Source organism: Ranitomeya variabilis, chromosome 1 (assembly GCF_051348905.1).
Source record: "Ranitomeya variabilis isolate aRanVar5 chromosome 1, aRanVar5.hap1, whole genome shotgun sequence".
Lineage (NCBI taxonomy): Eukaryota > Metazoa > Chordata > Amphibia > Anura > Dendrobatidae > Ranitomeya > Ranitomeya variabilis.
Genome location: NC_135232.1, coordinates 518,345,816 through 518,485,821, shown reverse-complemented (window position 1 = coordinate 518,485,821; position 140,006 = coordinate 518,345,816). Strand labels below are relative to the sequence as shown.

The window sequence follows — 140,006 nt, the reverse complement described above, 5'->3', positions numbered from 1 at the left end:
ACACTTCAGCCTCGTCCTGCCCCTGAGACATAGCCAGCAAGGCCTTTTCTGCCTGAATCTCAAGATTGGGTTCCTCATAAAGTAAACCGAGCGCCAGAAAAAACGCATCAAGATCAGCCAATGCCGGATCTCCTGGCGCCAGTGAAAAAGCCCAATCCTGAGGGTCGCCCCGTAAGAACGAAATAACAATTTTTACTTGCTGAGCAGAGTCTCCAGATGAACAGGGTCTCAGGGACAAAAACAATTTACAATTATTCACGAAATTCCTAAACTTAAACCTGTCTCCGGAAAACAGTTCAGGAATCGGTATTTTAGGTTCTGACCTAGGATTTCTGATAACATAGTCTTGTATGCCCTGCACACGAGTAGCCAGCTGGTCCACACTTGTAATCAAGGTCTGGACATTCATGTCTGCAGCAAGCATAGCCACTCTGAGGTAAAGGGGAAGAAGAAAAAAAAAAACTCAGAATCTTCTTTCTTATAATCCCTCTTCTGCAATGCATTAAACATTTAATATTGGCCTGGCAAACTGTTATGACCCCAATGGCGAGGGTCTCAGAGGAACGTGGAAGTCTGCAGAATACAAAAATCCAGCTCATAGGGTAGTGGTAACTGGGTTGACCATATATCTACTCCTAACGCCAACACTAGAAGTAGCCGGGGATCATTCCTACGTTGATTCTAGATGACACGCGCCAGCCGGAGAATCTAGCTACCCCTAGTAGAGGAAAACAAAGACCTTTCTTGCCTCCAGAGAAGGGGACCCCAAAGCTGGATAGAAGCCCCCCACAAATAATGACGGTGAGGTAAGAGGAAATGACAAACATAGAAATGAACCAGGTTTAGCACAGAGAGGCCCGCTTACTGATAGCAGAATAAAGAAAGGTAACTTATATGGTCAACAAAAACCCTATCAAAATCCACACTGGAAATTCAAGAACCCCCGAACCGTCTAACGGTCCGGGGGGAGAACACCAGCCCCCTAGAGCTTCCAGCAAAGGTCAGGATATAGATTTGGAACAAGCTGGACAAAAATACAAAACCACAACAAATAGCAAAAAGCAAAAGGCAGACTTAGCTGATATAACTGGAACCAGGATCAGTAGACAAGAGCACAGCAGACTAGCTCTGATAACTACGTTGCCAGGCATAGAACTGAAGGTCCAGGGAGCTTATATAGCAACACCCCTAACTAACGACCCAGGTGCGGATAAAAGGAATGACAGAAAAACCAGAGTCAAAAAACTAGTAACCACTAGAGGGAGCAAAAAGCAAATTCACAACAGGAGACATAATCAAGTGCTGCTGTATTGAAAGTAAAAGTACAACCACAGCAGCCTCCTCCCTCCCAAGTCCCGACCGACCGCAGCTTGCTCTTCTCTTCTGACTCACTGACAACACACAGGATTACAGAAGCAAGCCACCCAGTTATCTGACTGCAGGAGTGCGCTGCCACCCCCTGTGTTCAATGACTCACCGCCGCCTGAGGCAAAGTGCTCAACTAGCCTCATTATAGGTGCACCCCTGGCGACCGCCATCAGTTTCGGAAACCGTCGGTATCCACCAGGCAGAAAGGCAGCATTTCCGTGGCCAACAATTTGGAGATGGTGGAGTTCAACCTCTTAGCTTTGTCATGCGTAGGGGGAAACAAGCTTTTACGTGACTACAACTGCAGAACCGTATTCTGGCTACAGTGCTGTGAGAGGGCTGAGTACGGTGAACCAAACAAACCCGAGGTTCTACGGTCAAAGACCTGCGTCTCAATAGTTGGCACGGTAACAGAGGAGGAGGAAGAAGCAGATGCAATTGATGGGGCGGCTAATGGTGGTTGATGTCCGCTGGTCCGCATTTTTGTGCAGTGGGATTCCCACACTAAAGCATGTTGATTGCGCATGTGAAGGTTCATTCATGTAGTCAAACAATTGCACTTTTTACCTAGACTCAGGTTTTTTTGCAAAGTTGGCAGATTATCTGAGTTGGCTCATCCTTTGCAGTGTCAAACAAAGCCCAGTCTAGGCAACCCTTGCCATCCCTGCGAGCTGCAGACCTGCGGATGCTGCTGGTCAGAGGTACAGTTGTGGGTGAGGATGCATCGCTCATCGTGGCTGCATCACTACATGTCTACGATGGACAGCGCAACGTAATCTCCTTGTCTTCCTCCTAAGATGACCTACTCAGCTGTGTGCCTCTATGTTCACACCAACTGGGATCTAAGACCTCATCATCATCCTCTGTATTATCACATTCCAGGCCATTGGAGTCACTGTCCTCCTCTTCTTGCCCTGACAGCACAGTACAGTCCGCATGAGCATCAGACATCTGAGTCTCATCAGGATCACCTCCCCCCAGAGGTTAACATCTGATGACGAGGGTCAGGATGCTGTTGGGACCATACTTCTTCGTGCCCCGGATCCAAGTTAAAAAAAAAAATTGGGCATCGGTGAAGATTTCCTCATCTTGACTCTGCAAAGCTTTTGAGTATACATCTGATGAACATGGCATAGAATGTGTGAACAGCTCTTCAGAATCACCCATCTGTGTTTCCATAGTCAGTTCAACGTTTGGATAGTTGGGATGTGGGGAGAAGCAAGTGGAATTTGGGTTCCACATCTGTGGACTGTACTGGGTGTGAGGTGGAGGAGGAGAGGCCACTTGATGCTGCACTTGCCATCCACTCGAGTACATGCTCTTTCTGGGCATCATCGAAAAGGCGTACCGCTGTGCATCTGCCAAAGAAACTGTCACGCTCGCAACCTGACTGGGTGGCGCAAGTGTGGGATTGTGGCCCCACTGTGCCACAAACCAGACTACCATGGAGGGGCGTGACTAAGCAGCTACCTTGGTGTTCACTGGAGCCTCTAGTAGTGAGTAGGGTTGAGCGAAACGGATCGGACAAATTCAAAAATCGCCGACTTTCGATCTTCGCGCCAAAGTCGCATTTCGTATGACGCGTTCAGCTCCATTTCTCAGCCAATGAAGGAGGACGCAGAGTGTGGGCAGCGTGATGACATAGGTCTCGGTCCCCACCATCTTAGAGAAGGGCATGACAGTGATTGGCTTGCTTTCTGCGGCGTCACGGGGGGTATAAAGGGGCGTGCACGCCGACCGCGATCTTACTTCTGCCGATCTTAGCATAGGGAGAGATTGCTGCAGCTTCGTCAGAAGAAGGGATATAGTTAGGAAGGGAAGATTAACCCCCAAACCGCTTGTGCTGTAGCGATTTCCACTGTCCAACACCACCTTTTTTTTGCAGGGACAGTAGAGGCTATTTTTTTGTGCATCAGCTCTGTAGCTTATTAGGCTGCCTTATAAGGCTCCCTGATAGCTGCATTGCTGTTTGCACGCTGCTGTGCAAACCAACTGCTTTTTTAAAAGCAAAAATCCTGTTGCTCCTTTCTGCAGTTATCTTGTTTATTTGTCCACACTTTTGTGTGCAGCAGTCCTTTTTGTTGCTGCCATACTTGTCCCGAGATCATTGTAGGGAGATTAAAATTGTACTACAGTCCTTGGATTTTTTCAGATATCTTCCAGCCACTTTCTGCCACTTACATTGTGTTGTGTTACACACTGTGCCTGAGTTGTGGTGCTGTCTCCCCCCCCCCCCCCCCAAAAAAAAGGGAGATTCAAAGTGTCACAAAGTGGATATACGTCAGTTCTGTTAGTTTGTCGTATATCAGCCAGCCACGTTCTGCCACTTACATTGTGTTGTGTTATACACTGGGCCTGAGTTGCGGTGCAGTCTCCCCCCAAAAAAAGGGAGATTCAAATTGTCACAAAGTGTATATTCGTCAGTTCTGTTGGTTTGTCGTATATCAGCCAGCCACTTACATTGTGTTGTTTTATGCACAGGGCCTGAGTTTTTGTTCAGTCTAGCAAAAAAAGAGGAGATTTAAATTTTTATATACACCTTCTACCTTGTTTACTGACTTCTCCAATTCCTCCATTTGCAGCTGCTGAATGTCCACCATAGGCCAATTTTATACCTCCCTAAATGGGCTGACTCCCCCCACAGGGCCGTGGTCACCACCTGGCATAAGCACCCGTGCGAGTGCCGTTTGCCTGGACAGGTGGGTGGACCCACTCTTGGGCGACGGCACTGGCACAGGGTCCCTCATAGTACAATGAAATGTCTCTGATGGTGGTGGTGCACAACCAACGTCAGACACACCGTCGTAATATGAGGGGCCCTGTGCCAGTACCGCCGCCCACGAGAGAGTGTTCCCCCCCCCCAGCTCGAACAGTGCTCTACCACTTGCAATACTTACGTCTCCCTGCTCCACCACTGTGTAGTCTGTGCTGTTAAATCCTTCAATGGCACTGCCAATACAAATTTGTTGAAATGATAATGATAGTTAAAATATACAGGGGCCCTGGCCTCCATTTAGACCAGTTAATACTTTGCGCCTACTACCTCTGTCTGCTACTCAGCAGAGGAGCCCACCCAGGGCCGGACTGGGACTAAAATTCAGCCCTGGCATTTGAAGTCACACAGGCCCACTTGTCACATGGTGACTGTATAATATCTTTGTACACTTGTAGGTTACAAGAAGTGAGGGGAGTGTAACACAACTATATAACATATAATTACAGCTGTATCCAGCATTACAGCTCCGTCCCCATAGAATGTAATATGGCACAGCCCCCATAGAATGTAATACAGCCAGCCCCCATAGAATATAATGCAGCACAGCCCCCATAGAATATAATACAGCACAGTCCCCATAGAATGTAATGCAGAACAGTCCCCATAGAATCTAAGACAGCACAGCCCCCATAGAATGTAATACAGCCAGCCCCCATAGAATGCAATACAGCACAGCCCCCATAGAATGTAATGCACCATAGCCCCCATAGAATGTAATACAGCCAGCCCCCATAGAATGTAATACAGCCCAGTCCCCATAGACTGTAATACAGCACAGCCACCATAGAATGTAATACAGCCAGCCCCCATAGAATGTAATACAGCCAGCCCCCATAGAATATAATGCAGCACAGCCCCCCATAGAATATAATACAGCCAGCCCCCATAGAGTGTAATACAGTACAGCCCCCATAGAATGTAATGCAGCACAGCCCCCATAGAGTGTAATGCAGCACAGCCCCCATAGAATTTAATGCAGCACAGCCACCATACAATATAATGCAGCACAGCCCCATAGAATGTAATGCAACACAGCCCCATAGAATGTAATGCAGCCCAGCCCCATAGAATGTAATGCAGCACAGCCCCCATAGACTGTAATACAGCCAGCCCCCATAGAATGTAATGCAGCACAGCCCCCATAGAATGTAATGCAGCACAGCCCCCCATAGAATGTAACGCAGCACAGCCCCATAGAATGTAATGCAGCACAGCCCCCATAGAATGTAATGCAGCACAGCCCCCCATAGAATGTAACGCAGCACAGCCCCATAGAATGTAATGCAGCACAGCCCCCATAGAATGTAATGCAGCACAGCTCCCATAGAATGTAATGCAGCACAGCCCCCATAGAATGTAATGCAGCACAGCCCCCATAGAATGTAATGCAGCACAGCCCCCATAGAATGTAATGCAGCACAGCCCCCATAGAATGTAATGCAGCCCCCACCCCCAATAGCCCCACAATCCAGTTATTACTCATTGATTTAAAAAAAAAAAACACTCTACTCACCTTTTCTCTTGCCCCATCTTGCTCCCGGCTCCGGTCTCAGCAGCTGCAGTCTGCCCGCCCGGTCACACAGCAGGTGCGCGATGATATGACGTCATCGTGCACCCGCAGTGTCAGCGGCAGGCAGAGCAGGGAATGATGGGAGAGGGAGCGTCAGCAGACGCTCTCTCCTCCATCATTGCATTCAACTGTACCGGCGTCTATGACGCCGGTATAGTTGAATGCAGGGCGGGGAGTGTGCCGACAGCGGCTGGGGGAGTGTGCCGACAGCAGCACACTCGAGCGGCCCACTACTGCCACCGGCCCTTCAGGCATTTGCCAGAACTGCCCGTTGGTCAATCCAGCCCTGAGCCCACCCCTGTACCTAGCTATGCCACCTGTTTATTTGTGAAAAACTTTTTGGCAGACATTTAGCCTACTTACTTATTTGGGCCTACTCACTGTGTCAGCCTCTCCTTACAGTTGTCCTCCGCTGAACAAAGCAATGCCGCCTGCTTAGTCCTGTTACCAATTTTGAACTGCATTTAGCCTACTTACTTATTTGGGCCTACTCACTGTGTCAGCCTCTCCTTACAGTTGTCCTCCGCTGAACAAAGCAATGCCGCCTGCTTAGTCCTGTTACCAATTTTGAACTGCATTTAGCCTACTTACTTATTTGGGCCTACTCACTGTGTCAGCCTCTCCTTACAGTTGTCCTCCGCTGAACAAAGCAATGTCGCCTGGTTAGTCCTGTTACCAATTTTGAACTGCATTTAGCCTACTTACTTATTTGGGCCTACTCACTGTGTCAGCCTCTCATTACAGCTGTCCTTGTTGTGAATTTGGTTTTTGGGCTCCCCCGGTGGTCACTGGTGGTACTGGACTTGTGTGCTTCACTTTCTCTGTTCACCTGTTTCCATCAGGATATGGGAGTATCCTATTTAGCCTTGCTGCTCAGTTATTCTAGTGCCGGCCATCAATGTAACCAGAGCCTTTCTGTTGCATGTTCCTGCTTCTAGACTACTATCAGCTAAGTTGGACTCTTAGTCCTAAGTTTGTTTTGCATTTTTGTTCCAGTTCACAGTTATGTTATTTTTCTGTAGCTGGAAGCTCTTGTGGGCCGAAATTGCCACTCCGGTGTCATGAGTTGACACATGAGTCTTAAAGTAATTTCGGGATGGTATTTTAATAGGGTTTTCAGCTGACCGTGAAGTTCCCTATTGTATCTTCTTGCTATCTAGTAAGCGGACCTCGCTTTGCTGAACCTACCTTCATACTGCGTATGTCTTTTCCTCTGAACTCACCGTCAATATATGTGGGGGGCTTCTGTCTCCTTTTTGGGGGAATTTCCCTAGAGGTAAGCCAGGTCTGTCTTTTCCTCTATTAGGGTTAGTTAGTCCTCCGGCTGGCGCTAGGCGTCTAGGGATAAAACGTAGGTACGCCACCCGGCCACTGTTAGTTGTGTGGTAGGTTTAGCTCACGGTCAGCTCGAGATTCCATCACCCAAGAGCTGTTCTGTTATTTATGTTCTCTGACGTTCCCTTGCCATTGGGAACCATGACAGTATGGCCGGCCCAGTGTTAAAACCGTTGGCAGAAGAAAGGAGAGAAAAAGAAGTCTGCAGATTTTTTTTTTATTTTTTTTTTCCCTCTGAGCTTGCTCTATAGTTGACTTAGTTGCATTTCTGCTCTAATTGCAGCCTTTGTCTCTCTCTCTCCTTCTAATCCTTGAATGGCTCTGATCTCACCTGATTAAAATGGATCCTCAGAGTTTGGCTACAGGTTTGAATGATCTTGCTACGAAGGTTCAAAATTTACAGGATTTTGTTATTCATGCTCCTATATCTGAACCTAGAATTCCTATACCAGAATTTTTCTCCGGGGATAGATCTCGTTTCCTGAATTTCAAAAATAATTGTAAATTATTTCTTTCCCTGAGATCTCGCTCCGCTGGAGATCCCGCACAGCAGGTTAGGATAGTAATTTCCTTGCTGCGGGGTGACCCTCAAGACTGGGCATTTGCATTGGCACCCGGGGATCCTGCGTTGCTCAATGTGGATGCGTTTTTTCTGGCTTTGGGGTTGCTTTATGAGGAACCTAACTTAGAGATTCAGGCTGAAAAAGCCTTGATGGCCCTATCTCAAGGGCAAGATGAAGCTGAAATATACTGCCAAAAATTTCGTAAATGGTCTGTGCTTACTCAGTGGAATGAGTGCGCCCTGGCGGCGAATTTCAGAGAGGGTCTCTCTGATGCCATTAAAGATGTTATGGTGGGGTTCCCTGCACCTACAGGTCTGAATGAGTCCATGACAATGGCTATTCAGATTGATCGGCGTTTGCGGGAGCGCAAACCTGTGCACCATTTGGCGGTGTCTTCTGAGAAGGCTCCAGAAAATATGCAATGTGATAGAATTCTGTCCAGAAGCGAACGGCAGAATTTTAGGCGAAAAAATGGGTTGTGCTTCTATTGTGGTGATTCAACTCATGTTATATCAGCATGCTCTAAACGTACAAAAAAGGTTGATAAGTCTATTTCAATTGGCACTTTACAGTCTAAGTTTATTCTGTCTGTGACCTTGATTTGTTCATTATCGTCAATTACCGCGGATGCCTATGTCGACTCTGGCGCCGCTTTGAGTCTAATGGACTGGTCCTTTGCCAGGCGCTGTGGGTTTGATCTAGAGCCTCTGGAAGTTCCTATACCTCTGAAGGGTATTGACTCTACACCATTGGCTAGTAATAAACCACAATACTGGACACAAGTGACTATGCGTATGAATCCAGACCATCAGGAGACGATTCGCTTCCTTGTGTTGTACAATCTACATGATGTTTTGGTGCTCGGATTGCCATGGTTACAATCTCATAACCCAGTTCTTGACTGGAAAGCAATGTCTGTGTTAAGCTGGGGATGTCAGGGGGCTCATGGGGACGTACCTTTGGTTTCCATTTCGTCATCTATTCCCTCTGAGATTCTGGAATTTTTATCTGATTATCGTGATGTTTTTGAGGAGCCTAAGCTTGGTTCACTACCTCCTCACAGAGATTGCGATTGTGCCATAGATCTGATTCCGGGCAGTAAATTTCCAAAGGGTCGTTTATTTAATCTATCTGTACCTGAACATGCTGCTATGCGAGAATATATTAAGGAGTCCCTGGAAAAGGGACATATTCGTCCTCCTTCATCTCCCTTAGGAGCCGGTTTTTTCTTTGTATCTAAAAAAGATGGCTCTTTGAGGCCGTGTATTGATTATCGACTCTTGAATAAAATTACAGTCAAATATCAGTATCCTCTGCCACTGCTTACTGATTTGTTTGCTCGAATAAAAGGGGCTAAGTGGTTCTCTAAGATTGATCTCCGTGGGGCGTATAATTTGGTGCGAATTAAGCAGGGGGATGAGTGGAAAACCGCATTTAATACGCCCGAGGGCCATTTTGAGTATTTAGTAATGCCTTTTGGTCTTTCAAATGCCCCTTCAGTCTTTCAGTCCTTTATGCATGACATTTTCCGTGAATATTTGGATAAATTTATGATCGTGTATCTGGATGATATTTTGATTTTTTCGGATGACTGGGATTCTCATGTCCAACAGGTCAGGAGGGTTTTTCAGGTTTTGCGGGCTAATTCCTTGTGTGTGAAGGGTTCTAAGTGTATTTTGGGGGTTCAAAAGATTTCTTTTTTGGGGTACATTTTTTCCCCCTCTTCCATTGAGATGGATCCTGTCAAGGTTCGGGCTATTTGTGATTGGACGCAACCTTCTTCTCTTAAGAGCCTTCAGAAATTTTTGGGCTTTGCTAATTTTTATCGTCGATTTATAACTGGTTTTTCTGATGTTGCTAATAAACCTTTGACTGATTTGACCAAAAAGGGTGCTGATGTTGCTGATTGGTCCCCTGCTGCTGTGGAGGCCTTTCGGGAGCTTAAGCGCCGCTTTTCTTCCGCCCCTGTGTTGCGTCAGCCTGATGTTACTCTTCCTTTTCAGGTTGAGGTCGATGCTTCCGAGATCGGAGCTGGGGCGGTCTTGTCGCAGAAAAGTTCCGACTGCTCCGTGATGAGACCTTGTGCGTTCTTTTCTCGAAAATTTTCGCCCGCCGAGCGAAATTATGATATTGGTAATCGGGAGCTTTTGGCTATGAAGTGGGCTTTTGAGGAGTGGCGTCATTGGCTTGAGGGGGCTAGACATCAGGTGGTTGGTATTGACCGATCACAAGAATTTGATTTATCTTGAGTCTGCCAGGCGCCTGAATCCTAGACAGGCGCGCTGGTCGTTGTTTTTCTCTCGGTTTAATTTTGTGGTCTCATACTTACCAGGTTCTAAAAATGTGAAGGCGGATGCCCTTTCTAGGAGTTTTGAGCCTTATTCGACGGGCTTTGCAGGAGTTTCAGGCGGATAGACCTGATCGTTGCCCGCCTGGTAGACTGTTTGTTCCTGATGAATGGACCAGTAGAGTCATCTCGGAGGTTCATTCTTCTGTGTTGGCAGGTCATCCCGGGATCTTTGGTACCAGGGATTTGGTGGCTAGGTCCTTCTGGTGGCCTTCCCTGTCTCGAGATGTACGAGTTTTTGTGCAGTCTTGTGATGTTTGTGCTCGGGCCAAACCTTGTTGTTCTCGGGCTAGCGGATTGTTGTTATCTTTGCCTATTCCGAAGAGGCCTTGGACTCACATCTCTATGGATTTTATTTCTGATCTCCCTGTTTCTCAGAAAATGTCTGTCATCTGGGTGGTGTGTGACCGTTTTTCAAAGATGGTTCATTTGGTGCCCTTGCCTAAGTTGCCTTCCTCATCCGAGTTGGTTCCTCTGTTTTTTCAAAATGTGGTTCGCTTGCATGGTATTCCGGAGAATATCGTTTCTGACAGGGGGACCCAGTTCGTGTCTAGATTTTGGCGGGCGTTCTGTGCTAGGATGGGCATTGATTTGTCTTTTTCGTCTGCGTTCCATCCTCAGACTAATGGCCAGACTGAGCAAACTAATCAGACCTTGGAGACTTATTTGAGGTGTTTTGTGTCTGCGGATCAGGATGACTGGGTTGCCTTTTTGCCGTTGGCGGAGTTTGCCCTCAATAATCGGGCTAGTTCTGCCACTTTGGTTTCTCCTTTCTTTTGCAATTCGGGGTTTCATCCTCGTTTTACTTCCGGTCAGGTGGAGTCTTCGGATTGTCCTGGAGTGGATACTGTGGTGGATAGGTTGCATCGGATTTGGGGACAGGTGGTGGACAATTTGGAGTTGTCCCAGGAAAAGACTCGGCATTTTGCTAACCGCCGTCGTCGTGTTGGTCCTCGTCTTCGTGTTGGGGACTTGGTGTGGTTGTCTTCTCGTTTTGTCCCTATGAGGGTTTCTTCTCCTAAGTTTAAGCCTCGGTTCATCGGCCCGTATAAGATTTTGGAGATTCTTAACCCCGTGTCCTTTCGATTGGACCTCCCAGCATCTTTTTCTATCCATAATGTCTTCCATCGGTCATTATTGCGCAGGTATGAGGTACCGGTTGTGCCTTCCGTTGAGCCTCCCGCTCCGGTGTTGGTTGAGGGTGAATTGGAGTACGTTGTGGAGAAGATCTTGGACTCCCGTGTTTCCAGACGGAAACTTCAGTATCTGGTCAAGTGGAAGGGCTACGGTCAGGAGGATAATTCTTGGGTGACAGCCTCTGATGTTCATGCCTCTGATTTGGTCCGTGCCTTTCATAGGGCTCATCCTGATCGCCCTGGTGGTTCTTGTGAGGGTTCGGTGCCCCCTCCTTGAGGGGGGGGTACTGTTGTGAATTTGGTTTTTGGGCTCCCCCGGTGGTCACTGGTGGTACTGGACTTGTGTGCTTCACTTTCTCTGTTCACCTGTTTCCATCAGGATATGGGAGTATCCTATTTAGCCTTGCTGCTCAGTTATTCTAGTGCCGGCCATCAATGTAACCAGAGCCTTTCTGTTGCATGTTCCTGCTTCTAGACTACTATCAGCTAAGTTGGACTCTTAGTCCTAAGTTTGTTTTGCATTTTTGTTCCAGTTCACAGTTATGTTATTTTTCTGTAGCTGGAAGCTCTTGTGGGCCGAAATTGCCACTCCGGTGTCATGAGTTGACACATGAGTCTTAAAGTAATTTCGGGATGGTATTTTAATAGGGTTTTCAGCTGACCGTGAAGTTCCCTATTGTATCTTCTTGATATCTAGTAAGCGGACCTCGCTCTGCTGAACCTACCTTCATACTGCGTATGTCTTTTCCTCTGAACTCACCGTCAATATATGTGGGGGGCTTCTGTCTCCTTTTTGGGGGAATTTCCCTAGAGGTAAGCCAGGTCTGTCTTTTCCTCTATTAGGGTTAGTTAGTCCTCCGGCTGGCGCTAGGCGTCTAGGGATAAAACGTAGGTACGCCACCCGGCCACTGTTAGTTGTGTGGTAGGTTTAGCTCACGGTCAGCTCGAGATTCCATCACCCAAGAGCTGTTCTGTTATTTATGTTCTCTGACGTTCCCTTGCCATTGGGAACCATGACATGTCCCCACTGAACAAAGCAATGCCGCCTGGTTAGTCCTGTTACCAATTTTGAACTGCATTTAGCCCACTCTATTATTTGGGCCTATATCTGTGTTTCCTCCTCATCCTGCCCATTGCCCAGCCACTGCTAGATGAGTCTGCTGGTACATTGACCCAGACCACTACATTCCCCTTGCACTCTACACAGCCAGAATCTGACCCTGCTGAAAGTCAGGTTCCCCTTCCCGCATACTATACCACCTTACACTGGGACAAAGAGGAAGGTGCAGATCAAAGTGCAGGTTCCTTCATCAGGTGGGGGGGGCATACTCGTTGGCGACATCACTGGCACAGGGCCCCTCATAGTACGCAAAAGTGCCTCTGCCAGTGGGAGGCGCCACCCGCCGTCAAACACACCGCCATACTATGAGGGGCCCTGTGCCAATGCCAACGAGTGGGCCCCCACTGCTTGCTCAGGATCACAGCACTTGCAAAGTTGAAATACTAAGGCTAGGTTCACATTGCGTTAATGTGTGCACGCTAACGGACAGCGTTGCACGGCGAAAATGTCGCAATTAATGCCGTGCAACGGGTCCGTTAGCACACCCATTGACAGCAATGTGAAGTTTCCCTGTAGCGCATTGCTAGCGCGTGCCTTTTTCGGCTCGCGCTAGCGATGTGCCGTTCTTCTGTGGCGCGCCTTGGACGCTGCTTGCAGCGTCCGCGGCGCGCCCGAGGTCCGTTCCCTGCTCTCGCAGATCGGGGATCTGCGAGAGCGGGGACGTTAACGCGACCCCTAATGCGGCCCCTAAAAAAACATTGCGTTAGCGCAATCCGCTAGCGCTAAACGGATTGCCCTAACGCAATGTGAACCTAGCCTTACCTCTCCCTGCTCCACCGCCATGACGTATTCCGCGTTTCCCGGGCCCACGAAAAACTTGAGCCAGCCCCACTCCCCCACAACTTTAGCCAAATGACCCCCAGTTTTCAATGCCTAACTATTATTATAAAGTAAATTAAGATTGACAAGCTTCAGAAATAAGAATTGATGTTTTTGGTATTAAAATGGGCACTGTAGGTGTTTTCCTGTCCTCCATTCACTGCCGACTTTGATTCCCCATTGACTTGCAGTGGGTTTCGTGTTTCAGTCGGCCCCCGACTTTTTGCAATAATCTGCCGATTTCACCCGACCCGACTTTTGACAAAGTCGGGTTTCGCGAAACCCGACTCTATCCGAAAAAAGTAAAAGTCGCTCAACTCTAGTAGTGAGGTCAGGCTTGTGCGGCAGATAGCTGCCAGGTACCACTCCAGGGTGGTGTCTGGCCGTAGCACTGTAAGGTACTAGCAGGAAAGAGGGATGCAGTGACAGGCAGGAGACAGAGCAAGAGTTTAACGGGTTCTCTATGATTAACCAATTCAGCAGTTACTCTCCACACAGGGAGAATGGGGGGAACAATATGTAAACAACATAAAAAAGGATAACGGCAACAGGGTAATAGCAGAGGGTCATGTGACAAGTTAACTTATCAGTCTCTTGTCCAGTCCTGGAGATAAGTGAAGCACTGTCTCTGCACGGCGGTGAAGTATCCAGTTCTTCTTGCACGTGGTCTCCTGATCTTGGAACTTGGAGCTGTCCACGAGCAAGTTTGTAGCACTGCTGGTGAAGTGCACAGTCCAGGAGAGTAGGCCGCAATCTCACTTCTGTACTCAGTGTGCACCACGGGATCGGTACTATGCGGTACGTCTACGGTTGTCAGAGGCACAGTCGGGTAAGCACTCTCGGGGTCAGAGGGCGGCGTGTAAGTGTCCCTTTTGGAAACAAGGTCTGTCTGAGCAGGGACCGTAGTCGGATCACGCGGCCCTGTCAATTGGCGTCTGTCAGCGGAGGGGGAGTCAATCTTCTCTTGTTGCACACGCTGTTACCCGCCAAAAGCCCCGTTGTCCCACGCTCAGTCCCTTTTATACCTGATCCGCCCCATCAGTCAGGAAGTCTTTCCCCCGGCAACAATGGTGACAGCCCCAACAGTTCCGGCCCGAACACACAAGAGGGACCACTAGCCCGGTCCATCTTCCTAAAGCACCTGATCCCACTGGGGAACGAATGTCTATTGACAGGTGCGGGCAAGTACGGACGAGCATGACTGGTACTCAGGCAGACATGGTTGGCACTCTGGCAGGCAGGCTTGGCTGGCACTCTGGCAGGCAGGTGGGCATGGCTGGAACTCCAGCAGGCAGGCATGGCTGGCAGGCGGGCACAGCTGACACTCCGGCAGCCAAGCGGGTACAGCTGGCTCTCCGGCAGCCAGGTGGGCACGGCTGGCACTCCGGCAGGCAGGCGGGCATGTATGTCACTCTGGCAGGCAGGTGGGCATGGCTGCCGAAACTGGAACTGGTTCAGATAGGACAGGAACATAGGCAAGTACAAGCAGGAAAAGGGAACAGGTAGGAACCAGTTCAGACTGGAGGGGCAGGAACCGGTAGGAGCCAGTACAGACTAAAGGAGCAGAACCGTGGGATGTGGAACAGAGCAGAATCGCAGGATGCAGAGCAGAGCAGAACCGCAAGGTAGGTGCGCAGCAGAGCAGAGCCAGAGGTTGTGAAGCAACGAGTAGCACCACTGGTTGCGGAGCAAAGAGCAGAGCCGTAGGATGCAGAGCAAAAAGCAGAGCCACAGAATGCGAAGCAAAGAACAGCACCGCTGGTTGCGGAGCACAGAGCAGAGCCTCAGAATGTGCAGCAAAGAGCAGAAGGAGTGAATACAAGGAAACACACAGCGGGATAGGAAAGGCTACAGAAAGGGATACAAATGGACACAGGTATAGGACTCAGTTCAGACAGGGTCAGGTACAGGATAAGGTACAGGAACAAGGATTCAGACCAGGGTATGCAGTCCCCTGGGAGGTAGAAATGAGAGACACAGGATACAGGTACGGACCAGGGTATGCAGCTCCCTGGGAGGCGAAAACAAGAGATACAGCAAGACAGGACCTGGCAACTCAGCAGCAAGGCACTGACTGAGGGAGATTGCTCAGGCATCCCCCTAGGGGTGGAGATGCCTTAAGTACCTGATGCCTCTTGACAATTGGCTGGGGGCACCTTAGGAAGGTGCACACAGTCTCTATAAGATTCAGGAAGTGTAGGGGCCGCCACCCTAAGCATACCAGGAAGTATGCAGCAAGCAAGAACATGAGGCCCAGAGCAAGGAGCCGGCAGAAGACAGAACTCACAACATGGCCCAGAGTGGTGAGTAAGATGAGAGACGGTAAGCCATGCAGTAATGCTGGCAGGGAAGTTACAGATAGGTAGTGGTGTAGCCCGTCCAGTAACATAAGATGTCAGTTGTCTTTGCATAAGATGTGACGTTGCTTCACTAGTGCTTTCACCAACATTACCACCTACCCCACGTACACCTTGAACAACAAGCCTAATTCCCCTTCCACCATGGCCTCGCTTTTTCCCAGTTATGCTGCTCAGATATTGTGGTAGGAGCACAGTATTAACAACCAATAATTAGATTTTAAACTCTGCACCTCCTCTGCAAACAGCTGAATTTCAGCGACAGTAAATTCAAAGTTGAAATATGGCGTGCTGTATCGTGTTAGTCACATAAAAAAGATTTTTTCTTTGGACCAAGGATCAGGCCTCTATAACACACTAAATGCTGAAAACTATTTTTTAAGTCAGGTCCCTTACTGTATGACATTAATAACAGAAGAATTTGTTTGTGGCCTACGTATCAGGCCTCTATAACACACTAGATGCTACAAACTATTTTTAAAGGTAGGTCCCTTACTGTATGACGTTAATAACAGAAGAATTTTTTTTTTGTGGCGTATGGACAGGGATGGTTTTAGGCAAAGTGGGGCCCTAGGCAAAAGTTTAAAATGGGGCCCCAAATTCTAACATATTGCACATCACACAGAAGCATTTCTGTTGTATTTACATGCGCTGGGTTCAGACCCCTAAACGAGCATGATCGACAATATTGAAGTCGTTCACTTGTTTCCCGGCCTCTTTACATCAACTGAGAAAGAATGATGGTAACAGAACACTCACTATTAGATCAATCTGTCCCCATACAGTATCATGTTATCAGCAGCATATCTGCAGTTTATGTGCTGCTGAGAACAATGACTTTTCTTCCCACATAAACAATCCAATCACTCGATGAATATGCAGCATTGTGCTTGTTTAGTATAATACACCCCATAGTCCTCCACATAGTATAATGTGCCCCATAGTCCTCCATATAGTATAATACACTTCTCATAGTCCTCCATATATTAAAATACACTCCTCATAGTGCTCCATATAGTATAATATACTCCCCAGTCCTCCATATAGTATAATATACTCCTCAGTCCTCCATATAGTATAATACACTCCTCCATATAGTATAATATACTCCTCAGTCCTCCATATAGTTTAATACACTCCTCAGTCGTCCATATAGTATAATACACTCCTCATAGTCCTCCGTATATTAAAATACACTCCTCAGTCCTCCATATAGTATAATACACTCCTCAGTCCTCCATATAGTATAATACACTCCTCAGTCCTCCATATAGTATAATACACTCCTCAGTCCTCCATATAGTATAATACACTCCTCATAGTCCTCCGTATATTAAAATACACTCCTCAGTCCTCCATATAGTATAATACACTCCTCAGTCCTCCATATAGTATAATACACTCCTCAGTCCTCCATATAGTATAATACACTCCTCAGTCCTCCATATAGTATAATACACTCCTCATAGTCCTCCATATATTAAAATACACTCCTCATAGTGCTCCATATAGTATAATACACTCCTCATAGTACTCCATATATTAAAATACACTCCCCAGTCCTCCATATAATAGAATACTCTCCTCAGTCCTCCATATAGTATAATACACCCCATAGTCTTCCACATAGTATAATGTGCACCGCAGTCCTTCATATATTAAAATACACTCCTCAGTCCTCCATATAGTAGTCCTCCATATAGTATAATACACTCCTCAGTCCTCCATATAGTTTAATACACTCCTCATAGTACTCCATATATTAAAATACACTCCTCAATCCTCCATATAGTATAATACACTCCTCATAGTCCTCCATATATTAAAATACACTCCTCATAGTGCTCCATATAGTATAATACACTTCCCAGTCCTCCATATACTATAATACACTCCTCAGTCCTCCATATAGTATAATACACTCCTCCGTCCTCCATATAGTATAATATACTCCTCAGTCCTCCATATAGTATAATACACTCCTCATAGTCTTCCATATATTAAAATACACTGCTCAGTTCTCCATATAGTATAATACACTCCTCATAGTGCTCCATATAGTATAATGCACCACCATAGTCATCCATGTAGTACAATTCAGTTCCCATAGTATAATGCACCCCATAGTTCTTCATATAGTATAATGTATTCCCCGTTGTCCTCAATACATTATAATGCAGCCCACATATAGTATAATGCTGCCACCCGAGAGTGTATAATGCAGCCACCCCACAGAATATAATGTAGACCCCTGAGTATAATACAGCCCCCATAGAATATAATGTAGCCCCTCCATAGAATGCAATGTAGCCCTCCTCATATAGTATAATGCAGCCCCCCATAGAATATAATGTAGCCCCTCACAGAGTATGATGCAATCACCCCTCATAGAATATAATAAATTTAATACATAGAATGCATTTAATACATAGAATATAATGTAGCCCCCCCATAGAATGTAATATAGCCCCATAAAAGAGTATGATGCAATCCTCCCTCATAGAATATAATACAGCCCCCCATAGAATATAATGTAGCCCCCCAGAGAATATAATGTAGCCCCAGAGAATGCAATACAGCTCCGCCATACAACATAATACAGCACCCCATAGAATGTAATAATATATGACATTAATAACAGAAGATTATTTTTGTGGCCTATGGGTCTCAATAACAAACTAGATGCTACAAACTCTTTTTAAACTCCGGTCTCTTACTGTATGACATTAATAACAGAATAATTTGTTGTGGCCTATGTATCAGGCCTCTATAACACACTAAATGCTACAAACTCTTTTTAAACAGGTCTCTTACTGTATGACATTAATAACAGAAGAATTTGTAGCACTAGATTCTACAAACTATTTTTCAAGTCTGGTCCCTTACTGTATGACACTAATAACAGAAGAATTTGTTTGTGGCCTCTGGATCAGGCCTCTACAGCGTAATTTCAACCCAAGCAAATGACAAAGTGTGAAATGGTGGGTTGTCTAACTTTTTGCAACTGAAAAATTATAATTTTGTTTTAATGTGCCTTAGGTCTGCAGACAGGTTGCTATCACTGCCACAAAATGACTACATGGGATACAGCAGGCTGTTTCGCATTTAGCAACAGAAAAAAATATTTTTTTTATGTGCCTTCGGTCTGCGGACAGTTTTATTTCACCACAGCACTAAATTCCAAGGTGGAATACAGCAGGCTGTTTAACATTTTTTACATTTTTTACTGTGAATTAGAATGCTATACTCGTGCATGGCTCACAATAGAAGCATTGCACAACATGTGCCCTGCTGGATTTGCTTGTGCACCTCAGTATGGCCAAAAAAGAAAAAAAAAAAGAGCTGGAAGGTAAATTTAATAGCTACACTGGACACTAGCTACGTACAGTGTCTGACTGATATACAGGTCCTTCTCAAAAAATTAGCATATAGTGTTAAATTTCATTATTTACCATAATATAATGATTACAATTAAACTTTCATATATTATAGATTCATTATCCACCAACTGAAATTTGTCAGGTCTTTTATTGTTTTAATACTGATGATTTTGGCATACAACTCCTGATAACCCAAAAAACCTGTCTCAATAAATTAGCATATCAAGAAAAGGTTCTCTAAATGACCTATTACCCTAATCTTCTGAATCAACTAATTAACTCTAAACACATGCAAAAGATACCTGAGGCTTTTAAAAACTCCCTGCCTGGTTCATTACTCAAAACCCCCATCATGGGTAAGACTAGCGACCTGACAGATGTCAAGAAGGCCATCATTGACACCCTCAAGCAAGAGGGTAAGACCCAGAAAGAAATTTCTCAACAAATAGGCTGTTCCCAGAGTGCTGTATCAAGGCACCTCAATGGTAAGTCTGTTGGAAGGAAACAATGTGGCAGAAAACGCTGTACAACGAGAAGAGGTGACCGGACCCTGAGGAAGATTGTGGAGAAGGACCGATTCCAGACCTTGGGGAACCTGAGGAAGCAGTGGACTGAGTCTGGTGTGGAAACATCCAGAGCCACCGTGCACAGGCGTGTGCAGGAAATGGGCTACAGGTGCCGCATTCCCCAGGTAAAGCCACTTTTGAACCATAAACAGCGGCAGAAGCGCCTGACCTGGGCTACAGAGAAGCAGCACTGGACTGTTGCTAAGTGGTCCCAAGTACTTTTTTCTGATGAAAGCAAATTTTGCATGTCAGTCGGAAATCAAGGTGCCAGAGTCTGGAGGAAGACTGGGGAGAAGGAAATGCCAAAATGCCTGAAGTCCAGTGTCAAGTACCCACAGTCAGTGATGGTGTGGGGTGCCATGTCAGCTGCTGGTGTTGGTCCACTGTGTTTCATCAAGGGCAGGGTCAATGCAGCTAGCTATCAGGAGATTTTGGAGCACTTCATGCTTCCATCGGCTGAAATGCTTTATGGAGATGAAGATTTCATTTTTCAGCACGACCTGGCACCTGCTCACAGTGCCAAAACCACTGGTAAATGGTTTACTGACCATGGTATTACTGTGCTCAATTGGCCTGCCAACTCTCCTGACCTGAACCCCATAGAGAATCTGTGGGATATTGTGAAGAGAAAGTTGAGAGACGCAAGACCCAACACTCTGGATGAGCTTAAGGCCGCTATTGAAGCATCCTGGGCCTCCATAACATCTCAGCAGTGTCACAGGCTGATTGCCTCCATGCCACGCCGCATTGAAGCAGTCATTTCTGCCAAAGGATTCCCGACCAAGTATTGAGTGCATAACTGAACATTATTATTTGATGGTTTTTTTGTTTGTTATTAAAAAAACACTTTTATTTGATTGGACGGGTGAAATATGCTAATTTATTGAGACAGGTTTTTTGGGTTATCAGGAGTTGTATGCCAAAATCATCAGTATTAAAACAATAAAAGACCTGACAAATTTCAGTTGGTGGATAATGAATCTATAATATATGAAAGTTTAATTGTAATCATTACATTATGGTAAATAATGAAATTTAACACTATATGCTAATTTTTTGAGAAGGACCTGTACAACCACCTATCCAACTAGCTAAAATATGAGATATAGCAGGCTTTCACATTTACCTACTGAAATATTCTATAGAATGCTATACTCGTGCATGGAGCACTATAGAAGCAGTGCACACTAGTAGGACATGTGCCCTAGTGGCTTTGTCTGAGAACCTCAGTTATGCCCCTCCCCCCAAAAAATTCTGGAAGGTAAATTTTAAAGCCACATTGGACACTAGCTAGCTAGACCACACCTCCCAACCATCCCGAATCCAGCGGGACTGTCCCAATTTTGACAGTCAGCCTCGCGATCACGGGCGGGACATTAGTTTTCCCGCACTGGTTGGGAGGTGTGCTGCAATGTCAGCCGGTCAGCCTCATCCCTGCACCCGCAGAGCAGCACACCACATATATCGCTGCTCTGTGCGCACAGGACCTGTGATCAGGTCACAGGAGGGGAGTAGTCAGGGGGTCACATGAGCGGGACCTCCGTGTATGCAGGACTCTGGTGCTGGACGAGGGTAAGCTTATGTGTGGAGTCAGGAGGTGTTTACAGTGTGGATGTAGCAGAATGTGTGTGTATGAGGTGTATGGAGCGGAGCCGTGTGTATGAGGTGTATGGAGCGGAGCCGTGTGTGTACGAGGTGTACGGAGCGGAGCCTTGTGTGTACGAGGTGTTCGGAGTGGAGCTGTGTGTGTACGAGGTGTACGAAGCGCAGCCGTGTGTACGAGGTGTACAGAACGGAGATGCGTGTGTATGAGGTGTACGGAGCTGCGCCGCGTGTGTGCGAGGTTTACGGAGTGGAGCCACATGTGTACGAGGTGTACAGAATGGAGACGCGTGTGTACGAGGTGTAGGGAGCGGAGACGCGTGTGTACAAGGTGTACGGATAAGTGCCACGTGTGTATGAGGTGTACGGAGCAGATATTGCTCCTCGCTCTGACACTGACTGGCACCAAAAAACCATAACCAAAAAAAAATTCAGAAGGTAAATTTTACAGCCACACTGGACACTAGCTAGCTACACTATCTGACTGATATACAACCACCTAACTAAATAGCTGAAATCTTGATGCAAACAGTGGCAGTGTCAGGAGCAGCCTCTATGCGCTGTATCAGTGTCAAAATGGCGCTAAAAAAACATGCCTGCTATTGATGTGCAGAGAGACATATGATTTCAAGCTGTGGTGTCAGGAGATTGTGGGTGTTTCCTGCGCCCTGATTGGCTTGCTGCAATGTGTACACATAAAGTTAGGAAAAAGAAAATGACTGCTGTGCTGTGCTTCCAAGAACGCTGCACCACTGAGCTCTGCGAACCCCTTCCCCTCATCAAACATGTGCCAAACACTCATGATACACCACCATTATCGTTGCTAAAGTGTGGAAAATATTTTGGTAGCAACGCAAATATTTTCCCGCACTTTTACCGAATATTACCAATTTTTTACTGATTTTATGAAATTTTGCTCGGATTTGCGATCACGAATCCGAATGTGCTGAATTTGTTTGGCGATCATTTTCTGAGCAAATTCGCTCATCTTTACTTGGTGTCCCCAGAAAGTGTAGATCGTCTAACTTTCATCAAGATGTACAAATCATGGATCTCCAGGGACTCTTTCACCCCAATCACAGACTGCAGAAACAAGGCGATGTTGTAGTTTTTAGTGTGCTGCATTGATCTGGTATATTTTCAGTCTGTGATATCTTTAGTGTGGCTACTGTATCTGCTGTCGCTGCTGCTGCAGGTGTTAACACAAATTTGTGGAGATATTTCTACTGTGGTGAAATTGATGCCACTTTGATGCTGTCTCCAACTAATTTTTGTTAATGTGTACACTCCTGGTTGGGTGTACATCTGTTGGGTTGGCTGTATTGGAAGAGATGTCCCTATTATACAGTACTATTTCTACTATTTCTATTGCGCTGAAATTGGTGGCACTTTGTTGGTGTGAGCCACTAATTTTTGGAAAAGTGAAAACTCCTGGTTGGGTGTCCATCTGCTGGGTTGGCTGAAGTGGAAGATGTCGATCCATATTATACTATTTCTACTGTGGTGAAATTGATGCCACTTTGGTGGTGTCTGCCAATAATGTTTGGAATGTGAATACTCCTGGTTGGGTGTATATCTGCTGGGTTGACTGTAGTGGAAGAGATGTCGTTCCCCATTATACTATTTCTACTCTCGTGAAATTGATGCCACATCAGTGGTGTCAGGTCCTCAGTTTTTGAAATTTGAAGACTATTTCTATTGTGGTGAAATTGACCTAGTTATACCCCTCCAGGCTTTCTGAGGGCTACGACATTGTGGTTCCACAACCGTGCCTGTTACAGTCTACATCTGCTGGGTTGGCTGTAGTAGAAGTAGTGCCGGTCCCTATTTTTTTTTTTTTTAGTTCTACTGTACTGAAATTAGTGCCACTTTGGAGGTGTCTGTCTCTAATTTGTGGAAATTGGGTCTCCTTCATGTGTGTTGCCTGTAGCAGTAGGCCTCCGAGACCGGCAGGCTTCCACTTACTGTCTTTGAGTGAACTACCTCCTCCCGCAGACTATTCAAAGTGTGCTCCAGCATGTAGATGACAATAATAGTGATGCTGATGATGGCATCGTCAGCGCTAACCATCTTAGTAGCCATTTTGAAAACGTGCAGAAGGGTGCAGAGGTCCTTTATGTACGTCCACTCCGCAAGTGTGAATTGCACCATGTCCATACTGTATTGTTGCAGGCTATGCAATATGTCATACTGCACCAGGTTTCGGCACTGCTGCCACAGTCGCTGCAACTTGCAGAGTTGAATTCCACGGTGTAGTCACATCGCTTATCAATCGGTTAACCAGTAGCCCGAAAGATCTCTATACCATCTGAAGTGGAATGGTGGAAGTGAGCACACGACAGTGGTTTCTGCACAGGACATCCAGGCTGGGACAGTGGGGGAGGAATTGCTGTACCATCAGATGCGAGCCATGCACAGCAAATGTGTAAGGCTGCCCCAGCATGGGGCCGCCACCAGGTTTGCACCGTTATTGCACAAGGCCTTCACTGGCTCTAGGTTGAGTGAAGACAGCCATTGTTCAAACTTGGCAGCTATAGCTCTTGATCTGTATGACTGCGATCTCCAAGGCATATTAATTTAAACACTGCCTGAATGCAGTGACCCCTGGCTGTGCAGTACTGAGGTGGAGGGGGGATTATCTCTGCAGTGTTGGAACGTGCGTCTCATTAAGGCAGAGGTTGAGGGCATAGGTGTAGACCCTAAAGGAGGTGGAGGAGGCAAAACTCTAGAGGAAGTGTTAGATGCAGAGTTTTGTCCCTCAAGCCCTGGGGATTCCAAGAGTTGGTGTCTAGTGATACCTTGGTGTCTAGTGCTTTAGTTCTCCATCCCCTGGCGTGTACTAGTTTAGTTCTCCAACCCCTGTTGTCTATTAGTTTAGTTCTCCATGATCTGCTGTGTATTTGTTTCGTTCTCCAACCCTAGCTGCTTAGTATAGTTCTCCAAACCCAGTTGTCTTGTAGTTTAGCTCTCCATCTTATGCTGTGTAGTGGTTCTGTTAGCCAAATTTAGGTATTTAGTAGGTTATTTCACCAAGCCATTTTGTCTAGTAGTTTAGTTCTTTTTATGTTGTGTAGTGGTTTAGCTCTCCATCCCCAAGCGCCCTACAAGCCTTGGGAACTCAAAGACTTGTGGAGCAGCCCCTTCCCTGCCTGCCCCCACAGTGTCCAGTCAGCAAGTTGTAATGCCCCTGTCCATTCTTGCTTGTTAAGGTGTCAGTGATGAAATGCACCTTGGCAGGCAAAGAATTTTTCAGGGAATGGGTGATGTTTAGTGTTGAGCGATACCGTCCGATACTTGAAAGTATCGGTATCGGAAAGTATCGGCCGATACCGGCAAAGTATCGGATCTGATCCGATACCGATACCCGATACCAATACAAGGGAATGGGACTCAAGTATTGGAAGGTATCCCTGATGGTTCCCAGGGTCTGAAGGAGAGGAAACTCTCCTTCAGGCCCTGGGATCCATATTAATGTGTAAAATAAAGAATTAAAATAAAAAATATTGATATACTCACCTCTCCGACGCAGCCTGGACCTTACCGCTGTGAACCGGCAGCCTTCTTTGCTTAAAATGAGCGCGTTTATGGCCTTCCATGATGTCACGGCTTCTGATTGGTCGCGTGCCGCTCATGTGACTGCCACGCGACCAATCACAAGCCGTGACGTAATTCTCAGGTCCTAAATTCCTAGAATTAGGAATTTAGGACCTGAGAATTATGTCACGGCTTGTGATTGGTCGCGTGGCGGTCACATGAGCGGCACGCGACCAATCAGAAACCGTGATGTCATGGAAGGCCATAAACGCGCTCATTTTAAGCAAAGAAGGCTGCCGGTTACCAGCGGTGATGTCCAGGGGCCTCCGGAGAGGTGAGTATATCAATATTTTTTATTTTAATTCTTTATTTTGCACATTAATGTTGTTTCGATACCGATTCCCGATACCACAAAAGTATCGGATCTCGGTATCGGAATTCCGATACCGCTAGTATCGGCCGATAACCGATACTTGTGGTATCGGAATGTTCAACACTAGTGATGTTTTCTGTGACATGCTGGTGTAGTGCAGGCACATTTTTCTTATAGAAGTAATCATGACTGGGCAACTGGTACTGGGGAACTGCGATCGCATCAGCTTTTGGAAACTGTATCCATAAGGCGGAAAGACTGCATTTCCGTGGCCAACAGATTGGATTGGTCATCCAATAAGCACAGAGATCACAGTCCGTGAGTCATCAAGAACCACTCGCTGTGAACTTTGTAGGAAGAGCTCTCTGCTAGCCCCTATCATCCAGACAATTACACGTTTAGCCGATGATCAACTGAGGAAGCTGCAGGCTGTTAAGAATAATTACTTCTCAGAAAACTAATAGTGAGCGTATGGCATATCCGCCTCCGGATTATAACGAATGGAATATGTGTTTTTTAACGCTGTACGATCATTGCTAACTCCACGGTAACCCACACTCCTCACTGCCACCAACACTCCTGTGTCTGTACTGTTACATACTTAGGCTGATAATCGAGTCATGCAACATTACACGAACACCCGATTTCTTACATTATGGCTGGTCCGAACAATGAAAGCAATTGTTACCATCCACCATTTGTGTCTTCCCTATTTCCTCATAGATTGTAAGCTTGCAAGCAGGGCCCTCATTCCTCTTGGTATCTGTTGATCTATGTGTCTACTGTTATGCTGTAATGTCTATTGTCTGTACAAGTCCCCTCTAAAATGTAATGTTGGCACTATAGAAATACAATTATTATTATTTCTGGCTCTCATCTACAAAGAGTACCTCTGTGCGGCTGCCAAAGAAAGGTAGTGGAGTAGCCCGTTCAGTCACAGAAGTTGTAAAAATGCTGCATAATTGCTCACTGCAGCAAAACAAACCTACTTCTCATCTCTCATATCATACCTGTTTCACAGCCCTAAACAGCTATTCACCAGCTCCCCCTCCATCTCCTCTCATCTCAGCTGAAGACTTTGCCTACCCATCTGTCAACTTGACCCAATAACATCCCACCTCATTCCAAACCTTACCACAGTCTTCATCCCAAGCCTAACCTCTTCAACATGTTACAAAAAAAGGTGTCTTCCCCTCCTGATTCAATCCTCGATCACACCCATCCTCAAAAAGCCCACCCTTGACCCATCCTCTCTGTCTAGCGATCGCCCCATCTCACTTCTCCCCTACACCACCAAAGTATTGGAACTGTCCATTTTGAACTGTCCTCCCTCTTCTCTTCTTGCTCCCTCTTTGACTGCTTAGAATATGGCTTCCGACCACACTATTCCACTGAAACTGCCCTGGCTAAAGTCACCAATGACCTACGATAAATCCAAGCGACGCTAGTTTGTCCTCCTCCTTCTCCTGGACCTGGCATTTGCCTTTGACACAGTGGACAATTCCCTCTTACTACAGACTTTCTGATCTCTTGGCATTACAGATTTTGCTTTTTGTTGGATCTCCTCGTATCTAAAAGACAGGACACTCACACACCACCTCCTCATCTCGCTCCCTATGTGTCGGTGTCCCCCAAGGTTCAGTTGTAGGTTCGGACACTGTGCTTAGGGTGTGCATGCTCCCTCCCACTTAAAGGGACTGCACCTGCCATTGGCCATCTGTCTGACACCCGGTCCAGCCCGCACCTGCCAGTGCTCATCTGTCTAACAGCCGTTCCAGTCCACACCTGCCAGTGATTTTTTGTTCCTTAGCTGGTCCCATCTGCACCTGTAGTTTGTGTCCCTACAGTGCCTGCCTGTATTCTTCATCTATCCTTTAGGCCATACCAGCCTACCCGCTGTAGGGGGTCAGCTGCCACCCTCTGTAGGTCAGCCCTGGAGTAGCACCTGGTGCCACCTCCTTGGGTCGCGGTTTTCACCTGCTGCCACTTATTTAAGGTCGGATTTTGTAGGCCACCTAGGTACACCCCTCCAGGCTTTCCGAGGGCTGGTGCACAGTGGTTCCACAACCTTGCCTGTTACAGTCTCCATCTGTTGGGTTGGCTGTAGTGGAAGAGGTCTCGGTCCCCATTATACTACACTCCCTGACAGAAGTTATGTTGCTTATCCATGTTATGTACATAAAAGCTTATAACCTGAAGTTAAATTCATCCATTGCTCGTATTAATTATTATTTTGAAAGCTGAAACCCTCCGAAATGTGGTTTAGGTTAAGAAAATAAATTGGCATCAATGCAGAAATATTGATCAGTTAATGGACACAGAATGGTCAGATTTTGGCAAGACAAAAGTTTTGTCGCCTGGTCATATAATGCACCCAATCCTAGTTTACATCCTCGCCTGTGCTCAGTAAATAATCGGTTAATTAGTGTGTGTGTATAAAAAGAAACCCAGCACCCCAGATCTTCACTTGAACTGCAACTTTAGCTCTGACAACATGCCAAAAATCCACCCTGCGACCAAAGCCTGGATTATCAAGAGGCTGAAGACTAGATCCACTGCAGAGGTGGCTGGCACCTTTAATGTGTCTCAGCGTCAAGTACAAAGAATTAAAAAAAGATTTGAAGAGACTGGAGATGTGTTTGACAAGCCTAGGTCTGGCAGACCCCGCAAGACAACTGCTCAGGAAGAACATTTGTTGGTTAGAAAATCCAAAGCAAGCCCCTCTTCCACTGCAGCAGAGCTCCAACAGGCCTAGTCACCTCAAGTTCCTGTGTCAACTAGAACAGTTTGTAGGATTCTGTCTCGAAGTGGCCTCCATGGTCAAATCAGTGCCCAGAAGCCAGCACTAAACAAAAGGCAAATAAAAAACCATGCGGCATTTGCAAAGTCCCATAGCCTGCTAAACAGATGGACTCTGGATAAGTGGCAGAAGGTGGATTTCTCTGATGAATCTTCAGTAGAATTACACCACAGCCACCGCAAATACTGCAGGAGACCTACTGGAGCCCGTATGGATCCAAAATACACCCAGAAAACAGTTACATTTGGAGGTGGAAAGATCATGGTCTGGGGTTACATTCAGTATGGGGGTGTGCAAAGCATTTGCAAGGTGGAAGACAATATTAATACCTTATTGAGTTCCCAATAGTCAACAAAGGGTCTCAGGGTCCCATCCTTCTTCTTTACAAAAAAGATAGGTGCCCCTGCTGGTGAGGAAGAAGGACGTATGAAGCCTTTGGCCAGATTTTCATCAATATACTCCTTTAAGGCTTGAAGCTCAGGTGCCGCCAAAGGGTATACGTTACCAAAAGGAATAGCTGCCCCAGGAAGCAACTCAATGGGACAGTCATAATGCCTGTGTGGAGAAAGCTGATCTGCATTCTTCTTGTCACAGATGTCAGAGAACTCTTTATATGCTGGAAGTAAAGAAAATACCTGTACATGTGGTTCCGTAGCCGTGGACTCAGGGACAGCTTCTGTTAATGCTGAGTTGCTCCTTGTTGGGTAGATAATCTCCTTGGTCTCCCAGTTGATAATTGGGTTCTGAGAACGCAACCAAGGAATGCCTAAAATCACAGGAAAATGAGGAGAAGAAATTAGCAAGAAAGAAAGTCGCTCCTGATGATTAGGCTCCAACAAAATTTCAAGGGGTATGGTCTCCTGATCCACAGGCCCAGAGATTAAAGGTGACCCATCCACTGTTTCCATGGTAATTGGAGAGGCTCTTTGCTGAATTTCAATACCATGTTCCTCGGCAAATGCGATATCCATGAAATTGCCACCTGCACCAGAGTCAATCATAGCTGCACTGGAAATACACTGTCCTGAACACAGGATCTTAATAGGGAGAGAACAGTGAGAGTTCTTTTCCTTAAGCTCCTTGGGGGGTGAAGTCATAGAAAGTGAATGGAATACAGCATTTAAAGGCAGGCTACATTCAGAGATATCAGATTCATCATCACAGTTGTCATACTCCCCTACTGCTGCTAGCACCTTGTTAGGCGGTCTAGGACACTTAGGACAATTGATCAAGAAGTGGTCAGATTTGCCGCAGTAGAAACATAGACTTTCACGAAGGCGATGCTCCCGGCGCTCATTGATCTCGCGCCTCTGAACGGATTCAATTTGCATGGGCACCTCCTCCACCTCCCAAGATGTTTTACCTGCAGGCTCTTTGGAAGGAAGGGAAAAGTTAGAAATACGGTTATATGCAGCAAACTTCTGCCTACGCTCAGTAAGGCGAATGTCAATGCGCACACAATGCTGTATAAATGTCTCTAGCTCTTGTGGTGACTCATCGAGCTAGTTCATCTTTTACAATACTAGACAGACCCCTTTTAAAAATAGGCAATTGTGCATAACTGTCCCAATTGGTATCTACCGCTAATCTCCTGAATTCAGTAGCATACTCAATAACAGAATGTTTTGCATGGCGTAAAGACAATAAAGCAGATTCAGCGGTTGCACGGCGATTAGGATCATCAAACATTAATGCCATAGCGGCCAAGAAATCATCCAAGTTATTTAACCGTGGGTCACGAGACTCAATCATCGGATTCGCCCAGGCAAGCGCTCGTGCGGTCAGCATTATTACACACAATACTTTGGATCTATCATTAGGAAAACGGTCAGCATGCACATCAAAATATAGCATACATTGATTCACAAAGCCACGAAATTTGTCGCTATCATGATTAAATCTGAATGGGGGCAACTTAGGTGGGCTAGCTGGTGGCGGTTGCCCAGAGGGAAAAGTCGCTTGTGCAGCTATTTGCGTGCTTATGTCCTGAAAAGCCCGTCCATACTAGGACTCTATGCCAGCAAGTTTGTTTTCCTGGCTGCCATGAGGGTGCTTAAGTCCTGCAAAGTCTGTCCAAACACTTGTTGATTGTGTTCAAAGCTTCCAAACTTATTTTGCAGACCTTCCACATCTTTCTGCAGCGATCTAATTATGGAAAACACCTGCTCTAGTCTGCTTTCTGCAGTCATTGTTCCAGCAGTCTCCTATTTTTTTTAGGCTAGAGTATCTTGTAATAATTATAGGGGATAACTCAGGAGACTCTTTGCGTGGAACAAGACAACTACTGGATACAGTTTTATAAGTGGTAAAGTCTATATTATCACACGGTGATTCAAACAGGTGCAGAGAGAAACTCAAGTCCACAACACTTGGTGCAAATATCAAATGCAGTTCAGCAGTCTATAGGAAACTTCAGAGTAAAATGGAATCATGCAGAATGTCTATGAAGCACAATTATTCTTGAGGATACTTGACACGAATAAGTCCTTGCTTAGTCCAAAACACAGATAGATATGCTTATAAGGCAGTTCAAATAATATCTTGGCTCAACCAGGGAAGTCTGGGTAATAGTCTCAGGTTCTTGCAAAGCAGAAACGGCTTACATGTCCAGCAAATGCAGATGGAAGTAAACACGAGCAGCAGATTAAGGAGGATTACTGGAACTGGTGTATGCAGCAGGAACTCAAAGCAGAGTAGCAGGATCACCACACAGGTTCACAGAAGCAGGTATATAGCCAGGGAGTCACCAGAGGTCAGGAGCTGGATGCAAGGCAGAATACTCTAGCACAAACTGAAGGCTGGGGTGGCGTTTTATAGCAGGAAGACACAGTGCACATGAGACCAAAGACGCCATCTTGGAAAAGGGCAGTAATGCACAAAAAGGTAATAAAAAAATGTTCAGAGTCCTGACACTGGCCAGCCCAGTCACTAGACATGAACATCATTGAGCATGTTTGGGGTAGGATGAAAGAGGCATGTAAGACTGCATTCTTTGCTATTCCTGATGACTTCATTAATAAATTGTGTGAATCATTGTTGAACCGCATGGATGCAGTCTTTCAAGCTCATGGAAGTCACACAAAATATTAAATATGACTCTAATAGCACCACAACTTCATTTACCAATGTTATGCAACATATATTTGTATTTTAAAGTTAATTATTTGTTTGAATATCACATTACTTTCTGTGGGCAAGAAAACTTTTGTCTGTCCAAAATCTGACCCTTCTGTGTCCATTAACTGACCAATATTTCTGCATTGATGCCAATTTATTTTCTTAACCTAAACCACATTTCGGAGGGTTTCAGCTTTCAAAAGAATAATTTATACAACCAATGGATGAATCTAACGTCAAGGTTATAAGCTTTTATTTACATAACATGGATAAGCGACATAACTTCTGTCATGGAGTGTATTTCTACTCTGGTGAAATTAATGCCACTTTGGTGGTGTATGCCATGAATTTTTGGAAAGGTGTAGACTCCTGGTTGCATCTCCTTCATGTGTGCTGCCTGTACCAGTAGACTTCCGAGACCGGCTGGCCCCCACCTCCTTTGAGTCAACTACCTGAGTAGTAGAGCATAGGGTGGTTTCGTCAAACTCAATTTGACAGGTGGACCCACCCCTATCAGAGTGTATCAAAGTGTGTAAGCCCTCCCCTCCCTGGCTGTCAGCTGTCCCTCCTTGTCTGGCTCCCCCCTTTTGCTATAATTTGATATTGTTATCACAGTGTTTAATATTGTTAATACAGGGTTTATTATCCCAGTAATTGTTTTATATTAGATGTTTATATGTAGCTGATATGACTTTGAATGAGTCTGTGTTTCTGCCGGCAGTTCTGCATCCTGTAATGTGTAAGTCTCACTGCCTATTACTTAACTACATGCAGATGTGTTGCTGCTTGACATACACTCACAAACATCATTTGTATTGTTTATATTAGATTTCCGTATTATATGTAAGTGTTGTGATATTACTCTGTAATCAGGGCATTGTGTTTTATTTTATACTAGTTTTTCGTTTATATGTAGTGGGTTTTTTGGGATTATTCTGTAAGATGTATTTCATTATCAATGAACACATTCTATAGTGAATATTGCAGAATGTTATGTGAACGACAGGCAAGAGTTGATTCCTACATAAACACAAACAGATGTGGTTGTGATGCTGGGATATGTCTGCAAATCCTGTTCACATACAATAAGCAGTTGTGTGCCTGCATGACATGCATTCACAAACATCATCTTACACAAGTTTCACACGCCATGGCAATTCCCAACAGTGACCGGCTTACATATAACTCGCTGGCTCATCAATCAACGCAGCAAAAACTGTCTGCATCTCCGCTTCACATACACCTTGTTATATGTGAACCGGGGAAATGATGCGTCCCACGGATGTTTGGGGGCCCCCCGCAGATGTTTCTCCCCTTCAGGGCCCCACAGATAGATGCGCAAACACAGAACAGTTTAAAATCTTTATTGTGAGAAGTAAACCACAACAGAGCTAATTGCTAGCAGATGTCTCCCTGAATATCTTTTAACTAGATAGCTGCCCTGTTCAGACATTTAGATCAGCGAAAGCAAGCACATTTTTGATTAAATTGATAACTACGATTAGAACGAGTTAAATTTGAAAATGTTGATGACACAAAATCTGTTACGATTCTATCATTTCTTTGCACGTCAGAAGTGAAACGCTGTAAAAGCGTCTTGAATGGTATTCCGTGCGCTAAATGATGCAATACATATACGCAGTAATGTCCGCATGCATGACTATACAGATCTTGGATTTGGGCGTCTTGATAACAATACGCAGTACAATTCTTGTTCAGGAATGTCACAAAATCGCGTGGGAAGATTATATTTTCAGGACTAAAGCCATAACTATCAAAAAATATGCCCGTCTTATCATCGCAGAGTACGATTAATACCCAATGGCATCCAGCTTGATTCGCCGGGTCTGTATTCACGATATATGCCGCTGGTCTCTGAGGCACCCTTTCTTCCGGAAGCAAATCACACGGAAACACACCGGCGAATATGCGGTCTGTATAATTATCGGCCTTCAGTATCGTTGTAAGCTGCAGACTGTCCATCGTTACTTAATTAAAATCGTACAAGATCTCTCTCCTATTATTAATTTCCAGAATGGTGTGATTGACTGAAAAAACAATCATATTTATTGTGTGGGGTGTCGCTAGCCCAAAGCGGACTTCAGCACCTAGGTTACCTGTTTTAATGAGCGAGAAATGTCCTCCAGGCTCTTGATCAGGCGATAAATCAAAAGCAAATAGAGTGAATCCAGCCATAAATTCTTCACGATCTATCGCCATGGCACAATCTGCCTTTTGCTTGCCAGATATATGGGCAAGCGCCATATACTCTCTGATGGCTAAATCATCATTAAAATTAGGATTATAAGGCCTCGCGGGTATCTGCTGGCCGTCCAGATATAAAGCGGCGTGGTTGATGTGGTAGTGGTGGAATTGAAGGGGATTTTTCGCGTAAGCCCCGCTGAAGGCCTCATTATCTACAAATCCCAATATAACAGTCTTTGGTATCTGGCCTAGGAAGAGGTTCTCGTGGTTCATTATCCGTGTACCTGTGGCAATGCTGTACACTTTCAGGCATGTTCGGTCAATAGCGTACTTAGCGGTTGCGGATAGGAGGGCCTGGCTGTGGCCGATTCGGACAGCCGGAGACACCTGCACTCTTTTCACATAGAGAGCCGCTTGCGAGATTTGCACCTTCAGCGGCTCGGCTTCTGCGGACATGAGGCAGAAAGCATCCTTATTTCTTGTTAACTTAACCTTAAGGTCAAGACCATTCAATATTAACTTTGGTTGATTAAATATATCCCCAAAAACGGGTCCCAAGAGGTCCATGGACTTTGAGCGAGAAGCTGCATTGGCTCTTTTGATAAACCCCGCATTTGCGCCATCCAAGCTCCGGTCATTATTATGGCCCGCAGTGTCTTTATAGGACAAACCGGCTGTAAATTGTGATGACATTGTCTGCGAGCTGTAATTTAAAAGGGTCTCTATGTACGCTCTATAGCTGTAGAGATTGTCCGATTGTGAGATAAGTCGATCTCCCAGAGTAATATCGACCTGGTTAAAAAGGGTGGCTAGAGGATAATTTATGAGAGCCACCTGGGAGTCGTCGGCAATAGCCGTATTATCTTGCTTCACGATGCGACAGCTTATGTACAACAGCGTATTGTTTAGATCATAATAATAATCGCCGCTCCCAGATATGAAAAATTCCAACGGGCCATTGTCTGACAGAGCCGCAACCGGTTGTACTTCTACAAATAGAGATTTCTCTATACTTGTTTGTGTCGGGGGTACGTCAAAAATATCCAGTTAAGATTTTGCGCACTCTACAGAAGCGTCATGCAGGAAAGCCATGATAACTGATTAGAAGATGTCGTCCGCAGAGCGTCTTACTCGTTTCTGGCGGTGGCGTCTCTTGGTGGTAGTTTTATTCATGAGCATCGGCGGGGAAGGGGGGCAAGCGCGCCTCTTTCTTTTTTGTGCTTTTTTAGCGACATAAATTATCCCAGAACCGTCTTGCTGCGGTTGTGTATTTATCCGTTTCATAAGGGCCGTTGAGGCGGTCGTGACGGCGTCCGTCGCGATGTTCCGGACCGCCGTCTTTGTGTGCGGTTTTACTAATTCTAACCCTTTTCTGAAAAGCGGCACGGCGCGGCAAAATAATCCTTTAAATATCCCAGCCAGGCCGGAGCCATACATGTACTCGCTCCCGCGGAACCCCTCTAGCCCGTGCCCCGACTGGGCAGTGTAGTAGCTGGCATAAACAGCGGGGTCACCATACACCCTTTGAGACACCATTTTATCGTGTCAAAACTGTCGCGGTCTGAAATGTAATCGCACTATACACTTTCCGTATCTGAATTTAACTGGCGTAGCCTGGTCCGACATGACTGTAATGTTTATGGAGTCAAAGTGTTGTTTGCACAGCGGTATGTAATCGGGACGCGTGTAGCGCACCGTGACAATATCATTATCATCGCCGCTAACTTCTACGGTTCGTAACAGTTGAACGTAACTGTCGCCTACAAGCTGGTGCTGAATTATCAGTGTATACAAAAAGCGAATAAAAACTAGCCTTTGAATCGGGGTAAAAGCGTCGATTCCACGGCATTAAAGCAACGGGGGAGTCATCGACGGTCTGTAGGCCGAAAATAAATTTTAGCTTAGTACCCAGAGCAAACTGTATAGGGGCCGGGTCGGGCAGGATCACCTCTCAGCGTAGTTCATCATACCGTATTCTGTAGGCAGGCGCGGATAAATTCAGCGCCTCTATTCGGGCATTGACCGCGCCAACCAACTTATGAATGTTCGAGTAAAATCCTGATTTTATGTGATAATGTTCTAACGGTTCGCCGTGTTTGGCAGCGTAGAAGTTCCCTTCAAAAGCCTCAAACGTGTTCCACATATGGGGGTACTGTATTTCCGTTAACGCCAATTCATAAGCGTCTGAAAGATGAACGGCCCTCACTAACTTGGTGTTGTAATTCGAAATGGTGTTATCGGGGTAGATTTTAATTGAGGAATTACTGGGCAGTGTCACGAAAAACGACCCCGCTTCCATGGCTATATATCTGTCAACTCCGAGGCCGGAATCCAACTATTGAATTTTTCGGGGTACCCCAGCCATTTGGCGAAGCAGTGACTCACACCCCCGACACGTTTTTTTTCTCAAAATCTTTTCTTCTCTGTAGACACGATTCTCATCCATAGGTATTTTTTGCAGCTCTTCCTTATAAAATGACCCCTCTACAGGGTCGCCGGCTAAATCACTAATTTTATAAAGAGGTTTATGAAATTTACTGGAGACCCTGGTAATTAAAAAAATCTCTTCGCTGTACGTTTTCAAATACCCCTTACAGAATGTCCCTTTATAGCGGGAAATTCTCACATGATCTCCGACCTTTAAAGTTGGTTTAATCGGTTTAGTAGTAGTAGTAGAACTGTAAATATTGCACCAGATTTGCAGCACGTTTTGCGAACTCACTTCAGCGGGACTACAGCGTATTGTAGAATAAGTATGATTGTAGCTATGCACCAAATCCGGTAAAATATCAATATACCTAAAGGTATTATGCTTCGTAAGATAGCGCCACATACGGGTTTTTAATGTGCGATTAAAGCGCTCTACCATAGCTGCTTTCACATCATTGTTGGTAAAAAAGTGGTGAATATTATGTAAATTACATAGTTGCTTGAGTGACGAATTTATAAATTCTTTGCTGCGATCCGTCTGCAATTTCTTCGGTATGCGCTTATCATTTTGAAATATTAATTCAAACGACCTGGCCACACTAGCTCCGGTCTTGTTTGACAAGGCCACGCACCACACGTATCGCAATAGAGTATCAATCACCGTCAGGATGTATTTGACATTATCATTTTCCCTTGAATAGTCAATTAAACTTACGAGATCCGCCTGCCACTGTGCATCAATGTTCGAGACGTAAATTTTATTTGTCAAAAAACGTTTTCTAACAGGCCGGTGTAGCGTGTAGGCATCTTGGCTATTCAGCCACCCAGCCACGTCAGATTTCTTTATTCCGCGGTCTCTTGTTGCTCTAAATTTGTCGATTCCGCCGAATGATCCGGGCTTCCTAGCTGTAAAATATTGTTTTTCTAATATGTGATCCCAGGTATTAGAAACCATGATTGAATAAAATGATTGTGTCTCGATGAACAGCAGACTGCTTCTTTCAGAAATTCAACTGTATAAAATTCCCTGTTTTAATCCGACTATATCATGCATGAGTTAATACATGCAATAATTGCTTGCATGTGTGTGCTCTGGGTGTTAACAGAAGGCGTGTGATGGGGCGTAACTGGGTGTGTTTCTGGGTGTTAACACTTGGCTTGCTTTCTGACACTCGGAATAAATACAGCTGTCTGTAGCCTGTAGTGCAGCACACAGCCACCAGAAGTCAGACGCAGTCTAATCTTTGAGCTATTCGGAAATGTAAGTATATAAGACAGTTGACTTATTATTCGCAAATGCTTAATTATATTTAACTATGCATCTCTAAAACCATATTTGTGTTGTAAAATTAATATAGATAGCACAAAAATTCACACAGATAATTTATTTTAGATGGAATTTTAATAATTTAACTGTATATTTATTATGGCATGATTTGTGTAACACAGTAGTTAATAGCTGTTAATACATCCTAACTAGCGTACTTACTTATTACCTATGTTTTGCATGCCAGACATATTTATTATTTAAGCATATATTTATTATGACATGATTTGTGTAATACAGTAGTTAATAGCTGTTAATACATCATAACTAACGTATTCAGCGCGTACTTATTACCTATGTTTGCTTAGTATAAACATATTTATGCCGCACTCGCAAATTTAGTTGCGCTGTATAATATAGCTTAACTGTATAAACAATATTTGTGGTGTGAAATTAATATAGATAGCACAAAAATTTACACAGATAATTTATTTTAGATGGAATCCCAAAATTTTTTGGCTTTTTCCGACCTACTTGAGGATACGATATTAGGTATGTTTCAAGCTTTATATAAATGCATCTGTTAGTGTACCATTCTAAGTAAGTGCTGTTATGTATATTATATTTATATTGTTTTTTATTCTTTCTTGTTTAAGATGAACTTGTCAGGAACCTCCCGGATGATATTTTAAACAGCTGCAGCGTGCCTGCTCTGGAGTGTGATACAACCGGGGCTGAGTATAGTATCACTGATGAGGCTGATGCATGGGCTTTTGCCCAGGACATCATAGGTGCGTTGTGTGTCTGTGCGTGTGTGTGTGTGTGTGTGTGTGTGTGTGTGTGTGTGTGTGTATATCTTTTAAGTATTTAGACGTGTAATCATATATTAATTCATTACAGATGGCGACATGAATCTCTTTTAAGTATTTAGACGTGTAAATATATATTCATTCTTTACAGATGGCGACATGAATCTCTTTTAAGTATTAAGACGTGTAAATATATATTCATTCTTTACAGATGTCGATCTGATTCCAGAACCAGCTACCTCGGAACACAATCAGATGATCGTTGAAGACCTGTTGTACCAGACCCCCACACCGAGAAACAGCCCTGTTTCTAGAGCCCCTAAAAAACCGCGAGGACCTGCGAGCAAGAAAGGAAAAGGTAGCAGTCGTATGAAAACGTGTTTTTGCACAACCGCTCAGAGAAAATCCTCCTCGCCACTACTTAGTCCTATATCTTTATTTATAGCTTGTAAACTGAAGCCTAGAAGGATTTTCACAAAAGAGAATATACACCTGCTAATGGAGAACCCCACAGAAGCTCCAGAAGCCGCCACGGCAGTCATCCGCCCCATATCGCTAGCCCGTAAGTGTATATTTTGATATACGTGCACACTCTCTGTACAGTCAATGATACACGTGCTTCTCCAATGAGATCCTGATCCCACACATATCTGGCACATATCTGACACATATCTGGTACATATCTGACTAGTGTTGAGCATTCCGATACCGCAAGTATCGGGTATCGGAATTCCGATACCGCAAGTATCGGCCGATACCCGATTCCTAATTCTAGGAATTTAGGACCTGAGAATGACGTCGCGGCTTGTGATTGGTCGCGTGGCGGTCACATGAGCGGCACGCGACCAATCAGAAGCCGTGACGTCATGGAAGGCCCTAAACGCGCTCATTTTAAGCAAAGAAGGCTGCCGGTTAACAGCGGTAAGGTGTAGGGGCCTCCGGAGAGGTGAGTATATCAATATTTTTTATTTTAATTCTTTATTTTACACATTAATATGGATCCCAGGGCCTGAAGGAGAGTTTCCTCTCCTTCAGACCCTGGGAACCATCAGGATACCTTCCGATACTTGGTGTCCCATTGACTTGTATTGGTATCGGGATCGGCGATATCCGATACTTTTCGGGTATCGGCCGATACTATCCGATACCGATACTTTCAAGTATCGGACGGTATCGCTCAACACTATATCTGACACATATCTGACACATATCTGACACATGTATAATCTTTCCCGCAGCTATTCGCAGCGACACGCGGCGGTCACGCACATATCTGACAAGTGTATAATCTTTCCTGCAGCTAAAAGCAAAGTCATGAGAAAAACACCTTCAGCACCTCTACATCCGCTACAGCTCTCCGAGAATGGTGCAGTACCAGTGTGGATGGCAATACAGTCGTCTAATGGACCTGTTAGAACAGCCCCGGTATCGTCGACCTGTGTGGTGCACGGCCTGGGAAACCCTGTGTCTGCGGTCCAGCGTGAAATACCCCATTCAAGTGCTGGACAGTCATCGATCAGCCGTGTGAATGACCCCTCGCTACTATATCCAGAAGTGGTAGAGGCACCCCGAAAACATAAGCGAAAAACAAAGCATATTACAGAGCCAGCAAACACATCCTGCGCCGTGGGTACCACAGCAACGATGACTCGTGAAGAGCTTGATCGCGAGATTGATCAGCTCGCTGATGGTAAGCAAGCAGCCGTAGAACCGCTCATTATACGTATGTCACACACTATGCAGCCGCCAGCGGCATATCTAACTGTACCTGCTAACTCCTCTGGTGCTGCCCCCACAGGCGCCTCTAATTTGGGTGGCACATCTTATGCTTGTGTATCTAACTCTGTTAATGTTAAGAAACGGTTAAAGAGGGCTTTACCAGCGAGTGTTAAGTTGTGTAAAAAGCCGAGGATTCAAGAGCCATCTACAAATCTGACGCATGAATCCATCGGTTGGGGGGTTGCTGAAATGTATGTGTTTCAGGAGCTGTTCACGCGCTACTTACGCTACAAACTCTGGGGCCCCAACAATGTTTTACCCTTCGCCATGACAGCACCCACTGGAGAGATAGGGATCCGCCCCAAGGAACAGGAAACCTACAGAGACATAAAAGGGGGCGGTCCCCCTCTCCTCCTCAGTTTAGGTTTCCTGTTCCCAGGGGACAGGATCTCTGGATTCTTCGAACTACAGGCATACCTGGGCTACACGCATCCGCCTGTGCGGTGTCCACGAGAACGGCAGGGGATGCAGTCCAGAAGCAGCGTCGGGGGAGATTCCGCTAGACGGCTCCCCCCTCGTCTGGCCGGCATATGGAACGCATGGTCCGGGAGGCTGCTCGATTCCACAGGCATTGCGGCAGATGTGCGGCCCTAAAAGGAGCTCCAAACGCGGACCGCCAGGTATGAGGTCCGAGTTCTGAGGCACAGCTGCAGCGGCAGCCGGCACACCGCTCCATAGCGCAGGCCGGACAAAGATGGCGGCGGCGCGTGCGTGGTGGTGGGGAAAACATCCCCATACTGCCCCGGGGCCGGTGAGCACTTCCGGGTCACCCACACAGCGGTGAGGGAAAGCGCGGTTTCGCGCATGCGCAGTACACCGCTGTGGGGAAGAAGAAAAAAAAAAATTTGATTGAGACCGGATCTTGGCCTATAAAAAGGGGGAAGTTGCAAACGCACAGGCGATGCAACATGTCGTCCCCAGGCAAGACTGTGGACCCAGCAGGTGAGCCAGCCAGCAGAAGGTCCTCAGATGCCAGCCACAGGAGTGAGACCAAGGATTCAAGATCCAGAAAGTCGCAGCCTCCTATTTCGGTACCGTACAGCTTCACTGGGTGAGTGTGATTTCCCCTCTGCCTATAAAGCTGACACCCTTTTCCACAAATGTCTTCTTCTCCCAGGCCAAAAAGAGACAGAAATCTAAGCACAAGCAATGTGCGTTATGTGACGAGCCTCTCCCAGATTCCCACCCCAAAAAACTCTGCAATCAGTGTATGGCGGAAACAATGCAGAGTCCATCTATGTCGGTCACAGATATACGGGCCATAATTAGAGAGGAGTTACAGGCCATCTCACAAGCCAGTACCCCCCCTAAAAAATCCGGGAAAGAAAAGGCTATATCCAGCTCTGAGTCCGAGGAGGAAGGCGTTATCCACTCAGACTCCTCGCAGGCGTCATCCTCTTCCTCAACACATTCCGACCTTGAGGGTCGAGCTTGTTTTCCTCTTGATGGGGTGGACAACCTAGTAAAGTCCATCAGGAATACTATAGGTTGTGAGGATACAAAAGACGACCAAACTGCACAAGACATCATGTTTGCAGGGTTGGCGGAGAGGAAGAGAAGAGCATTCCCAGTAATTCCGGCGGTTAAGGCTCTGATAAAGAGGGAGTGGGAGAAACAGGACCAGAGAGGTTTTCTCCCGTCAGCCTCCAAAAGGAAGTACCCCTTTAATGATGAGGAGTTAATTTCATGGACTAAAATCCCTAAGGTGGACGCTGCAGTCGCCTCCACCTCAAAACAGTCAGCCCTACCAGTCGAGGATGCGGGCCTACTTTCTGATCCTCTAGATCGGAAGGCAGAATCGTCACTGAAACGATCATGGGAGGCTTCCACGGGCATATTTAAGCCATCAATTGCCAGCACGTGCACAGCTAGATCCATGCTTGTGTGGATTGATCAGCTGGATCAACAAATCGAACAGGGGGTCTCCAGACAAAAATTGCGGGATGCGATACCACTAATTAGAGGTGCAGCAGCATTCATGGCCGATGCTTCAGCTGACTCTCTTCGCCTTGCAGCAAGGTCAGCCGGTCTAATTAATAATGCCAGACGTGCGTTATGGATGAAGAGCTGGAAGGGGGATACGCAGTCAAAGGCTAAGATCTGCGCTATTCCGTGTGAGGGTGAGTTTTTGTTTGGGAAAGCATTAGACGAGATCCTCAAAAAAGCAAAAGAGAGGAAAAAAGCCTTCCCTGACCCCTCAATTCCTTTCTATAGGAAGACCTTTAGGAAGAGGCCGTTCGGGAAAAGAACACAAAATGAAAGATCGTCACGATGGGCCACAAGAGAGGGAAAACAGGGTGGCACTATGTTCAAAGGCCCCCCCTTCCGTAGAGACAACAAATTCTGAAACACCAGACACCCCAGTAGGGGGCAGGTTAAAATTTTTCTTTCCCCAATGGCGAAAAATCACGTCAAGTTCCTGGGTGCTAAATATTATTAAGGAAGGAATGAAAATAGAATTCCTCCAAATTCCCCATGATTCCTTTATTTTAACAGCCCTTTCCTCACCAGTGCAACAGAAGGCCCTTGAGCTGGAAATTAGAAGTCTTATAGTTAAAAATGTTTTAGTTAGGGTGCCAAAGGGACAAGAGGGTAAAGGGTTCTACTCTCCGTTATTTTTAATCCCTAAACCCGATGGTTCATTTCGAACAATTATAAATCTTAAAAAACTCAATACGTTTATTAAAAATTATACGTTTAAAATGGAGTCTATTAGATCGGCCATTAAGCTCCTTTTTCCAAATTGTAGAATGGGCGGCATTGATTTAAAAGATGCCTACTACCATCTCCCTATCCATAGTAGGTATCAAAAATACTTAAGAGTGGCAGTAACTCTTGAGGGGGAGATTCATCATTTCCAGTATACAGCCATGCCCTTCGGTCTCTCCACGGCACCCAGGATCTTCACGAAGGTAATGTTAGAAGTAATGGCCTACCTTCGCCAGAGAGACACATTAATCATTCCCTACTTAGATGATTTTTTAGTTGTAGGAAATTCATCCCTTCAGTGTGCGGAACGATTAGCTGACACTGTCTCGTCCTTAGAAAGCCTGGGCTGGATCGTCAACTATAAAAAATCCAGACTCACCCCACTTTCCCTTCAGACATTTTTGGGATTTAGTCTAGATTCCATAAAGCAAAAATGTCTACTTCCCCAAGAAAAAATATCTCTTATACAGGGTAAAGTTGTGGCGGCCATTCACAAACCTCAAATGTCCCTGAGAGCAGGAATGTCCTTGCTAGGATCCCTCTCCTCCTGTACTCCAGCCGTTCAGTGGGCACAACTTCATACCCGAACATTACAACATCAGATACTTCGGGAACAGAGAAAATTTCTGGGGCACCTTGAATCGAAAATAACTTTATCCGAGAAAGTCTTATCCTCCTTAGAATGGTGGCTAAATAAAGACAACCTAGCGGGGGGTGTCCCTTGGGTAATATCACCATCCCACACGATAACTACGGACGCTAGTCCCCACGGGTGGGGCGCACACATGGGAGATAGATTCTGCCAGGGAACCTGGGATAAGAATGAAGATTTATATTCATCAAACCTAAAAGAATTAAATGCGGTAAACTATGCACTGCGTCAATTTCTCCCACAGCTACGAGGAAGCCACGTCCGAATCTGTTCAGACAACACTACGACAGTGGCGTATTTAAACAAACAAGGCGGCACAAGATCAGACGCTCTAATGTCTTCCGCAAACAGTACCTTAATCCTGGCCGAAAAGCATCTGTTGTCCCTCTCGGCAGTCCACATCAAAGGAGAGGACAATCAACAAGCGGACTTCCTAAGTCGACACACTCTTCATCAAGGAGAATGGTGTCTCAATCCTTACATTTTCCACAAGATAACATTGTTATGGGGCAAACCCCAAATAGACCTGTTTGCTACAAAACAAAACAAACAAGTCCACAAATTCGCATCTCGGTCCCGTGCAGATCACCCGGACATTCTAGATGCTCTTCAAACACCATGGCAATTCAAGCTGGCGTATGCTTTCCCTCCGATAATTCTGCTTCCACAAGTAATACGGAAAATCAGGGAAGAGCAGGCCAGGATAATACTAATAGCGCCATTCTGGCCCAAGAGACCATGGTTCTCGTGCCTGCGGTCGATGTCGGTGACGGATCCTTGGGTCCTTCCCTCAATCCCAAACCTTCTCTCCCAGGGACCTTTCTTCCACCCTCAGGTGGACAGCCTCCACCTGACGGCCTGGAATTTGAAAGGCAGATATTAAATTCCAGGGGGTTTTCAAAGGGCCTAATTGATACACTCCTGCTTAGCAGGAAACCATCTACAACAAAAATTTACACCAAAGTATGGAAGAAGTTTCTTCAGTTCCATACTAGTTCAAACCCCTCTGAAGTCCCAATAAAATCTGTACTAGAATTTCTGCAGAAAGGGAAAGAGTTAGGTCTCTCAGTTAATACACTAAAGGTCCAGGTGTCCGCTCTGGGTGCCCTCTATGGCCATAATATTGCTGGTAATAAATGGGTATCCCGCTTCATCACGGCCTGTGAACGAGTTACTCCTATCCACATACCTAGAGTAGCTCCGTGGGATCTAAACCTAGTCTTAGACTCTCTAACAGAATCTCCGTTTGAGCCTATAGACACAGCATCTTTAAAACACTTGTCGTTAAAAACAGCCTTCTTAGTAGCCTTAACATCGGCTAGAAGAGTCAGCGACATTCAGGCCTTGTCGATAGATCAACCTTACCTTCTCACATTTCATGACAGACTAATCTTAAAACCGGACCCCCTATACCTTCCTAAGGTAGCAGGGAAGTTCCACAGGTCACAGGAGATACATCTTCCTACTTTCTTTAAAGACCCCTCTACTCCTGAAGAACAAAAATTCCATACTCTAGACGTCAGGAGAGTAGTTTTGCAATATATTGAGAAAACTAGTAGTTGGAGGCAGAGTAGGGCTCTGTTCATATCCTTCCAGGGCAAAAAGAAAGGATATGGAGTCACAAGAGCAACATTATCCAGGTGGATAAGAGACGCTATCCGGTTGGCCTATTCCATGAAAAATGAAGAACCTCCGGAGGGCATCAAAGCACACTCCACCAGAGCCATGGCTTCTTCCTGGGCCGAAAAAGGGAACGTGCCAATCGAAGATATATGTAAGGCTGCAACTTGGTTGGCTCCTTCCACTTTCTATAATCACTACAGGCTCGACCTGTCTTCCGACTCTGACCTACACTTTGGCAGGACTATCCTCAGCACGGTGGTCCCCCCCTAGGTGTTGGTCTCTGGAAATCTCTCCAGTGGGTGCTGTCATGGCGAAGGGTAAATAGCCGGATTACTTACGGTAATGCTCTTTTAATGAGTCCATGACAGCACCCAGTCACATCCCTCCCTAATAAAAGCCAATGTAATTACTTCTATGAAGTTTATATTCTGATGATACATTGTGATGATTGACTAACACTGGCGGTCCTCCGGGTACTCTGAAATTAAACTGAGGAGGAGAGGGGGACCGCCCCCTTTTATGTCTCTGTAGGTTTCCTGTTCCTTGGGGCGGATCCCTATCTCTCCAGTGGGTGCTGTCATGGACTCATTAAAAGAGCATTACCGTAAGTAATCCGGCTATTTTTTGTGATACTTTTGAAAAATTATTATCAACACAAACCCCAACACACGCTAATAAGGCCGAACTATATGCACTCCGGAATCTGCAGCTGGATGGCGAGACAACAGCTGCCACTAGCCCATTATGACTGAATATGGTCGGCCACGGTATGCATAAACCACCTAAATCAACACCACCCAGCTATAATAGGGCTAGAGTTATCAAGAGGGCTCTAAAATTGTTGGTCAGCGCCAGGCGCGCGCTATGCTCTAGGAGGTGTCGTGGTGGCTTGTGTCCTGCAACACTGCTACAGACCCCACAGTTGCAGCCACATGCGTCAGACCCGCATTCACATAGCCGAGACAACTCTGCAGATGCCCTGCATACACCTACACAAAATTCACAAGCCTCAGACGTTGACACAGCCGCTGATGATGTGTTGTACCCCGATCATACAGTATTTTTACAACGCATCTATCACCATCAAAGGGCTCTCCGCAATTTCAATGGTCATATACATACAAATCATTTTAGATTTGTAAATTTGGAGCGTGTACAGTCATTTGTAGAGGGCGTGAATATTGTTCATGACGGCATTCAGTCATTACTGGATAGAATCATCAGGGGCATTGAACCTGGTGACTTTGTACAGTTAAGACTTGAAGGTGGCGATACTCTAGACCCTATTTTCACTACAAAACAGACCAGGGAAGATTTTAATTCCGAATCTTTTTTAAATGCCGTTGCCCGTACACTTCAAAGTAACGCTGAATGCATAGCAACCGATTCGCTAAAGCTAGTCGTCACCATCATTAAAAACTGCCGTGGTGGTGTAAAACAAAAAAGGCGCTTGAAATCTATAGCGAGCAGTCAGATCATTAAACAAAAGAGACAATGGCTGTATGATTTTAACAATTACATGACAAATCTGTGTTTGGCTGCTAGTGTGTGCGCCCTGATGGACGACACGGGTCTCGCTGATGGCGATTTACTGAGCCGCTCTAAAAACATACACACAGCACTGGGCATCCCTGATGGTCAGTTAGTGAGCTTTAGAGACATTCCTGCATTTGAAAAATATTTGGGGGTCACCATTAAAGTACTGTACTATAGTCAGGGTGACTGGTGCTACTTTCAGAGCAGCAATACAGCTAATGGTAAAACCGTATTCATATTGTTCCATGATCACCACTACTACGGTATCAAAAATATGAAGGGCTTTATCGGTGCTGATTACTTTTGCGAACGCTGCAATTCTGTGTTTCATCACAAGAGCAATCATTCCTGTCAGGATTTTTGTAAGTCCTGTCAGAGAGATGATTGTGTAGAAATCACTGGCGAGCAACAGCCCAGGTGCCCTATTTGCAGGACTTATTGCCGATCAAGCGAGTGCTTAGATTATCACACACAATTGGGTGTAGCCGACTTAACATTCTGCAGGCTTAAAACATTTTGTGATAAATGCAACGTTTTGTTTTCAGAAATAGCGAGACTGAGCATAAATGTAATGGTTTGCGCTGTCCTATATGTCGCGGCCGTATAAATAAATTCGATGCTCATCTTTGTTACATGCGGCGGTATGTAGCACAGGATGAGACTGATTGTTATATCTTTTATGATTTTGAATGTATGCAGGAGACAGGCATACACATTCCGAATTACATTTATGCTACTACGCTGTATGGTCACCCCTCCTGGGAGTTTGAGGGTGATACCTGTACACATGACTTTGTACAGTTCTTTACAAGCGGTAAATTTTCAGATCACACATTTATTGCCCACAATGGTGGTAGATACGACTCATACTTTATTGTTAAGGAACTGATTTCTGAAAAACTACAGGTAAAGTTGATAACCCGAGGTGGCCGCCTCTTGTGTGTGACGCTACCCGATCTGTCTATAAGGTTCATAGACTCTCCAAATTTTATCTCCATGAAACTCAGTAAATTACCACAGGCCATGGGTTTTTCAGGAGGCAAAGGACATTTTCCACACTTTTTTAATACCAGAGAAAACCAAAACTATGTAGGCCCCATACCTGATGTAAAATATTATGGGGTGGAGTACATGTCACCTGGTGAGAAGTCAGAGTTCCTGGAGTGGTATGCGACACAGGTAAATACAACTTTTGACTTCAAGGCTGAGCTAAAATCTTATTGCAAACAAGATGTTGAAATTCTGAGACACGCCTGCGAGATCTATAGAGAGCGTATTATGCAGATGACACAGAAAAATGTCAAAAAATACTGTAAGCGTCAAAGGCAAACGATTGTAGTGAGCAGATGTGTTGATCCTTTTCAGCTCATCACTCTGGCCTCAGTGTGTATGGCAATGTACAGGTTTAAATTTCTTCCAAAAAAGACCATCGGCATTTTGCCTGGTGATAATTATCACAAGGCAAAAAAGCGCTACTCTTCACCGGCTATACAATGGCTCATGTATGTAGCACAATCCGAGAACATCGACATCCGCCACGCATTGAGAGGCGGTGAAAAACGAGTCGGGAAATATTTTCTAGATGGTTATGCCTATGTTAGCAGCCAACACATAGCATTTGAATTTCAAGGGTGTTTTTACCACGGGTGTCCCGTGTGCTATAATGAAAATGATACGAATAAGGTCACAAACACGTCCTACGAACAATTATATTACACCTTGTTAGCTAAAAAGCGCTACTTACAGGCCTGCGGCTACACAATAAGAGTGATGTGGGAGCATGAGTGGAATGAAATGGTTGAAAATGATTCTAACCTTCAATAATTTCTCCACCAGATGGAATTCCCCGTTCCTTTAGACCCCCGTGATGCGCTTTATGGCGGGCGAACTAACGCCATTAAGCTCCATCACCAGCTGGCAGAAGGGGAGACTTTACATTACTACGATTTCACCAGTCTGTACCCCTTTGTAAACAAAACTAAAACATACCCTTTAGGTCATCCAGACATCATCTATGACAATTTTGGATTCATTAAAAAATACTTTGGCATTGCTAAAGTCAGGGTCTACCCACCGAAAGATTTAATTTTTCCAGTTCTACCGGTAAAACTCAACAAAAAATTAATGTTTCCCCTATGCTACACATGCGCTGTAAATTCCCAGGCAGGTATTTGTGCGCATAGTGATGAAGAGCGTGCATTGTCAGGCACCTGGTGCACTATAGAGCTCGAGATGGCGATAGAAAAAGGGTATCGGATCGCGCACATCTATGAAATATGGCATTTTCCTAAAACCACTGATGATCTGTTTGCACCCTACATTAAATTACATCTGAGGGAGAAGCAGGAAGCCTCTGGTTACCCTAGCTGGTGCACTGATGAGGTCAAGAAAAGTAGTACATTGACTCCTTTCTTGAAAAAGAAGGTGTGCAATTACGACCTGAAAATATAGCTGTCAACTCTGCTAAGAGACAGATCTCCAAGCTTTTCTTAAATTCTTTATGGGGGAAGTTTGCTCAGAGATCTAATCTATCATGTACCAGCATTGTTAAGGATCCAGATGAGCTTTTTAAGTATTTGTTCCTGCCTTACTATGACATCTCGATGTTACATTTCCTTGATGATGACACCGCAACCATTAACTGGAAATACGCAAAAGGTCACCACACCGTCAACAAAAACAGAAACATTTTTATAGCGTGTTTTACAACAGCGTATGCGCGGCTAGAGCTCTATTCGCTGCTGGACCGACTGTGGGAGAGGTGCCTTTATCACGACACAGATTCTGTTATTTTTGTACAGAGAGATGGTGAGTGGCAGCCGCCTTTAGGCGATTACCTGGGGGAGCTGACCAGTGAAATACCCAATGGTACACACATCACAGAATTTGTATCCGCGGGCCCCAAAACTTACGGATACAAACTCAACACCGGTAAAACTGTCTTAAAAGTTAAGGGGATAACACTAAATGTTGGTAACTCTCAATCTATTAATTTCAACAGTCTAAAAGATCTAGTTCTGGACTACCCGAGCAATTCTGACACAGATACACAGAAGCGTATTGTCGTACAACAGCCGTCCATTGTAAGAAATAAAAAGTACTGGGAGATTGAAACGAGGCCGTTACGCAAAACACAAAAGTGCGTTTATACAAAGCGGCGACTAATTGACGGTTTCACAACCCTGCCTTTTGGCTATTAGCAGAGTATTGTGGTGATGGATACACGCTTGCAACACCCATTCTCATGCATTCTAGCAGGGCCGTCTAATTCTGGAAAGAGCTATTTTGTAAAACAACTGCTGTATAATATTGAAACTAATTTTTCTCAGAAACCTGATAATATTGTTTGGTTTTATTCGTGTTCGCAGAAACTATATGATGAAATCTCTCTCTCTTTTCCCCACGCCAGATTTGTGTAGGGTCTGCCGAATACATTCATAGATGACGAATTATTCCCGCCGGAGAAGGTGAATTTGGCTATTGTTGATGATCTCATGGAGAGTGCTAGTGAAAATTGTGAGATAGAAAAAGCCTTTACCAAGTATGTGCACCACAGAAATCTCAGCATTTTCTACCTGGTACAAAACATATTTTGTCAGGGTAAGAAAAGCCGTACGATAAATTTAAACACAAAATACATGGTGCTTTTTAATAACCCCCGAGATAAATTACAAATTATAACTCTAGCTCGCCAGATGTATCCCGGAAAAACACGTTTTTTCCTAGAAGCTTTTGAGGATGCCACGCGGGAGCCTTATGGGTATTTGCTTGTAGATTTGAGAGCCAATACCCCTGAGGAACTTCGCTTAAGGACCGGATTGTTTCCACCAGCGCTGCCTGCTGTTTATGTTCAAAAGAAAAACTTCTAAAAAGTGAATTTTACCCAGGTATCAGACATTCTACGCTGTGTGCGTTGTGCTGTAAAGATGTCTGAGAGACTCCGGCATAACTGGGCTCTCTTAAAAACTCTGGTGAAGGCAACCCCTGCTGTCCGAAAGTCTATTTTGCGCAATGCAAGCAATGATCTAATTACAGCCATAGGCGAGATTGCTTTAAACATCTTAAAAGGCAGGATTCCGCTGAAAGAGCGCCAAAAAGGCATATTAAAGAAGTGGCGTAAAGCTATAAGAACCCTGAGCGACAGATCTCAGCCCATAAAGAAAAAGAAGCGGCTACTAAAGCAGGCCGGAGGGTTTATCGGCCCTCTTTTAGCTTTTGCAATCCCTATAATAACAAGTCTGCTCGCAGGAAGATAATGGAGCATACAGAGAAAATGTATCTAGTACCCAAACAGGAGCTAGACAAACTGAGAACCGGTGCTACAGATAACATACGCGACAACGTTATTCGTCGCCTGGATGGTGAAATTAGCGACATTTTACAACGTCGCGACATTCCCGATGATGTGAAAATTTAAATGTATAGCTCTGTGCTACAGCGCTACTTGGTACATACACGGCACAGCTCAAAAGAAGTAACGGCTTTAAATCTCGTTAGCACTCCTGGTCCTGGTCAGCAACAATTGGCAAATACCGACTCTGATAAAAATCAAGAGGTCGCTGAAATTGTCAGCCATATAAACCAAAAATATAAAAAGAATGCTGAATTTTTACTAAACAGGTTACTACAGAATAAAAATGTTACAGCCTGGAATAATAAAGCTGAATTTATTTTCAAAGGATCCGTAATACCGGGGTCTAACTTACTGGATTTGGTACGTAGTACTACGCAGAGTCTGCAGAAATTTACCGCCGGGTTGGGATTCATTTATGCAGGCTATGGCCGAGCTAAATATACCGTCTACAGTTGTTGGTAACACCACTACTAGGAAGCTTTTAGATGAATTAAAAATTTCCAGCAGTGAGACACGCTGTATCTACGCAGCAGAAGCTAGCTCCGACGCCACGTACAATTCAATCTTTACATTCCCCGTCATTAGGTACCACACGTGGAACTCTGCTACCTAAAAAAAGGTCTCTACCGATGCTACAAACCATGTGGCTCACGATGTAAAGAATGTAGTGGATAAATGACGTACATGACTTGCAACAATATATTATTTATTTTGTAAGAAGTGTAATGTTGTATATTCATTGTACTTGTGATACTATTTATTTTGTATGATCCCTGTACTATTTAATGTGTTTGCTTTTAAACTCTGCAAGAATTTTACAGTATTGAAATGTCTTTGAGATGTGTTTATTTTACAATAAAATCTTTTAAATTTTTACAATATCGTGTCTTTGCTTTTTTTATAAACGTATAAAACACTGCGCTTCATACTTGCGGGTGTTGTAATATGGCCACATACATAATGTGCCCATTATAAAACACATATAAATGAGATATATCAAAAGGGGAGAGCACAGGTCTGTATTAACAATATTAAACTATATCAAAAGGGGAGAGCCAGACAAGGAGGGACAGCAGGCAGCAAGGGAGGGGAGGGCTTACACACTTTGATACACTCTGATAGGGGCGGGTCCACCTGTCAAATTGAGTTTGATGAAACCACCCTATGCTCTACTAATTGCCTGTGCTACTATCCTTAGATTTTTATGACAATAGTAGTCTACAAAACTGATATTTGTGCCACTTGAGTGTGGCTGAGCATCAAAGCAGGTGGAGCTGTTGCATGTGGTATCAGGGCTCCCAGCAACGCAAACCTACACCGATCCCTCACCCACCTTGTCTTAATTTGAAGTGCAATTCAAAGCTGTAAATGCTGGCCCAGACCCTGATACCTCATGCATGGCTGATTGCTGCCGTGCCATTCTAAAATTTGTACTGTGGGTGAACTGAGGATACTTTTCTGATGTCTACCCTTAATTTAATGTTTTGACAGCTTTCAGGCACATTTTAAAGTGTTGTGTATGCGTTTGTTTTTGCCTCCCATTGACTCCAATGGCGTTCAGCTATGCTCGGTGAATATTAGAAGAATGATTCGTCGAATATTGCAAAATCGGCGATCGTAATCCGAACCAAACATTTGAAATATTCACTCATCTCTACTAGAGATTGCACTAAAAAGTGGACCCCAAATTTGTTAGCCACTTTCTTACGAACGCGGCGATAACTCGTATGTAGTCAAAAAGTTCTGTTTGGACAAACAGCAGGAGCAATATTTGAATTTTGGAAAACAAATTTGTTTGAAAGATGGCAGGCACCATGTCCCATTTGCAGGGCCCCTAAGGTGCCTAAACAGCAGTAACCCCCCACAACTGACCCCAATTTGGAAACAACACTCCTCAAGGATTTTATCCAAGGGTACAGTTGTGCTCAAAAGTTTATATACCTTGGCAGAATTTTTGCTTTCTTGGCCTTTTTTCAGAGAATGTGAATGATAACACCAAAACTTTTTCTCCACTCATGGTTAGTGGTTGGGTGAAGCCATTTATTGTCAAACTAATGTGTTTTCTCTTTTTAAATCATAATGACAACCCAAAGCATCCAAATGACTCTGATTAAAAGTGCACATACCCCATTTCTTAATACCGTGTATTGCCCCTTCCCTAACATCAATGATAGCTTGAAGTCTTTTGTGGTAGTTGTGGATAAGGGTCTTTATTTTCTCAGATGGTAAAGCTGCCCACTCTTCTTACGAAAAGCCTGCAGGTTCCTGTAAATTCCTGGGCTGTTTAGCATGAAGTGTGTGCTTGAGATCTCCCCAGAGTGGCTCAATGATATTGAGGTCAGGAGACTGAGATGGCCACTCCAGAACCTTCACTTTGTTTCGCAGTAGCCACTGACAGGTCGACTTGGCCTTGTGTTTTGGATTTTTATCATGTTGGAACGTCCAAGTACGTCCCATGCGCAGCTTCTGGACTGATGAATGCAAATTTGACTCCAGTATTTGCTGATAACGTGATGAATTAATCTTTCCTTCAACTTTGACAAAGCTTCCTGTGACTTTGTAGCTCACACATCCCCAAAACATCAGCGATCCACCTCCGTGCTTTACAGTACAAATGGTGTTCCTTTCATCTTAGGCCTTGTTGACCTCTCTCCAAATGTAATGTTTATGGTTGTGGCCAAAAAATTACATTTTGGGCTCATCACTCCAAATTACCTTGTTACAGAAGTTTTGTGGGCTTGTCTCTGTGCTGTTTTGGGTATTGTAGGTGAGATACTTTGTGGCATTTGCACAGTAATGGCTTTCTCCTGACAACTTGACCATGCAGCCCATTTTTCTTCAAGTGCCTCCTTATTGTGCATCTTGAAACAGCCACACCACTAGTTTTCAGAGAGTCTTGTATTTCAGCTGATGTTATTTGTAGGTTTTTCTTTGCATCCCGAACAATTTTCCTGGCAGTTGTGGATGACATTTTTGCTGGTCTACCTGACCGTGGTTTTGTTTTTGCAGAGTCCCTGATTTTCCATTTGTTAATCACAGTTTGAACACTGCTGACTGGCATTATCAATTCCTTGGATATCTTTTTGTGTCCCTTTCCTGTTTTATACAGTTCAACTACCTTTTCCCTTAGATCCATTGACAATTCTTTTGCTTTCCCCATGAGTCACAATCCAGAAACGTCAGTGGCTGGATGAAAGATGCAAGAGTCTGTCTGGATTCCAGAAACTCACTCATCTTTTATGTACACATACTGATTACAAGCAAACAGATCACAGGTGAGGATGTTACCTTTAGTAACCATTCAAACTCATTTGTGTCAACTTCTGTGCATGTCATCAGGCCAAAATCACCATGGTATGTGAACTTTTGATCAGGGTCATTTGGATGTTTTGGGTTGTTATTATGAATTAAAAAGAGAAAACACAGTAGTTTGACAATAAATGGCTTCACCCAACCACTAACCATGAGTGGAGAAAAAGTTTTGGTGTTATCATTCATATTCTCTGAAAAAAAGATAAGAAAGCAAAAATTCTGCTGAGGTATCTAAACTTTTGAGCACAATTGTATATTAAACAGTTCGAACCCACAAGTGCAACACAGAATGTGATAACATTAGGTCTAACTAATACGAAGAAAAAGCTACAGACCATGACAGGGATCACCTCAAAATACAAAATGATTTTATTGGATACAAACAAATACCAATTAAAAACCATTAAAAACATATACAAAACCCTGTTGGCTCATAATAAAGCCATAAACTACCCCACAACAAGCCAAATTATACAGTTCAAGTGGCTATAGATTAAATACAAATATATTAAAGAGTATATGCATATGCAAGTGGTCCTGGTTGTCACAGTGGCATTGCTTTCCTCACGGGGAGAGTGATGTCACGCTTGGAAATGATGGAGGATTCCTTTTAACAGGTAATTAGCACATACACCATTCTGACTACACCCAAAATCAGGGGAGCTGCTTTCTCTTTGTTCGGGAGGAGTTAGTTGCTGGGCAGTTGCTAGGCAGTTGGGAAGATTTAGTCAGTTGGTGCCAGACAGCAGACTGGAGCAGGTGGAGGCAGAAAGACGGGTGAGGGGCCATGTAGCCTGAAATGCTGCAGCTCCTAGATAGCGAGAGACAGAAGGAAGAACAGCTTGTAGTGAATATGCCGGAGAGCGAAGCACAGGAGTGTGACAACAGGGGAGAATAGCTGGGACTGGGCTACATCCCTGATTGAGCGCAGACACCGCTAGCCGGAAGACCGAGGCTTTTGTGGGACTCTAAGGCACATAGCAGAAACCGGCAGGACAGCTGGATTATACATCACCTGTTCACCCTAGCACCCAGGAGACACAGTGACACATAGAGCCCGGGTCATGATAGAGACCCTGTAAAAAGGCTCGAGTCACCTATCATATGGGTTTGTGTCCTAACGTACATGGAGGACAGACAGAACTGTGAGGACCTTGGACAGCTATAGGCAGCAAGGAACCACACCACAGCGCTAGTAGGAAGGCTTCTAATCCCACCTAGTAAGGGGAACTCCCAACTTGCTTCCAAGCCGGCCGGACCACCACCAGCACCTGTGATCTGGTACCCTGGACTGCCTGAATTGCTTCAGTAAAGATGTAGAGACTGCAACCCTGTGTCCTCATTCTTTCCGCACCTCTCACCATTACCTACAACATCGGGAACCCAGCTTCACCTGTGGGAAGCCATACCATCCCTACTGCCATAACATCACCCCAGTGGACCTCTTTAAGCAGCGTCGGTCCCTACTGACCGAATACCACAGGTGGCGTCACAAACTTACTTTATTTCAACAACCCCTTTAAAGACTGTCCCTTTAACATGTGCACCCAGGGCCACGGACCGGGTCGCCGCCACTGTGACACATCCCTTTAAGTAACGGACCAGGTACCGAGTACCCCATGGCCCTGGCAGGCGACTCATTTTTGCATCACAAACAGGATGGACTGACCCTTTGAAGTGGGTCTTGTGCGCCTAAGTGACTGTACTTATAAGAGACTTTAATAAGTTGTATGCCAGAGACTTTATTGGGTTTCTAAAACATCGCCATCAAAATATTGCCATAACTGCGTCACACCATAACTGCCGACATCACTGCGTCACACAGTGAGCGCACTTTGTTTTAAAAATAACCGCCAACTGCTACCAGAAGGAGCGCCGTGAGAAGTGCAGGAAAAGAGGGGTGTGCCATTGTGTGCGGACCCGGAAGTGAAGACGCCGTACAGCGAAGCCAGAAGTGAGGGCACCGCAAAGTGCTGGACTGAACACCGGAGGAACCGCTGCAGACTCTGGAGAGGAGACCCCGGCTTCGTCAGGGGCTGAAGGTTAAGTCTGAAAAGTATTCTTTAACCCCTTAAGCCCCGAGGGTGGTTTGCACGTTAATGACCGGGCCAATTTTTACAATTCTGACCACTGTCCCTTTATGAGGCTATAACTCTGGAACGCTTTGACGGATCTTGGCGATTCTGACACTGTTTTCTCATGACATATTGTACTTCATGTTAGTGGTAAAATTTATTCGATATAGCTTGCATTTATTTGTGAAAAAAATGGAAATTTAGCGAAAATTTTGAAAATTTCGCAATTTTCCAACTTTGAATTTTTATGCCCTTAAATCACAGACATATGTCACGCAAAATACTTAATAAGTAACATTTACCACATGTCTACTTTACATCAGTACAATTTTGGAACCAAAATTTTTTTTTGTGACGGAGTTATAAGGGTTAAAATTTGACCAGCAATTTCTCATTTTTACAACACCATTTTTTTTTAGTGACCACATCTCATTTGAAGTCATTTTGAGGGGTCTATATGATAGAAAATACCCAAGTGTGACACCATTCTAAAAACTGCACCCCTCAAGGTGCTCAAAACCACATTCAAGAAGTTTATTAACCCTTCAGGTGTTTCACAGGAGTTTTTGGAATGTTTAAATAAAAATTAACATTTAACTTTTTTTCACACAAAATTTATTTCAGCTCCAATTTGTTTTATTTTACCAAGGGTAACAAGAGAACTTGGACCCCAGAAGTTGTTGTTCAATTTGTCCCGAGTATGCTGATAACACATATGTTGGGGTAAACCCCTTTTTGGGCGCACGGGAGAGCTCGGAAGGGAAGGAGCACTGTTTTACTTTTTCAACGCAGAATTGGCTGGAATTGAGATTGGACGCCATGTCGCGCTTGGAGAGCCCCTGATGTGCCTGGACAGTGGAAACTCCCCAATTCTACCTGAAACCCTAACCCAAACACACCCCTAACCCTAATCCCAACGGTATCCCTAACCACACCCCTAGCCCTGACACACCCATAATTCTAATCCCAACCCTAATCCAAACCGTAAATGTAATCCAAACCGTAACCCTAACTTTAGCCCCAACCCTAACTTTAGCCCCAACCCTAACCCTAACTTTACCTCCAACCCTAGCCCTAACCCTAACCCTACCCCTAACCCTAACCCTAAACGTGACTGAAATACGTGGCACTGAAATACGTGGCACTGAAATACGTGGCACTGAAATACGTGGCACTGAAATACGTGATACGTGGCACTTAAATACGTGGCACTGAAATACGTGATACGTGGCACTGAAATACGTGGCACTGAAATACGTGGCACTGAAACACGTGGCACTGAAACACGTGGCACTGAAACATGTGGCACTGAAATACGTGATACGTGGCACTGAAATACGTGGCACTGAAATACGTGGCACTGAAATACGTGGCACTTAAATACGTGGCACTTAAATACGTGGCACTATGACTGTCAGAAAATGTTCATTAAACGGTTAGGGGTGAGGTTAGGGGTAGAGTTAGGGTTAGGGTTTGGATCCCTTTATCACCTTGATGGTGGTGGGTGGCTTTTCAGTGTGTTTTCTGTTTTTTTTCGATAAAAACGCATGCGTTTTTAACGCAAACAAACGCATGTGCTTAAAAACGCAAGAAAATACTGCAGGTTGTATTTCTGAAAATGAACGCATGCAGAAAAAAAATGCATGCGTTTGAAAATGCGACCAAACGCGTACAAAAAACGCATGCGTTTTCAATGTTAAATATAGGGAAAAAACGCATGCGTTTTTTTGTGCAAAAAACGCTGCAGACAAAAACGCAAGTATGAAACCAGCGACGCTTTTTTTTTAGCAAAAAAGTTTTTGCGTCTCCACATTTTGAGACCTATAATTTTTCCACATTTTGCTCCACAGAGTCATGTGAGGTCTTGTTTTTTGCGGGACAAGTTGATGTTTTTATTGGTAACATTTTCGGACACGTGACCATTTTTGATCACTTTTTATTCCGATTTTTGTGAGGCAGAATGACCAAAAACCTACTGTTCATGAATTTCTTTTGGGAGAGGCGTTTATACCGTTCCGCGTTTGGTAAAATTGATAAAGGAGTTTTATTCGACGGGTCAGTACGATTACAGCGATATCTCATTTATATCATTTTTTTATGTTTTGGCGCTTTTATACGATAAAAACTATTTTATAGAAAAAATAATTATTTTGGTATCGCTTTATTCTCAGGACTATAACTTTTTTATTTTTTTGCTGATGATGCTGTATGGCAGCTTGTTTTTTTTGCGGGACAAGATGACGTTTTCAGTGGTACCATGGATATTTATATCAGTCTTTTTGATCGCGTGTTATTCCACTTTTTGTTCGGCGGTATGGTAATAAAGCGTTGTTTTTTGCCTCGTTTTTTTTTTTTTTTTCTTACGGTGTTTACTGAAGGGGTTAAGTAGTAGGGCAGTTTTATAGGTTGGGTCGTTACGGACGTGGCGATGGACGTGGCGATACTAAATATGTGTACTTTTATTGTTTTGTTTTTTTTATTTAGATAAAGAAATGTATTTATGGGAATAATATATATATATTTTTTATTATTTATTTAGGAATTTTTTTTTTTTTTTTTTTATTTACACATATGGAAAATTTTTTTTTTTACTTTTTTTACTTTGTCCCAGGGGGGGGACATCACAGATCGATGATCTGATAGTGTGCACAGCACTCTGTCAGATCACCGATCTCACTGGCAGGGCTGCAGGCTTACCAGCGTCTGCTCTGAGCAGGCACTCGGTAAGCCACCTCCTTCCCTGCAGGACCCGGATGCCGCGGCCATCTTGGATCCGGGACCTGCAGCCAGGAAGGAGGTAGGAGACCCTCGCAGCAACGCGATCACATCGCGTTGCTCCGGGGGTCTCAGGGAAGCCTGCAGGGAGCCCCCTCCCTGCGCGATGCTTCCCTATACCGCCGGTACACTGCGATCATGTTTGATCGCGGTGTGCCGGGGGCGGTCCGTGACCGCTCCTGGCACATAGTGCCAGATGTCAGCTGCGACAGGTAGCTGACACCCGGCCGCGCTCCCCCCGTGAGCGCGGCCGATCGCGTATGACGTACTATCCCATCACCCGGAATTAAGTCCCAGGTCACCTTTGACGGGATAGTACGTCATACGGGATTAAGGGGTTAAATATACATTGCAATTCAATCAATACAGAGCAGCTGCGGCGATGACCTGTTACGCCGCATGTGCTGGGAGGCAGAAACATAGGCTTCAGGAACGCTATGGGATGACGTGTATAGTTCAAACATGGTTTCGACTACAACACTTCCGGGGTGATCAGAGATAAGGAAACTGATATTTACTCAATTATTGACTGCGCATGATCCCAGCAACCATGCGAGGTACACTTGCGCAGTAGGGAAGAAAATCTCTATGGTAACATCTGATGGTAAGCACATATCGGTTGTAGGACGTTTCGCCCTCAGCAGTTCGCCCCCAGGTACATTTCGTCCCCGCACATTTCGTCCCCAGCATTTGGCCCCCAGGATGATACTTACCTGTCGCAGCTGCAGCTCGTTGGGTCACAGAGTGCAGTCTAGCGGTTCCCCATGACGTCAGATGGAAACAGTTGATTTAACATGTCACAAAAGTGCAGCACTCTGTACAGTACTTTTGTGACATGTGGATTGATGAAGGACGGGAATTCATGAACCACAAGGACAAACGGGGGTGAACTGCTGGTGGTGAAATTTACCCAGGGGTGAACTGCTGGGGACGAACTGCTGGGGGCAAAACATCCAAATCCCATATATCATATGGCTTTAGATTTACAGTCCCTAAACAGGCCAGACTTCCCTTGTCCAGTTTCCCTGGGTGACCGCATGCCATATTGCAGTCTCCATTCACACAGCCTCATATGTTGCAGACACTACACACGCCAGCCCCCTCCGACTAGTTCCCGTGGGTATCCTGCATCACTGTCTCTTGCATTCTCTTTACTCACACAGCCGGACACAGTCCAGGATATCCTCCAGAGAGCAGCCAGGCACCATATCCACCTGTTTGTAATCGTTACACATGCTAGTCCTCTTTCGGGCACAAGACATCCACCTCCAGGCACAGGACTGTCCACATCCATCTCTTTCGGGCACAGGACATCCACCTCCCGGCACAGGACTGTCCACATCTGACTCCGTCGGGCACAGGACATCCACCTCTGGGCACAGGACTGTCCCCATCCGACTCCTTCGGGCACAGGACATCCACCTCAGGACACAGTACTGTCCACATCCGACTCCTTCAGGCACAGGACTGTCCACATCTGAGACCAGTAGCATGGATGACTTGCATCGCTGTGTATGCTGCGGGTGCCAGGCTATTCAGCTGCCCTGGGTGCTGGCTCTGCTGGCCTGTGCCTCCATGCAGCCAGCGCTCTGCAGGCCTCTGCTCCACACAACAGCACACACCAGACTGACACGGATGTGCACCTCACACACCAGACCCACCCATACCTCTTACTTCAGGGCTTTTAACACACACAAACCTGTGGCCTTCAGCCACATGGAAAACTCGGATCAAAAATCTTTGACTCCCATGCACACCTATGGACTTCATCCGTCTGCATGCGCAACCTGGGGAGCACAAACAGCACCCCCTAGCTGTAACAGGGGTTACTGCCTCACATATCCTCTCCCCATTCATACCTGTGGGGTTGAACACTTGGTACCCCATATGGGCGTGAGATAGGGCATCCTTCTGACCTTTTACATCCACGCCCATAACACCATTTTCAGTTTCTTTTGCCAATACCTCTAGGGGGAGCCTATCAGGATTACACTCTGACCCTAATCTGGCGACCCCTATGGCAGGTACCTCAACATTTTCGGGTTCTACGCCCAACACAGTACATAAACACATTCTCTGCTGCAACTGCAGCACCTCTTGCTGCTGCTGCCAGAGCTGCAGCTCCTACTGTGCAGACTTAATGGACCCGCCGATCCACAGCAAATCTTTGTAACCCCACCGAGTTACTGCCAGAAGCCTTCAATCTTCGTGGCCCCACCGAGCCACAGTAAGCCGTCTTGAAAAAAAATTTCCAGCAGATTTTACACAACGCTATGCAGCATGCTTTGGGGTATGCCTCAGTTCACACTGCCCGCATTCTTTCCACCATATGTAAGATTGTAGTAGCATCGTACGTAGTGAAGAGGCAGTGACCCACAAAGTTCCAACGCAAAAGTTTCTTTAATGTAATTCCTCACAGCATTAAAGTTCAATTCACACAAATGCATATAACTTCAATGTATATTATCAGTGTTCAGTTCATACCAGTTCATAGCAAAACATATCATATGGCTTTAGATTTACAGTCCCTAAACAGGCCAGACTTCCCTTGTCCTGTTTCCCTGGGCAACCGCACGTCATATTACAGTCTCCATACACACAGCCTCATATGTTGCAGACACTACACACGCCAGCCCCCTCCGATTAATTCCCGTGGGTATCCTGCATCACTGTATCAGTCTCTTACAGTCTCTTTACTCACACCGCTGTACACAATCCAAGATATCCTCTGGATAGCAGCCGTGCACCATATCCACCTGTTTGCAATTGTTACACATGCTAGTCCTCTTTCGGGCACAGGACACCCACCTCCGGGCACAGGACTGTCCACACCCAACTCCTTCGGGCACAGGACATCCACCTCCGGGCACAGGACTGTCCACCTCCGAGACCAGTACCATGGATGACTTGCATCGCTGTGTACGCTGTGGGTGCCAGGCTATTCAGCTGCCCTGGGTGCTGGCTTTGCTGGCCTGTGCCTCCATGCACTCAGCCAGCGCTCTGCAGGCCTCTGCTCAGCACACACCAGACTGACACTGACGTGCACCTCACACACCTGACACACCCATACCTCTTATTGCAGGGCTTTTAATACACACAAACCTGTGGCCTTCAGCCACATGGAAAACCCGGATCGGAAATCCGTGACTCCCATTCACACCTATGGACTTCATCCATCTGCATACACAACTTGGGGAGCACAAACAGCGCCCTCTAGCTGTAACAGGGGTCACTGCCTCACAACATGAATATGCCATCATTAGTAAATAAATAGATCACCAGAATCACCATCAGTACATTAATGTCACTATAACCACCATCAGTACATGAATACATCACCAGAACCATCATTAGTACATCAATGCATCACTAGATCCACCATCAGTTTATGAATACATCCACAAACCCACCATCAGTACTTCACTACGTCACCAGAACCACCATCAGTAAATTAACACATTACCAGAACCTCCATCAGTACATGACTATGTCACCAGAACCACCATAAGTACATGAATACATGACCAAAACCAAGAGTACATGAATATAAGTACCAAGCTTAGTACAACAATCTATTGTAATATCAAGTCAGCCCCATAAACAATTGTATCGCATGAACCTACAACTCCCAGTATGTCCTTAACAATGGTAAGGAGATACTGGGAATTCTTATTAACAGCTTTCATTAGACTGGGGATCATATAGGAACAACACTATACTGATGAGAATTAGTATCACAAATAAACTTTTACACCCAGGTGTCTCTTTTAATTTCCAACTTGTCTAGATGCCACAAGGACTTTTCACATGCACAGCCCTTCTCCTCAGACCTCCCTCTTCTAAGGTCTTTTACAGCACATCCCGACCCAGTGCCCTTAAAAATGAGTGTTATTAAAATGCCCTCTGCATAAAAATATCTGTCCATATTATGACCCTAAATAAGCCTCCTATGGTAGATGACCCCCACACTTTATAACATTATCAGCTATAACCGCCTCACCATCCGCCCTTATGAATCATGGCCTATAATCATGGCTTTTCCATGTCTAATTTTCCATTACACTTTCTATATCTCCATACTGTCCCCCCATCATGTTAACTTCTGTTGATATTGTGCCTCCATTTCACACTGTTCCCTCTCCATATTCATTCTGTGCTCCTTTTCATACCATGCCCTCATACTGCCCACTTACGCTGCCCTCTTCAAACTGTAACCATTCCTCACACTGTTTCCCTACACATTATGATGGTCACTAGAGATGAGAAAAGCTTTCAAGGTTTGGTTCGCCGAACACTTAAACGTTCGCGAACATCGCTGTAAGCCACTCTCACTTGGCACCCGCCTGGGCGACGACCGTCCGGAAATATGAGATATTTCTATGCCGCATCCTACTCTGCTTCCACCTCATCCTCTGGGATCACCACCGCCTCACTCAGGCTATTCAAAGTGTGCTACAGCATGTAAATAACTGAATGGTGATGCTGATAACAGCATTGTCAGTGCTAACCATCTTAGTAGCCATTTTGAAACTGTGCAGAAGGGTGCAGAGGTCCTTCATCTGTGCCTACTCCACATGAGTGATTTGCACCATGTCCGTACTGTGTTGGCCAAGGCTATGCAAAAGGAAAAACTGCACCAGGGCTCATCACTGCTGCCACAGTCACTGCAACATGTGCAAAGTGGAATTCCAGTGTCGGAACATCGCAAATCAAACAGTTAACCAGTAGTCCGAAAGACCTCTGTAGCGATGCAAGTTGGTGACCTGCGGGGTGCAATCGGCAGAAGCGAGCACACAGCGACCATGCTTTGTGAAGAAGAGCATCCATGCCATGATAGTGGCGGAGAAATTGCTGTACCATCAGGTTGAGGATGTGAGCCATGCAATGCACGTTTGTGAGGTTGCCCCACCGTAGGGACGCCACTAATTATTATTATTATTATTATTATTGCTTATCGCCTTCCCTGGATTTTGAGGAAAATGATTGGGAATCTGAACACGGATCCCAATGTGCAACGTTCATGCTAAATTTGAGATTGGCAAACGTTTTCCAAACAAGTTCTCTCATCTCTATTCACTGTGGCTAAGGACAGCTACACGCCAGAATGTTTTCAATGAAATATCCGCAATAATAAGACATGCTGTTTTTTTTAGTCAAGATGAAATAACATTTGGATGTTTTCATACAAGGAATTAGGATGATTTCTCTACTTTTTCCACTAAATTTTTATTCCTTTTTATTTCTTTTTAAAACAGCCTTAATTCCAGGATGTTGTGCATGTGAAACACGGATATTACTTACCGGTAATGTGTTTTTTTTGTAACCCATGACGGCACCATGAGAGAGGGGATTCGCCCTTCAAGGACATCAAACCTTCAAGATAAAAAGGGCGGCTCTTCTCTCTGCATCAGTTGGTTTACAGAGCACGAGAGGAAACACCCAGATTAGTGTGCATACATAAATCACCTATCTATACTCCTATTCATCGTTAACATTCACCAACACCAAAAAAGGGTGTATGAACAAACTCAAAGATCCACCGATCAAAAGAGTGATTACACAGGGATGGAATATAAGGATGCCGTCATGGGTTACAAAAAAAAATTATGGGTAAGTAATATCCGGGGTTTTCAGTCACCCATGACAGCAACACGAAAGAATTTTATATATCTTAGGTAGGGACCATAATTTGTAGAACCCTTCTCCCAAATGTGAGGTCTGAGAAAGCAGACAGATCCAGCCTATAGTGTCTATAGAAGGTGGATGGAGTGCACCATGTGGCCGCCTTACAAATCTGGTCGATTGGGACATCTGCCTTCTCCACCCAGGATGTTGCCACGGCTCTTGTAGAATGGGCCTTCAGACCTTCAGGAATGCCACCTGTACTGACATAACATGACAGCTTGATAGCCTCCCTGACCCATCTCACTAAGGTCCTTAAGACCTTTCCTAGATGCCTGGAAGGATACAAACAGGGCCCTCTGTTTCCTCCATGGTTCTGTCACCTCTAAATAGCACAACAAGTATCTCCTAACATCTAGGGTGTGTAATTTTTCCTCCTTAGGATTGCTAGGGTTGGAACAAAAAGGTAATACATTATCTCCTGTAACTTTTGAAATTTTGTAACCACCATAGGGAGATATGCAGCATCTAATCTCAAAACTACTCTATAATCCAGAACCTGAGTGTAAGGGGGGGGGGGGTCTACTGATAAAGCCTGGATGTCACTCATCCTGCGAGCTGATGTAGGGGCTAATAGCAGAGATGTTTTTAGTGAAACTATCCTTTCCGAGGCAGAATGTAAAGGCTCAAAGCGGCTTTCTGACAACGCAGTCAAAACTGAATTGAGATCCCATGGAGGGGCTCTACAGGCAGGGACTGATCGGGTTCTACCACAGGCTTTGATGAACCTGGCGATCCACTTATTACCTGTCAGGTCACAACTGTTTAGTGCCCCTAGGGCTGAGACCTGCACCTTAAGGGTGCTAACGGAAAGACCAAGCTCTAGCCTTCTCTGGAGGAACTCTAGGATAGATGTTAAAGGGAGCTCTCCCCACAGCTATGCCCCCGAAAAGGATAAGAACTTTCTCCAGGTCCTCCCATAGATCTTAGTGGTTACCGGTTTCATACTACTAAGAAGGATAGAAAGTAATTTAGCCAAAAAACCCTTTCTCTCTAAGATCAACCTGTCAAATTCCAGGTTGTTAAATGCAGCTCAGACATCTGAGGATGGAAAAAAGGCCCTTGGGACAGAAGATCCCGGCCCTCCGAGAGACCCCACGGATCCGAGATTGACATTGCTCTCAGCCAGAAGAACCAAGGCCTCTTCCACCAAAAGGAGGCTATTAGGATAACTGTTGCCTTGTCGTCTCTGATCTTTCTCAAGACTGACGGGATGAGGCACATCGGGGGAAAGGCATAGAGTAGTCCGAGGGTCCATTTCATCCTGAAGGAGTCCACCATGTTAGGGTTCTCTCCCGGGTTTAGAGAGCAGAATCTTTGGACTTTCCTGTTCTCCCTGGAGGCAAACAGAGCTACTCGAGGAAGGCCCCACATGTCCACAATCTGATTTTATACTGTCGTCTTTAGAGGCCATTCTGCCTGACTTAGTTGTTTGCGGCTTAGGAAGTCTGTCTTGATATTTTCTGTTCCTTTGATATGCAGGGTTCAGAATGTGAGGAAATGCCGTTCCGCTGGTATAAATACAAATTTTGCAACTGACATTAGTGGACGAGAACGAGTACCTCCTTGGTAGTTTATATAGGCTACTGTAGTCAGGTTGTTGGAGAGCACCTTCACATGGTGGTCCAGCAGAAAAGGCATCAGCTTGTTTAATGCCCTTTCTTCTGCGAAGATCTCCCAGTTGTTTGAGGAGGCTAACTTTTCCTCCTGCGACCAGGTCCCCTGTACCCAATGGTCATCTAAGTGAGCTCCCCACCCCCTGGGACTGGCATCTGTCATAATCACTCTTGATATTTTGTTTACCCAGGGAACTCCCCTGGGTGCTGAATCTATCTCTAGCCACCAATAGGGAATGGATCACTGCCCTAGGATCAACCTGCTTTCCAACCATCCCTGCAAGATCGCTTCATTATCTAGGATACACCACTGTAGGTCTCGTGTAAGAACTTGTGGCCACTTGACTGCTGGAATACAGGCGGTCAGAGAATTCAGCATGGACATCGCTTTCCTGTGGGACATCTTCGGACTCGCTTTTGTCAATGAGTTGAGGCTTCTGCTATTCCTTTCTTTCTCCTCCGGGAGGCTGCATTCTTGCCTCTGAATTTATTATTAGACCTAGGAAGACCTGTGATATTAATGGTTGTAGTCTGGACTTTTTTAGATTTAGACGCCACCCCAGCCTCTCTAAGGTGTCGCTGACCACCCTGACGTATTCCTCACACTGAAGAAAAGAGTCCAGATAAGGTATATCCAGTATATCCTTTTCCCAGAAATGAGCAGTTACTTCTCAAATTATCTTCGTTATCTTCGTAAATATCCGGGGAGCTATCGCTAGCCAAAAGGGGAGAGCCCTGTATTGGAATTGTCTTATTTAAGATTGCATCTATTCTGCACCGTTACTCTGAGGAACTTCCGATATTGCATGTGAATTGATACATGATAATAAGCATTCTTGAGGTCCAGCGCCGCCATATAACAGCCCGGGAAGCGAACCTTCATTGCTGTCCTCACTGACTTCATCTTGAATGAAGGGATGACCAGGAATTTGTCTAAGGCTTTCAGATTTATTATGGTTCTCAAGGATGCGACTGTTTTTTTAATCAGAAATAAGGGGGAATAGAAACTTTTTTTTTTCCCCTAGGGGAACTTCTTTCAATACATGATTTTCTCTTGAGTGCTAGGACCTCATTTTCCAGCACTAGTTGTTTGTGTGGGGATGGTTGCACAGTGGTTTCTATGTATCTTGTAGACCTTTTGGATTTCTGGTCTACCAGACCCATTGTGGACCTTATGGACTTCACCAACTTATCAGTTCCTTCTAAGGGAAAACACTGACGATCCTCAGTGACGCTATCTGACGAGGTGGAAGACTGGTCAGATTCCCACAGGCCCTCTTCCTTTGACCCTGCAGAATCCTCGGGTGTCTAAGGGGACAGTGAAGATTTCTTCCTTCCCTTAATGCTCTTATCCTCCGAATAGGCCAGTGAACTAATGGATCTATGTACCTTCATTTTAATTAAGCATCTCAGGCTGGCAAAATTAGTGGATTCCTCTGAAATAGTCAGCTCTATGCAAGCCTGACAAAGCTTTTTTGCCCATGTTCTTGACAATTGCTGTCCACAGAGGAGGCCCTCCCTATGGTTTGACTTCCTTTTACTCTTCCTAGGGACCTCCTATCTCCTGCCTCAGACACAATATAAAGGCAGAGAGAGATATAGAGGAGAGACCGAATGAGAGAAAAAGAAAAAGGGCCATTAGCTTGCTGAACTTTCTCGTGGATCACTCACCACTCGAAAGCTTTATATGGATACCAGATCAGGAGGCTGGATGATGTCCAAAAGATCTCCCCTGGAGCCTGCAGGCTCCTCAATCTTAGCACTGTGATGGCTGTTGGATCCTGCTGTATCTCGCACACTGCCTGAGTGGCCCCCACTGCTACTACCTCGGCGTGGCTGCTTGCTTCCTACCCTATGGGGACAAGATGGGCATCTCTTTTCCATTTTTTTCAGCGACTCCTGCTGCTGAAGTGGTGGCTGCAATGGCTGCTCAAGTGGTTGCTCAGTTTCAATTTTTTCCACAACCCTGCTTGCCAGCAGTCCCCTTACATACTCAAATGGGAATCGCCGGCTGGCACACACCGCCACTTCTGGTACAGACCTCTCCCCAGAAGCTGTCAGCAAGTGCGTCATCTGGATGTGACATCTGGTCCACGCCTCTACATGCAATAGCCTGCCTTACCCGCTGTCGTGCTGCCGTGGTGCCTCTGAGAAGCTCGCCACCAGGTGAGTTCACTGCACGCTCTTCAGCAGCTGCGGTCTGGCTCCCTTCTTCTCCCTGACATGCCGAGGCGCTCCGGGTAAGCGTGGCTGCAGGTACCGACAATCAGCTACTGGTGCCTCGCTCATGCCCGCTCAGGGAGGACACCCCACTGGGGCCTCCGTGGCGCTACTGGTGACTCTGGCAACAGCTGAAGCAGAATCCCTGCCTGCAAACACCGGCAACCCCAGGCCCAGGCATCCTCTTCTTCAAGCTTAGCTTCACCGCCGATTTACTGAGGGTTTCCCATCAAGGACAGGAAACCAACTGATGCGGAGAGAGGAGCCGACCTTTTTATGTTGAAGGTTTCTTGTCTTTGAAGGGTGGATCTTCTTTCTCATGGTGCCGTCAGGGGTGACTGAATAAAAGTGGTTACATACAGGACATGTATAAACATCTTGAAGCTGATGAGTTCAGCATGATTCTCCAGATCAGTGTGATTACAGCGATACCAAACTTACAGATTTTTTTTTTTAATAAATTTGGTTTGTGATGCCATATTTTGAGACCCACAACATTTTTACTTTTCCACCTGTAATGGCAGCTCTTTCCAAGGAGAGCTCATTTCAGCTGAGCTATAAACTATCTCCACTCTGCCATTATTGATTGAAAACTAAATAAAATAAATACGATGCAAGAAAATACACACAGCCAGTTTCTATCCCTGTACAATTCTTGTCTGGTCCTCAGATGCCCAGTCACAAGTTTTTATCACAACCACAGAGATAAGAAAGTGGGAATGGCTTCTTACATCACATTTCCTAAGAGAGAAGATACTTAAGTTGTGAAAAACAAAATCGTAAATTATGGATTGTGTCAAATTCTTTTCAAACTAGTTCTACCCAGATTACTATACTTTCAGAAACAAAGAGGAAACACACAGACACCTCTATATCAGAGACAACACCCTGTGTTATTACTTTTATGAATAACACTTATAAGGCTAATACTAAAATACAAAATTAGCAGAGATATATACAGTGGGGCAAAAAAGTATTTAGTCAGTCAGCAATAGTGCAAGTTCCACCACTTAAAAAGATTAGAGGCGTCTGTAATTTACATCATAGGTAGACCTCAACTATGGGAGACAAACTGAGAAAAAAAATACAGAAAATCACATTGTCTGTTTTTTTATCATTTTATTTGCATATTCTGGTGGAAAATAAGTATTTGGTCAGAAACAAACAATCAAGATTTCTGGCTCTCACAGACCTGTAACTTCTTCTTTAAGAGTCTCCTCTTTCCTCCACTCATTACCTGTAGTAATGGCACCTGTTTAAACTTGTTATCAGTATAAAAAGACACCTGTGCACACCCTCAAACAGTCTGACTCCAAACTCCACTATGGTGAAGACCAAAGAGCTGTCAAAGGACACCAGAAACAAAATTGTAGCCCTGCACCAGGCTGGGAAGACTGAATCTGCAATAGCCAACCAGCTTGGAGTGAAGAAATCAACAGTGGGAGCAATAATTAGAAAATGGAAGACATTCAAGACCACTGATAATCTCCCTCGATCTGGGGCTCCACGCAAAATCCCACCCCGTAGGGTCAGAATCATCACAAGAACGGTGAGCAAAAATCCCAGAACCACGCGGGGGGACCTAGTGAATGAACTGCAGAGAGCTGGGACCAATGTAACAAGGCCTACCATAAGTAACACACTACGCCACCATGGACTCAGATCCTGCAGTGCCAGATGTGTCCCATTGCTTAAGCCAGTACATGTCCGGGCCCATCTGAAGTTTGCTAGAGAGCATTTGGATGATCCAGAGGAGTTTTGGGAGAATGTCCTATGGTCTGATGAAACCAAACTGGAACTGTTTGGTAGAAACACAACTTGTCGTGTTTGGAGGAAAAAGAATACTGAGTTGCATCCATCAAACACCATACCTACTGTAAAGCATGGTGGTGGAAACATCATGCTTTGGGGCTGTTTCTCTGCAAAGGGGCCAGGACGACTGATCCGGGTATATGAAATAATGAATGGGGCCATGTATCGTGAGATTTTGAGTGCAAACCTCCTTCCATCAGCAAGGGCATTGAAGATGAAACGTGGCTGGGTCTTTCAACATGACAATGATCCAAAGCACACCGCCAGGGCAACGAAGGAGTGGCTTCGTAAGAAGCATTTCAAGGTCCTGGAGTGGCCTAGCCAGTCTCCAGATCTCAACCCTATAGAAAACCTTTGGAGGGAGTTGAAAGTCCGTGTTGCCAAGCGAAAAGCCAAAAACATCACTGCTCTAGAGGAGATCTGCATGGAGGAATGGGCCAACATACCAACAACAGTGTGTGGCAACCTTGTGAAGACTTACAGAAAACGTTTGACCTCTGTTATTGCCAACAAAGGATGTATTACAAAGTATTGAGATGAAATTTTGTTTCTGACCAAATACTTATTTTCCACCAGAATATGCAAATAAAATGATAAAAAAACAGACAATGTGATTTTCTGTATTTTTTTTTCTCAGTTTGTCTCCCATAGTTGAGGTCTACCTATGATGTAAATTACAGACGCCTCTCATCTTTTTAAGTGGTGGAACTTGCACTATTGCTGACTGACTAAATACTTTTTTGCCCCACTGTAGGTAGATTTAATTGTCCAAATCATAATCAAAGCAAAGTGTAAATATTTGCCATAGCACATCCATGGAGCTGTGTGAGGGCTTGTTTTGTGCATGGTGAGGTGACTTTTTTATGGACACTAATTTCAGGAGTCTTTGACACGTTTAGGGTATGTTTCCACGGTCAGGAAACGCTGCTTTTTTGACGCTGCGCAGAGCTGCAGCGTCAAAAAAGCAGCGTCCAGATGTTCCAGCATAGTGGAGGGGATTTTATGAAATCCCGTCTCCACTATGCGTGGAAACCCGCATGCGGCGGCCCTGCGACTCCGGACATGCTGCGCGTCTTTTCAGATCGCAGCATGCCCGTACACCTTGCGGGGACGCAGCGTCCCCGCAAGGCATATCACAGGGCCCTATGGGACAGAGCGATCATCCCGGATGTGAAGAGTTAACACATCCGGCATGATCGCGTCCCAGAAAGGGGGCGGGGCTTAGCGCCGAGCGGCCTCGCCGCTGCGGCGATCCCGCCGGCAAACCGTACCGTGGAGACATAGCCTAAGGGTATGTGTCCACGTTCAGCATTGCATCAGGATTTGGTCAGGATTTTTCATCAGTATTTGTAAGCCAAAACCAGGAGTGGGTGATAAATGCAGAAGTGGTGCATATGTTTCTGTTATACTTTTCCTCTAATTGTTCCACTCCTGGTTTTGGCTTACAAAAACTGATAAAATCCTGACCAAATCCTGATGCAATCCTGAACGTGGACACATACCCTTATAGCTTTTTATTGCATTTTTAGGCAGGTGAAGTAGCAAAAAAAATCTGCAATTCTGGCATTTCACATTTTTGTCTTTACCACACAGGTTAATTAACTTTATTTTGATACTTCTGATAGTTTCACCTTTACGGCTGATACCATGTTTATTTTTTTAAGTTATTTTTAATGAGGGAAAATGAACAAATGATTTTGTAACACTTTTATTCTTGCCTATATTATTTTGTCCCCTTGAACCTGCTATCATCTAATTGCTTTTACTATATACTGCGATACTAAAGTATTACAGTGTAAACCGTGGATAAAGCCTACACACCCCTGCTAAAATGTCTTATAAAAAATCCTACCAAAAATAATTATTTCAGTACTTTTCCCACCTTCTGGCCATATTGTCTATTGGCAGCAAGAAACTTACTACAAAACAGCAGGTTTTGCTTTGGTTTTTGGTGTTTTTTGCTTTGTTTTTCTCATACTACACTATCGTTCCAAAGTTTAGGGTCACTTAGAAATGCCCTTATTTTTGAAAGAAAAGCACAGTTTTTTCCAATGAAGCTAACATTAAGTGATTCAGAAATACACTCTATACATTGTTAATGTGGTAAATGACTATTCTAGCTGCAAATATCTGGTTTGTAATGCAATATCTTCATAGGTGTATAGAGACCGATTTCCAAGAACCATCACTCCAGTGTTCTTATGGTAGTTTGTGTTTGCTAACTGTGTAAGAAGGCTAATGGATGGTTAGAATACCCTTGAAAACCCTTGTGCAAGTATGTTAGCACAGCTGAAAACAGCTTGGCTAATTAGAGAACCTTTAAACCTGACCTTCCTTTGAGCTAGTTGAGAATCTGAAGCATTACATTTGTTGGTTCCATTAAACTCTCAAAATGGCCAGAAAAAAAGAACTTTCAGGTGAAACTCAACAGTTTATTCTTGTTCTTAGAAATAAAGGCTATTCCATGCGAAAAATTGCCAAGAAACTGAAGATTTTCTACAACGGTGTGTACTACTCCCTTCAGAAGAGAGCACAAACAGGCTCTAACCAGAGTAGAAAGAGAAGTGGGAGGCCCCGCTGCACAACTGAGCAAGAAGACAAGTACATTAGAGTCTGTAGTTTGAGAAATCGACACCTCACAGGTCCTCAACTGGCAGCTTCATTAAATAGTATATGCAAAACGCCAGTGTCAACGTCTACAGCGAAGAGGCGACTCCGGGATGCTGGCCTTCAGTGCAGAGTGGCAAAGAAAAATCCGTATCTGAGACTGGCTAATAAAAGGAAAACATTAATAAGGGCAAAAGAACACAGACATTGGACAGAGGAAGATTGGAAAAAAGTGTTATGGACAGACGAATCCAAGTTTGAGGTGTTTGGATCACACAGAAGAACCTTTGTGAGATGCAGAACAACTGAAAAGATGCTGGAAGAGTGCCTGACGCCATCTGTCAAGCATGGTGGAAGTAATGTGATGGTCTGGAGTTGCTTTGGTGCTGGTAAAGTGGGGGATTTGTACAAGGTAAAAGGGATATTGAATAAGGAAGGCTATCACTCCATTTTGCAATGCCATGCGCTGTCGACAGGACTTGATTGGATCCAATTTCATCCTACAACAGGACAATGACCCAAAACACACCTCAAAATTATTCAATAACTGTTTAGGGAAGAAGCAGGCAGCTGGTATTCTCTCTGTAATGGAGTGGCCAGCGCAGTCACCAGATCTCAACCCCCACTGAACTGTTGTGGGAGCAGCTTGACCGTATAGTATGCAAAAAGTGCCCATCAATCCAAACCAACTTGTAGGAGGGGCTTCTGGAAGCAAGGGGTGAAATTTCTCCAGAATACCTCAGCAAATTAACTGCTAGGAATGCCAAAGGTCTGCAATGCTGTAATTCCTGCAAAGGGAGCATTCTTTGACGAAAGCAAAGTTTGAAGGAGAAAATGATTATTTCAAATAAAAACCTTTTTTTCAAACCTTGTCAATGTCTGGACTAGATTTTCAATTCATTTGATTAATAAAAGTATGAGTTTTCATGGAAAACACAAAATTGGGTGACCCTAAACTTTGGAACCGTAGTGTACATATCTCTTGTGCATGCTGATAAAGTTTAGTGCCCAAAAATAAAATCTGATTCTACGTCCTCAGGTTTTAGCACAAAAAAATGGAGCAAAACCTGATACCTGTTTTTTTTCACCATCCATTCATTTAAATGTGTAAAAAATGCTGAAAGTGACATGCTCTATTGTGCAAAAAACACAAAATACTGATGACAAAGAAAACATTAGGTGTGTATGAGATTTCTGAAATCTCATACACAAAGCTGGTAGTGCAAAACTGAGCATAAAACCGCACCAAAAATGCTTTTGTGTGAACATACCCCTAATGTCTATCTTTCAATTGAATGGCCCAGATTATGGGTGACATTAAGGCTATGTGCACACGTTCAGGATTTTTAGCGTTTTTTTTAGCTTTTTTCGGCTGTTTTCCGATGAAAAAACGCTAATAAAACGCTCACATTAAGCATCCCATCATTTTTAATGCATTCCACATTTTTTGTGCACATGCTGCATTTTTTCCCGCAGCAGAATCGCATTCCGGAAAGAAACGCAGCATTTTCATTCTTTGTGTGGAATCGCGGTGATTCCGCACACATAGGAATGCACTGATCCGCTTACTTCCCGCATGGGGCTATGTCCACCATGTGGGAAGTAATTGGATCATGTGCGGTTGGTACCCTCCTCTTGGAGACTCTCCTCCAGGCCCTGGGAACCATATAATTGTTAAAAAAAAAAGAATTAAAATAAAAAATCGTGATAGTCTCACCTTCCGGCGGCTCCCGCAGCCTTCCTGCTCCTTGCGATGCCTTGCGGCAACAACCTGTGATGACGTACGGTCACGCGTGATGCTACGTCATCTGGGGTCATTGCTGCAAAGCATTATTGGGAATGGAAGCATCGCGAGGAGCGGGAAGCCTGCCGGGGGACGATGGAAGGTGAGAATATCACAATTTTTTTTTTTAATTATTTTTAACATTAGATCTTTTACTATTGATTCTGCATAGGCAGCATCAATAGTAAAAAGTTGGTCACACTTGTCAAAACACTGTTTTATAGGTGTGACCAACCTGTCAATCAGTTTTCCAACCGATGATACAGATCGTTCGGAAAACGCTAGTGTTTAGTGGGAATACGCATGCCAATTCCACATGCGTTATACCCGCGGCAGGAGTTACGGAATTGCCACAGAAATTTCCGCAGCAATTCTGCAAGGTGTGCACTTAGCCTAAGGCCATGTTCACATTTTGCGGTTTTTACCATGGATCCGCGGCGACTTTGATGCTGCGGGTCCGCAGCAGTTTCCATTGCGTTTACATTAACATGTAAACCCTATGGAAACCGCAAACCGCTGTGCACATGCTGCGGGAAAAACCGCGCAGAAACACAGCGGTTTAAAACCCGCAACATGTCACTTCTTTGTGCAGAATCGCTGCGATTCTGCACCCATAGGAATGCATTGAACCGCTTACTTCCCGCATGGGGCTGTGCCCACGTTGCGGGAAGTAAGCGGATAATGTGCAAATGGTACCCGGGGTGGAGGAGAGGAGACTCTCCTCAAGGCCCTGGGAACCATATTTGGGGTAAAAAAAAGAATAAAAAATCATATTATACTCACCTCTCAGCGCTGCACGCGGCCGGCTGGTCAGAGTTGCTGTGCGAACAGGACCTGCGGTGACGTCGCGGTCACATGACCGTGACGTCATGAAGGGTCCTTCTCGCACAGCATCTTTGGAACCGGACCGCCGCGTGCAGCGCCGAGGACATCGGGACGTCAGAGGGTGAGTATATAAACTTTTTTTTATTTTAACATTACTATTGATGCTGCATATTGCTGCATATGCAGCATCAATAGTATAGGCGGAAACCTGCAGCGGAAACCGCGGAACAAACCGCGATAAATCTGAAGGGATAACCGCAGCGGTTTTGCCCTGCAGATTTATCAAATCCGCTGCGGGAGAACCCGCAGAGGACCCGACCTATGTGTGCACATAGCCTTAAGGTGGAAAAAGTAACATTAGTCGTTTACATGACAAAGACATGTTTACATGACACTTCAGTGTGCAGAGTACTGGTATCCATTGTGCACAGTCCCTCTGGTGACATGATACCTTCCTGTCACTGCCAGGCTTGCCACTTACTGGCCATGGCGGCCTCAGTGTGCAGCTGACTGACCGCGGTATAGCAGCCATCGTACGCTCTGAATGACGTCATCCGTCGCACTGGAACAGAAGAGAACGCTTCCTGATTGGCTGAGCGGCACATTCTCCGACCAGCACTCACTTGGTGAACGACTCGCTAGCTCACCAATCACTTGAGCCCAAACGTCGGAGGGGGCGTGTCCTGTGCTGACGTCATCCCCCAAGCATCCAGAGCATTACGAGTCCGGAAACTCTGGTTAGGAGCGCCGGCCTCTCGGGGTCAGAACCGAGCGCAGCACCCGAGCCGAGCACCATGAGCGGCTTCCGGCAGCAAAATGTGGAGGAATTCTATGAGATGGGAGAAGAGCTGGGAAGGTGAGACCCTGCGCCCTGTTTACATTACACACACGGCCTCCCGGCGGTTAACCCTTGTGCTGCCAGCCTTCCTGGGCAGTGACACAGGCCCTTAGATGGCAGGTCTCTTTGATGAGATCGCCCTGACCGTCTCCAGCTGTAATGCCACCATCTGACCATGACTGCTAGTGTGTAGAGCAGGTCACCCATGTAGTATGACATGATCAGATCTGGTGTTCAGCTTTAATGTGTCCACTCAGTCAAACTCTCGTGTCTCCCCTTTTCCTCATAGTTTGTAAGCTTGCGAGCAGGGCCCTCATTCCTCCTGGTATCTATTCTGATCTGTGATTTCTGTTATGCTGTAAGGTCTATTGTCTGTACAAGTCCCCTCTATAAGTTGTAAAGCGCTGCGGAATATGTTGGCGCTATATAAATAAAAATTATTATTATTATTATTATAAACTCTGGCCCTTTAAGAACAGTTAAAGGGAACCTGTCGAGAAAAAAGCACTATTATCCTGCACATATGGGGTTAATGACAGGTCAGCGCCTGCACATAGAGCCCGGCTCGGCTAATGGAAGGTGTTCGGGTGACTGTCGTGTGGTCGGAGGCGGTCCGAGCTGTCGCCGCTCTTCGCACTGACTGTAAGCTGGATAGTAGACTGGCTGTCAGTCAGGGTTACAGGGCAGCTGCAGGTTAACCACATGTATGCAGGGTAATTGTGCTCCCTTTGTTTGACTCGCCATACCTCCCTTCTGATCACTTATATGCAAATAGCTTATGGACCATAAACACTTGACATAAAGCTAAAAATCCAAAGGAGGAGCCGCCAGAGTTCTCTTGTTACACCACAGAATCTGCTCTTAAAGGCAACCTGTCAGCAGGATTGGGCACACTAAGGCTAGGTCCACGTTGCGTTAGGGCAAACTGTTTATCGGATCCGTTAAATGGACGCACTAAAAATGAGCCCAAAATTGTCTTTTTGTGGTGTACTTTGCCATCGCGTTAATGCATGTGGCTGCGTTAGGTCATTTGCGTTTATGGCAGAACGAACGCTTCCGTTCACCGTACCGGACCCGAAAACGTGGTAGTCTGCGTTAGAAGGTCGTCACGAACTAACGGACCATTGCAAACGCATGTCGACACAGAGCACCACATGAAGTCCCGCCCCGGGGCATGAGCATATTATTAACACAAAACTGAAAATAAAGGTTACATAACAACCACAAGATGGATTTCATCAACCAAGGTATCATTGTAATAAGTATAACGGCACCGACCTGGCACTGTCTGTAGGTTACTGTGCACAATCCTGCTGACAGGTTCCCTTTAATGTTAAATAAACTGTGAAGGTGACCCCTCTATTCTTGATAAGCAGCCTTGCTGAAGTAGGGTTGCAGCCCGCAGCTGTCAGTTTTGCCCATCTGGTTATCAAAACTACAGGGGAACCCACGCAGTTTTTGTTTTAAAATTATTTATAGCGCATGGGGCAGGTGACGGATACTCCCATCAGCCGCCATCTGCTCTCACTGTTATTAGCGGCAGCAGGCGTGGGCTGATGGGAGTAGTAGTCCCATCAGCAGACACCAGTGACTGCAGGTGAACTTTTTACCTCTGTTCACAGCTGCGGGCTCACGTTGTCATCTGACAGCGTGAGAACCGCAGCTCTCTGACTGGTAGTATTAATCTTGCTGTCGATCAGAGCCGCTTGCGTTTCTCGCGCTGTCATGCAGATGATAGTGCAAGAAATATCCAGTGTTTGTGGGTGCCGAACCCAAACAGTAACATGGAATTCTTGAACAGTAGGCGTTTGGTACGGACTCCGAACTTCACTGTTTGAGTTCGTCCATCTCTTTTCCTATAAAAAAAAAATGTTTCTAAAATTGTGCTGATGTAAAGTAGACATGTGGGAAATGTTATTTATTAATTATCTTGTGTGACTTGAGTCTGGTTTAAGGGCATGAAAATTAAAAGTTTGAAAATTACCAAATTTAAATTTTTGTTCACAAATAAACGCAAGTCATGTCAAATAAATGTTACCACTATCATGAATGAAGTACAATATACCATGAAAAACAATCTCAGAATCACCAGCATCCGTTGAAGCGTTCCAGAGTTATTAATAAAGTGACAGTGGTCAGAATTGTAAAAATTGGCCTTGTCATGAAGGTGAAAACAAGCTTGGGGGTTGAAGGGGTTAACGTACTTATTTTTTATTGTTTATTTTCTTAACATAATGCCATCATATACTGCAGCTCTTTACAGACATTATCAGAGTGTCAGGTAGTCTTGTGTTCTCCTCTCATGTGACTGTGGAGACCCAGTATAGCGTTTCTCCTTACATATTTGTATGAATTAATTGTTCGTTTTCTTTTTAGTGGTCAGTTTGCAATTGTGAGGAAGTGCCGGGAACGTAGAACAGGATTGGAGTACGCCGCCAAGTTCATTAAGAAGCGCCGCTTGTCATCCAGTCGCCGAGGTGTGAGCAGGGAGGAGATTGAGAGAGAAGTTGACATCTTACGAGAGATTCAGCATCCAAACATAATCACCCTTCATGATGTGTTTGAGAATCGCACAGATGTGGTGCTTATATTGGAGTTGGTGTCCGGAGGAGAATTATTTGACTTCTTGGCTCAAAAGGAAAGCTTGAGTGAGGAAGAGGCCACCATGTTCCTAAAACAGATTCTAGATGGGGTCCACTATCTGCACCATAGAAGCATTGCACATTTTGATCTCAAGGTATACTATTTTATGAAATATTTGGGTCTTGTTAGTTATTGTTACAAAGGCTTTGTTCACAGTAACATCGGAACCACAGTGGAACTGTAAAGATCTCCATTAAAGTTGTCCAGGGCCACGATATTGGCAGTGTTAGGCAAATTTCTAATGTGTATGGGGCCTACCCACTCTCCTCCAATATAGCAGGCAGGGGTTTGCATTCAAATGCCAAACCCTTTGATTCTGAAGAGATAAGCTGCTGTCTGACCTGTCTGCCAATGGGTCTCCTCTCTTCCCAATAAAAGCACATAAAGGCTCAGTCGAATAGGAAGAGATGGCTTTAACACAAATCTATAGTTTGGATTTGTGCACACAACATCTTCAGAAAGCGACCCATAAAATTAAAATATTGCACTGCAATGTCAGAACAATATTGCTGTGCACAGGTTATGTCTTATGTCGCTTCCTTTACCCACGTGAGGGTTCAGAAATCTAGAAACAAAAGAATTAACTTGTTTGTTCTTCTGGCATCTACTGCTTGTAAGCATCCTGTACTCTACTGAGAGTATAGAATGAAAGCGGCTGGCGTAGCCGAAGGAAGATCGTAGGAGGGGCTGCCTCAGGAAAATGTCCACCAGCGTTTTCTTGAGGCAGCTTAGTCTGGGAAAGCTCGGTCACTGTACCAATATCTAAACGACACTGTTTGAGTACCCTCAAATTGATGCAGCAAATCCTGGCAGACCCTGGTGATCTTTATAATTGAGTAATTGAGTCCTTCAGGGTTTTAGTTCTTCTGACAGGAAGAATAACAAAGTATGCTATTCTTGCCATTAAAAATATCTTCAAACTACTATAAACCTGGCTACAGGTTTGCTGTCCTGAATTTAGCTGCTTCATCTACAGGTGCTTCTCACAAAATTAGAATATAATCAAAAAGTTAATTTATTTCAGTTCTTCAATACAAAAAGTGAAACCCATATATTATATAGTCATTACAAACAGAGTGATCTATTTCAAGTGTTTGTCTGTTAATGTTGATGATTATGGCTTACAGCCAATGAAATTATTCTAATTTTGTGAGAAACACCTGTATATAAAATATGGTATCGCTGTAATTATACTGACCCGAAGAATAAAGCTGCTCTATGAATTTTACCACACGTGGAATGGTATAGAAAAAAATAAATCCCAAATTGCTGTTTGTTTGTTCATTCTGCCTTTCAAAAATCTTAATGGATCAAATTGTCACTTGCTCGAAAATGGTACCAATTAAAATGTCTGATTGCCGTATGTGGAGTCGGGAAGGAATTTTTTTCCCCAGTGTGGAGCTTACTCTTTGCCACATGGTTTTTTTTTGCCTTCCTCTGGATCAACATGTTAGGGCATGTTAGGTTAGGCTATGGGTTGAACTAGATGGACTTAAAGTCTTCCTTCAACCTTAATAACTATGTAACTATGTAACTCGTCCCACAAAAAACAAGTCTTCACATGACTGTTGGCAGAAATATGGAAAAATGATAGCTCTCAAAATATGGCCATGCAAAAATTCGCCACCTGCTGTTGATATTTTTTATTTTTTCATTCTGCCTCTCAAAGATTGCAGTGAGGCTCGGCTCACATTTATCCTGCGCTCTTCGCTGAGCGCTTACACCAGTATTTCTGTGTAAATCTCTGAAATACGAGATTCATACGGAACCCCAGGTGGAAGATCCCCTATAATGAGGCACTGTGGATGCCATCTGGCCACCTATGATCCAGAGGTGTCCCTCATTTTAGGCATGTATAAAAGCATGGTCTGCCATAGTTTTGTGCACTTCTGAATAGGACATTGCTGAACAGAGGCCAAACGGAGTCCAGAGTAACTCTGCTGCCTCATTATAGTGAATGGATCTCTTGCGGGTTTCATCTGAACTACGAGATTAAGCTGGAAACCCCTATGTAAGTACTCAGCGTAGTGCTCTGGATAAAAATGTGATGATAAAAATTATAATCTTTATTTTTATATAGCGCTAACATTTTCTCTATCCCCATGATGGCACCACGGAGAGAGAGGGGTCCGCCCCCAGGGACAGGAAACCTACAGGTGAAAAAGGGCGTACCTCTCTCCCACATCAGTTGGTTTCCTGTCCCTGACGGGGAACCTACAGCACGTACCTGAAGGATTCTTCGTGGAGTTCCAGGGGCTGATGCAGTCGACTTTCTAACAGGGGGCGCCCTGTTACGGCTGGATCAAGCGGTTTTTTTCCCTCTTTTTTCTCCCTTTCCTGAAGCACCACCACAGGGGTCGGCGGGCCTCATGGGTGAGTGGAGGAAGGCAGTGAAAGGATCCAGTCTGCCTTCCACAGAGAAAAAAAAAAAAAAAAAAAAAGAGGGGGATAAGGAGCGGGTGACGGCGGTCACCGGAGGACTCTGGATGGTAATATGGGGGTAGCGGCGGCTATCCTACCATAAAAGCCCAAGTAAAAACGGGCCGGACCGGCGTCATTACCGGTAAATTGGTGTGGGCGTCGGTAATGGAGCGCTGGTGCGCTCACCGGCGCCATCACCGCAAAAACGCAGCGCTAGTGCGCGCGCGCCGGCGTCCCACCACATTCATTCCCTCATGTGAAGCTGACAGAGACCGGAAGTTGTGCGGGCGCATGCGCAAACCGTCACTTCCGGTTTCGCCGGCAAATGCATAAAAGAACGCCAGCATAGGGAAAAGGGTGGCAAATTCAAACTCCAAAGTGCACCAGACAGTGCGGAGGCCACCATGAGCGAAAGCGAGCAGCAGGTTATGCAGGAAGCTGTCCAGCGATCTCCTGAGCAGGCACAAGTGCAGCGGCGTCTGCACCCACAGCAGCAGCGCAAAGGAAACTCGTCCTCTGTACAGCGCAGCAGCAGCGGACGATCAGAGTCTCAACGCAGTCGGGGGTCTGCAAAAACCACACGGCCGGCGACGATTCCAGCGGATACAGTCCCCAGGCCCGAGACGGTATCTCTGATCCACAGGGGGTGAGTGATCTACGTGAAAGTGCTGAGTTTAATATAGGGCTCTTTTTGTTCTAGGGGAGAAAAAGTACAGCCAAAACTAAGCACAAAGAATGTGCCATATGTTCAGACGAGCTGCCTTCCTCCTGGGAAAAGAGACTATGCAGCGTCTGTATAAAAAAGACGATTCAGGAGGAAACTCCATCATTTGCATCCGAATTAAAGTCGTTAATAAAAATCCAGGTGGAAAGTGCCATTAAAGGCATTAAAGCCACAAAGAAAAAACATAAGAAAACACCCGAGTCCCCCGTATCTAGTGCGGACGAGTCAGAGAGTGAATTATCTGACTCAAATAATTCGTCAGCCTCTGACACTTCTTCAGTATCCTCTGAGGGGGGGCGCAGTTGCTTCCCTATCGAGGAAACAGACGCTTTAGTGAAAGCAGTCAGAGCAACAATGGGGATAGTGGAGGAGAGACCTAAAAGAACAGCGCAGGACATAATGTTCAGCGGTCTGGAACAAAAAAGGAAAAGAGCATTCCCAGTAAATGAGAAAATTCACTCTCTAATTAAAAGAGAGTGGAAAAAGCCAGACAAAAAAGCTCTCCTCACCCCCAAAAGAAAATACCCATTTGATGACCCAGCATGCTCGTCCTGGAGTAAAGCACCAAAATTAGACGTGGCCATAGCAAAGGCCTCAAAAAAGTTTGCCCTACCTTTTGAGGACATGGGTACCTTAAAAGATCCGATGGACAAAAAAGCCGAGGTTTTCCTAAAAAACTCTTGGGAAGCGGCAGGAGGCGGGCTTAAACCAGCTGTCGCGGCCACCTGCACAGCTCGCGCGCTAATGGTGTGGCTTGAGCACTTGGATTCCCAATTAAAGGGAAGAGTCTCAAGAGACACAATTCAAAAATCAGTGTCTATAATGAAAGGTGCAGCAGCCTTTTTGGCGGATGCATCAGTAGACTCGGCCAGACTAGCAGCCAGGGCTGCCGCCTTCTCAAACGCCGCAAGACGTGCCCTGTGGCTAAAATGTTGGCCAGGGGACCTTCAGACAAAGACAAAACTCTGCTCAATACCCTGTGAGGGTGAATTCTTGTTCGGCGCAACGCTAGATGACATCCTCGAGAAAGCCGAGGACAAGAAAAAGTCTTTCCCTGGTTTCCCCAACCAATCATACAGACGTTCCTTTCGGAATAAAAAATTTATGCGGAGAAAACCTCCGAAAGGGAACAAAGAAACATGGGAGGAAAAAAGAAATAAAACCAGAGGGTTCCTATTCAACAAACCCACTCCCGACAACAAAAAAACTCAATGAAGGTGTCCCCCAGGTTGGCGGGAGACTGACAAAGTTTCTCCCAGCCTGGGAAAAAATTTCAAGCAGTCCCTGGATACTAGGCATAGTACGAGAAGGACTCAAGCTAAAGTTCCGCATTCCCCCCAACAACCTCTTCATGGTGACACCACAGAGACAGTCTCAAGAACAGTCGGCTCTTCAGGAAGAAATTCTAGGCCTAGTCCAGAAGGAGGTCCTACAGGAAGTCCCTCACCAGGAAAGAGGCATGGGCTTCTATTCTCCCCTCTTCCTCCGAAAGAAGCCAGATGGGTCATACAGGACAATAATAAATCTCAAAAAAGTTAAACAGTTTTCTCGAGATCCCACACTTCAAAATGGAAACAATAAAATCTTGCGTAAAAATACTCTTTCCCAGATGTTTCATGACTGTTCTAGACCTACGGGATGCATACTATCATGTACCGATCCACAAGGATCATCAAAAGTACCTCCGGCTAGCAGTGAATATCCAGGGGGAGGTGAAACATTATCAGTTTCGGGCCCTCCCTTTTGGGTTAGCTATCGCACCCCGGGTTTTCACGAAACTAATGTCGGAAGTGATGGCGCATATACGAGAACAGAATATCCTGATAGTCCCCTACCTGGACGACCTCCTTGTAGCAGGGACATCATTCCATCACTGCAAACAGCAGTTGGATTTGGTTATGACTTCTCTGTCAAGCCTGGGTTGGCTATTGAACCTTACCAAATCCAAAGTAGTCCCATCACAGGTACAGGAGTACTTGGGGATAGTCCTCGACTCAACCACACAAACGTGTTATCTTCCTCAGGGGAAGATTCAGAAAATGACACAGGCAGCGGTACAGCTGTCAACATCCCCGGTCACCACACTCAGGAAAGCCATGTCCCTGCTGGGCTCCATGACATCCTGTATCCCGGCAGTGCAGTGGGCACAGTGCCATTCCCGGGACTTACAATGGGAGACTTTAAGTTCAAGCCTGTGTCTGGGAGGAAATTTAGACGGGCAGTTAAGCATATCTCCAACTACGATACACTCCCTACAGTGGTGGGCGGACCCGATAAATCTTACCAAGGGGGTCCCCTGGTCACTACCAACAGAAAAAATCCTAACGACGGATGCAAGCCCCTGGGGGTGGGGTGCTCATATAGACGGTCAGGTGACACAAGGGAACTGGGACAAAAATCAACAGCTGACCTCGTCAAATATGAAAGAACTGCTAGCGGTAAAACTCGCCTTAATGCACTTCCTAAAAATCATCCGCTCCCACCACGTAAAAGTCTTCTCGGACAATCAGGTAGTGGTAGCATACCTAAACCACCAAGGGGGCACCAGGTCACAAACACTGATGGAAGAAACCCGATCCATCTTCTACATTGCAGAACACAATCTGAAGTCCCTAACGGCCCTTTACATAAAGGGTTCAGAAAACCAGACCGCAGACTTCCTCAGCAGAACACGCTTGAAACAGGGGGAGTGGGAGCTGAAACAGTCGGTATTCAACCAAATAGTGAAGCGTTGGGGAGAGCCAGAAATAGACCTATTCGCGGACTATCAGAACCGGAAAGTGAGGAAGTTCTGCTCAATCGACCCCCGGGGAGGGCCAGTAGCTCTGGACGCTCTCACAGTCCCCTGGAACTATCGCCTCTCCTACGCGTTCCCTCCAATATCCCTTATTCCCCTAGTTTTGAGGAAAATTCGGGAGGAGGGGGCAACAGTAATAATCATAGCTCCATTCTGGCCTCGCAGAATATGGTTTTCTTGGCTGAGGAAGATGTCCTTAGACAGCCCGTGGGTTCTACCAGACACGCAAAATCTGTTATCCCAGGGCCCAGTGTGTCACCCCAATGTAAAAAGCCTACACATGACAGCTTGGCTTTTGAAAGGAAGCTATTAAGCAGCAAAGGGTTTTCGTCCAATCTGGTGTCCACATTACTACAGAGTAGGAAACCCGTAACCACCAAAATATATGGCAAAGTGTGGAAAAAATTCATGTCCGTATCGGGGGCTGACCCAAGGGGGGAGATCCCAATAGATAAAATCCTTGAATTCCTGCAAAAGGGGTTGGAGAAAGGGCTAGCTACAAGTACCCTAAAGGTTCAGGTAGCAGCCTTGGGAGCGCTGTATAATTGTGATCTAGCCAGAAACCGATGGATCGTGAGATTCATCAAAGCCTCGGGTAGATTAAGACCTGTTCCTTTGCATAATGCCCCTCCATGGGATCTAAACCTTGTTCTAAATGCACTAACCAAATCTCCTTTTGAGCCCTTGGCAGACGCACCCCTAAAGATACTATCTTTAAAAACAACACTCTTAGTGGCCCTAACCTCAGCCCGTCGCGTTAGTGACATACAAGCACTATCCGCAGGTCCTCCCTTCACTCAAATCTTTGAGGACAGGATCGTTCTAAAAACAGACCCGGCTTACCTCCCAAAAGTCGCGTCACAATTTCACAGGACACAAGAGGTCTCCCTGCCCTCATTTTGTCCCAACCCCAAAAATGAGGGAGAAAAGACACTACATACCCTTGATGTTAGAAGGTGTCTACTCCAATACTTGTCAGCCACTAGGGAGTGCAGGAAGGATAGGGCTCTGTTTGTCTGCTTCCAGGGTCCACGGAAGGGACAGAAAGCGTCAAAAGCTACGCTAGCGAGGTGGATAAGAGATGCCATCGCCCTATCCTACTCTTCCAGCGGGGCGGCCATCCCGGAGAATATAAAAGCGCACTCGACCAGAGCAGTGGCATCATCCTGGGCGGAAAGAGCGGGCGCTTCAATACAACAGATATGTAGAGCGGCCACTTGGTCTTCCCAGTCTACATTTTTCAAACACTACCGCTTAGACTTGACCTCCTCTGATCTCACCTTTGGTCGAAGGGTTCTAGAGGCAGTGGTCCCTCCCTAAAAAGTTACAATCTATGTAAATCTCTCCGTGGTGCCATCATGGGGATAGAGAAAATCGTAGTTACTTACCGATAACGGTATTTCTCTGATCCCATGATGGCACCCGTATATTCCCTCCCTTTTCACACACAGGTGTGCACATTATAATGTATAGTTAGTTACCCTTAGTCACGGTGCCTCTGTTAAGTAAAAATTGTTAAATTTAATTTGTGTAAACATTAAGTTGCAGCTGAAGTTCTGTATAAGGCTCTGTTAACCAACTGATGTGGGAGAGAGGTACGCCCTTTTTCACCTGTAGGTTTCCTGTCCCTGGGGGCGGACCCCTCTCTCTCCGTGGTGCCATCATGGGATCAGAGAAATACCGTTATCGGTAAGTAACTACGATTTTCCGCAGCGCTTTACAGTTTGCACACATTATCATCACTGTCCCCTATGGGGCTCACAATCTAAATTCTCTATCTACTGAGGAAACCCACGCAAACACGGGGAGAACATACAAACTCCTTGCAGATGTTGCCCAAGGTGGGATTAGAACCCATGACCCCAGCGCTGCAAGGCTGCAGTGCTATCCACTGAGCCACCGTGCTGTGATCCTAAATGTTATGCAAAATGTTCCCAAAAAAAAGCTTCAATCCACAAAAAAAAGTCCCCAATTAGGTCCGTCATATGTTATCGGAAATATGGACAATGATGGAGCTGTGGGAAATATCAGTGCGAAATAGGGTCTTATCCAGTGGATACTACAATTATCGGCTCAGATTATACTAACCTGATATATCCATTAATAGAGCGAAAATCATCAGGGAAATGTCAGCTGTAGCAGATCCACGGATCAACAAGTGACCATATCAGTCTTCAGAATGAAAGGAATATTGTGGATATTACCCACGCTGCTGAATAAAATTCCGATCCAAATGAAATAAGTGAAAGATGGTGGTTTACTCTACGCGTTTCGAAGTATTCATTTACTACTTCATCAGGAAACAGGGCTGTGGAGTCGGTAAGCCACAGTTGCGACTCCGACTCCTGGATTTTATCAGGTTCCGACTCCGGCTCTGACTCCTTCATAAATGGTCAACTCGTAACAATAAATTTACTGTTGTAAAATATTAACATCGTGCTTATTCAGTTTCTCACCCATTATATAAGTAATCAGACCACTTAGAGCAAAAACTATATTTATTAGAATATAGCAAATAACTTTTATAAACTTTTCTAAACTCTTGTAAGTAAATATGCAGTAAACACTGTTATGCAGTTAATAAGAAGAAATCTATAAATTTGTCCTCAGAAAAAGTATTGCCTCTGTCAGATCCTCCTTCATGGATGCCCTCAAATCTGATCTAATTATTTTGAGAGCAGATAACAACCTCTCTACACTAACTTGGGTTGGTGGCAAAGCAGTAATCACTCGGGCAACATCTCTGACAATGTCCGGATACAGAGGAATCGCTTGTTGCATTGTTATTTTTGATGAATGGTCAAATTTCTCAATTTCTTTTAGTGCACATGAAAAATTCTGCTTTAATGTACTAGCTGTGTTCTTTAATGGGGATGACTCTTCTTCTATGCGGGAACGCTTTGCACGGTCCTAGTGATCCAAATATTTTTCGAAATTAAATTCTTCATCAGTTGATGAGGGTGAAGATGTGGCAGGACGACCAAATTCTTCTTGTTCCTCCTGACTGTTCTGCAACCCTTTCATCCTTACTGCTATTTCAAACAGAGCTTCTTTTCCTTTAGTTAGCTGTTGATCATCTAGAAGAATCCGATGCATTGGGTCTACATAAACAGCTGCCAAAAGAATGTTATTTTGTAATAGTAGCTCCTCTCTCCGTTTCATTGATGTAGCAATGCCACTTGCAATTAACCCTCCTCTTTGGGACAGGCGAAACATCAGGTTCTTCCACTCCTTTAAGAAAATACCTGGAGTTAAGTCCTCTGCTTGTAATTTTTTAGTCACAGTAAATGGGTGCTCTAGCAATTTTTCCAGCTCAGTCACCTGATTCCACGGACTTTCATTTAGCGTCAGTTGAGGGTTAGCCATGTCTACAAGAAAGGTTTTCAGTTCAACCAAGCGCTGAATCATTAAGTAAGTACTGCCCCAACGTGTGACTTGATCAATAATTGCCCCTTTTCCAGCACGTCTCTTCAAAATTCAGTCAACTTTAGGGGTTCTGGCAACAGTAGCCAATTTTCTCACCTTGCCAATCAGTGCAGCAGCATGTCCTTCTTGCAGACTGTCTCTTATAGCCAGCTGTAACGTATGCACAACACAGCGCATGTGATGAATGAAAGAACGTATTGACACAGTTTCAACAAGATCATCTAAACTATCATGTTGCTGTTCATCTGAAGCAACTTCAGTTTGCTCCTCAGTTACAATACTGTGTTCCTCTATTTCAAACATTTCTGTGTCTGTGGACCCAGAATGTTCTTCTAGCTGCTGGTTACCATCATTACTCTCATTCATTAGTTTAATAGTACTTATCATATTTGAAGCATTGTCAGTTACGACAGAAAGAACTTGCTCTTTTTTAAGTTCATAGTCTTGCAGAACCTTTTCCACCAAGACCTGGAGAAACTCACTGGTGTGATGAGCTTTGGTGTCTTTTACTGCCAATGTCTTGGTAACTATTTCATTTTTGTCACAAACAAATCGGACATTGATGGCAAAATAGTTTACTCTGTGACGTGTGCAGGCATCCATTTTAAGAAACAGAAAGTGTCCCTTGAGAGTTTTTTTAAGTTCTTCCTTTTGTTTAAAAACTTCTTAGATTACTAATTTTCTAATACTCTCTCTCTCCAGAGAAACACCAAGCTTGCGGGCCATTTCCCCATTCAGACACATAAAAGCTGGTCGTGAAAATAATGAAATAGGCACACTATCCTTTACAACAAGCTCTATGATCTGTTTTTTAAATGTATCTACTGTCATTGTCACAGTAACTTTGTCACTGACAAAATATCTTGCAACTGATGGCTGCAAAGTTCTCTGCTCCTTTGTTTGGCTGGAAGAGCTGGGCACTGGTTCATTGGTTTGGATGCAGTCTTTCTCATCCACTGCTTTCAGTACTTCTGGATGAAAGCGCTGTAAATGTCTCTTTAGATTAGAAGCTCTGGTAGGAGCATTTTTATCTTTCCCTTAATATGCACTGATCTTGGCTTCACAGCTAGTGTTGAGCATTCCGATACTGCAAGTATCGGGTATCGGCCGATACTTGCTGTATCGGAATTCCGATACCGAGATCCGATATTTTTGTGATATCGGGTATCGGTATCGAAACAACATTAATGTAAAAATGTGTAAAAGAGAGAATTAAAATAAAAAATATTGCTATACTCACCTCTCCGACGCAGCCTGCACCTTACCGAGGGAAGCGGCAGCGTTCTTTGTTTAAAATTCGCGCTTTTCTTTCCTTTACGTGAGTCCCGGCTTGTGATTGGTTGCGTGCCGCCCATGTGACCGGGACGCAACCAATCACAGCAAGCCGTGACGTAATTTCAGGTCCTTCAGGATTTTAAAATTACGTTCCGGCGTTGTGATTGGTTGCGTCGCAGTCACATGGGCGACGCAACCAATCACAGCAAGCCGTGACGTAATTTCAGGTCCTTAAGGATTTTAAAATTACGTCCCGGCTTTGTGATTGGTTGCGTCGCAGTCACATGGGAGACGCAACCAATCACAAGCCGTGACGTCACGGGAGGCTGGACACGCGCGCATTTTAAAATGGGCGCGTGTCCAGCCTCCCGTGACGTCCCGGCTTGTGATTGGTTGCGCCGCGATCAACCAATCACAAGCCGGGAGGCTGGACACGCGCCCATTTTAAAATTTTAAAATGCGCGCGTGTCCAGCCTCCCGGCTTGTGATTGGTTGACCGCGGCGCAACCAATCACAAGCCGGGACGTCACGGGAGGCTGGACACGCGCCCATTTTAAAAAGCGCGCGTGTCCAGCCTCCCGTGACATCACGGCTTGTGATTGGTTAATGGCGGCCATGTTGCCGGGACGCGGACCAATCACAGCAAGCCGTGACGTAATTTCGTCACGGCTTGCTGTGATTGGTCCGCGTCCCGGCAACATGGCGCCGTGACCAATCATAAGCCGGGACGTCACTGGAGGCTGGACACGCGCGCTTTTTAAAATGGGCGCGTGTCCAGCCTCCCATGACGTCCCGGCTTGTGATTGGTTAATGGCGGCCATGTTGCCGGGACGCGGACCAATCACAGCAAGCCGTGACGTAATTTCATCACGGCTTGCTGTGATTGGTCCGCGTCCCGGCAACATGGCCGCCCTGACCAATCACAAGCCGGGACTTCACGTAACCAAGTAAAAGCGCGAATTTTAAACAAACAACGCTGCCGGTTCCCTCGCTGAGGTCCAGGCTGCGTCGGAGAGGTGAGTATAGCGATATTTTTTATTTTAATTCTTTCTTTTACACATTTATATGGATCCCAGGGCCTGAAGGAGAGTTTCCTCTCCTTCAGACCCTGGGAACCATCAGGAATACCGTCCGATACTTGAGTCCCATTGACTTGTATTGGTATCGGTATCGGATTGGATCCGATACTTTGCCGGTATCGGCCGATACTTTCCGATACCGATACTTTCAAGTATCGGACGGTATCGCTCAACACTATTCACAGCATTTGTTTTCGTTTGGATCATTTGTCATACACTGACAGACATAATGTTTTCTATCTTGAGTGATGGTGAAATGTTCAAATACAGCTGATTTAATGTGACGCTTCTTTGACATTCTCAGGTTAATTCTGCATTCACAATCCAAATGACAATTGTTTTTCCTAAAAACAATTGTACAAAATTATTGCCAGGTCGTACAACTGATATAGTGGTCAGTAATACTGTTATTCCTCATGTACTCAGTTAACTGATGCAAAGTTTGTTGAAAGGATAATACTTCTTACAGTCTCCCTCTTCTGAGTAGCAGCTGTGAGATGCTTGGAAGACGCACACCTAGTAAGCATCTAGTCTAGAGGAGGAGCTTTACTACTAAGAATTTGCAACACATTTTCACTTTCAGTTTCATACATTGTAAGTAGGGGGGTTGGGGCAGCATGAGGTTAACCAAGTATAAGATTAGATAAGGGCAGTGGAGAACAGTGACAAACAAGAAGTAAGAAATGTCTCTATCTCCAGCAGAACTGCTTATCTCTGTTGTTCATAGTTTGATAGAACATATATATTTGAGTAACATTTATAAAATACATATGAAAGTTCAATTATGAAATATTAATACATTTTTTTTAAAGCTGGAGTCGGTACATTTCTACCGACTCCGACTCCAACCAAAACTAACTACGACTCCAACTCCACAGCCCTGTCAGGAAATCACCATTTCTAAATGGAAATATAGGGAACTTCCACGTTATTGGTAGTACAAAGGCTCTGGAAAAGTGAAATGGCTCCCCCAAAAGAAATTCAGCAAGTTCTGCACTCCCAAATCCAAATGCACCCCCCCTTCCTCCTGACCCCAGTAAGCCTAAACCACATTTAGCACCCACATGTTTGGCATTTCTGTAACTGAGAGCCCACCTAATTTACAGGTGCATGTCTCCAGAAGCATGATCTGGGCATAATGTACTGGTCACTACAATGGCAGTTTGCAATTTTCACTAGGCAACATCCACTGCTTTTGTTTCTGGGGAACACCAATGGAGTCAAAATTGTCACTACACCTGTAGATAACTTCCAAAATGGGGTCAATTGAGGGGGGTTCTGCTCTTCTAGCAATTGGGGGCTCTGTATATGGAGTTTGCAAACTATTCTAGTAAAATCTGCACTCCATTAGGCAAATAGCGCTCCGTCCCTCCCGACTCTCTCCGTATGACTAAGCAGTACTGTACTGCTACATATGGGGTATGTTTACATTCAGCAATAATTGTGGGACAAATTTTGGTGCCATTTTTACCCATTTCTTCTTGTAAAAATGTAAAATCTGGGGCTAAAACTAAATTTTGATGGTAAAAATCTAATTATTTTTTCTTCACTGCCCAATGGTATAAAATTCTGTGACACACATGTGGTGTCAGTATGATCACTGGAGCCCTAGATAAATTCATTGAGAAGTTCAGTTTGTAAAATGGGGTCACTTTTGGGAGGGTTCTGCTGTTTTGGCACCTCAGGGGTACAGCCAATGTAAAATAGCACCCTCAAACCATTCCAGGAAAATCTGAACTCCAATATTGCGCTTTTTCCCTTCTGACCTTTGCACTGTACTTCAAAGGTAGTTTTCAACCACATATGGGGTAGCTGTGTACTCAGAAGAAATTGCACAATTTTTGAGGTCTATTTTGTCCTGTTCACCTTGTGAAAAAAAAAAAAAAAAAATGGGGCCAAAATAACATTTTTGTTGGAAAAATGTTTTTGTTTTTTTTTCACAGATCTGTTATAAAGTTTTGTGAAGCACTTGTGCTCGCCATACATCTAGATACATTCCTTCAGGGGTCTAGTTTCCATAATGGTGTCACTTGTGGGCAGTTTCCACTATTTAGACACATCAGGGACTCTCCAAACGGGACATGGCGTCCGCTGATTATTCCAGCAAATTTTACATTCAAAAAGTAAAATGGCGCTCCTTTCCCAAGCCCTGCCGTGCACCCAAACAGTCTCCCCACCTCCATATGGGGTATCGGCGTGCTCATGAGAAATAGCAGAACAAATTTTATGATCCCCTTACTTCGGTTACCCTTATGAAAATTAAAAAAAAAAAAATTGGACTCGAAGTAAAAAAAATTTTGAAAAAGAAAAGTTACATGCTCGTTTTTTTTCCTTCCACATTCCTATAAGTCCTATGAATCATGTGAAGGATTAATAAACTTTTGGAATATGGTTTTGAGCACCTTGAGGGGTGCAGTTTTTAGAAAGGTGTCAGAAAATGCCCAAAAGTATTATACGGACCCCTCAAAGTAACTTCAAATGTGATGTGGTCCCTAAAAAAAAAAAATAAAAAAAAATAATAATTTTTGTTGGAATTTTAATAACCAGTAAAGGCCAAGTATACAACTGTGAGCAGATATTAATATCTCGGGAAGCTCCATGTTTATTGCTCCCTTCCCAGGCTATAAATATCTGCCCTCAGCTGGTTATTTAAATTTTTGGGGGACCCCCCACCCCATTTTTTTTTTCTTTATGACTTGAATACATGTAAGCTGCACATGCAAAACTATGATTATATGTCTCGCTCACATATTTCTTCCTATCCATCTATCTATGTAATGAAGAATATTTTGTCAGAAAACTACCATATCTTTAAATGACAGAGAATTAATCTATGTAAAAGCTAATGTTAAAATGGCATTGCTTACGGATTACATATACATGTCATACAGATGCTAGTTGAAAAAAATCGCATTGTATTCACATGACACACGCCCGACTTTCAGGAACCATTTCGGACCGATTTTTATTAACTGAGTATCAGCCCCAAAGTTTAAGCTTAGTATGCTATTTGGATGTTTCCGAGTCTTTTGAGCATTAAGAAACAGAGGAATTTTATTTGGTTAATATTTCCATTTCTCTTTATTCTGTAGCCAGAAAATATCATGTTGCTGGATCAAAGTAGCCCAAATCCTCGTATAAAACTCATAGATTTTGGAATTGCCCACAAAATACAAGCAGGAAATGAGTTTAAGAATATATTTGGAACACCTGAATTTGTCGGTAAGTTGGGAAAGCCAGTCAACTGTAGGTTTCTAATTTGTGTGGTCCACAACGACCTAAATTTCGCATGCATTGTTACAATCAATCTAACATTTGTGAGACTGATAAGATCTGAAATTTCTTAGCAGCTATGCCTATCTTATATATATATATCTTATTATATAAATACTGGTGCGTTTTGGAGGATATGAGGGACTCAAGTTCCCTATAACAACGCTTTAACTTTTTTTTTTTTTTAATGTGCATATCTTTGTATAAAACTTCTGATTTTCTGGTTTTACAGCTCCTGAAATTGTCAACTATGAACCTCTAGGATTAGAGGCGGATATGTGGTGAGGCACCTTCTGTACATTGTATTATCAGTATTCAGTATTTGTTAGCTTAGTTGGCCAATTTATTATGGCATCCCACAACAATGTGTATGGGCTTTAGTATACATTGTCACTGTTGTAAGGCGAAAAAGAGTCTGAATAACTGGACTGTAAGGGTAGGTGCACGCGATCAATAAACGTTCCGGATTGGACGCTGCGTACTTGAGCAGCATCCAACTCGCAGTGTCCAGATGTTACAGCATAGTGGATGGAATTTGAAGAAATCCCATGTCCACTATGCGCCCAGAGATGCCGTGGGTCGCCTGTGGAGACGGACATGCGGCGCTTCTTTTCAGCATGTCTATTTATCTTGCAGAGACTCGAGTCTACGCCAAAAAAAATTTCACCCGTACAATAAATTGATTCCACATGGTTCAGTGAACACAGGTGGACTCACCTGCATTCAATAGCCGACAGCGCTTTGGACGCATCGGACATGTGCAGCATCCAAATTCCTGAATGTGTGCACCCAGCCTAACCTTTCTCATCCTTTGCTTGCCTAGGGCAAAGTCCATCTGGGTTTTGTTATGTATCAGTTTTTCAAAAGAAAAAATTTTTTGCATGATGCACTTTTTCTTTAAAAAAAAAAAATGGACATATAAAATAAGTGTTTGATACACTGACGATTGTGTGCAAGTTTTCCCACCTACAAAAAAAGGAGAGGTCTGTAATTTATATTGTAGATACACTTCAAATGTGAGAGACAGAATCGAAAAAAAATCCAGAAAATCACATATGATTTTTACATAGTTAAATTGCATTTTATTGCATGAAATCAGTATTTGATCACCTACCAACCAGGAAGAATTCTGACTCTCACAGAACTGTTAGTTTATTTTCAAGAAGCCCTCCTACTCTGTACTTATTGCCTGTATTAATTGTACCTATTTGAACTTGACATCTGTCCACACACTTAAGGTACCGTCACACTCAGCGACGCTGCAGCGATATAGACAACGATCTGATCGCTGCAGCGTCGCTGTTTAGGTCGCTGTAGAGATGTCAAACACATCAGCTCCACAACGATGCAGGAGCGATCCTGTGACGTAGCGGTGACTCACTTATCGTTCTCACAGGTCGTTAGCTCCATGTTTAACATTGCTGACATCGTTGCTTTTGCTGTCAAACACGACGATACACGCCAATCTGACGACCAAATAAATTTCTGGACTTTAAGCTCCGACCAGCGATATCACAGCGGGATCCAGATCGCTGCTGCGTGTCAAACACAACGAGATCGCTATCCAGGACGCTGCAACGTCACGGATCGTTGTCTTTCTCGTTGTAAAGTTGTTTAGTGTGAAGGTACCTTTAATCACACTCCAACCTCTCCACCATAGCCAAGACAATAGCGCTGCCTAAGGTCACCAGGAACAAAATTGTAGACCTGCACAAGGTTGGGACCATATTCTCAAACATTACCGTTGGTGACACACTACGCCGTCGTGGATTAAAATCCTGCAGGGTACGCAAGGTCATCCTGCTCACACCAACATATGTCCAGGCCCATTTCAAGTTCACGAGTGACCGTCTGGATGATCCAGAGGAGGCATGGGAGAAGGTCAGATGAGACCAAAATAGAACTTTCCCCAGGACGTCCCTCATGACAGCACGACAGGAGGTAGTCCTACTCATCCTCTAGGCACAGGAAACACACAAGAGGTTAAAAGCTTCCCCCTTCCACCTCACCCTCAGTGTTTTTCCTGTCCCTAGCAAGACAGAGCACAGCAAAAGAAGGAACGCAAAGAACTTACTTGGAAGCTCAGTGGAATCGGAAGGGACTGAGTCTCTTCCCTTCTCACTGTCAAGAGGCTCCGGTGCTGATATCTCACTGGAGCAGGATGGAGCTCCCTACGTCGCCGCTTTCCTCTGCGGAGGGTTCTCGGCTCCACGCTGGTGCCGGCTGCCGGACTTTTGGTTCGCACACAGTGGCGTGCGATCAAGCTTGGAATGCATTTCCGTCCGGGGACGCCATCTGATAACGCGAGTGCTTTCCGGCTTGGAGCGCACTTCCAGTTTAGAGGGCCATTTCCAATTGGGGCAGTGCAGTGTGCGTTCCACGACCGAAGGATCTTGGGATCAGGCTCCTCTTCCCGGAAAAGGCCGAGCAAATGCCCGACATGCAATACAAAACTTGCAGAATCGTTTAAAAAGCAATTATGCACGGAGTGTATTGCAAAGTTCCTGAAGGACGATTGAGCATCCTTCTTAATGAATATGCAGCTCATGATTAGGGAAGAGGTCCAGAGCACCGTCAATAATCTTGTACCATCGCTGCCATCTCAGAGTACCTCCCATCATAAGAGAGCTAGATGAGAGATGGAAGAATCCTCAGAGGTGGCATACCCATGCTCATATTATTCAGAGGAGGACGTTGAGGGGGAGGATGAAAGTATTCCCCAGATGCTTTCGGAGGAGAGGAAAAAGTATTTTTTCTCATGTGAAAATACGGATGATTTGTTGAGGGCTGTAAGAGCTATCATGAAGGTCGAGGAGGCTCAAGTGCCACACATGACTCAGGATGAGATGTTTGGAGGCCTGAGGACACAAAGAAATAGTGTTCCCGGTCAACAAACATATTAAGGCAATGATCCTGGAAGAATGGGAAGACACAGAGATGCGTCTTGTCATTCCCAGAGACTTTAAAGCCCGTCTCCCCTTTGATCTGGAGGAAGTTGAGGTTTGGGAAGAAATCCCAAAAGTAGACATCCTTTATCGCCAAGGTCGCAAAAAAGACCTCAATACCATTCGAAGACTTCCTGCCTGCAGAAGAGGAGTTGAGAGTCTTCAGCAGTCGTCATTAAGGCTAATATAGCCGCCACCTCCGTAGTCAGATCCATGTGTATCTCGATTGACGACTTAACCTCCCAGTTGAAATCTAACACCCCTGTAGAGGTTATGTTAAGAGTCCCTCCCTATGTTAAAAATGACAATACAGTTTGTAGCAGATGCCTCTCCTGAATCCATGAGGTTTGCTGCCAGAAGCAATGTGTTGTCTAACTCGGTGCGTCAGGCCATCTGGTTTAAAACGTGATCAGGAGAAAGCCATTCCAAAACGAAGCTTTGCTCTATCCCATTCTCGGGCACACATGTCTTCCGTCCAGTTCTAGATGACATTTTTGAGAGAGGATTTCTGGAGGAAAAAAGGAAAAGTACCACTTCTTTCGTAGACCCAGTCAGTCCCACAGGCAAGAGTATAAGGTGAAGACAGGAAGGTGGAGTTACCCCAAGGGGGGCAGAGATGGATCCACCCAGTTTTCTTCCGGCTTTCCAGAGAGATCTTGATGCCAGGAAGTTAGGAGGGAGACTGCATTTTCTTTCTGGAAAGTTGGCGGACCATTACAGACGATCAGTGGATCCTGCGACCATAGGGAAAGGGTACATGCTAGACTTCTTCCATCTCCCTCCTCAATGGTTTTGCACCACCAGACCCAGTCCCTCTCCGCTTCAAAAAGACTCTGAGGGGATGTCAGGAACCTCTTAAAATTAGGGGCTGTCGATCCAGTACCCATTTCAGAGATAGGGCTCCGCCATGTGCACATTAGATGTAAGAGATGCATACTACCACGTGCCAATCCACCCAGACCGGCACCCATTTTGACAAGCGGTGGATACCGCGTCACATCCCGGACAGATCCAGCTCCTAGCCCATTTCACTAGTCTGAGCGCCGTATTAACCACTAAGCGACTCTAACCAGATTGATTTTGAATTATTACCAAGATCCATCCATTAACCCTATCAGTACGTAACTGAAGAAGGTCGATTAGACCGAAATGTTTTATTGGTACTACACAATAAAATATCAAGTTACATGCAGTTGAGTGCCAGGTTCTTTTACATTCAATCCACCCAGACCAACGCCAGTTTCTTGAGGTTTGCGCTGGAACATCAGGGATCAGTCCACCATTTCCAGTTCACATGTCTACCATTCATCCTTCTCAGCTCCTCGTATCTTTACGAAGGTAATGACGGGGGTGGCTGCTTTTCTAAGGAAGAAGGGAATTATTGTGGTTCCATTCCTGGACAACATCCTTCTAATAGCAGACTCAACCATCCTCCTCAGTCAGCAGCTTGCCCAGACTATCGACATACTAGAGGGCTTGGGATGGCGCATCAACTGGGAAAAATCCGACTTTTAACCAGGTACTCAAAAGGTGTTCTTAGGAGTCCTCCTCAATTCCCATCACAGGATGTCTTCCCTGCCCCTCATAAAGTAGGAAGTCAGGCCCACTCAAGACAGCTACAAGGAATGATCCTGTCAGTCTGGAACGGACATCCATCTGGTCTAGACAGGAAAATGAGAATTTCGGCAAGCCTAATTAATTCCCTATCTTGGAGGACATCCAGGAAAAACTTGGAAGTACCATGGATTCTTTCTCCTTTCATCTGTATCACCACCAACACAAGCCTGAAAGGATGGGGAGCAGAAGTGGAGGGAAGTATCTGCAGGGTACATGGTCCACCGAAGACCAAAAGAGATCATCAAATTACAGAGAGTAAAAGGCTGCATGGGATACACTGCAACAATGCCGAGACACGGTCAGAGATCGTCATGTGAAATTTTTTTCAGACGACATCACAGCGGTTTCCTTTCTGCACCACCAGGGAGGTCCGAGAGGCCAACTTCTACAGGCCTCAGCTGAAAAAATATTTTGGTGGACAGAAAGAAACATTCTGTCCATCTCGGCAGTTAACTTGAAAGGCTCTGAATACAGAGTAGCAGACTTTCTCAGCAGGGAATAACTGTGGTCCTCCGAATGGGATTTGAATCCAGAAGTGTTTCACCAGCTAACCCAGAGGTGGGGGGTTCCGCATATAGATCTGTTTGCAACCCAGAAGAATGCAAAGGTGGCAAGGTTCTTCTCCATAGATCCAAGAGACAACCCAGAAGGGGTGGATGTCCTATCTCAGAGTTGTGAACCAGCTCTACTGTTCACATTCTCCCCTTTTCCCCTTATACCGTGGGTACGGAAAGTATTCAAACCCCTTTAAATTTTTCACTCTGTGTTTCATTGCAGCCATTTGGTAAATTAAAAAAAGTTCATTTTTTCTCATTAATGTACACTCTGCACACCATCTTGACTGAAAAAAAACAGAAATGCAGTAATTGTTGCAAATGTAATTACAAAAAATCCTGAACTAACACATGGTCGTAAGTATTCAGACCCTTTGCTCAGACACTCATATTTATGTCTCATGCTGTCCATTTCCTTGTGATCCTCCTTGAGATGGTTCTGCTTCTACATTGGAGTCCAGCTGTGTTTAATTAAACTGATAGGACTTGATTTGGAAAGGTACACACCTCTCTATATAAGACCTCACAGTGCATGTGAGACCAAATGAGAATCATAAGGTCAAAGGAACTGGCCAAGAAGCTCAGAGACAGAATTGTGGCAAGGCTCAGATCTGGCCAAGGTTACAAAAGAATTTCTGCAGTACCCATGGTTCCTAAGAGCACAGTGGCCTCCATAATCCTTAAATTGAAGAAGTTTGGGACCACCAGAAGTCTACCTAGACCTGGCAGTTCCAGCCAAACTGAGCAATCGTGGGAGAAGAGCCTTGGTGACAGAGATAAAGAAGAACCCCAAGATCACTGTGGCTGAGTTCCAGAGATGCAGTAGGGAGATGGGAGAAAGTTCCACGAAGTCAACTATCACTGCAAGACATATGAAAGCCCGCATAGTTTGCTAAAAAAAAAACCACATGAAGGACTCCCAGACTATGAGAAATAAGATTCTCTGGTCTGAAGAAACGAAGATAGACCTTTTTGGTGATAATTCTAAGTGGTATGTGTGGAGAAAACCAGGCACTGCTTATTGCCTGCCCAATACAATTCCCACAGTGAAACGTAGTGGCAGCATCATGCTATGGGGGTGTTTTTCAGCTGCAGGGACAGGACGATTGGTTGTTATTAAAGGAAACATGAATGCGGCCAACTACAGAGATATCCTGGATGAAAACCTCTTCCATAATGCTCTGGACCTCAGACTTGGCCGAAGGTTCACCTTCAAACAAGACAATGACCCTAAGCACACAGCTAAAATAACAAAGGAAGTGGCTTCAGAACAATTCTGTGACTATTCTTGACTGGCCAAGCCAGAGCCCTGACCCAAATCCAATTGAGCATCTCTGGAGAGTCCTGAAAATGGTTGTCCACCAACGTTCACCATCCAACCTGACGGAACTGGAGAGGCTCTGCAAGGAAGAATGGTAGAGGATCCCGAAATACGGTTGTGAAAAATTTGTTGCATCATTCCCATAAAGACTCATGGCTGTAATAGTTCAAAAGGGTGCTTCTACTCAATACTGAGCAAGGGGTCTGAATACTTATGACTATGTGATATCTGTTTTTCGTTAATAAATTTGCAAAAATTACTACATTTCTGTTTTGGTTTTTTTCCAGTCAATATGGGGTGCAGAGTGTACATTAATGAGAAAAATATGAACTTTTTTGATTTTTACCACATGGCTGCAATGAGTGAAAAATTTAAAGGGGTATGAATACTTTCCGTACCCACTGTATCAAGGGTCCTGAGGATGATCAAGCCACGGTAATACATGTGGCCCCTTTCTGGCCCAAGAGAAGTCGGTTCCCAGTGTTGCACTACGAGACCCTGGAGGATCCTGTTCCCCTTCCAGACAGATGTGACCTGCTTTCCCAGGGTCCCCTCTTGCATCAAGATTCGCGCTTTCTACACCTGACAGCCTGGATCCTAAGCTCCAAAGGATTATCGGATAACCACTATGCAGGCAAGTAGAAAACCGGTGACTTCAGTAATCTATTTCAAGATGTGGAAAAAATTCTGCTCTTATGTAGGGGAATCCACTTCAGAGTCATCCCTTCCAGATATTCCCAAAATCCTGGACTTCCTCAAGATAGGATTTGAGAAGGGACTAAAGCCTAACACTCTAAAAGTACAGATTTCTGCCCTTAGCTTTTCTGGACTTTCGTCTAGCAGACCACTGGTATGTTGCAAGGTTTCCTCGAGCCGTTACTAGGTTAAGACTTACAATCGGAAAGACTTTTCCACCATGGAATCTAAATCTAGTGCTAGGGACCCTATGCAGACCTCCCTTTAAACCCCAGGAAGGATGTAATATTAACTTTCTTTCCATGAAGACTGCATTTCTGGTGGCTTTCACCTCTGCAACACATTTAGGGGAGATCCAGACACTGCCAGTAAGGGATCCCTATCTACAGATCTCGGAGGACTGTTTAATATTTAGTCTTGACCCTTCTTTCCTGCCAAAGGTAGTATCAAAGGCAAATTTGAGCCAGGAGATCATTCTAACATCATTTTGTCAGCTCCCCAAGAAAATGAAAGAAAGGCTATTCCACACACTGGACATAAGACAATCAATGAGGCGCTATGTGGAGGTCACAGGTTCCCGAAGACAGGACTCAAACTTGTTTGTACAGTATGCAGGAAAGAATAAAGGCTAGAAAGCCTGAAAGACCTCTTTATCCAGGTCGATTACATCAACCATGTCTCGAGCATACGAATCAGAAAAGAGAGAGACCCCCGCTTAACATTAAAGCCCGCTCCATGAGAGCAATTTCCAAATCCTGGGCTGAGAGAGCAGGGGCTTCCGTAGACCAAATCTGCAGAGCCGCAACTTGGTCTAATATAACGACTTTCTGTAAACACTACAAGCTAGACGTCAGGTCAGCAGTTAGCTTACGGACAGGAGGTTCTGCAGGCAGTGGTCCTGCCCTAAAATGTCATTGATTTGATATTTCTCATGTCGTGCTGTCATGAGGGATATTATAACGGGCAGGACAGAAAACTAGAGTGGACCCTCTGGACCGTGGGGAGACCTACCCCTGGGCGAGCATACCTAGCGTGGAACCGACCCCTATACAGGGACCGTCAGGAGCAGGCCCAGAGGTCACTTACCCACGGTGGAATACCAAGTGGGACGGCTCCAAGAAGGAAGAAAGGAGAGTCTGCAGACGCTGGAGAGGAAGTACTGGCGGGAGGCCCAGGAAGACTGACGATGATCAGGAGGACTGGGAAGCCGGAACGGAGGGAAACTGAGGGAAAGACAAAAGGTGACAATAAGACACAAGAAAAGGGAACAACCAGGAACTGCTAGGAAAACTAGGAGGACACGAACGAAGGGAGAGACGAAGGCGAAGAACCTATCAGAGAGAGTACAATATCAAAGCAGGAAGGGCCAGACGCAATAGCAAGGCTATGACAATCAGGCGCAGAAAAACAGGAGAACCTGCCTCTTATAGCAGGGGCAGGAGCGGGATTGGTTGCAGAGGTTACTGACCTGGCTGACCCCAGGAAGCAGAAACAGAAAACGTGCGCCTGCGTCCTCTGGAGAATCCAGAGCACCTGCGCAGACCCTGCACACTCTCAGGAGAGCCAGGCACCGGAAGTGATGGAGAGGGCTTGACACGGCCGGACCCGGAAGTAGAGCGCCGGGCACGCGCAGCAGCAGGGAGAGAAGAACCGGCGCGCCCAGACCCAGAGACAGCAGCTGGAGCGCGCAGCGACTGCATCAGGCACCGCAACCGAGGAAAGAGAGTGGACGCGCCCGGACCCCGCAGCAGAAGAGCAGCGACACAGAGCAGCGGCGGAGGTGGTAACAGATATCCTGGGGAAAATAAGAATTAGTTCTACTAGTAAATATTTCCAGGAGTCCATCATGACAGCACCATTACATTCTCTCCCTGAATTCTGAAAGCTGATGTGAGGTTAACATTTGTACGTAAGAATTCAATAGAAGTGTTGCATCCATCCTGGTGTGGTGATTGGTAAAGAGACTGGGGGTGAGGTGGAAGGGAAGGTGCTTTTAACCTCTTGTGTGTTTTCTGTCTCTAGAGGGATGAGTAGGACTACCTCCTGTCGTGCTGTCACGATGGACTCCTGGAAATATAATTACCAGTAGGACTAATTCCTTTTTTTTTTTTTGGTATCAAATCCACTTGTTTTGTTTGAAGGGAGAAGGGTACAACCCCAAGAACAGTGTCCCAACCGTGAAGCATGGTGAGGGGACAGGACGTCTGCACTGTATTGAAGGGAGGATGGATGGAGTCATCTCTCATGAGATTTTTGCCAACAACCTCTCTCCCTCAGTAAGAGCATTGAAGATGGGGTGTGTCTGAGTCTTCCAGCGTGACAATGACCTGAAACGCACAGCCAGGGCAACTAAGGAGTGGCTCTGTAAGAAACATTTCAAGGTCCTGGAGTGGCCTAGCCAGTCTCCAGACCTGAACTCAATAGAAAATCTTTGGAGGGAGCTGAAACAATATGTTAGGTCTGCTTAGGTAGAAAAATAAAAACATGATCCTATTCACTACATAATAAATGTTACAAACAAAACATGATTACCCATTACTCACTTGCCTGGGAGGCTAGGCACCTTACCTCTTTTGCTGGAGCTGTCTCAAATAAATATATATATACTCGAGTATAAGCCGAGATTTTCAGCCTACTTTTTTGGGCTGGAAGTAACCCTCTCGGCTTATACTCGAGTCATACGCAGGGGTCGGCAGGGGAGGGGGAGCGGAGCTGTGTAATAATACTCACCTGCTCCTGGCGCAGTCCCTGCACATTTTTTCCCCGGCAGCTTGTTCCTGTAGTGAGCGGTCACATGGTACCGCTCATTACAGTAATGAATATGGACCCGACTCCCATAGGGGTGGAGGCGCATATTCATTACTGTAATGAGTGGTACCATGTGACCACTCACTACAGGAAGAAGCTGCCGGCGCTGGGGAACAGACATGCAGGGACCGCGCCAGGAGCAGGTGAGTATAACGTAGTGCGCGATATTCACCTGCTCCCCGTTCCACTGTCGGCGCTGCTGCATCTTCCACATCCTCTGCACTGACGCTCCGGTCAGAGGGCACGATGACACGATTAGTGTGCGCAGCGCCCTCTGCCTGAGCGTCAGTGCACAGGACGGAGAAGATGCAGCGGCGGTCAGCGGTGAAACAGGGAGCAGGTGAATATAGCATGTATGGGGCCATGTGCAGCATTATATGGGGCATATATCTGTATGGAGCATCTTATGGGGCCATGTGTAGCATTATATGGGGCAAATATCTGTATGGAGCATCTTATGGGGCCATGTGCAACATTATATGGGGCAAATATCTGTATGGAGCATCTTATGGGGTCATGTGCAGCATTATATGGGGCAATTATCTGTATGGAGCATCTTATGAGGTCATGTGCAGCATTATATGGGGCAATTATTTGTATGGAGCATCTTATGGGGCTATAATCAGCATTTGTGCAGCATTTTATGGGGCAATTATCTGTATGGAGCATCTTATGGGGCCATGTTTAGCACTATATGGGGCAATTATCTGTATGGAGCATCTTATGGGGCTATGAGCAGCATTATATGGGGCAAATATCTGTATGGGGCCATGTGCAGCATTATATGGGGCAAATATCTGTATGGGGCCATGTGCAGCATTATATGGGGCAAATATCTCTGGAGCATCTTATGGGGCCATAATCAGCATCTGTGCAGCATTATATGGCGCATATTTTAATATGGAGCATCTTATGGAGCCCATCAAAAACTGTATGGAGCATTATATGAGGCGTATTTTGTATGGAGCATCTTATGTGGCCATCATGAACTGTATGGAGCATTATATGGGGCTCATGATTCAATATGGATATTCAAAAACACTTAACCTACTGATGTCTCAATTAATTTTACTTTTATTGGTATCTATTCTTATTTTTTAAATTTACCAGTAGCTGCTGCATTTTTCACCCTAGGCTTATACTCGAGTCATTAAGTTTTCCCAGTGTTTTTGTGGCAAAATTAGGGGGGTCGGCTTATACTCAGGTCGAGTATATACGAGATTATATATATATATAGGGAACACTAAAATCCCACATCCACATATAGGTATCACTGAATGAAATATTCCAGTTGTAAATCTTTATTCATTACATAGTGGAATGTGTTGAGAACAATAAAACCTAAAAATGATCATCGTAAATCACAAATAATATCCCAAGGAGGTCTGGAGTTGGAATGATGCTCAAAATCAAAGTGGAACATGAAGTTACAGGCTGATCCAACTTCAGTGGATTATGCCTGGGCATGCTGCTGATGAGGTGGCGGAAGGTCTCCTGAGGGATCTGCTCACAGACATGGACTAAAGCATCCGCCAACTCCTGGACAGTCTGTGGTGCAATGTGACGTTGGTGGATAGTGTAAGACATGATGTCCCAGATGTGTTCAGTCGGATTCAGGTCTAGGGAACAGGTGAGCCATTTCATAGCTTCAATGCCTTCATCTTGCAGGAACTGCTGACACTCCAGCCACGTGAGGTCTGGCATTGTCCTGCATTAGGAGGAACCCAGGGCCAACCGCACCAGCATATAGTCTCATGAGGGGTCTGAGGATCTCATCTCGGTACCTAATGGCAATCTACCTTTGGCGAGCACATGGAGGGCTGTGCAGCCCTTCAAAGAAATGCCACCCCACACCATTACTGACCCACTGCCAAACCAGTCATGCTGGAGGATGTTGCAAGCAGCAGATCGCTCTCCACGGAGTCTTCAGACTCTGTCACATGTGCTCAGTGTGAACCTGCTTTCATCTGTGAAGAGCACAGGGCTCAGGGGCAAATTTGCCAATCCTGGTGTTCTGTGGCAAATGCCAAGCGTCGTGCACTGTGTTGGGTGTTATGACCTGGTGGCTAAGAGGCCACACTGATATGACCTGGTGGCTAAAACGCAACATGGGACAAGCTCTGAGAAGGTGGTATCTCTACTGACCGCAGTCCCTAATCCTAACAACAACACTAGTAATAGCCGTGGGATGTTCCTGACTCTCCCTAGACACCTCTTCACAGCCTAAGAACTAACTACCCCTAAGGAAGGAAATAGAAAGCTTTCTTGCCTCAGAGAAAACCCCAAAAGGAAAGACAGCCCCCCACAAATATTGACTGTGAGTGGAGAGGGAAATGACGTACACAGAAATGAAATCAGAATTCAGCAAAGGAGGCCAATACTAAACTTGATAGACAGAGAGAAAAGGATACTGTGCGGTCAGTATTAAAAACTACAAAATCCACGCAGAGTTTACAAAAATGAACTCCACACCGACTCACGGTGTGGAGGGGCAAATCTGCTTTCCCAGAGCTTCCAGCTAGCCTGAATATGACATAGTGACAAGCTGGACAAAAAGAGACATATTTGCAGAGCAATAGAGTCCAAGCAAATGGACAAACAAAAACTAGCAAAAACTTATCTTTTGCTGACAAGGACAGGCCATATGAGAAATCCAAGGAGAGAACCAAATCCAACCAAGAACATTGACAGCTGGCATGAACTAAAGCCCAGAGCAGGTTTAAATAACAAACCCAGGCAAGGCGATTAGTGAAGGCAGCTGCTACAGCTACCTAAAGGAGCAGCAGTTCCACTCAAAACCACCAGAGAGAGCCCAAGGGCAGAACTCACAAAAATACCATTAGCAACCACAGGAGGGAGCTCCAGAATGGAATTCACAACAGTTGGGCTGAGAGCACATCCCCCATCTGTGGACGTCGGGCACTCAGACCATTTTCATGGAGTCGGTTTCTAACCGTTTGTACAGACACATGCACATTTGTGGCCTGCTGGTGGTCATTTTGCAGGGCTCTGGCAGTGCTCCTCCGGTTCCTTGCACAAAGGCTGAGGTAGCTGTCTTGCTGCTGGGTTGTTGCCATCCTACGGCCCCCTCCACAGCTCCTGGTGTACTGGCCTGTCTCCTGGTATCGCCTCTGGACACTACGCTGACACACAGCAAACCTTCTTGCCACAACTCGCATTGATGTGCCATCCTGGATGAGCTGCACTACGTGAGCCACTTGTGTGGGTTGTAGAGTCCGTCTCGTGCTACCACGAGTCTGAAAGCTCAACCAACATACAAATGTGACCAAAATATCAGCCAGAAAGCATTGGTACTGAGATGTGGTCTGTGGTCCCCACCTGCAGAACCACTCATTTATTGAATGTGTCTTGATAATTGCCAATAATTTCCATCTGTTCTCTATTCCATTTGCACAACAGCAGGTGAAATTGATTGTCAAACAGTGTTGCTTCCTAAGTGGACAGTTTGATTTCACAGAAGTTTGATTTACTTGGAGTTATATTCTGTTGTTTAAGTGTTTAAGTATATAATATTTCCTGCAATAGAGGTAGGGTGATAGATAGATATATGAAATATAAGTGCAGAATTAATGTTTTTCTACATTTTTACAAGCCTTTTCCTAACATATTTTTATAATGTCTACACAGGAGCATCGGAGTGATCACTTACATCCTGTGAGTATACGTGTCGTGAGAAACATGTCTCTTTTTGTGTAATATTTAATGAGAATCTGTCACCGGACCTATGCAGTCACCAGCTTATCAGTATTTACAAAAGAAAATCATATGGCAGACAATATGATCAGTGATAACAAAAATTCCCCATTAGGTGTCACCTGCTTAACCCAGCAGGAAGTACGGCGGCGTCTAAAAATCACTAAAATTGACAAATCTCCGGGCCCGGATGGGATACACCCCCGAGTACTGCAGGAATTAAGTACAGTCATTGATAGACCATTATTTTTAATCTTTAAAGAGTCCATAATAACAGGGTAACAGGGTCTGTACCACAGGACTGGCGTATAGCAAATTTGGTGCCAATATTCAAAGAGGGGACAAAAACTGAACTCGGAAATTATAGGCCAGTAAGCTTAACCTCTACTGTGGGTAAAATCCTGGAGGGCATTCTAAGGGATGCTATACTGGAGTATCTGAAGAGTTATAACCTCATGACCTAGTATCAGCACGGGTTTACTAGGGACCGTTCATGTCAGACTAATTTGATCCGCTTCTATGAAGAGGTAAGTTCTGGACTGGACCAAGGGAAAACCCGGTAGATGTAGTGTATATGGACTTTTCAAAAGCTTTTGATACGGTGCCACACAAAAGGTTGATACATAAAATGAGAATAATGGGGATAGGGGAAAATATGTGTAAGTGGGTTGAGAGCTGGCTCAGGGATAGGAAACAAAGGGTGATTATTAATGGAGCACACTCGGACTGGGTCGCGGTTAGCAGTGGGGTACCACAGGGGTCAGTATTGGGCCCTCTTTTTAACATATTTATTAATGACCTTGTAGGGGGTAGAATTTCAATATTTGCAGATGACACTAAACTCTGCAAGGTAATCAATACAGGGGAGGACAATTTTATATTACAGGATGATTTATGTAAACTAGAAGCTTGGGCTGATAAATGGCAAAAGAGCTTTAATGGGGATAAATGTAAGGTCATGCACTTTGGTAGAAGTAATAAGATGAATAAATATGTGCTTAATTCTAAAACTCTGGGCAAAACCGTCAATGAAAAAGACCTGGGTGTATGGGTGGATGACAAACTCATATTCAGTGGCCAGTGTCAGGCAGCTGCTACAAAGGCAAATAAAATAATGGGATGCATTAAAAGAGGCATAGATGCTCATGAGGAGAACATAATTTTACCTCTATACAAGTCACTAGTGCGACCACACTTAGAATACTGTGCACAGTTCTGGTCTCCGGTGTATAAGAAAGACATAGCTGAACTAGATAGAGCGGGTGCAGAGAAGAGCGACCAAGGTTATTAGAGGACTGGGGGGTCTGCAATACCAAGATAGGCTATTACACTTGGGGCTATTTAGTTTGGAAAAACGAAGACTAAGGGGTGATCTTATTTTAATGTATAAATATATGAGGGGACAGTACAAAGACCTTTCTGATGATCTTTTTAATCATAGACCTGAGACCGGGACAAGGGGGCATCCTCTACGTCTGGAGGAAAGAAGGTTTAAGCATAATAACAGACGCGGATTCTTTACTGTAAGAGCAGTGAGACTATGGAACTCTCTGACGTATGATGATGTAATGAGTGATTCATTAATTAAATTTAAGAGGGGACTGGAAACCTTTCTGGAAAAGTATAATGTTACAGGGTATATATACTAGATTCCTTGATAGGGCGTTGATCCAGGGAACTAGTCTGATTGCCATATGTGGAGTCGGAAAGGAATTTTTTTCCCCAGTGTGGAGTTACTCTTTGCCACATGGGTTTTTTTTGCCTTCCTCTGGATCAGCATGTTAGGGCATGTTAGGTTAGGCTATGGGTTGAACTAGATGAACTTAAAGTCTTCCTTCAACCTTAATAACTATGTAACTGTAGAGCTACAATCCAAATAGTCCTGATAAACTAGTGCTGAATTATAAATACAAGATTACCAATACAGTGACAGTGGGTCAGTATCAGGTCCTATGTGAGTAATGTATATCGATTTACTAGTAAAAACACAAAATTCTGATCAAAATCTCTTAAAAAAAAAAGTACAAATAAAAGGTAATAATTACCAGTCTAGAGGAATAAATCACCATGGGGCCCTTGTGGAGAGAAAAATGAAATAGAAATAAAATAGACCAATCACAGTAGAACTTCCATGTATAGATAGAACATATGTTTGTAATGCGATTAAACTGTTTTTCTTCCCAGCTCATCCACTGTAAATCCACCTGAGCCCAGTATAGCATTCCCATGCACCATTGATGAGTATGTGCTGCTCGGCAGGGCCCTCCAGCAGGTCAGAAACAGCAGCGAATCCAAAGATATCTGAGACACCATATAGATCCTTATAAGAATCCAAAATGTGTGCAAACGGTAAAGCGCTGCGGAATATGTTAGCGCTATATAAAAATAAAGATTATTATTATATTATTATTATTATTATTATTAATATTTGAAATCACAGCAGTGATAAGACAAAAATACAGCAACTTTTCGGCCTATTTTTGTCTCCTCACTGCTGTGATGTTACAAAAATCCAACCTTTATTCCAAAATATTGAAAAGGATCTCTATGGTGCCTCGAATATCTTTTGGATTAGTTGCAGATGAAGTCGCCCACCCAGTACTTATTTTGAGGACTCCGCACAACTGCCTGCAGAGCATAGGAAGCAACATTATGCAACATATAAAATGATACCCTTTTCTAATCTATTCTGTTTAACCTTGTCGTGTTTTTTTTTACTTAGGTTAAGTGGGGCATCTCCATTTTTGGGAGAGACGAAGCAGGAAACTTTAACCAATATTTCAGGTGTTAACTATGATTTTGATGAGGAATATTTTAGTAACACAAGTGAACTTGCTAAGGATTTCATACGAAGACTGCTAGTCAAAGATCCAAAGTGAGTTTTTATTTTTCCCCTAATAAAAAAACATTGCAACCAAAAACACAAACATTTAGGCTAAGTGTAGACTTTGTGACCACTGTCGGGTCCATAAGCTTAGCAAATCAGCATTGAGAACCACAGGGGTGTGCTGAAGACCCCGGTTTGTCATGCCAACCCATTGTCCCGCGATCATGTGACAGGGACACTTTTATGGGTGGAGCTTGTGTCAGAGTTTGACAGCGGCATTTCACTGTCAGCAGCTGCGGGTGGATCGCGATTCCACCTTCAGCTGGTAGGGGCACATGACAGCTGACAGATCGGAAAATGGACAGTTTTTGTCTTTGGTTTATTCTCGCTGCACCCTTGAGAGAATAGGTGTGGCCCATGATAATATACAGCGCAGCCGAAACACACCCCCTTAGTAAATACCATAAAACTTGTACTAAATAAAAAGACCCATATGTCTGGAACCGATTAAAAAAAAAAAAAAAAAGACACTCAAGTGAGAATAAAATAGCAAAAACTGTCCACTTTTGACCTGGTGATAGGTTCTCTTTAAGCAGGGTAAAGTAACATTTTAATGATATGCCTAAAGTCTATGGACACCTTTGATCATAATAAAAATAATTTGTACACATAAGGGTACGATCACACTATCAGTATTTGGTCAGTATTTTACATCAGTATTTGTAAGCCGAAACCAGGAGTAGAACAAATAGAGGAAAAGTATAATAGAAACATATGCACCACTTCTGTATTTATCACCCACTCCTGGTTTTGGCTTATAAATACTGATGTAAAATGCTGACCAAATACTGCTAGTGTGACCGTGGCCTAACACTGAAATTTACAGTGTTTGGCAACTTTTGGAGACTTTTTTTTTCCTTAAATGCATGCAGTTGGGACTAAAAATTATTTTTGCTTTGGGTTTCATTAATCATTTTGCACCTTTTTCCTCCTATAGCTGTTGTATTAGGGCAGAGACTTCTATATAACTCGTCTGAGGATCACATTGTAAACCTCGCACTGGCTGTTGGCTCTCCTGACCTAGCAACCAGGCAACTCCCACATGTACTTATGCTGGCTAACAGATGTAAATCATTCAGCTGCGGCAAGAAAAACTAAATCTCCGAGCACTAAAAAATACTCGGAGGTCACCTGAGCGTGCTCGAGAAATCTTGAGTAACGAGTATATTCTCTCCTCACTATTTAGCATGCATTTAACTAAGAAAAAAAAAATAGTCTACAAAGGTGGACATACCCTTTTTAACTTTTTAACAGTTTGTAAATTGTCTCTTCAGAGAGGAAGAAAACTAGAACTGTAGCGCCACCGATTGGAAGTAGCAATCCTAAAAGTGAATATTGACTCTAACGAGCCTTGTCACATGACTTAGGAGAAAAGCCGAAACCAGAATCTAAATTTGCAGACACTGTTTCGGGGTACTGCCCCTCGTCGGTGCAAAGTGTGAGATCTGGTTTGGCCAGAGCCACTGTTCACACTAGGTAGGTTTTAACATTAGAGAGTGTAGGTACTGTCCCAATTGGGTATACCTTGTTGCGGTGGGACAGCTTTATGCGCTTTTTTTTTTTTTTTATCAAAACCGGTGCTATTTCATGCACTTGCTTTTTTACTTACCGTATTTTCCGGCGTATAAGACGACTGGGCGTATAAGACGACCCCCCAACTTTACCAGTTAAAATATAAAATCTTCTTAAAAGTCGGGGGTCTTCTTATACACCCTATGTCGTCTTATAGGGCCGGTGAATATGTGCCTTTTGGGGGGGGGGGGGGGAGTGATCCTGATGACGAGGGGGCGTCTCACAGGAAAGTGAGTATCCCCCATTACCTTATCGTAGCGGTGCAGCGTGGGGGTCTCAGTGCTGGGAGTGGCGGCGGCGGCTGCTGTGCTCTGGTGCGGCGGCTGCTGTGCTCTGGTGCGGCGGCTCCTCTTCTGTGTGGGGCCTCTGTGCTGTGGGGTGGCGGCGGCAGCGGCGTATCTTTATCCAGTTGGGGCTCCTCCGGCATCTCCTTAGCCCTGGAGGCCCCGCCGCAACTCCATCGGTGCAATGCAGCGGCCATTTTCCCGGAGGCAGCTCAATAGGTGCGATGCGGTGGCCTCCGGGAAAATGGCCGCTGCTCAGATTCAGATCTCGTCCCGAAATCTCGGGACACGAGATCTGAATCTGAGCAGCGGCCATTTTCCCGGAGGCCACCACATTGCACCGATGGAGTTGCGGCGGGGCCTCCAGGGCTAAGGAGATGCCGGAGGAGCCCCAACTGGATAAAGATACGCCGCTGCCGCCGCCACCTCACAGCACAGAGGCCCCACACAGAAGAGGAGCCGCCGCACCAGAACACAGCAGCCGCCGCCGCTCCCAGCACTGACACCCCCACGCTGCACCGCTAGGATAAGGTAATGGGGATTACTCACTTTCCTGTGAGACGCCCCCTCGTCATCAGGATCACTCCCCCTCCCCACCCACCATATACACCGGCGTACAAGACAATTCCCGGCGTATAAGACGACCCCCGACTTTTAAGAAGATTTTCGGGGGTTAAAAAGTCGTCTTATACGCCGGAAAATACGGTATTTATTTTCATTAGGGTACATGCACATATTGTTTTTTTCTTTGGTTTTGTTTGTTTCTATGGCCAGTGTGAACACGCTCTTACATCATGCATGTTTTCAAGTCATACTCCGGCTCAGTTTTCTGCTGTTCTAGTTTGCAGCCTGATCCAAGTTTCATTCTTTTCTCTATGGGAGTGTCTCTCCCAGTAAATAGGCTGTATATGAGATCTGAGTGTAATCGGCTAACCCCATGTTTATAAGCTCATGTATTGAGCACAGCGTCTATCCTGTACTTGTTTCTTCTTCATGTGCTTTCCTTCTTTTTCCACTGCTGGCTTTCTTTTCCCTCCTTGAGATTGTTCATGCTTTCCCCTCTCTCCATTCTTAAGATATGCGTACAACCCTTTCTTCTTCTACTATTTGTGAGGGCACAGTCAGACAACCGTATAAATCAGAACGAGATCGGAACTCAGTGCATGCATGGCATGGCTGGCGGCTCTCCTGACCAGAGCGCGACAGCTGCATAGAAATATATGTCATCCCCTGGTTGTGAGAGCTGCCCGCCAGTCCCTGCACTGTTCTGCCATCTTGTTCCGATTTATGCGGTTGTCTGATTGCACCATAAAACTCAGCAGGGAAAGGGAGAGCAGAGAGCAGGGCACTGACACTTGTTTTTAACACTTTTTGCAGAACAAGCAAAAAACAAGTTGCAGACACTGCAGCATCAAACTGGTAGTTTTTTTTATTTTTATAAATGACTGTTTTAAGAAAATTGCTTAAAGGGGTTATTCAGGACTTGACTATTGATGACTCATCTGTAGAATCCACTAAAAACTGATGAGCTGAAACTTGCTGAGTAGTGCTGTTTGTCTGTTCCCTTGAATGAGAGGTAATGTGTCCCGCTCAATACAGTCATGAACATCTGTACTGTTCAGTAAGTGAATAGGTGATAAACAGTGGTACGTGCCAGCAGCCTTTACAGAATTGGCATGCCTAGTATAGTCTTCCCCATACATAGCTTATATCTTCTGCCAGAGTAGATTTCAACCAATTGGTGACAAATCCAGGTGTCAGACCTCCACCATCTCACATTGATTATATTGATAACAGTGAATCCCAGACAACCCTTTAACTTTGCTTTTAGGAAACAAACTATTAAAAAAAAGTTTTGTGTCAAGGGGTGTACATGGTCTTTTGAGTTGTTTCATGTGTGACTAGCGCCTCTGCTCTCTTCTGTATAGTGGAGCAGGATGAGCCCCTATTGGTAATGTAACAGTTTAATGCAATTAACTTCATTATGGTGACCAGAACGTGATAATAACATGGCTTTTATTTATTAGGAAACGAATGACCATCGACGATAGTTTAGAACATTCATGGATTAAGGTGAGATGATAAACAATTTTGAATAATTAATAATACTGTTTTTTTAACTCCTTAGTGGTGGAGCCAATTTTGAACTTGGTGACCAAGCTTTTTTTTTCAAATCTGTGTCACTTTGTGATAATAACTCTGGAATGCTTCAACATATTCCAGTAATTTTGAGATTTGGGGTTTTTGTACCCCCGGTTCACATGGTACTTTGTTAGTGATATTTTGCTAAAAAGTTAGAAAAATCAGCATTTTTCAAACTATGAATGCTTGTATCTTTAACCTAGGAAGGCATACCACTCAAAATAAAGAACATTTCCAATATGTCTAATTTACATCTACATAATTTTTCAACCATCCTTTTATTTTGGTAGGATGTTAGAAGGGTTAAAATCTAGCAGCATTTTTTTTCAATTTTTTTTTTTTTTTAAAGGAAATTTAGAAATCCTATTTTTTGCAGACCATTTCAGTTTTGAAGTGGCTTTGAGGGGTGTATATATTGGAAAATCCAAGAAGTGATACCATTTTAAAAACTGTACCCCTCAAATTCTCCTAAACTGCTGTTAGGAAATGTTAACTCTTCAGGGATTGAAAAAAATAAAAATATATATTTTTTTTTCATTAGACTGGTTTAGCTACAATTTTTTCTCATTTTTACAAGGGGTAATAGGAAAAGTAAACTCTAAAATGTATTGCTCAATCTCTCCTGACAGTCACAGTATACCATATTTGGTCAAAAGCTGCTGTTTGGGTGCACGGCAGGGTTCTGTAATGAAGAAGCTCCATTTAGTATTTGGAGCATAAATTTGGCTAGAATCGATTGCCGGCACCATGACTCATTTGCAGACCCCCTGAGGTACCAAAGACCTTGTTTTGGAAGCTAGATTCCTCAAAGAATTACCGTATTTTCCGGCGTATAAGACGACTGGGCGTATAAGACGACCCCCCAACTTTACCAGTTAAAAAATAAAATCTTCTTAAAAGTCGGGGGTCTTCTTATACACCCTATGTCGTCTTATAGGGCCGGTGAATATGTGCCTTTTGGGGGGGGGGGAGTGATCCTGATGAGGACGAGGGGGCGTCTCACAGGAAAGTGAGTATCCCCCATTACCTTATCATAGCGCTGCAGCGTGGGGTCTCTGTGCTGGGAGCGGCGGCTGCTGTGCTGTGCTGTGGCGGCTCCTCTTCTGCAGTGTGGGGCCTCTGGTGCTGTGGGGCGGTGGCGGCGGCGTATCTTCATACAGTCGGGGCTCCTCCGGCATCTCAAAGACTGGAAGCCCCGCCGGCAACTCCATGGGTACAATGCGGTCAGGTGGCCTCCGGGAAAATGGCCGCTGCTCAGATTCAGATCTCGTCCCGAGATCTCGGGAGACGAGATCTGAATCTGAGCAGTGGCCATTTTCCCGGAGGCAGCTCAATAGGTGCGATGCGGTGGCCCGGCCGCTGGGGGCTGCGCATGCTCAGATTCAGATCTCAACGAGATCTGAATCTAAGCAGCGGCCATTTTCCCGGAGGCCAGCGCATTGTACCGATGGAGTTGCCGGCGGGGCTTCCAGGCTGAGATGCCGGAGGAGCCCCGACTGCATGAAGATACGCCGCCGCCGCCACCGCCCCACAGCACCAGAGGCTCCACACTGCAGAAGAGGAGCCGCCACAGCACAGCAGCCGCCGCCGCTCCCAGCACAGAGACCCCACGCTGCAGCGCTATGATAAGGTAATGGGGGATACTCACTTTTCTGTGAGACGCCCCCTCGTCGTCATCAGGATCACTCCCCCCCCGCCACCCACCATATACACCCGGCGTACAAGGCGATTCCCGGCGTACAAGACGACCCCCGACTTTTAAGAAGATTTTCAGGGGTTAAAAAGTCGTCTTGTACGCCGGAAAATACGGTAATCTTGTGTTGAGCATTTTGAACCCACAGGTGCTTCAAACTTTTCACATTTTGGTGTGATAACAGCAAATTGTTTTTTCCAGTAAAATGTTGTTTCAGCCACAAGTTTTAAATCTTCACATGGTCAAAATTGTTGGTACCCCTCGTTTAATGACAGAAAAACCCACAATGGTCACAGACAAAACTTTATTCTGACAAAAGTAATAATAAATAAAAGATCTATGTAATGAACAAATGAAATTAAGACATTGCTTTTGATATCCGGAGTTGCCAAAAAAGCAGAAACGTCCACAAGTGAACCCGTTTGTGAAACCGCCATAAGGAATTCATCTAGGTTTGTAGTGAGCATTTTTAACCCAAAGACTACATCACAAAATGTTGAGATTAGGCAGTGTTTAAATTCTCATGAGGGGTAATGAAAGAAAATGACAATGACAGGACAATTTGTTATGCAATCTATACGGAACATGTCAGTACTTCCCATGTGGTTGTACACTACTGTTGAGCACATGGCAGGTACCACATGGGAAGGAGCTCTACTTGTCTGTAGAACCTAGATTTTGTTTGAATAGATTGTAGGCGCCATTAGTAAAGCCCCTGAGATGCCAGAACAGCAGAAACCCCCACAAGACTTCACTTCTTTAGGAATTCATCTATGAGTTTATCGAGATTTTTAAACCCACAGGTGCCTCAGAATTTCATAACACTGTAACACACTACAGAGTGGAGCGCTTTTTAGCTTTTGGAGTGCAGAGTTTACTAGCATATTTTTCGAGACACATTAGTAGAAGCCTTAAAATGCCAGAAAAGCAGAAAGCCTGCATAATGTAAGCCCATTTTAGAAATTACACCTCTCAATTAATTTGCCTATGGTGATTTCACCTCTTAACATCCACTCTGTTTTTTTTTTTTTTTTACATAATTGCAGATATGCCAGTTTAGTGCCCAGTTTGTGCCTCTCTAGACACACACCTCCTAAATTAAGTGAGCTCTCCTCACTACAGCAATGTCAAACGTGGACGCTTACTGCGTTTTCTTCACAAGGTAGTGCTCAGAAGGGAAAGGGGTGGGTTTGGGAGCACAGATTTCACTGGATTTTATTTGAGGGTCTTTGAGCCAAATCTCATTACCAGAGTCTTTGTTCTACCAGTAAAATGGAAACTCTCATATTTCCAATGACAGATGACCAGCCTGAGAAGTTGTTTGTGGGATAAACTACATTTTGGGGTACATAACATTTTTTGATCTCTTTTATTATAAGGCGAGGATCACAATTTTATGCTTTACGCTGACTGCTTACATTAGGGGTTGTCTAAATCCCTCAAAAACGTTATTTTGATGAAACCCTTGACTGAACCACACACTACAATGATGCAGATGGAGTCACCCTGACTTAGTCAGCGAAGCTCACAGGATAAATGTCATCTGAGCCTTATGATTTTTGGGAGGCAAAATGAACAAATAGACAGCAGTTAAAAAATGCTTTTATTTTTTCTACTGTCTCATTTCAGTGAGAATACTGCTTTATTCTTAGGATCATTACGATTAAAGTGATACCATATACAGATATATTATCTCTATGGATGGCGCATACGCACTGCTATGTTGACCTTGTAGAATTCTTCAATAAAATGGCATTGGAGTCCGCGCATGTGCATACTGCAATCTCCAGCTTAATTTTATTGAAGACACTGTATAAATGTACAAATAAAAATTGTTGCCACCCGGGCATAGAACAGGTTCCATAGCTAGTGTTTGTACAGTCGAAATCAGAAGTTTACATAGACTATATAAAAAGACACATATGCATGTCAGAATAAACCTTTTCCATTTTAGGTCCATTAGGATTACCACAATTATTAATACTTGCCAAATGCCAGAATAATGAGAGAGCGAATGTTTTAAGGCATTTTTATTACTTACTGCAAAGTCATATATATATATACCGTATTTTCCGGCGTATAAGACGACTGGGCGTATAAGACGACCCCCCAACTTTACCAGTTAAAAAATAAAATCTTCTTAAAAGTCGGGGGTCTTCTTATACACCCTATGTCGTCTTATAGGGCCGGTGAATATGTGCCTTTTGGGGGGGGGGGAGTGATCCTGATGAGGACGAGGGGGCGTCTCACAGGAAAGTGAGTATCCCCCATTACCTTATCATAGCGCTGCAGCGTGGGGTCTCTGTGCTGGGAGCGGCGGCTGCTGTGCTGTGCTGTGCTGTGCTGTGGCGGCTCCTCTTCTGCAGTGTGGGGCCTCTGGTGCTGTGGGGCGGTGGCGGCGGCGTATCTTCATACAGTCGGGGCTCCTCCGGCATCTCAAAGACTGGAAGCCCCGCCGGCAACTCCATGGGTACAATGCGGTCAGGTGGCCTCCGGGAAAATGGCCGCTGCTCAGATTCAGATCTCGTCCCGAGATCTCGGGAGACGAGATCTGAATCTGAGCAGTGGCCATTTTCCCGGAGGCAGCTCAATAGGTGCGATGCGGTGGCCCGGCCGCTGGGGGCTGCGCATGCTCAGATTCAGATCTCAACGAGATCTGAATCTAAGCAGCGGCCATTTTCCCGGAGGCCAGCGCATTGTACCGATGGAGTTGCCGGCGGGGCTTCCAGGCTGAGATGCCGGAGGAGCCCCGACTGCATGAAGATACGCCGCCGCCACCGCCACCGCACCAGAGGCCCCACACTGCAGAAGAGGAGCCGCCACAGCACAGCAGCCGCCGCCGCTCCCAGCACAGAGACCCCACGCTGCAGCGCTATGATAAGGTAATGGGGGATACTCACTTTTCTGTGAGACGCCCCCTCGTCGTCATCAGGATCACTCCCCCCCCCCCCACCCGGCGTACAAGGCGATTCCCGGCGTACAAGACGACCCCCGACTTTTAAGAAGATTTTCAGGGGTTAAAAAGTCGTCTTGTACGCCGGAAAATACGGTATGTATGTATGTATATCTATGTACCGTATTTTCTGGCGTACAAGACGACTTTTTAACCCCTAAAAATTGTCCCAAAAGTCGGGCGTCGTCTTATACGCCGGGTACGGCGTGTGCAGGGAGCGATCCTGGATGGTTCCCAGGGTCTGAAGGAGAGAAAACTCTGCTTCAGGCCCTGGGATCCATAGTCATGTAAAAAATAAAGAATAAAAATAAAAAATATGGATATACTCACCCCTCCGAGAAGCCTGGCTGTCACCGCTGCAAGCGTCTGCCTCCGTTCCTAAGAATTGCAGAGCGAGAAAGACCTTCGATGACGTCGCAGTCAGGTGACCGGTCACATGAGCGGTCACGGACCAATCACAAGACAGTGACGTCATCGAAGGTCCTTCACGCTCTGCAATTCTTAGGAACGGAGGCAGATGCTTGCAGCGGTGACAGCCAGGCTTCTCGGAGGGGTGAGTATATCCATATTTTTTATTCTTTATTTTTTACATGACTATGGATATCAGGGCCTGAAGGAGAGTCTCCTCTCCTTCAGACCCTGGGAAACACACGCTGTATAAGATGACTGGGCGTATAAGATGACCCCCGTCTTATACAGCGGGCATATCCCTAATTCCATATTTTATATGGAAAAATTGGGGGTCGTCTTATACGCCCAGTCGTCTTATACACCAGAAAATACGGTATGTGTGTATGTATGTACAGTGCCTACAAGTAGTATTCAACCCCCTGCAGATTTAGCAGGTTTAATAAGATGCAAATAAGTTAGAGCCTTCAAACTTCAAACAAGAGCAGGATTTATTAACAGATGCATGAATCTTACAAACCAAAAAGTTTTGTTGCTCAGTTAAATTTTTACAAATTTTAAACATATGTACCGATGGCCGATTCATGTACATGTGCTGCTGTGATTTTTTTTTTTATCTATGTGTTGCAGTTTGCAGCTTGCACGTGTTCACATTGGGAGTGCTGATTTGTTTTTTTCCTCTATTTGTATGGATGTGGCAGCATCCACAGACTTATCTTGCACTCCTCCCATTGACCTTGCAGGTGGCGGTAATCAATCAACTTGTAGGCTTAGCCCAAAGTGACATGTTTTGTCCAGAGTTGTAGGCTGGTGGCCCAAGAGTGGCATGTACGGTAGAGTAGGACCCATCAGGGGGAGATCACCTTGCCGTGGTTGATGGGCACACAGGAATTGGCCAATTTATGCGCTAAGAATCTCTATTTAACTGTAAGTTTTATGAAAAAAAATTATTTGAAAACATTTTTATGAAAAAATATTTTTGAGAAACGTATTTGTCTGTGTTTTCACATGGCCAATTCATGTACATGTGCTGCTGTGATTTTATATATATATATATAATGTACATATGTATACATATGTGTGTGTGTGTGTGTGTGTATGTATATATGTGTGTGTGTATATATATATATATATATATATATATATATATATATATATATATATATATATATATATATAATATTATACACACGCACACACATATAGTTATAGTTATAGTTATTATTAAGGTTGAAGGAAGACTGTAAGTCCATCTAGTTCAACCCATAGCCTAACCTAACATGCCCTAACATGTTGATCCAGTTGTTATATGTTATATGTTGATATATACTAGATGGTGGCCCGATTCTAACGCATCGGGTATTCTAGAATATGTATGTAGTTTATTTATGAAGTTTTCAGAATAATGCAATTTATACACAGGATTCGGCCGGCCGCGACCAATTAGCAAAGCTGGTTCAAATTCCGTGCCAATTCGCGGGCGGACTGCGACTGTCGCTGATTGTTCGCGATCGGGCGTGACCAATCAGAGAAGCCAGGGCCAGCTCCAGGTTTTTGAGGGCTTTGTGCGAAAGAGTCTGTGGGCCCCCCTATTTAACACATACCACGATTCATGATGCACAGATAGAGCAGAGAAATATAGCACAGCCAAGTAGCGTATAACACAGTCCACGTAGCATATAACAGCCCACGTAGTATATAGCACAGCCACGTAATATATTGCCCAGCCACGTAGTATATATCACAGCCCACGTAATATATAGCACAGCCCACGTACTATATAGCACAGGCCACGTAGTAAATAGCACAGACATGTAGTATATTGCACAGCCACGTAGTATATAGCACAGCCCACGTAGTATATAGCACAGCCCACGTAGTATATAGCACAGCCCACGTAGTATATAGCACAGCCCACGTAGTATATAGCACAGCCCACGTAGTATATAGCACAGGCCACGTAGTATATAGCACAGGCCATATAGTATATTGCCCAGCCATGTAGTATATAGCACAGAGATGCAGTATGTAACACAGCCCATGCAGTATCTAACACAGCCCACGTAGTATCTAACACAGCCCACGTAGTATATAGCAATGTGGGCACCATATCTCTGTTAAAAAAAGAATTAAATAAAAAATAGTTATATACTCACCTTCCGTCGGTCCCCCCGGATCCAGGCGAGACGTTTACCGACGCTCCTCGCGACGCTCCGGTCCCAAGAGTGCATTGCGGTCTCGCGAGATGATGACGTAGCAGTCTCGCGAGACCGCTACGTCATCATCTCGCGAGACCGCAATGCATGGACCGGTCACCGGAGCGTCGCAAGAAGCGGGAAAGGCCTGGGCTGGATCCGGAAGGTGAGTATATAATGATTTTTTATCATTTTTAACATTAGATCCCGCGCCAATGTCGCTGATTGGTCGCGCCGGCATCCCGCACCAATGTCGCTGATTGGTCACGCCGGCATCCCGCGGCAATGTCGCTGATTGCTCGCGCTGGCTGGGCGCGAGCAATCAGCGAAGCGGGATTTAAATCCCGCACCAATGTCGCTGATTGGTCGTGCCGGCAGACCACCTTTTTTTTGCGGCAATATGGCCCGCAATAAAGGCCCACAATAACGGGCCGCAAAAACCCGGTAAGTGTAAAAGAAGCCTATTTGTACGGACTCAGATTTAAATGGGTAGTTATGCTTTGCTACTTTGGCACACTGAAAATAATATTTTACAAAAATTAATTTTGTTTTTGCATGGCAATATTCTGAGAGCTGTTAACTTTCTTTTTTTCGTCAGGAGAGCCATATAAGGGCTTGATTTTTGCATAGAGATTTGACATATATTCATTGACAAGGTTTTTTTTTTTTTAACATAAATTTTTGCATTTTATTCATCAGGATGATGAAATAGCTACATTTCTTCGTTTTTCTCTTTTCATTTTTTTCTTACTGTGTTCACCATGCGGAAAAAATAACATGACCGTTTTATTGTTTTCGGGTCATTCCAGACGCGGCAATACCAGTTATGTGAACTTTTTTTTTGTTTTACTCAAAAGCTGTGTTTTTGGTAATTAAACAGCTTTTTGTATTTTTTTTTTTTTTTTCATTTTTACACATTTTATTTAACTTGGTCCCACTCATATACAGCTGACATCTGTTGGAGAGCACTATAGACTTAATCCTCAGCCCCTTAAAAAAGTGCCGCTGTGAAAAGGCATATTGGCAGTCCTTAAGTAAGACTTGGTTCACATAGTGTTTATAAACAACGCTATTAAGCTGTACCTTATCCATTCTAAGCAGATACCAACTCTTTGCCTGACAGAGTTCACTTTAGTGGTGTCCTGCATTCTGGTTAGAAAAGTAGTAATGTATGCAGGCTATTCAATGGGAACTGTGCTAACTAGTAATAAATTGCATTTCTTACGTTTTGTTTACTACCATAATAAATCAATACATGTCCTCAATTCTTTTGTTTTCCACACAGGCCATCAAGCGTCGCAATGTTCGCCATGAGGACAGTGGAAAGCGGCCTGAGCGCAGGAGATTAAAGACAACACGGCTTAAGGAGTATACAATCAAATCACACTCTAGCATGCCTCCTAACAATACCTATGTGAACTTTGAAAGATTCAGCCATGTGTTGGAAGAATTAGGAGCAGCAGAAGATGCACTTCGTGAACTGAAAAAGAGTCAAACTACATCACGTGAAGACCTTTGTGCCCTGCGCTCAATTTATGAAGAAAAAGAAAGCTGGTATCGTGAAGAGCAAGAAGGTGTTGCGCGCCAACTGATCGGGCTTCAACAAGAGCTACAACGTGGAGAAGGCCAGCGTCAGCTAGTTCAAGAAGACCTACGGACCACCATGGTATGTGCCAATGGTTTGAAGAGGAAGTTTGGCAGATTGGAAAATCGGTACGAAGCATTAGCTGCACAGGTCACTGCAGAGATGAGCTTTGTTGAAGAGCTTCTGAAAACTATGGAGAGGCCAGGAGTAGATGGTGTCAGAAGTGTATACTAGCGATTGAGAAATCTCGCTTTGTGCATGCAGCTAGACATGGGCTTTTTGCTTAGTATTATCTGCAAATATTCTTCCTCTGACAGAGACTGCATGTGCTAACAGTGTAAAAGAGAATAAATCTGTACATCACACTCCCACATTCCAATAATATTAAAGGCCACTGAGCTATATTAAGATAAAGTAATACATTGACTAGAAATGATGATGGGAGGAGATCATAAAAGTCCTAGTAATATCTTTAAACCGGAAGATGTTGCACTACATTATACCGCTTTCTTTTTTCAGCTCATAAAATACAAAGTGCAAATAATTCCATTTTATATGTGATTATATGAAACTGAATTTATTTTAACTGATATTTTTTACATAAACAGTACTTCTATTTTTTTCTGCAGAATATTCAGTGGCGAGCTAGCATTATTTTATTAACACAGTCCTATCAGAATTTTGTAATCTACAGCTTGTATTGCCACTGAGCATTAATATCTCTTATGTATTTGGATCTGCACAAACCAAGATTAATTTAATTCTGTTTTAGGCCTGTCCAGACTTTTAAATACTTTATTGTATTTTTTACTTTATTTATGAATCCCTATCAAAATTCTTGGTTATTTGTGGTCTTGGAGGCAAAGGGTGTTGGTCAGCACTAAACCAAGATTTTCACAAATTGCTGATAATTTTCTTTTTCCTGTCTTGCATGTATGTCTTTTTTTAAAACTACTTGTGTCTATGCAAGAACATCTGTAATGAGCAAGCAGCTTATGAACATACTGTATGATGCTAACGTTTCACAGGCCTGCATTAAATATGTTGTACAGATAGCTTAACCTTTACACTGGCTTCATGACACTAGTATTGTATTAAAAGCCAGCGTCTTCTCTTTCTTTTGGTGCCTGAGTTGTTATTCTGCATGAAATGTGTGGGGCACAGCACTCTTTCAAATGGAGAAACAGCTTGAAAAATGTCTTTTCTTGTTCTGTACTTCTGAGAGGGGTGGAAACCGTAACCTCCAGGTGACATGAAGAAGAAGGAAAACCGACTGATGCGTTGTCCTTGTACAACTCGAGCTACCCCAGGGTTGGAGTTGTTCTTCAAATTATCACTCAGTCTACCAGACAGGGAGGACATGTGCTTTCTGACTATCACATCTAGTTAATTAGAAGATATGTGCATGTAGACAAAGTAGCATTTTTAAGAGGTGTTGTATGTCTTAGGCCATGCTTGGGTCAGACTTTCAGTCACAAGCAGATTTTATATTGTTGCACTTTTAAGGGAAGGTGGTGTGGTTTTTTTTTTTTTATTTCTTTTGTATTAATTGTTGATTATATAATCAATTATTTTTAATACAACAGTAAATTCACTGTAATTAATATGTAATAATTCTCTTATCTTTGTGAACAATTCAGAGAAAGGATAAGAGCCTATATTGCTAAAATCAATTTACCTACTCTTCCCTCGGATACTCAGAATTCCCTTGAAAACCGTTTTGAGCAAGAAGCATTTCTTGGGGTCATTCAAAATCTGAAAAATGGGAAAAATGCCAGGCCTGAGGGCATTGCCACTAGTTTTTATATATTCTTCTCACCTATACTTTTAGCCTCTGTTTTTGAGAGGGAAGCAAGAGATAAAAGTGTTAAAACAGTCTCTTTGATAGCTCACCCCAGGAAGTCCCATCTCTCTGTGTGCCTTCTGACAGTAGACACTAAAAAGGCTTTTAGTCTGTGGGATGTCATTTCTTGTGCTTGGTTCTAGAAGGCATTGGAATAGTTGTTAATCTGCCTCTGCCATAATTAATCTATTTGATAACCTTTTTCTAAGCCAAAAAATGAATAGTATGTTGTCTAGGTCTTTCACTATGCACAAGGCTTCTTATATTCATTATATGTTTTAGTTATTGAGTATTTGGCCTCTGCTTTAAAAGGTCTTTCTGTGGTCACACGTGTAAGTATTTCTTAGTTGGCGAATGACAACCTGCCTTATATAATATCTCACTTGACCATGTTATATTAATTACTGAGTTTAAAGAACATGAAGCCTTAAATACAGTTATATGAAAAAGTTTGGGCACCCCTATTAATCTTAAACTTAATGTTTTATAAAAAATGGGGTTTTTTTGCAACAGCTGTTTCATATATCTAATAACTGTTGGACACAGTAATGTTTCTGCCTTGAAATGAGGTTTATTGTACTAACAGAAAATGTGCAATCTGCATTCAAACAAAATTTGACAGGTGCTGGTATGGGCACCCTTATCATTTTTTTGTTTTAAATACTCCTACCTACTTTTTACTGACTTACTAAAGCACTTTCTTTGGTTTTGTAACCTCATTGAGCTTTGAACTTCATAGCCAGGTGTATGCAATCATGAGAAAAGCTACTTAAAGTGGCCACTTGCAAGTTGTTCTCCTGTTTGAATCTCCTCTGAAGAGTGGCATCATGGGCTCCTCAAAACAACTGTCAAATGATCTGAAAACAAAGATTATTCAACATAGTTGTTCAGGGGAAGGATACAAAAAGCTGTCTCAGAGATTTAACCTGTCAATTTCCACTGTGAGGAACATAGTAAGGAAATGGAAGAACACAGGTACAGTTCTTGTTAAGGCCAGAAGTGGCAGGCCAAGAAAACATCAGAAAGGCAGAGAAGAAGAATGGTGAGATCAGTCAAGGACAATCCTCAGACCACCTCCAGAGAGCTGCAGCATCAACTTGCTGCAGATGGTGTCACTGTGCATCGGTCAACTATACAACGCACTTTGTACAAGGAGAAGCAAAAGAAGCCATTTCTGCAAGCACGGCTCAAACAGTCGGCTGAGGTATGCAAAAGCACATTTGGAGAAGCCAATTTCTTTTTGGAAGAAGGTCTTGTGGACTGATGAAACCAAGATTGAGTTGTTTGGTCATACAAAAAGGCGTCATGCATGGCGGCAAAAAAAACAGCATTCCAAGAAAAACACTTGCTACCCACAGTGAAATTTGGTGGAGGTTCCATCATGCTTTGGGGCTGTGTGGCCAATGTCGGCACCGGGATCTTGTTAAAGTTGAGGGACGCATGGATTCCTCTCAGTATCGGCAGATTCTTGACAATAATGTTCATGATTCAGCGACAAAGTTGAAGTTACGCAGGGGATGGATCTTTCAGCAAGACAATGATCCAAAACACCGCTCCAAATCTACTCAGGCATTCATGCAGAGGAACAATTACACTGTTCTGGAATGGCCACCCCAGACCTGAATATCATTGAACATCTGTGAGATCATTTGAAGAGGGCTGTCCATGCTCGGCGACCATCAAACTTAACTGAACTGGAATTGTTTTGTAAAGAGGAATGGTCAAAAATACCTTCATCCAGGATCCAGGAACTCATTAAAAGCTACAGGAAGCGACTAGAGGCTGTTATTTTTGCAAAAGGAGGATCTACTAAATATTAATATCACTTTTCTGGTGAGGTGCCCATACTTATGCACCTGTCAAATTGTGTTTGAATGCAGATTGCACATTTTCTGTTAGTACAATAAACCTCATTTCAAGGCAGAAACATTACTGTGTCCAACAGTTATTAGATATATGAAACTGAAATAGCTGTTGCAAAAAACCCAATTTTTATAAAACATTAAGCTTAAGATTAATAGGGGTGCCCAAACTTTTTCATATAACTGTAATTTAAAAGTAAGAGTATTTATTCGGACTCCCATGACAGCACTACGAGAGAGGGGATCCGCCCTTCAGGAACAGGAAACCTACGGATACAAAAGGGCGGCACCTCTCCCATGCTTCAGTTAGTGTCCTGTTCCTGGAGGGACAGATTCCTACAGATAAATCCTAAAGGACCCAGGCCGGCCGGCCGAATCAGGTAGCGGGGGGGTTTCCTACCTCGGCCGGTGCGGGAGTCCCTGGAGACGCCACAGTGGTCCTGGCTGGACTGCACGTCGGTGGTTTGTTACAGCAGGGAGCAGAGTCCAGAGGATTTCTTGTCTCCATCAGCGCCAGTGGCGGTAAGTATGCCCGTCCCTTCAGGTCTGTGCAGCGGTGTTCCGGCGTCAGGAGATGGATGCCGTCCGGAGCACTGCTGTTTATTCCTGGCGTCCTGCACCACTCTCAGCGTGAGCTGGAGCATTTCTGGGCTGCGGTGACGTCGGGGGCGGAGTCTGCGGGCACTTCCGGGTTGCTGGGTGGCTGCGCATGCGCAGTCGATCCAAGATGGCGGCGCCCATCGGATCCTGAGCGCCAGATTCATCACAGGACCCGCTGACCTCCCAGCTGCAGCCTGAACAGCGTGGACCAATGGGGGCAGCGCCTGGCAGTCTGCTGACCGGAATCCAGGGGGATTTAAGCAGGTGTCGGATTTTGAACCCTGCTTTTGGCCACATTTTCATCATGGAGAGTGATGGTGATCAGCAGCCTCAGCTGCTGGATGAAGTGCGACAGAAGCCCATGGAAAAGGAGCATGTCAGGAGTGACCGGTCCAGTCGTAAGAGCTCATCCAAGCAGGGATCAAGAGCGTCGACTGGGAAAGAACCCCCTCGTATTCCGGTACCTGTTTTTAGCGTGCACTGGTGAGTGATCTACGTGAATGTTCACTCAGTGACGCGGGCCCCTTATACTTTGTCATTTTAGGGGAAGAAAAGTACAGGCAAGACGAAACATAAGGAGTGCGCCCTCTGTGGGATCACTTTACCAGATTCTTATCCCAAAAAATAATGCGCCACCTGTATACAGCAGACGGTGAGGTCTACAGAAGTGGTAGGGGTTGAGTGACATCAGGTCGGATAGAGGTTATCACCCTTATTGTCCTCCCCTAGGTAGCAGAAGAATCTGCGAGTACGGCTAATTTAAAGGAGATGATCCGTATGGAAGTAAAGGAATCCCTGCGGTCCCTATCCCAAGCGGGAGGTTCGAAGCATAAAACTCCCTTGATATCTGATTCTTCGGAGGAAGAAAGAGAAGAAGGTTCCTATGGCTCTATTCCCTCTTCATCAGAAGAGGACTCTGGCAGATTTTGTCTACCTCTGGACCGGGTTGACAAATTAGTTAAATCAGTCAGAGGTACAATGGGCCTAGAAGAGCCTAAGACGCAACCTTCCAGGCAAGAAATAATGTTCAGCGGGTTAGATCATAAAAAACGTAGATCCTTTCCGGTGAACGAAAAGATTCAGGATTTAATTCTACGAGAGTGGAAGAAACCTGAAAAGAAAGGCTCGTTACCACCAGCATTGAAGCGCAGATACCCCTTTGATGATACAGCTGTTGATACCTGGGACAAGGCCCCTAAATTAGATGCTGCAGTGGCGAAAGCATCAAAGAAAGCCTCACTACCATTTGAGGACATGGGGACCCTTAAGGATCCTCTTGATAGGAAGGCAGACACCTTCCTTAAAGGTACCTGTGAGATGGCGGCCGGATCTTTGAGGCCTGCAGTGGCCGCAACGTGTACAGCCAGATCCTTAATGGTCTGGCTAGATCAGTTGGAGTCCCAACTTAAAGAAGGCGCTTCCAGGAATACAATTCTGAATGCGCTTCCAGGAATACAATTCTGAATGCGCTACCAGTAGTTCAGGATGCTGCTGCCTTCCTGTCAGACACTTCAGTGGATTCAGTTAGAATGGCGGCCAGAGCAGCAGGACTCTCCAACGCGGCTCGTAGAGCCTTATGGTTGAAGTGTTGGTCAGGAGACATTCAATCAAGATCAAAACTCTGCGCTATTGCATGCAAAGGGGAATACTTCTTCGGGCCAACCTTGGATGAGTTGCTAGAGAAAGCAGGGGATGACAAGAAAAAGTTCCCTAATTTATCAGCAACTTACTGTCGTCCTTTCAACAGAAGGAGATTTGGCCGCGGAAGAAAACGTATCCTCACCTTCTAGAGATAATTTTAGATGGGAGGATAGACGGAGGAGAGGTAACGGGCTACATGTTTCGCCGTTCCTCGAAAGAACATAAGAAACCTGACCAATGACTAGCAATCCCTGTGGGGGGGAGATTGGCAGCCTTCTCTTCAGCATGGTCTGACATCACAAATAGTGACTGGGTCCGAGGCATAATATCAGATGGTCTGAGACTTGAATTTAATCATTGGCCTCGAGATAAGTTTAAGTTAACCCCTTTACGTTCTTCCACCCTTGAACAGACAGCTTTGGAAGCGGAGGTCATAAATTTATGCCTTTAAAAAGGTTCTGATTGAAATCCCGGAATCAGAAAGGGGAAGGGGGTTCTACTCTCCTCTACAGTGCCTACAAGTAGTATTCAACCCCCTGCAGATTTAGCAGGTTTACACGTTTGGAATTAACTTGGCATTGTGACATTTGGACTGTAGATCAGCCTGGAAGTGTGAAATGCACTGCAGCAAAAAAGAATGTTATTTCTTTGTTTATTTTTTTTTTAAATTGGGAAAAGTTTTTTCAGAGGGTCATTTATTATTCAACCCCTCAACCCACCAGAATTCTGTTTGGTTCCCCTAAAGTATTAAGAAGTAGTTCAGGCACAAAGAACAATGAGCTTCACATGTTTGGATTAATTATCTCTTTTTCCAGCCTTTTCTGACTATTTAAGACCCTCCCCAAACTTGTGAACAGCACTCATACATGGTCAACATGGGAAAGACAAAGGAGCATTCCAAGGCCATCAGAGACAGGATCGTTGAGGGTCACAAGGCTGGCAAGGGGTACAAAACCCTTTCCAAGGAGTTGGGCCTACCTGTCTCCACTGTTGGGAGCATCATCCGGAAGTGGAAGGCTTATGGAACTACTGTTAGCCTTCCACGGCCTGGACAGCCTTTGAAAGTTTCCTCCCGTGCCGAGGCCAGGCTTGTCCGAAGAGTCAAGGCTAACCCAAGGACAACAAGGAAGGAGCTCCGGGAAGATCTCATGGCAGTGGGGACATTGGTTTCAGTCAATACCATAAGTAACGTACTCCACCGCAATGGTCTCCGTTCCAGACGAGCCCGTAAGGTACCTTTACTTTCAAAGCGTCATGTCAAGGCTCGTCTACAGTTTGCTCATGATCACTTGGAGGACTCTGAGACTGACTGGTTCAAGGTTCTCTGGTCTGATGAGACCAAGATCGAGATCTTTGGTGCCAACCACACACGTGACGTTTGGAGACTGGATGGCACTGCATACGACCCCAAGAATACCATCCCTACAGTCAAGCATGGTGGTGGCAGCAACATGCTGTGGGGCTGTTTCTCAGCCAAGGGGCCTGGCCATCTGGTCCGCATCCATGGGAAGATGGATAGCACAGCCTACCTGGAGATTTTGGCCAAGAACCTCCGCTCCTCCATCAAGGATCTTAAGATGGGTCATCATTTCATCTTCCAACAAGACAACGACCCAAAGCACACAGCCAAGAAAACCAAGGCCTGGTTCAAGAGGCAAAAAATCAAGGTGTTGCAGTGGCCTAGTCAGTCTCCTGACCTTAACCCAATTGAAAACTTGTGGCAGGAGCTCAAGATTAAAGTCCACATGAGACACCCAAAGAACCTAGATAACTTGGAGAAGATCTGCATGGAGGAGTGGGCCAAGATAACTCCAGAGACCTGTGCCGGCCTGATCAGGTCTTATAAAAGACGATTATTAGCTGTAATTGCAAACAAAGGTTATTCCACAAAATATTAAACCTAGGGGTTGAATAATAATTGACCCACACTTTTATGTTTAAAATTTATAAAAATTTAACTGAGCAACAAAACTTTTTGGTTTGTAAGATTTATGCATCTGTTAATAAATCCTGCTCTTGTTTGAAGTCTCTAACTTATTTGCATCTTATTAAACCTGCTAAATCTGCAGGGGGTTGAATACTACTTGTAGGCACTGTATTTCTGATTCAAAAACCACATAAATCGTTTAGAACTATCATTAATCTTAAATCCCTTAATGAGTTTCTGCTTAATAAGACCTTTAAAATTGAATCAATCAATTCAACAATAAAGATGTTGTTCAAACACTGCTTCATGGTAGTTGTAGATATAAAGAAGGATGCATACTATCATGTGCCTATCCATGAGGACTTCCAGAGATTCCTAAGAGTAGCGGTGTCTATGGGAGGAATAGTTCGCCATTTTCAGTTCAGAGCTCTTCCCTTTGGCCTATCAGCAGCACCTGGGTGTTTACAAAAATAGTCGCTGAGGTCATGGCACACTTACGAGAGTCCAATATCCTCGTTATTCCTTATCTGGATGATTTCCTTATAGTGGGGAATTCAGCAGACCATTGCCTTTCACAAGTAAGGATGGCTACAACCAGACTAGAACGCCTGGGCTGGATTATAAATTATGAAAAATCCCGATTACAGCCCCTAAAAATTCAGAGATTCCTAGGGCTGTTATTAAATTCAGAGACCCAACAATGCTGTCTTCCAACTGATAAATTATTGCATATTCAACAACAGGTGTCAAAGGCGATTGATAAACCCTCCATGACCCTTAGACAAGCTATGTCACTGTTAGGATCCCTAACTTCGTGTATTCCTGCTGTCCGTTGGGCCCAATTCCATACCAGACCTTTACAGTCTGAGGTACTGGTTAACGATAGAGCCTTACAGGGTCCTTGCAGGGTCAGGTGATATTGAGTCCAGTAACTCTTACATCTCTTAGATGGTGGCTAGATAAAGACAATCTATCAGCAAGAGTTCCCTGGGTGACACATGTGACTCGTGTAATAACAGATGCTAGCCCCGCAGGGTGGGGGCACACATGGGTGACATTATAGTTCAGGGTCTATGGGACTACAGGGTCACCATGTCAAGATTCTCTCGGACAACCAGGTGGCGGTGGCCTATGTAAATCACCAGGGTGGAACACATTCCGAATCTCTGATAGAAGTAGCGGACCGCCTGCTCCAGACAGCAGAAAACCATTTACTATCTTTAACTGCGCTGCATATAAGAGGAAAAGAAAATGTAAAAGCAGAGTTTCTAAGCCGCAACACTTTAAGACAAGGGGAATGGTCTCTGAACAGAGACATCTTCGATCAGATTGTCCGCAAGTGGGGTCATCCAGAGGTGGACTTATTTGCCACCAAGGACAACAGAAAAACACGAAAATTCTGTTCTCTAAATCCCAGGGAGAATCCTCTGGCAGTGGAAGCCTTCCTGATCAAATGGGATTTTCGATTGGCTTATGCGTTCCCCCCCACTGGGCATATTGCCCCCTAGTGGTCAGAAAGATAAGGGAGGATCGGGCAAGAGTCATGCTGATTGCCCCATTCTGGCCCAGAAGGGCCTGGTTTTCCTGGCTCAGGACCATGTCGGTGGAAGACCCCTGGATACTTCCGGACATTCCGGATTTACTCCACCAGGGTCCGATCAGCCATCCACAAGTAAAGGGACTCCATTTGACGGCATGGAGTTGGAGAGGTCGTTGTTAAAAAACAGAGGTTTTTCCCAAAATTTAATTGATACCCTTATGAAGAGTAGAAAACAAATAACAAGAATCTACTCTAGAACCTAGAGGAAGTTCCTGGCCTCTTCAGATTTTAATATTGAAGAGGGAATACCAATAAACCAGATTTTAGAATTCTTGCAAAAGGGTTTGGAACTAAATCTATCTACAAGTACGTTAAAAGTACAAGTCTCAGCCCTAAGGGCCTTGTTTTCTTGTAAGATTGCTAATAATTTTTGGGTATCAAGCTTTATTAAAGCGTCTAGTAGAGCTAGACCTATGCACAAGAATAGGTCGGTGCCTTGGGATCTCAACCTAGTCCTCTCAGCCTTGACTAGGGAACCGTTTGAGCCCTTACATTCAGCCTCGGTTAAGATATTATCCCTTAAAACAGCATTTTTGGTAGCAATAACATCTGCTCGTAGGGTAGGGGACATACAGGCGCTCTCCAGACTTTCCCCTTATACAGAGTTTCTACAGGATAGAGTAGTCCTTAAACCGGACCCGGCCTATTTGCCAAAGGTGGCATCACATTTTCACAGATCACAGGAGATAGTTTTACCATCATTTCTCCCTAATCCTTCCAATACTAAGGAAGAACTACTCCATGCATTGGATGTTAGGAGATGTCTGTTAGAATATATCTCGGTCACTGATGCTTGGAAGAGAGAGAATGCGTTATTTTTGTCCTTCCAAGGTCCTAGGAAAGGGCTTAGAGTATCGAAGTACACACTAGCGAAGTGGATTAGGGAGGCTATCTCTCTGGCTTATACTGCAGGTGGAGGTCCGGCTCCGCAGAATCTGAGGGCGCATTCCACCAGGGCCATGGCTACATCCTGGGCGGAAAGATCTGGAGTGCCAATCGACCAGATATGTAAGGCAGCCACGTGGTCATCCCCTTCCACCTTTTTTAAGCACGATCGGTTGGATTTGGGGTTCTCCTCTGATCTCACCTTCGGGTTAAGGGTGCTACAAGCTATAGTCCCTCCCTAAGGTAGCTTACATCTCTGTAAATCTCTCGTAGTGCTGTCATGGGAGTCCGAATAAAGCATTAAGCTACTTACTGGTAGCGGCATTTTTCGGAGGCCCATGACAGCACCCTTAGTTCCCTCCCTATCCACGTGGGGGTTGCACTTCCTATAATGTATATCAGAGGTCCCCAACCTTTTTTGCACCAGGGACCGGCTTTAAGCAAGACCAGTTTTCCATGGCCCGGTGGGGGTGGGGCAGAGGCGGGGCTTTGGTCATATGGGGGTGGGGTTATGGAGGGATGGAGCTTAGTGCATACTTATCATATAATTATGACATTTATAATGAGAATGTGATTCAAACTGATTCAATGTGATTCAAACCTATAAAACTGCCTTATATATAGTGCTCTGCACCGTTGCCCCATAGATGCTCCACATAAAGCTGTGCCTTATATATAATGCTCTGCACCGTTGCCCCATAGATGCTCCACATAAAGCTGTGCCTTATATATAGTGCTCTGCACCGTTGCCCCATAGATGCTCCACATAAAGCTGTGCCTTATATATAATGCTCTGCACCGTTGCCCCATAGATGCTCCACATAAAGCTGTGCCTTATATATAGTGCTCTGCACCGTTGCCCCATAGATACTCCACATAAAGCTGTGCCATTGCTGCTGCTGCTGCAATAAAAAAAAAAACACATACTCACCTGTCTTGCTTGCAGCTCCTCAGCTTCCCGTCCCGGCGTCTCTCCGCACTGACTGATCAGGCAGAGGGCGGCGCGCACACTATATGCGTCATCGCGCCCTCTGACCTGCACAGTCAGTGCGGAGAGACGCCGGGAAGATGGCGCGGCGCCCGGCGTGTGGAACGAGGACAGGTGAATATGTAATACTTACCTGCTCCTGGCGTCCCGCTCCTTCCCCCGGACAGCTGGTCTTTGGTGCCGCAGCCTCTTCCTCTGTTAGCGGTCACCGGCACCGCTGATTAGAGAAATGAAGCTAGCTGTCAGCGGCACCGCGGACCGGCTGAAAAACGGCCCGGTCCTGGTCCGCGGACCGGCGGTTGGGGACCTCTGATGTATATAATGAGATATATATAGATCTCGTGTGGTATCTAGTTACAATGCAATAGAATATTTTGTATATAAACTGTATATAATGTATATTTGTGTGCCACTAACCGCCGTAGTCCTCTCAGGCTCTGAAATACAACTGATGCATGGGAGAGGTGCCGCCCATTTGTATCCATAGGTTTCCTGTTCCTGAAGGGCAGATCCCCTCTCTCGTAGTGCTGTCATGGGCCTCCGAAAAATGCCGCTACCAGTAAGTAGCTTAAAGGGGTTGTCCACTACTTTCAATTAACCCCCCAATCTATCCCCCCGGGGCCCCTGATGAATTGTGTGATTACCTTCCGTTGCCGTTTTCACCTGTGAGCGTCGCTATTCCGGCGGCTGAGTCCGGGTCACGTGACCCCCAGGCTGCAGCCGCCGCTTATTTCCGCCGACGTCACGTCAATTTCCAGACTCTGGAAATTGACGTGACGTCAGCAGCAGGCGTGAGCCAGCCTCACAGCCAGCAGTCACTCATCAAGAGTGACTGGGCTGTGGGCGGGGCTGGTGGCTGCCTGCGGGGCTGTGCTGGGGGCGGGCGGGACTTGCTGGGGGCGGGGCTAGGCAGGGAATCCACGATGTGATGTGCGGGGCTCTGCGTGCCGTTGCCGGTATGTGCGGGCCGGCGCCGGTATGTGCGGGCGGCGCCGGCCATCACATGCCGGCACGCAGAGCCACAGCCCGCACATACTGGCACCGCCCGCACATGCCGGCACCGTCACGCAGAGCCCCGGCCCGCACGTACCGGCGCCGCCCACACATACCGGGGCTCTGCGTGCCGGAGCCGGTATGTATTGGCGTCTGCTGCGGGGGTGGTCTTTGGGGTGTGTGTGTATGTGTGTCTCTGTGCAGGCATCGTCCGATGGGACTACAAGTCCCATCGGGCTATGCCTGCTACAGTGACAGTGAGTGACACATTAGCCAATGATGGGACAGTAGTAGTCCCATCATCCGGCTAATGTGTTGAATGTAAAAAAAAACAAAAAACACACATATACAGTACATACACACATACAGAACATGTGACGACATGCGCCATGCGACGACATGCGCCATGCGACGACATGCAGCATGCGACAACATGTGCCATGCGACGACATGCAGCATGCAACAACATGCGACAACATGCGCCATGCGACGACATGCAGCATGCGACAACATGCGCCATACAACGACATGCAGCATGCGACGACATGCGCTATGCGACGACATGTAGCATGCGACGACATGCAGCATGCGACGACATGCGCCATGCGACACCATGCGACATGCAGCATGCGATGACATGCGCCATGCGACGACAAGCAGCATGCGACAACATGCGCCAACATGCGCCAACATGCGCCATGCGACAACATGCGCCATGCGACAACATGCAGCATGCGACGACATGCGCCATGCAGCATGCGACAACGTGCGCCATGCAACGACATGCAGCATGCAACGACATGCAGCATGCAACGACATGCGCCATGCGACAACATGCAGCATGTGATGACATGCTACGACATGCAGCATGCGACAACATGCGCCATGCGACGACATGCAGCATGCGACAACATGCGCCATGCGACGACATGCAGCATGCGACAACATGCAACATGTGACATCATGCGACATGCCACATACAGTACATACATACAGACATACAGTACATACATACAACAGACATACAGTACATATAACATAGAGTACATACTCACCATCACTTGTCACTTTGATCCCCGAAGCCATTGTCATCTGAAAAAAATATTAAAATAATAAACAAACAATATACTCCCTGATCCGCAGAAATCCAATTAAAACGAGTGTCCCTCGACGATCTCTCGTGGAGAGCAGGAGCATCTGCTGATGCGACCACTCTCCAGGGGCCCCAAGAACACAATGAGGGGAGGAAGGTATCCTTCCACAATGTATTCCCCACAATGTATTCCTACGCCCCTGTGAGAAAATAGTCCCTAGTCTCACTTTATGGCATGCTGTATGAGAAAGTTCCCACGCAGCTTTTTGCCATAAAGTGAGACCAGTGAACTATAGTAACCTCAGTGATGCACTGCAGGAGCCATTGTCTCCTGTCAGTGTGTCACTGAGGGTCCTATAGAGCAGTGACATCACCCGATGTCACTGTTCTATAGGGGAGGTCATCGTGGGACACTCGTTATTAATTAGACTACGGCGGACAGGTAGTATACGGTTTATTATTCCACGTTTTTTGCAGGCGCTGAAGTATGGTAAGTATGGTTAAATGAAGAATATTAAAATACTTTTTCCTAATGTTTGCGTGTTTTATTAACCCTTTATTAGTATTGGATTAATAACGGATAGGAGTCTTATTGACGCCTCTCCGTTATTAACCCGGCTTAATGTCACCTTACAATAGCAAGGTGACATTAACCCCTTATTACCCCATATCCCACCGCTACACGGGAGTGGGAAGAGAGGGGCTAAGTGCCGGAATTGGCGCATCTTACAGATGCGACATTTCTGGGGCGGCTGCGGACTGGTATTTGTAGCCGGGGGGGGACCAATATCCATGGCCCCTCTCTAGGCTATGAATATCAGCCCGCAGCTGTCTGCGTAGCCTTTCTGGCTATAAAATAAAGGGGGAACCCAACGTTTTTTTGGGGGGTCCCCCTATTTTAATAGCCAGTAAAGGCTACGCAGACAGCTGCGGGCTGATATTCATAGCAGGCTACAAATATTGGCTCCCGGCCGTCGGCTTTCCCCCTCTGGCGCAGAAAATTGCGCAGGAGCCCACGCCATTTTTTTCAGTTTTTTTATTAAACGCTCATTAAGGCCTGTTTCACACTTGCGTCGGTACGGGTCCATCGCTATGCGTCGGACCTACATACTGACGCACGTTGTGAAATTTGTGCACGTCGTGGGCAGCGGATGCAGTTTTTCAATGCATCCGCTGCCTAATCTGAAGTCCGGGGAGGAGGGGGCGGAGTTTTGGCGCATGTGCGGTAGAAAATGGCAGACGCGAGGGACGTGACAACGGTCCGCCAAAACACGCATCCATTGCACGACGGACGCGACGTGTGGCCATCCGTCGCGATCCCTCACTAATACAAGTCTATGGGTAAAAAACGCATCCTGCGAGCACATTTGCAGGATCCGTTTTTTTCCCAAAAAGATGGATTGCTAAAAACGCAAGTGTGAAAGTAGCCTTAGGCTGCTTTCACACCAGCATCGGTAAGGGGCCGTCGTGCTGCGTCACTAATAAAAGTCTATGGAGAAAAAACGCATCCTGCAGACAACTTTGCAGGACGCGTTTTTTCTCCACAACGACGCATTGCGATGTGCAGTGCACGACGCTAGTGTGAAAGAGGCCTTAGAAACATCGGCCTTTCTATTATATATCTATGGATATATCTATAGATATATTTATAGATAGATATATCTATAGAAACATAGATGTATCTATCCATATATTTGGCTGCTTTCACACATCAGGTTTTTGCCGTGAGGCACAATCCGGCGAGTTTTGAAAAAAACTGATCCATTTTTTTCCGCCGGATCCGTTTTTTTCTCATAGAGTTGTATTAGCGCCTGATTCCGCCTGATGGCCACACGTTTCATCCGTTTTTTACCGGATCCGTCAAAAAAGCTGTTTCCGCCGGATGGAAAACACATACAGAGGAACGTTTTTTCTGTCTGGCGAAAAAACGCACAGCGACGGATCCGGCAAAAAAACGTATGAAACTGAGCTGTGAAATGATGAATCCGGCCTTGGAATCTGTTTTTTCATGCATGTTTCCATTCAAATCATGCACATTTTCCGTTTATTTACTTATTTCCAAAAACGGCATTAAAACCGCGCATAAACCGCACCAAAAAAAGCATCAAAACTGCACCAAAAACTGCATCAAAACCTGGTGCAGTTTTGCAGTTTTGGTGCAGTTTGCAGTTTTTGGTGCGGTTTTGATGCAGTTTTTGGTGCGGTTTTGATGCAGTTCTTGGTGCGGTTTTGATGCAGTTCTTGGTGTGGTTTTGGTGCGGTTTTGATGGAGTTTTTGGTGCGGTTTTGATGCAGTTTTTGGTGCGGTTTTTGCGCAGTTTTGGTGCAGTGTTGATGCAATTATGGTGTGGTTTTGATGCGTTTTTTGTCCAACCCACACTCCATTAAACACACAGATAGATAGATGATAGATGAAATGGATAGACAGATCTACATATACAGTAGATAGATCTATAGATGCATACATCTATCTATTCATATATCTATCTGTAGATGTGTCTGGATAGATATATCTATTGATAGATGTATGGATAGCGTAGGGTGTGTGTCCACTGTCCGGATTACATCCGAATAAGCTGCAGATTGGATACTGTGTACTTGTAGTCCCATCGGATGATGCCTGCACACACACCCCAAAAGACCCCCCGCACAGCCCCGCACACACACGAACAGCCCACAGACCCCGCACACACCTGAACAGTCCCGCACAGCGCAGCACACATCCGAACAGCCCGCAGACCCCGCCCGCCCACACATAGACGCACACCGTCACCGCCCACACACTTCCATCCTCCAGAGCTGCAGCGTTTCTCGGACCCACATCCGCAGCAAAACTGCAGATCTTTTTTACATCTGCAGTTTTGCTGCGGATGTGCCCAAGTCAATGAAAGTCTAAAGGTGCAGAAACACTGCAGTTCTGCACAAAAGAAGTGACATGCTGCGAGAAAAAAAGCTGCGTTTTGGTGCAGCTTTTTCCGCAGCATGTGCACAACAAGTCTGCGGCTCCCATAGACTTACATTGGTTGTGCACTACACTGCGGATTTGATGCAATTCAGTGCGGCAAAAAACCCTGCGGATCTGCAATCAAATCCACAACGTGTGCACACAGCCTTAGCATTTAGGGAACCTAGCAAAAAAGCCAAGCAAAAAACTAGTGTGGGATGGCACTTTTTTTGCCATTTCATTGCACTTTGAATTTTTTTCACATTTTCTGTTACACGACATGGTAAAACCAATGGTGTCGTTCAAAAGTAGAACTTGTCCCGCAAAAGATAAGCCCCCACATGGCCATATTGATGGAAAAATTATGGCTCTGGATAGAAGGGGAGCGATAAACGAAAACAAAAAAGCTCCAGGGGTGAAGGGGTTTAGAAACATGGATATGGACATATCTATGGAAATAGACATAGATATATCTCTATCTATCTATCTATCTATCTATCTATCTATCTATCTATCTATCTATCTATCTATCTATCTATCTATCTATCCATCCATCTATCTGTGTAATGGAGTGTGGGTTGGACAAATGTAAAAGAGGAGGTTGGACAGAAATGACATCACAAATCTTTTTGAAGATAGAGGAGGGAGTGGTTGGGGTGTGTTTTGGAGTGGGTGTGGTAGGTTCGTGCTTAGTAGCAGTGCAATGCATCATGGAACTTGTAGTATTATAGCACAATAACTCAGGAGAAAGGAAGTTGTCGATTAACCCCATGAGAGCTGAATCCAGCACTAAAGATGTGCTGCTACAGCATGATAAAAGGTAATATTGCTAAAATAAACACAGTGGATGTTTTCAGTGGCACATAATAGCAAGATTTATGAAAAAAAAAAAAAGGTTATAGTAGTGGACAACTTCTTTAATGCTTTCTTACGTCGGACCCATGTT

General features: G+C 44.9%; 1 protein-coding gene across 1 annotated transcript; it reads left to right on the top strand.

The window, feature by feature from the left end:
* Positions 1-75,393: 75,393 nt before the first annotated feature.
* Positions 75,394-123,800, top strand: DAPK3 (death associated protein kinase 3). The gene is made up of 8 exons (XM_077253914.1): positions 75,394-75,690; positions 78,049-78,409; positions 93,130-93,259; positions 93,543-93,591; positions 106,900-106,926; positions 109,688-109,840; positions 113,736-113,781; positions 122,385-123,800. Exons 1-8 carry the CDS (start codon positions 75,629-75,631, stop codon positions 122,916-122,918), a joined length of 1,362 nt encoding a protein of 453 aa, XP_077110029.1. The 5' UTR covers positions 75,394-75,628; the 3' UTR covers positions 122,919-123,800.
* Positions 123,801-140,006: the final 16,206 nt, after the last annotated feature.

Excerpts from the sequence above, each read along its gene's own strand:
- DAPK3 (XM_077253914.1), top strand. The coding sequence starts at position 75,629 with ATGAGCGGCTTCCGGCAGCAAAATGTGGAGGAATTCTATGAGATGGGA. Across the intron at positions 78,410-93,129 it reads TTGCACATTTTGATCTCAAG|CCAGAAAATATCATGTTGCT; the intron begins GTATACTATTTT and ends TTTATTCTGTAG. Across the intron at positions 113,782-122,384 it reads TAGAACATTCATGGATTAAG|GCCATCAAGCGTCGCAATGT; the intron begins GTGAGATGATAA and ends TTTTCCACACAG.